The following is a 144,179-nucleotide window of genomic DNA, read 5'->3' as shown; positions in this document are numbered from 1 at the left end:
GTTAGGGAGGAGGCCAATAAAGAGGCTACAATACACCTAATGGAAATGTTGGAAGAAACCTTTAGAGGATTTTCTACAGGACAATTGATGTGCTTCGTTGGCACATTGTTAAAAGAGACTAGTGTGTTTATTAGTACTACTTACTCGACTTTACAATTTAGTAATGGTGTAGCAGTCTGTCTTTTGATTCTCGAAGGATGGTTTTTGGCCATTCACATGTATCGGACATGATGTGAATCTTTCCACTTCATGTGACAATAAAGCTTTTGTTTTGAGTTACATGAAAGACGTCCTTCCAACCCTCCTCAGGCCAAAAGATTTGTGTTGGAATGAAATTAAGATGGATGCATTTCTACATTGGCTCAAGAAGCACAATACTATGCTCAGAGATGAGGAGTGGCGAGCTTGTGCACTTCGAAGAGGATTGAAGAGGAAGTTTTCTTATCCTTCAATCATCACATCATCATCCTCAGAGTTGCCAACAAGCCCTAGCACTTCATCATCTGAAGTATGGGTCACTTGAAGCTTTTGTACAGTCATTTCCGTATGTAATTTGGAAAACCAGCAACAATGTGCCTTTATTGTTGTTTTCTATGTGTAATGACTCAGCTAACTTCACTGATGTCACAACTACATTTGGAGGAATAATTAGAGCCACCCTTGAGAAGGCATGCCTTGATTGTTGTTTTCTATTTCTAATGACTTGACTAATGTCAGTGATGTCGAAGCTACATTTAGTGGAATAATTAGAGCCATGTCCACGCCCACTCCCACGCCCACTCCTCAAGCACTTGTCAATTTCTTGGCAAGATCTTCCACATATGTCCCCATAGTTGGAGCATAACAACTCCATATATCACCCTATGTTGAAGGGCCTAGGAGCTGTTCAGTGGCCTCAATAAGGAACTCTATTACACCAAAATGTTTGAAGATGGAGACCAAGCACGGTGCCTACCTTCAATCAGGTAAGTAGGAGAATAAAGGAGAAGAAAGCTGCCGGCCTTCTGCGGAAGGTCAAAGATGTAAAAGCTGTGCCCATCAAGAGGTAGGCATCCCGCCACAAACTTCTTCTACTTCATGCACTATTAAGGGTGTGTACATTCCCAACTAAGAGAGAGAGAGAGAGAGAGAGACCAATGGCTACTAAGTAAACAAATGGCGAACCTAGATTCTTTAAGACCATTGCTAGATATGCTCGCATTGTATAAGGGTGGGTTCAAAATTCTAAGCCTGAGCCTGTGGCCAGTGTTGGCACCATTCATACACATTGAGGCCTCCCTACTAACCAACAATGATCTCATGGCCTCCTGGCATGCCGAGCCCAACATAGCATGCTTGTAGCCAATCAATTCCTTTCCCGCACTTGCTTTCTATACTAGGAGAATGGCTCCTCACACCGATTCGCTTTTGAGTTGGTTCAATGGAATAGCTCATATATGGATGCATAATTGTCATGCATAATTGTCATGTAAAGGAGACTTGAAAACATCTTTCTATACATCGTGACATCCTGAAATAATTGCCATGATCATGTAGCTTGATATTCTGATCAAGTAGCGTATCCACAAGTTTGCAACCTATCATACACATACATCGAAGAAACAAATGAAAGTTACAAAGTTGTCATATAACGAGACTCAAATGCAAATGAATAGGATGCCATAGATAAAAAATGCAGCACCCTAGGCCAAGACACAAGGTTTCCACACAACAATAGTCAAAGCAAGGATGTTGGGGTGTTAGTCACCTTAGAAGCCATCAATTCTTACACCACTAAGCTGCCCTTGGGCTAGGAAGTCCAATTGGTCAAAAACTTCTAGTCTCAGAAGGCTAACTCTCAACCAAGTGGAAAAAGATGGCCTCAACCTAGCTAGATCTCACCGTTGTTAATGTCACCAAACCACCTTGCCAAGGGACAATTAATGATACTAGAGACACAAGGACCTAATCAACCATAAGAGCTATATGAATACCTCTACCCAATCTGAAAAGGAAATAATGTCATGCATGGGGATAGCCAAGGAACAAAACACAAGCAAATGAAACCACATGAGAATGAACTTAGAATAGAAGCAACACAACACTACATGAAAAAACACATAAGGTAATGCAAAAGATAAAAACACTAGAGGCGACAAATAGGCAAGAACATCAATAAAAAATGTAAGATATGTAACATATTGGGTGTAATGGAGATCCATGACTAGCTCTCTCTCTCTCTCTCTCTCTCTCTCTCTCTCTCTCTCTCTCTCTCTCTCTCTCTCTCTCTCTCTCTCTCTCTCTCTCTCCTCCCTCCCTCCCTCCCTCCATGACTAGGCTCAGTGCCTTCAAGAATACATGATACAAGACAAATAGCACTCATCTGAGGCACACATATATGGTTGAGAAAGCAAGGCTAGTTATCGAGGATAAATCACCTTCCCACAAGCGTCAAGTCAGCTAGGCTAAGATACAAGCACCCAACACCAACATACTTGTGGATTAGAGTCTATTCTCTACATGAACAAGTATTTTTATTCTCACTTGTGTGAAAGACCTCTATGATCACTGTGTGAACCCATGTTTGATGCTAGGCTTTTGATCTTGTTGCATGTGAATGGCTACTCAAGACTAAGGGATTTTTTACCTTAGTATTGAAGGTTTTTCCTTATTCGCAGATGACAAATCACTAATCGTAGATGAAAAATGACGGCAGATGAGCGATGATGGCTGATGAGCAATGATGGCTAATTTGCAAATGACTTTGCTAATCACAAATGTTGTTATTTGCAAGTGATTTTTGGCTATTCATCCTTGCCTGTTTTCTAAATTGACATGCTTCATATACCTTATGCATTTCTGCAACCTTGAACTTAGGCACTCTTGCAACAATATTTTGGGCCTGCATTAACTTACGTCGTTGTACATTAACATGACCAATGCGTTTATGCTAGATATCAATATCTGCAACTACACCGGTCCCATGTGCAAACATTGCTGCACTCAATTCAGGCATGTCCGCAGCCAACGTAAACATCCTGCCCTTTTGCTATCAAGCGACCTTTATTTTTCATATCCTCAACAAAGCATCCATGAGGATTAAATCTGACCTAGCACTGCTCAACCATTTGACCAACAGAAACCAGGTTCTTAGTGATATTCGAGACATGACATACATCAGACAAGTATTTCTTTTTCCCATCCTACATAAGCAAAGGAATTTTTAAATTACCAATATGCACAATAGGATGTGCAGTATCATCACCAGTCTCCACAAATCCTAGTCTTTCCATTTTCCTTGCATCCTGCATCCATTCTACATGACCTGTCATGTGGTTTGATGCACCTGAGTCAACATACCACACATCATTTCTTTCTTCTGCACTTGTCACAAAATTGGTCATGTACTACACCATAAACAAATGCTCATTTATGTCATCACCCTGTCTACTAGAGGATGCATAATTGCCTTGCTGCAATTTTCCATTCATGATGTCATTCTGCTTTTTGTAGCAATCTTTAGCCATATGACCCACTTTACCATAGTAGTAACATTCAACATTGCTATTTGCATTTTGGCCTCTCTACCATCCACCATGGCCTCTTTGGCTCCCCCTGCCTCTAAGGTTACCACGTCCTCCTCCATAGGACTGGTTTTCTTGAATTTGCTGCATATTCTCATTTCTGCCATGACCTCCAGATCGTGGCCTCCAGATCGGCCTGCTCTACCTCTGCCTCTACCTCTTCCAGCATTTGAGTAGAAGACAGTTTCTTTTGAAGTTCCTCCTGAAGAAGATGCACCACCATTTCTCTGCTCTTCAGAAATTAGAAGAGCAATCAACTCCTCAAAATCAAGAAATTTTTCATGGACAGCAATGGATGTTCAGAACTATGCATAATCCTTTCCTAGACCATTCAAGGTCACAGAAACTAAATCATCATCTTCCACTGGTGACCCAATGGAAGCAAGTGCATCTGCAATCTTCTTCACCTTCATGTGGTAGTCATTGATGCTCATATTTTCTCTCTACACATTATGCAGCTCCTACTTGAGCTGCATTTTCCTGGCTTGCATATTTGTGCTATACATTTTTGTCAAAGTATCCCATGCCTCCTTCGGCGTGCTTGCATCTTGAATATGCATAATCATAGAATCTAAAATATTGATAGACAGCTAGTACATAACTTTTCTAGCTCTCTCATGCCATCCTTTAAATGCCTGCAACTCCTATTGATTGGGAACATTAGGAATAAGTGGCTCTCCCAATATCTCTACGCATAGGCATACGATACAATTTCTATGGTAACTTTTCACCAACCTGCGGAACAATGGTTGCACAGCAAAAACAAGGCACTTTTCTGAGTGCCTGCGGAAAACTTCTGCCACCAAAACAGGTCACCCGTAGCATATACTACCCTCTCGCTGCACCGCGAAGGGCGTCCCAATATGAGACAATGCACTCTTGCACTTTTCGGCTATGCTACCTGCACAGATTTGCTCCCAAACTCGAAAAAGGAAAGCAACACTGATCCTCTTACCAAGACACCGTGAACTTGGTTTGCTTTCTTGAGCTCCTTACCATGAACTGAGCTCTAATACCATGTGAAGAGAGTGGGAGAGAAGTAAGGAGTCTCACTTGCAGCTTTTTCACATACACAATGGGGAAATACACACAAAGGTGGAGGCTGAAAATAGTTTTCCTCTTCTTAGTTGTGAAAGCCAAAAGAACTCTCTCTTAGTACAAAAGGAATAGATGAACCCTATATGTGGGTCTCAAACCAAACTCAGCTAACCTAGGTGGCATACTAACTGAGCCACTAACTAGAGTACATAAAGATAGCTGTCATCCAGCTATTATTCATGGGCAGTGTACCAACCGCATCTGCAACTAACAAGTCGGTGACATAAATGCACAACAATCACCCTAGCATATCACGAGTGGGATCTCGATATCTCAACAGTCTAGAGGCTACCGTGGCCTTGTTGGAGCACGGGTTGGAGTCGTCGTCTATTGGAGTCGAGGAAGTCTGAAGGCTATCCGTGAAGTTGTAGTTGTTGCTGGTAGGCTGGGTGTGTAGACTTGTTCGCCGCCCTAGGGCATAGGAGAGTCCAAGTCACAAGTCAGTTGCTGCTCTTGTTGCAATCCATCAGGGAAGCTTGCTCATGGGCTAGCTTTGGAGCTAGGAAGAGCGGTTGGAGGCATAGAATGGAGGGCTGGAGCATAGGCTGTAGATGTAGAGAGGCGGCCGCTGCGTTGCTATGGAGCTGAAGGGCTATCGTTGCCGTTGGGAGCTTTGAGTCGATGCCTTCATGTAGCTAGGAGCTGCTCGAGTCATAGAGGCCTCTATGTAGAGGTCAATGGAGCTGCCAAGGCTGTCTATTGATGTTGGAGGAGATGAAGCTTGATCGCTACTGTATTTGGGGGCACGGGTAGAGAGTGACTGATGAAGCTGTCTTGAGATGCTCGTAGAAGCTTGTAGAGTCGGTGCTACTACTCACTACCTTTGCTATTGTCATTGCTGTTGTAGGTAGGTAGTTTTGCTTGTCTTTGCAATGCTTTGTTGCTGGCTATATTGAAGAGTCCTGCTCCTAATTGTTGTAGATAGTTGGTCACTCAAGCAAGTCGCCTTAGCCGCCTTTAGTTCTGGTTGAAGAAGCATGTGCCTTGTTGAGGTTGAGTAGGAGGCAAGAAAGCAAGACTCTCTACTATAGATCAGAATTTGTCACCCTATCTCTTTGTATCTCAAAGAGTAAGGAAACCTATCTCAATCTCTCAAAACAGAAGGATGGAAGTTCCTCTCAAATGGATTGTAAGAGACTCTCAAATCAAAATTTTCTCAATCAATCAATTGGACTCCTATGTCTCCCTCTCACAAACAATGCATCTCTCAATGAATGGAATTCTCTCACCAATGGACGGAAATTCTTCCAACACAATGAACAGAAATCTTCTCTCGACGGAAGTGAACTTGTTGGAAGAATGCTCAAGAGAACCTCTCAATCACTCTCGCAAGGATCTCAATGCCTCAGTGGAAGGCAAGGGAGCTCTGATACCATGACAAAATATGAAGAGGGGAGAGGAGAAGAGTGGAGATAAGGAGAGAGGGCATAGCTAGAGAGCACACCACAAATGACTAACGGTACACTAGATTTAGTTGAAAAAATAGAATATATACAAACCCATTTAGGGTTAGGGTTAGGGGATCTAACCCTTTCCTTTATAGGACTCTATAAGGTTAGTGCTATGCACACATGATCACGTGATGGTGCTATGCACACATGATCACATGATGTTGAGCGTGAACTCTCAACAACCAACACCTGCTATGATAAAATACATTTGTCAATTCATAACATCATATAAAAGTAGAGAGTTGGAGAAATATAAGTATGGAACAGTAACATATAAAGAAAAGACCTTACAGATCTACCTCAGTAGATCTACTATGCAGGACGCTTTCTCATTTCTAGATGCACAAGAAGAATATCCAAAGAAACATTTGGATGCAAGATTCTCTAAAATTCAGGATTCATTCCCACCTAACACAAAGTCACAAAGTGGGGGAATACGCCATGATATGATTCTGGACCCCATATGCAAAGAGGCAGCTAAGCATTCGGCTGACATTTTCAATCATTCAAGAGAGAGAAAAAACTATATGTCAGTAAAAACTCTTACACTCCTTGGTAGAGAAAAACTACAAGATTGGGCTCAACACATATCCTTGCTTTGCTAACTAATTATGTATCCACTACCCATAATGGAAAAAGCTACATTGCCCATCTATTGGCCATAATAATTGGGTTTGCAATAGAGCAAGAGGATGACACTACACCCCTCTCAACACAAGATATAGAGGACTTTGAAACATTGATATTGTCGCCAAAATGGGAATTAGACCCTCCACCTACTCTCAATGTGGATAGTATGGAAGGGCAATGTTCAATCTGAACAGACTCCAGAGAATGACAATGTGGAACTCTGCCAAAGAATACTGCAACTCAATTCAGTTTTGCTCCCGCAATAAGACTCAAGCGTGGAAATCCAAGAGGATACCATTCCACATAATGACTTTGCAAGAGAGCCAAATAGCATACCTCTCTAGGAATCACAAGTCACCAATGTTGACGACTCCACGACTCTAGAGTCACAACCCCCAAATGTCTCTAGTGGCACCATACAACAAACTGCTTCTAAGAAATAGATCAAAATTCCACATGGGCACATGGGAGTCAACTGTATGTCCAATACAAGCAAGGCCATAGCACATTGCAGATCATACAACATCACAGCCAATAGTTACATCAATGGTCTCAATTATTTGCTACCATGGCATCAGATGAGCCGGAAAGAGAAATGGAAAGACAGATGCTCCCATCACTCAAATCCAAGTTGCAAAGTGCCAAGACTGAAATTATGAACCTCAAGAAAAGGATGGCAGAACAAATGCAGCAATAGCTCCTTACACAAAATGCTCTAGCAAAAAGTAGAAAGGATCCACTACAAGCCACAGTTTCTCTCCAAGATAAACAACTATAGCTATCTGATGCCTTGAACCAAAAGGAAAAGGTCGAGTTATCCCTCTCCCATATGCAAGCCACTTGTGATGATATCAAGAAGGAAATGATGCAATTAAATGAAAGATTACTAAAAGAGGATCAACTCCATCCCACATTAGACACAAATAATGAGTTGCAAAACAGCGTCAAAGAGGGTGAACGTCAACTTCAAGCACCAGAGAAGGAATGCATGGCATCAAGAGAGATACTTGTGCATACCAAAGCAGAACTGGATGCTCAAGAACAAGAGATACTCCAACTCTGCATGCTTAATGATCAATTTCCATGGCATCCAAAAGCAGCTCAACAATTCAATAGTCTAAAGCTTGCATACAGCTCCACATTGGGTAAGTATAAAGATAAGTGCATGGAGTGGCAAAATCAAAAAGCAATAATTTCCAAGTTGAAAATTCAATTACTAGGTCAAGCCAATGATGATGCGAAGGGGTCAGCACAAGATCTTTTGCTACAAGGCATCACTACATTATACCAAGAGCTTGTTGCAGTCCTTCAGTACGAGGATCACCTTGAAGGAAGAATATGCATACTCTGGAAACACTTGTAAATCAAAATGTTACATAGTATCTGGTCTTGATTGGACCAAAACAGTAAGCACAAAGACTCTCTGAGATCTATGCCAGCACATGGATGAAGACAAGAGGAATGTGTTCTGTCTCTCAATGCATGCAAATCTCATATGGTTAAAGGGTGATGCAATACTACTATATGAACTTTTGATGGGAAGCCCCCCTCTTTAGGTAGTAGCCAGACTCCTACCTTTACTACAACAATCACTAGCAACTTCCATGGGATACAACTCCCAGAAGAATCCAAAATTAAAGCTATCAATGCCTACTAAGATCTGCCAGAGGAATACGTGATCTACCTTCAATCTAATATCCCCTATCTTAGCACTCTCTATTCTGATCTACTCACATCCCTACCTAACTCTAGTACTATCCTCCATACCTTTCTAGAAATCCATGCTAATCCATATTCCTTGCCATGCCTCTTTGCCCATGCCTCTCAACACTATCGCCTAATCCAAGAATCTAACTCCTATCATCCAGTTACACCTAACTTTTTGCCAACACTTGACAACCCATCCCTTGAAGATTATCAAGTTGCTAAATCAATTCGTCTTGCTCTCCCTCCACTTTCCACCAACATCCCTACGTCTAACATCTCGAATTCACTACTTGCTTCGATCTCAAGCTTTTCCCCTATAACCTCTTCCTATCCCCCAAGACCACATGTTCCTCCAATCTCCCTTGAGTTTTCAATGGAAAAGACCATTAATGATTCCATCAATGAGCTTCAAGAATTGGATAATCGGGGAGTTGCAACAAGATACATATAGGATTTCCATGCCTAGTAATCCCATTGGTGCTTTTTGGAGGAAATACCCAAATATGCAGTCAAGAGGAGGATGGGACCTCTCCGGAATTTCAATGAGTACCGCCAAGCACAAATCACTCAAAACATCAGCATGAAATTGAAGCCACATCCTGCTTGGCATAGACCAAAGCTGCTCAATGAAAAGTACCTCTTGAATACATGTAGGCTCCATCTTCCTTTCGCATGCATCCCACATTTGATGCGGTGCCCTGTCGCTACCGGTGGGATGCCAATCATCATGATCCATATAATGCAGATGCTCCTCGCAATTGGCCGTTAATCAATAGAAACTCTAAAATCAAATGGACAAGCCAAGAAACATTCATCAGAGCCTTAGACAGACATGCATCAATTATGCAAAGCAGTTAATGACAAAGCACTCAAGGAAAGTACAAGATACAGTGAAGCATTAACAGTCATCCTAAAGGTGTCCCTCACCATTGACGTCCATTTCCCCAACCTCAGCCTCAATCCAAATCAACAGATAGATGCTCAAACAACAAGTCACCTCTTCCAAAGGGCCATATCTCTTCAAGGGGATTATGTGTGTTTGTTTGAAGAAATGGTTGACACTGGCTTCTTAAAAACTGAGCAAGCAATCTGCGGTATTTGTGGATTACAAGGAAAAGATCGACAAGAAGCTCACTCCATCTATCACCGTCGCCATCTTTACCATACTCGTTAGGTAAAGGCAACTGCAGACCCAACCATAACCTGAGGATAGGTAATCAAGTCGGTCCAAGGGAGTTGTTAACCCTGTGGCAACAAGGGTCTGAAGTGCAGTTGAGAACAACAAGTATGAGAGCATTGTGTGTAGAGTAGCGGCGGCAAAGCTCTGCTTGTAATATCTTGAGCCTGAAAGATGGTCTGATAAATCTTAAAGGATGAGGATGGCCAAAATCCTCTCGAGAAAGATCCAATCATACTTGCAAAATCAGGATCTAGAGAGAGAAATACTAAATCTAGAGAGAGAAAGACTAAAAGCCTACACTTTTGAAGGTCCCCCCACTTTGTGTAGAGACCCAAAAGGTACGCCCACTTTGTGTAGGGACCCAAAAAGTCCCCCCACTTTATGTAAAGACCCAAAAGGTCCCCCCCAAAAGTGGAGGGACTCTTGTCCAAAAGGTCTCCTACAAAAGAGGTCCCACCACGGAGGTACCTACGGACTGAGACCAACATGTATAAATATCTCTCAATGGAATGAAGCTCCCACTCTTTGGGGTTCAATGTTCAAGCTCACTATTGTGTTCATGCGATTGATCTCCATTGCGTCCATGCTCTCTTACACTATCGTGTTCTAGCACGCCCTTACCCTTGCACTCTCTACCCTTGTTTAGCCTACACCTCTCACTGAAACACGACCCGAGGACCTATGCTACACTTGTGAACACCTATGCTACAATGAGCAACGACACGACTGTAGGTGACCAACACCCTCTGAACCTACACTCAGGAAAAATAGAGAAAATAGTAGGAAACACTAAGGTCAGTGACTTTGAAGTTAACATATGCAGACAAGTAACCTAGAAATCTAGAGGCATGCAAAGATGATGTTACTCTCTAGTGTCAAATTAGATAATATCTTCCAGCCCTTGTGTGAATGTAAAGACTTAATAGATTCCTCAATGGTGAGGCAGAATAATGGAGCTTTTTTTTTACATACTGAAGGTCAAAGCCACAAGGATCTAGCTTTTAAAAAACCTAGGGTGAGTATTAGAAATATATGATTCAACTAACACTAAAGCTTAAATCCAAGAGCCCCATCCTAACGACAACTTAGGACTCCAATCGAAAGATGAAGGGAGACCCCAATGAAGGACCTAGTGGCCAAATGATGCTTCCACTCGATGACATCTTGGAGAGAGTGGCCAGAGGAGTCGGAGAAGAAACAAGCCCCATGAATCCACCAATTTGCCTTGATCCCCATTCCAAAAGTAGTAAAGACAAGGGATGATGATGTGGGGTGAAAGTTAATGGATAGGGTGCTTGATCATGGGTTGTCAAGCACGATGTAAATGGTTTGACAATTAAATCAATCATTGTAATAGACGAATATGAGAGTTTGACATTCCATGTGAAATCGTTATAAAGGTGGTGGGTAGTACCCCCACCTCCTGTATCAAGTGAATGGAAGAATCCCTCCATGTATAAAAGGTTTACGAGTCTAAGTAGTGAGCGTTTGTAAAGTTGGGAGAATTCTAGTGTGCTTGGAGTGCATCCAAGTGCTATTGTATAAAACCAATTGGCCTTGTAATACAAAACTTGCTGCCAACGTCTCTCACATTTGTTTCACAATCGGATCTCTCTCTTCGTTGCTCAGGTAATATTTCCATTACCTAACACACTTTGCATTCATTACACTCGATTCAGTATCCCACTCACTGATTATCTAGAAAAAACTGCCCCACCATCCAAATGTTTGAAGAGGCCAAGGGATGATAGATGAAACCGCAACATGCATCCACACAATTCAACATTAACACTCTCACGGACTAATTTCTCTTTTAAAATACTATAGTCAATATTGGAAAGTTGTTTCTAAGATCCTAGATCTTAGTCATAGGATCTGACATAATCTCCCCGTCATGCATATTCAAATTCTTAAGTCTCCTAAGTCCTTGAGAAATGATACCCTTGCCTCATTTTTAGTCTAATGATACCAAAGAAGCCTTGGCTAGAGCTTGTGCATCACATGTATACCATCTTCTCTATCCAAGGCCATTGCTATTGTTGTACGTCCATCCACTACTCAACTTGTTTGTCGTCCATCCACTAAGCTTGTTTATACCACCTATAGCTAGAGTATAGGGAGAAGCATCTACGAAATGAGGTTTATCCCCGTTTACAATGCCCTATGAGCTTTGTCAACTAGCAAACCTTTAACTATCAAATTCCCTAACAATAATAGGTTCCACATCTAGCTTGTCATCTTGAGAAACCTCCACCAAATAAGGTATATTTTGAGCCATTGCTGTATAAACTACCCACAAATTTAATTTTGGTGAATGAATTTTGCACCAATAAAATACTTTGAGCCAACAACACGATGCTTGGCTAAACAAGTGCAATCTAATAGTACTGGAAAATAGTTATCCCCTTGGTACAAGCATTAATAAAACAAGAAAACAAGAGAAGAAGTCCCAAATTCTATTTGCAAGTGCCAAGATAATTCAGCTCCACCTAATGCTTATGCATGCCAATGAAAACCTTGTGGCAAATCGTTTGCAATGGAATTGAACTCGAGAAAAAGGAGACTCTAAATTAAAACAAAAGAATGCAATTTTTGTATCAAAATCCAATGGTAAGTTAGCTGAAACACTGCAAAATTTAAAAACCAATTTGTAATTTTTGTATCAAAATCCTAAGTTGATAGAATTACTTTAATAAATTTTATTTAAAAATCTTAAATTTTGGTCAACAATTAACCACTATAAGCCATTAAGAACCACCATGTTGTTAACCACTATAATTTTGGTCAACGGTTAACCACTATAAGCCATTAAGAACCACCATGCGACCATTCGATGACCATGATAGAACCACTACACAGCCATTGTGAACCCTTCATGAGGTTGTTTGATTTAACTCTCAACCACTACATTAGTCAATGGTCAACCATCGTGCGTGTTGATAACCACCATGCTTGCTGATCAATCACTATGCTTCTTTGCAAACACCATGCTTATCAGTCAACCACCATGCCTTTTTCAACTATTGTGTTTGCTTGCCTAAAGACCTCAAAAGGCAACAATTTTGATCGCTTTTCCTAGAAATAATTTAGTATATAAATAATGTATGATCCATACAAAACTTAAATAGGTTTCACCCTACAAGCAATGTACATTCCATATGAATTTCGTGAGCATTCTTACTCTTTTGAATTTCTTTGCAATGTTTCATGACAATTGGACACATAGAAGTATGGTGTAAGCGTATCGATGCATAAATTTTTATAGTTATACACCATGAACAGTAAAAAATTTCCTATAGTACTCAATGCTAGTCAAGGTGGAGTCTCTAGTTATTTAGTACTAGGTAGTACTATTACATCTATTCTCTATTACAAGTACTTTAGTATTGACTTTAGTACTGTATTATCTTGGTTCTAGTGTCTAGGTCAAGTAAGAGTGAGGATCAAATTCCACCTACATATTCAATCGGAATTTGATCTTGCCCCTTTGCTTTAAGGTACATTGCATGGCTTGTCCCATGATTCACATTGATTTTTTTGGTCTTATGAGTTACATGGAGTCAATTCTTGTTTTATTAGTTTCGAATATCCCAACTATTGTAGTTGTGAGGAAGATGACATGCTAGACAACATTGTACATGGTAGCCCTAATTGGCTCAAAGAAACAGAAATTTAGTCTCCAAAAGACTTTTGAGGATCTTGTAAATGAGCCTGGTAAATAACCAACCTCTAATTGTAGGAAGAGATTCTTCATGAATTGAGAACGTTATATTTTGATTTGGTTTTGTTCTTTTTGAATGACATATTTTTTGAGATCGCATTATTATTTTTGTGCATGGTCATTTTATCTACCCTTTTCTCTTATTATTTTTTGGTATTTTTCATGTATCTAGATTTGTTATTTTTTCATGTATTTAGCTTTGTGCATATCCTTGGTAAGGAGGTGGTGGAAGAATGCTCCAACCATTTGGATAATTTCGGAATTAAAAAAGGGCCTCTTGCATTAGGCCCTTTTTGCAAGTATTCACTCATGCGACTTGGAGTTTAATGTGCATGGCAGATACTCAAAGTGGCCCTTGGATGTACTCTACATCATATGGCTAGAAAAGGGTTTGCAATGTAAGCCATTAGATAGAGGATTGTGATCCAAGGGTGAGAAAAAGGTGTTTTGCAGGTGCCCTTGGATGGACTTGAGATCCAAATGCAGAGATGTGGCATCGCTCATGAGCCGTTTGATTAAGATCTCCACCTTTGATCTCACACCAAATGAAGTGGTGGTTGGCAGTGCATTAAATGGGACCATGTTAGCCTTTTGATGGATAATTTGATTCAAGGGTGAAGATTAGGCACCTCATGTGTGCCATCAAATGGGAATTTGATCTATAGGTTGACAAAAGACACTTAATGCTCGCCTTTACATGGACTAGGATGATCCAATGGATCACAAGCCTTATTATTTTTGCACTATTAAGGCATTAACAATGTACACAGGGTTATAGCAGAGTTACCATGGATTCCTATTGAGGGTGACCTCTCCACCCACGTGGACTTCATCCAAGGAGGGTTAGTACACCCCTGGTAAATGAAAGTTACATTAGTGAGTAGTGGATAATTTTGTAACTATAGGGATAGTTATAACTATCCCTAACAACCAGTAGTAGTGGCCTTATCCACCACATCATGTTTTGAACTATGTCTGTTTTTTATTGTTACCTGACTGAAATCAAATGATATTATAAGCTTATCTTCCTTTATCTTCATCTCTTGTATTAGGGTTGTTGTTATGATCTACTGAAATACAAACTATTAGCAACATTTTCACTCTATAAGCAATTGTCTCAGTTCTTTGTATGTTTTGTATCTTTTCCTCTTTCTGACATTGGTCAGACCAACCCTCACATTTCCATTGAGAGGAGTGGATATGTGTAGGTGTTTTTCAGTATTTTGGAGACACCACTAACACTATTGGCGATCATATGCGTAGGTGTTTTTTTAGTATTTTGGAGACACTACTAACACCATTAGCGATCCTCTACTGTGTTCAAACTCTAACTATCGATTGCTGCTACATAGCAATTCTACACAAAAGGGCAAAAACCGTAAGATCTACAACAAGAATAGGAAAAATAAACTAGTAGATGCAATAACTTCGAAGAAAATCAAATCCCTAATGATGCATTGTTTCAAGGACAACTTCTCGCAAAGCAAAAATGACACTAACCACGTTCAATGAGCGAGGTCATTCAGAAATCACTAGAAGCCAACCCTTGTCAAAAGTCCTTCAAGACTTTTGTCAACAACTCCCTTTAATCACAATCATCTGGATAGCTGCCACAACACTCCAGACAAGTGAATACACTACAACGTGAGTGAGGTCCCTATGAAGCTATGGCTCAGAGTCAGTAATTAGCAAGAAGCGAATTGTACTCCGACTCCTTTCCAACCATACAAGTGTGGACCAACAATATGATAAGACAGTATGTCATCATCGGATTACAAGCGGACACACGTCCTATTGTGCAACAAGCACAATCAAGTACTGAAGGCAAAAAGATCAAGAAAGTGCAAGCAGATACCTTATGAAAATGCACTAGAGGCAACTCAATAGTAGCTAGTAACTACAGTGCTCTATTTCTCTAACATGGCAAATACCTTGGTCCATGTCGCAGATAACTCTTAGAAGAAAACGTCACCTCACCGAATTGGCTACGCCTATTTCACAAGAAGCCATACTAGACTAGAAGCAATCACACAAACGGATGATCAAGATGAATTTTCCATGATCCAGATTACACACCGAGTGGAACAAGTTCTTCTGACAATTCTGTGCATGGCACGAAAATAAGTGAAGTACAAATCAAACTTACCCAATTGATGGTGCAAGCCCCTACTAAAGAATTAGTCAAGAGGAGTATTGCGACAAATTTCACAACACACTTATTTGTACAAGCTCAAAGAAAACTTGACTTCAATCCACTACCTCGATCCTCCACCTCCAAAAAGGAGACAACAAGCTCCACCTCAAAGAATACAACAACAGCCGAGAATGCAAAATCCTTTGGTGAAGTCTTCTAAATTCATCGGCAGGAAAGGACAAGATCCAGACAGTCATGTCAGGCAATTTGAAACAAGATGGCTGCAAGCGAATTCGGACAACTCTCGGACCTCACCAAAAAAGAGTAGTTTGCAACAAATTTTAATTGGTAAGGCAATGATTTGGCTTATGCAATATGGTGTAGCTCATTTTGCATCTTATGATAAATTGAAAACTGCATTTTAAAGCCGTTTTCGTAAAGAAAAAACCCCAGAAGACATACTCAAGAAGCTTCAAAATATGAAGCAAAAACATATGTTAGTTGAGGACTATGCACAAATATTCAGAAATCTAAATAGGAGACAAACAATCAACAACCCACTAATGAGCAGTTGGGAGATTATTTCTGTAAGGGAAGAATTATGGACAGCAGTAGCTGGCAGAGATCAGCTTGGAGGAGTAAATGATTTTAACAACATTGTTGATGCTACACAAAGAGCAGAACAAATACTTGGCTCAAAGTCAAGGTTAAAAAAACAAAAGAAAAGGCATTCTGACTCTGACACGGATTCTGAAACAAAAACAGATACTGATGCAAAAGACGAGGAAAGTGATGCTATAGAAGATGACACATCAGATGACGAGAGTGAAGAGGAAAAGATCTCAAAGAAAAAGAAAAGACAGAGCAAGAACAAAGAAAAATCAAAAGGCCAGAAGAAAATAGACAAGCTCTCTAAGTTAGAGAAAATGATTAAGGAGCAATTGGAAACTTTAAAAACATCCCCACCCCCGCCCTCACCACTAATGTAGCCATCATATATGCTTCTCTTGATCATAGGTCTATGATGCTAGTAGGTCTCTACTAGATGATGATATACTGTTCCATTGTCGATGATGGGACATCATTGTAGATGGAAATGGTGACATTGCACTTTCATTGTGGATGTGATACACTGCTACATGGATTTCAAGAAAGTAATCTTGGATTTTAGATCACATCAAAGGAAAAAAAAGAATAAGAGAAAGGAGAATATACAAAACACACCCCTTAGGCATAGCATTGTGGTTAGGGTTAGGGTTTCCCCATGTCCCCATTTAGGGTTCTCTATAGACCTTAGTATATGGTGCAATTTATACCATTCTCAATACACCCTGTTAAATTGCACTAGATAAGTAGAGGGTGATACACAAACATATTTTTGAATTTTTGTAAGATTAAAAAGTTAATTTATGAAACTAAGTTGATAATCTAAGAAATTAGAGTATGTGCATGAGCAAAGTGACATTGCACAACAGATGTTTATACATAAACTACAACTTAACTCCATCCTTTTTCCCCTTACATTGTAGCTAGCATATTGTAAGTCTAAGAAATTAGAGTATGTGCATGAGCAAAGTGACTTTGCACAATAGATGTTTATACATAAAAAACAACATAACCATCATTTCCTCCCTTATGTTGTAGCTAGCATATTCTCAAAAGTATGAGAACTTGTCAAGGGAAAGCAGCTATGTGAAGGTATGCTTGCTTTTGTGTTGAATAAGGAACAAGGTCAATTCCTTCATTGTAATGTGCTTTATTTTCAGAGGAACTAATAGATTCTTTGCTAATTGAATTCTACCCATGCTGTTAGAATAAATAATTTCATTTAGTTTTTTTGAACCAAGTGGCTTCACATGTAGCATTGATTGATCTTCAAAAATAATTTCATTTAGTGTTTAGCATGGTCTAAGAGGACCTTTCATGTTCTATCCATCTCTTGAATGGTGGTCTAGAGATTTGCAAGGAACACATTTTAAGCTAATAAATCTTATAAATTCTCATATTATTTCTCAAACATAAACTTATTAGTTTTATATAATTATGGGCATACTTGAAGATTGTGCAAGCTTGGCATGGGAGCAAGATGCTTATGCCATAGGTATATGTGTCTGATGGTCATCACAAACCTTTGCATAGACCATTTATTGAGTAATATCCATATATTCACAAAATTCTCATAAGGATCATACATGCAAATTTTTAATTTTTGATGATGGATTGATGGATAAGTGCCAAAAGATTATGGATCGGTATGCTTAAACCATATAGTTAAATGTCCAAATAGTCACAAGGCCTATATATAAACAAAGTTTCTTAAGGTTCAAACAATATTTGTCTGGTGGGACATGAACATTTTCTTATTTTTGACTAATGCATTATACACATGTCAAAATTCATGCATGAGCGTGATGGGGAGAGGATTCCATTTCAGCTCAGGGGTCCATACATTGACACTATGCTGCAATTAAATGTTCCTTTTCTTAACTTCCACGAGGCGGATATTATGCTAGCACATGGCAAGCTCAAAACAACAAAACCAAGCAGAAGTTTCACTATCAATAGCTCTAGATTTGTTATAGCCTTCCAAAACAATTTGTGATTATTGCTTTCATTATCCATGTACTTTCATTTCATTGTAACAATGAAATAGCTTCCAAAAGACTCTTGCTTCATTATTGCCTTTGAAAGAATTTGTGATTGTGATATTTTTAGATCAACGAATTGTCATTTCAATGTTGTGATGGAATAGTTTCAAAAAATAAACGCTATTTCTATTCCAACATCTTCTAGCTTGGGATTGTAGGTGGGTCAACTTTGAAACAATGGAGTTAAATAAAGCACTTCAATCAAAAACCTTCAATGTTGATGTTGCCTTCTTGCAATAATTCCCTTCAAATGAAGATTTTTTTTTGTGCCTATTGCATTTCTTCCCTTCTTTTACATATCAACAATTGTTGAATACTATTTTCAATAACATTATGGCCACTACATTTATAGGCAACAATCCATGGCGAATGTTGACTCTAAAATCAATCAATTGTACTTTTGATATTAATAAAATGCAAAGAATTCTCACTAAATCTTCGTCGTCATACACAATTATTGTTGACGTTTTGCAACGTTTCCATAACTTATTTGGACATTCTTTCAATTTGATGCACTTCAATGGCTCAAAAATAACAAAGAGGGCCTTGACAAGCAAGAAGACACTCTCTATTAGTAGATGAGTCCGCTCAAACTTGGTTGATTTGTCCTTTGGTTGAAGTGATGTCAGATCGCATTTATTGCAAGTGGACCAAAAAAGATTTGACCTTGCTAAATGAACTTGTAATAAAACATTTTGACTTCTCAACAAAAGACATTGCTACAATACATCAATCACTTGAACTTGAGAGGAAGTACACTATGCAAAGCACAATAAACAAAATATACAAAATGAGAAGAACAACATTCTATGTCAATCAAGCTCCTCCTCCAAACAACTTTATAGCTCATATTACAACAACGCAAGCAGCAAAACATCAAAGTTTGTGGCCACAATTTCCACAATCGAAACCACGCATCAGAAAGAGAAAGAGGAAACATTTGTCATTGCAAGCAAAATATGAGGAAAGTATTAAGGACACTCCAAAATTTGCTTGTGTTTGTTGTGGTTGGGAAGTAGCAAGCTAAGGGTGTCCACTTTTTGTTCACTCCCCAATCCTTAGGAGGTGGAAAAATAAGCTTTTTAGCACACAAAAATGCAAATCTCACCTACTTCCCTGTGGATCTAGTCTTTGAAGTCTTCTGACACAACATCACACTTGCTATTGTGCACACAATCATATAGTCTGATCGAAAATTCGATCCACACACAAAAAATTTCTTTGTGTCACACGGCATGGTTCTAGGGTGGTCACACGTTTGTCACAAACAGAGAGTGTCATATTAAATTCTAAATTTCTCACTCATTTTAGATTAAATGTTATTGAAACTTTGTAAGTGGTCTCTTTGCATTATGTAGAGCTTAACTTGATTTATTGGTTATTTTTTGAATGACTTATCTAATTATAAATAATTATTTATAATAAATAAAGTCATAAAATACATGCATTTTAGTAGCACACCACATTTTTTTAGTATTTTGAATAATTAAGCAAATCCAATTCGGTGGAAGGTTAGTAGGCACATAAGGGTGTGTGGTTGAATCATCAAATCCCAAATCCAACGGTTAGATTTAGGAAGATTGAAGTTTAATTTTTACTTTTACTCCTTAGAGGATCAACAAAGAATATTAAAAATAAATCTAGTAATTCTTGATAGGCCATGTGCATACCGCTTCACGTCTTCTTTAGATTGCACCGTGCACATTGCGAGCAGGCATCATTAGGAGGCAGATTCTAGAGGATAGTGAGACTGATGCTCTTTGGGCTTCGAGTGGTCGTGCACCTCGCAGCAATCAATTGTTGGATGATTCCACTAGGTCCTTCATACAATAGTTTTGGGAGGAGCATTGCAGAGCATCCCCGGTGTTCAAGAAGGCATTGCGAAAGAGGGTGTCACGCGGTGTGTACATTGAGCATGGTGCATGTTTTTTGGAGTGTACCCAGACTGAGTTGTACACTTAGTTTGTAGAGGCGCACCCGGAGTTCAAGATTGGGCAGAGGTCATTTGAGCGATGCAAGCCATGGTTTGTGCGATGCTCTCAGGAGTGTGACACATGCTGTTGTCGCTACCATGTGGATTTTGGATTGATGTATGACGTATTCCGTTCCCTTGATGGTCATAGGGGAGTGGTTCCTACTAGCCCTCGCGACTTCATTCATTCCATATTGTGTACATGAGATGGTGATGCTTTATTCCACTCCCTTAATTGTGTAGAAGGCACGTGTACTTTGTGTGGTGACTTTGCTAGAGTGCCACGAGTTGCACTAGATACTTGTGATGTGCAGATGGTTCGTTGGCAGCAGTATGAGTACTGTACCTTGACATTAGATGGTGGTGCACAGTCGAGGAGGTTGCAGCTTGTGGGGAAGGAGACACCACGTGTTGTATTCATTGACAATTTTTGAGGGAAGCTGTACCGCTACATACGCCACTCGCACACTGTGAAATGGGAGGATCGTCAGTTCCGTGCATGTTTGAGGACATTTCCTACAGGGTGGTTGTCTCAGTGGTGGACTTTGCGGAGAATTACACCTTTGCACCACAGCATGAGATCCAATCGGAGTATTATTTCTCCAAACAGGTGACGTGTGATTGAGTATTGATTTTTTCCCCACCTCATTATATTGAATTATTTCAATAGTCATATTTTTTTTCAATGCCATATTGCAGGTTGCTATATTTGTGCACATTAGCTATCGTCATGCACAGGCTCATGTGGATGGCATTGATAACACCATGGACTCATGCGTCATTGTGCGAGAGTATCACTTCTACATTAGTGATGATCGATTGCATGATGCCCATTTTGTGCAGCATTGCTTCACTTTGCATGATAGTTTCTTGAGGGATCATGGTGTCACATGGCAGCGGTGCTGGATCTGGTCAGATGGCTGCGGTGGTCAATTCAAATCCGCTAGACAGTTTTATTGGTTCTGCAGATGGCACCGTGAGACAGGCATTCCGATCACATGGAGCTACTTCAAGATAGGGCACGGTAAGGGAGAGCATGATGGTGCAGGTGCTTGCGTGAAGCATGCTTTGCGTCGATACCAGTTGCGTCACAGTGCCGATCGCTTCAAGGATGCACATGATGTGGTGCAGTGGTGCAGCCAGCACTTATCCACTAGTGCTATCTCCTCATTTCAGTCGCGTGATGATAGGTTGGTGAGTCGGTATTTTTGGTGCGTGGACATTGGGAGTCTTGATCGGGTCTTGATCGGTCTAGGCCTTTTGATTGTCATTCTGTGCCTAGCACTCTTGATTTCCATTCCATCAGGAGCGTAGGTGAGTCTCACCCCGCGATCTTTTCTCGACGGTTTGCATGTTTTTGCTCTGCATGCATTGATGATGATTGGGGAGGGTGCTCCATGATACCATGGGCCGATCCATGGGTACGGTGAGTGCTTTCTCCCTTCCAGCCTTGGGAGGAGGTACATGATGATCAGGATGCGGGATTCAGTTCCTCTAGAGATTATGACCAGCTTACAAAAATTTTGCGTATTGGTGATATCTTCGTGGTTATTGCTTCGGAGGGCAATGAGGAGGATGTGGATTATCACTTGTTGCAATGCTCTATGCTGAAGAGTGTGCTGAATGAGGATACAGTGGATGGGCATGGGATGCACTTCAATGCTCATAGCATGATCGTAGGTGGCCACTATTTTCAGCAGATACAGAGGCGTGGTCGCTATATTGAGTTCCAAGAGTACATGGCGGATCAGGAGGCATAGATGTATTCTCATCTTGTTGTTGGGATCAAGATTACTTTGAGTCGTGTTCACACTTGCAAGGCGACGTCCACTCCACGATGGCGCCTTGCAGTGGCGGATCACGAGAGCATACTTGCAACTATTGGCATGAGAGCTGATCCTGAGAAGTAGCACATTACATATCATATTTTTTGGGATCATCAGTTGATTAGATTGATTTTTATTGGATATCACTAGTTGATTACACTTTTTTGTATTCGATATGTATAGGCTCACTGTGTGACTGTACCATTGTAATTTTCATGGACTCATATTTTGTATTTCACTATGATGGCTGTATACATGTTCATACACATCATTGTATTAGATTCTATTTTATACATGATGTCCTATGTCTTCTCAATGGGATTTGTTGTGTTTGTAAAACAAAAAATTAAATTTGTTTTGTGCTTTAGGACATTTTAAAAATGTGACTAAGAAAATTCGCGCACATACTAACGAAATATGCGTGTGGACTTACTTGTTGGGGATGAAACTTCGCACGACTCTTAGGCCACCCTAGACATACATCCACGCGAGGTTTGGTCTGAACTAATTTGGTATGCGCCACGTGGAAGGTACAATGCGTACATTTTTACAATCCCTACTAGCACGACTGCGGCAAAGCTATGGCGCATGTACTGATGAAATACGCACGTGGACTTATCTATTGGGAATGAAACTTTGCACGACTCTTAGGCCACCCTAGACATACATCCACGCAAGATTTGGTCTCCAACTGATTTGGTATGCACCACGTGGAAGGTATAATGCGTACATTTTTACAATCCCTACTAGCACGACTACGTGTGAAAAATGGTGCACGTACTAACGAAAGATGCATGTGGACTTATCTGTTGGAGATTAAACTTTGCACAGCTCTTAGGCTACTGTAGACATACATCCACGCAAGATTTGGTTCCCAACTGATTTGGTATGTGCCACGTGGAAGGACAAATGCGTACATTTTTACAATCCCTACTAGCATGACTACGTATGAAAAATGGTGCACGTACTAATGAAATATGCACGTGGACTTATTTGTTGGAGATGAAACTTCACACGGCTCTTAGGCTACCCTAGATGTACATCCACGCAAGATTTGGTCTCCAACTGATTTGGTATGCGCCACGTGGAAGGTATAATGCGTACATTTTTACAATCCCTACTAGCATGACTAAATCCTGAACCCTAAATCCTAAACCCTGTTGGGGATAAAACTTCACACGGCTCTTAGGCTACCCTAGACGTACATCCACGCAAGATTTAGTCTCCAACTGATTTGGTTTGCACCACGTAGAAGGTATAATGCGTACATTTTTACAATCCCTACTAGCACGATGAAACCCTAAACCCTAAACTATGAACCCTAAATCCTAAACCCTGTTGGGGATGAAACTTCACACAGCTCTTGGGCTACCCTAGATGTATATCCATGCAAGATTTGGTCTCCAACTGATTTGGTTTATGCCACGTAGAAGGTATAATGCATACATTTTTACAATCCCTACTAGCACGACTAAACCCTAAACCCTAAACCCTGAACCCTAAATCCTAAACCCTATTGGGGATGAAACTTCACACGGATCTTAGGCTATCCTAGACGTACATCCATGCAAGATTTGGTCTCCAACTGATTTGGTTTGCGCCACATAGAAGGTATAATGCGTACATTTTTACAATCCCTACTAGCATGACTAAACCCTAAACCCTAAACCCTGAACCCTAAATCCTAAACCCTGTTGGGGATGAAACTTCACATGGCTCTTAGGCTACCCTAGACGTACATCCACGCAAGATTTGGTCTCCAACTGATTTGGTTTGCGCCACGTAGAAGGTATAATGCGTACATTTTTACAATCCCTACTAGCACGACTAAACCCTAAACCCTAAACCCTGAACCCTAAATCCTAAACCCTATTGGGGATGAAACTTCACACAGCTCTTAGGCTACCCTAGATGTACATCCACGCAAGATTTGGTCTCCAACTGATTTGGTTTGCACCACGTGGAAGGTATAATGCGTATATTTTTACAATCCCTACTAGCACGACTAAACCCTAAACCCTAAACCCTGAACCCTAAATCCTAAACCCTGTTGGGGATGAAACTTCACATGGCTCTTAGGCTACCCTAGACGTACATCCACACAAGATTTGGTCTCCAACTGATTTAGTTTGCGCCACGTGAAAGGTATAATGTGTACATTTTTACAATCCCTACTAGCATGACTAAACCCTAAACCCTGAACCCTAAATCCTAAACCCTATTGGGGATGAAACTTCACACAGCTCTTAGGCTACCCTAGACGTACATCCACGCAAGATTTGGTCTCCAACTGATTTGGTATGCACCATGTGGAAGGTATAATGCATACATTTTTACAATCCCTACTAGCACGACTAAACCCTAAACCCTAAACCCTGAACCCTAAATCCTAAACCCTATTGGGGATGAAACTTCACATGGCTCTTAGGCTACCCTAGACGTACATCCACGCAAGATTTGGTCTCCAACTAATTTGGTTTGTGCCACATGGAAGGTATAATGCATACATTTTTGCAAGCACCTTTTCAATGCTTAATATTTACAATTATGACACACGGCATTATTTTTAAAATACATTATGTATTAGATGTGTGAATTGAGATATTTGAAATTCAAAATCATACTCTTAATTTTAAATACGCACATGGGGATGAAACTTCCCACGGCTCTTACGTTTAGTGTAATAATTGCAAGCATTGATTTATACAAAATTCAATATGATATTCAAAATGATAAAGTTGGAACTTGAACACTTTTTCAATGCTTAATGTTTACAATTACTTCACATGGCATTCTTTTTTAAATACCTTATATATTAGATGTGTGAATTGAGATATTCAAAATTCAAAATCATACTCCTAATTTTAAATGTTTATGTTAGATTTGAACAAACTATAAACTGAGATAAACAAAGTGTGAAGAACATCATGAAAGTACGAAAATGCTCATACATCATAAAAGTAAGAACAATATCATGAAAGTACCAAAATGAATCTGTACATCATCATCATCATCGTGCAGAAGTGCATCCCTAAACAAGAAATGTGTGAAGCCTAAACAATCATCCTGAATCAGATTCTGATAACTCCACATATGATCCTCTAGTGGAACGCTGATGTGGCTCCTGTATGACCCGCTGCCCAACCATCCGCTGTGCGCCCTCAGGCAAAGCCGGATCAGATGGGCCAGCCTCATCACCTGCATGAGATGGGCCAACCTCATCTTGATGAAGAGGAGGGCATGCTCGCTCACCTCCTCTATGAATGCGCATCTCAGCTCCCATAGCCGTGCATCTGCGAATACTCGTGCCTCAAATCCAGCGCCAGTAATCATCTCTACATGTAGAAGACACTGGTCTCGGCCCTGCCCAAGCTACTGCTCCACCCACTGCTGCAATGATGTTTGCAGCTCTGCCTCTTGCTCAATACGGCGTGCCTCCTCTGCTCATGCCTCGTCACCTGGCATGAAATCACCATATGAAAAGCATCGTGGAACGCACGCTGCAACCACCGATGTATCAGCACCCTCGTGCATCAGCAACGCTCTCTATGCCTCCTCCCTGTAGTGCTCTATCAAGACTACATGGGCGAATGGATCAATGGCCTCACGATGACCAGGATATAGATCATCCATGCCTAGTCCTCTGTATGTGGCCACATCGATGTCAGCAAAGCATACAGGGCACACTGATCGTGCCACCATGTGGCGGGTCATGCAATGGAGATGTGCGATGTGGCCGCATCCTAGTCCAAACCACCCTACGATGTCAAACTCCTCGTGGCAAAGGACGCAAGTGGCAGTAGGAAGCCTGGCTATGACTGCTGTGTCTATGGGTGTCCTAGTCGGCACATCTACAGGAGGAGCGGGGTATAGGGCCACACTGGGGTCGATCCTATGGCGAGATGGATCACGACTAATATGCCTCAACTGCAAAATATAGTGCTCTGCACGATGGTATGCTATGCGTGTCCGAATCCTCTACTCCTCCAAATCTGACTGCAACAGTCGTACATGAGACTCCATCTGCTGATGCAATAGATGTGCCTGCAATGCAAACATGTCGCGTACATGGTGAGAATTAACCAAAAAACTACCTGGCTAATGACCTGGCTATCTGACGGTTGTGAGGCAACCGACCACCATTCGCAGCGAGATATCTCGGATAAATGTGTGCTGCTATGATGGGGTGCCTACAACGTAAAATATGGAAGGGGAGCCCTGATCGTGGTCGCATCGCCTCAGTATGACCATCCCAAAACATATCCTCTAAGGCTTGCCTGTGATGTGACTCACGCTCAAACAACTGTCGAATGGCTCTCCACCAGTGATCTCTGCCTCAGCCTGTGCTTGAAAGCTATCCACAACGTCCTCAACTGTGTCCAATCGACCCAGAGCCTCAATAACTGAATCTAGACTCGCAACCAAGTGAGGGGGTGCCCTAGCATCCTGCAGTGCCCTCATCTCAGCTCTCAAAATCTCTATCTGCATACGAATAGTGGTGCCAGAACCTGTGCGCTAGCTAGCGCATGCACCAAAAAAACACATGGAAATTAATATTCTATTTGGGTAATGAAAATAATATTATATTCAATATGACTTATAATCTATTTACGTAATGAAAACTATTTTATTTGTACGTACTCCTTCATGAGGTAGGATGTCATTGGGATCATCCTATGCACCTACCGGTAGATGGGCCAAATGTGTGGCTCAATATTATGTTTATCAACTCAATATTATTAAAAATTCTTAATTTTAATTAAAATTTTTTCAAACTCTAGTTGTTGCATTTTTAAACTTAGATGTCTCAAATATTTTTTCCTTACATGTTTCCCTTTTTTTACTTTTTATCCAATATGAAACTTTTCCACATGTGGTGTAAGGACCACATTGTCCACTTATGGCCCCTATACTAAGGACAGATAGTGGAGAGGTTTCGTTAATAAGACCTTCTTTGAATGCTTTACTGCCTTAGGTTTGCAATAGATATGGAGGAGATAGAAGGATACCTAATACATTACTTTGAACGATACACAAGCAAGGCGCATCTAGTATTTCTCGGACTACACATTAAAAAAGAGAGCGGGTTGACACTACAGACCTAGCTTTGAGAAAATAATTAGGCTTTTTCAATATTATCTATTTTGGTTAGGCAATCCACCTCAACTAGTGGCCATTCCTATAGATCATCACTTGGTTCCCATGCTTGGGGAGAGAGGAGACCTTTGGACAATCATAAATTACATATGTGTTTTCGATGCACTGGTGCATTTAGAAGATCCAATTAGCCATACGCTTATGCATCTAACCACTCTAGTGTCGGGGTCTTTGCCCATGTGGTGTGGTGTTTTAGGGATAATGCCCATGTGTGTTTTATATAGCCTACTTACTCTACCTAAATTATGAAACAACTCTTAACCAACAATATAATCTATAATATTCCACATAAAAGATGATTTTTTAAAAGATGGTTTTGAAGACTAAAATTTAAACATTTTTTTATTTAAATAAAAATAGCACCAATTTCAAAAATAACATAAAACCTACTTTAATCTCTCTTTTTCTTATTCTTGTTTTCTTGTTTTTAATACATGATTTTCTTATTTTAACAAAATTCTTATTTTCTTGTTCTTGATACATGATTTCTAAAAACAAAATTTAAACGTTATATTAAATTCAAAACTTCAGTAATTTGTAAACTTCAGTTATAAAATTTTTTAATAGATTATTTTAAAAAACAAATTGTATACTTTTTAGGGATAATGCCCATGTGTGTTTTATACAGCCTACTTACTCTACCTAAATTATGAAACAACTCTTAACCAACTATATAATCTATAATATTCCACATAAAAGATGATTTTTTAAAAGATGGTTTTGAAGACTAAAATTTAAACGTTTTTTTATTTAAATAAAAATAGCACCAATTTCAAAAATAACATAAAACCTACTTTAATCTCTCTTTTTCTTATTCTTGTTTTCTTGTTTTTAATACATGATTTTCTTATTTTAACAAAATTCTTATTTTCTTGTTCTTGATACATGATTTCTAAAAACAAAATTTAAACGTTATATTAAATTCAAAACTTCAGTAATTTGTAAACTTCAGTTATAAAATTTTTTAATAGATTATTTTAAAAAACAAATTATATACTTTTTGACATTTAAATAAAAACTTCACTAACTTAAACTCTTATTTTCTTTTTTTTTTTAGATCATTTTTAAAAATAAAATTTAAAAGTTTTTTTATTTACATATAAATAACACTAATTAAAAAAATATCTTTAATCTCTTTTTTTTTTTTAATGATTTCAAAAAACAAAATATATACATTTTCAGGCTTTAAATAAAAAATTACGTAATTCCAAAAATAATTTAAAAAAACTTCAAAATGCATTTCAAATTTAGAAATATTTTATAATTATTCCTATAAACTAAAATTTAAATGTTTCTTTATTTAAATAAAAATAGCACTAATTTAAAAAATAACTTTAATCTCTTTTTTTTAAAAGATGATTTTAAAAACAAAATATTTACATTTTCACATTTTAAATAAAAAATTACGTAATTCCAAAAATAATTTAAAAAAACTTCAAAATGCATTTCAAATTTAGAAATTTTATAATTATTCCTATAAACTAAGATTTAAACGTTTTTTTATTTCAATAAAAATAGCTCTAATTTAAAAAAATAACTTTAATCTCTTTTTTTCCAAAGATGATTTTTAAAAACCTAATTTTTACATTTTCACATTTTAAATAAAAAATTAAAATTCATTTGAAATTTGAAATATTTTATAATTATTCCTATGAACCAAAATTTAAACGTTTTTTTATTTAAATAAAAATAGCTCTAATTTAAAAAATAACTTTAATCTCTTTTTTTTCAAAGATGATTTTCAAAAATAGAATTTTTACATTTTCACATTTTGAATAAAAAATGTCGTAATTCAAAAATTTAAAAAAAACTTTAAAATGCATTTCAAATTTCAAAATATTTTATAATTATTCCTGTGAACTAAAATTTAAACGTTTTTTTATTTAAATAAAAATAGCTCTAATTTAAAAATAACTTTAATCTCTTTATTTTCAAAAATGGTTTTAAAAAACAATAATTTTTACATTTTCACATTTTAAATTAAAAATGTCGTAATTCAAAAATTTAAAAAAATTTACAAATGCATTTGAAATTTAGAAATATTTTATAATTATTCCTATGAATGTTTTTTAATTTAATAAAAATAGCTCTAATTTTAAAAAACAAATTTTTTTCATTTTCACATTTTAAATAAAAATATCATAATTCAAAAATTTCAAAAAAACTTTAAAATGCATTTGAAATTTAGAAAATTTTTATAATTATTCCTATAAACTAAAATTTAAATAAATTTTAGCCAAAAAAAATGCTACATAAAAAAAACCCTACCTGGACTCTCCTGCTCCGTCCATCTCCGTCGCTGTCCGTCGATCGCTCTCCCTCGCTGGCGCAATTCTGTCGACGTCCTGCAAATCCGAAATCGGTCGATGAGGAGGAGCTCGATCGAGGTATGCAGAATGAGAGGGGTCGCTCTTCTTTTATAAGAAAATTTAGGGTTTCTATACCTCGATTGAGGTATTTCACATGCAACATACATATCGCTCCATCATACCTCGATCGAGGTATAGACATGCCACGATACCTCGATCGAGGTATTTTGACATGCCCATACATCTCGGTACATGTACCTCGATCGAGGTATAGACATGCCATGATACCTCGGTATGTCGGCAGCAGCCGGATGCCACATGTCTCGATTGATGTATTCAACATGCGGCCAAGTCATCGGTCCTGCATACCTCGATCGAGGTATGTCAGCTGCCCTGTCGGATGGCACATACCTCGATCGAGGTATAGCTGGACATGCCACGTGACCTCGATCGAGGTGTAGCTAGATTGCCACGATACCTCGAACGAGGTAGATGTGGCATGTATAGGTGGCTTGCCAGCAAACCTCGATCGAGGTATAGGCTCGGTCCAGTGAAAAAAGCCCAACACCTCGATCGAGGTATTGGCTTGGCTCGGTTGTCCTCATGTGTGATTTTCATTGGAACTAATACCTCAATCGAGGTATTGCAGACCGAAGCAAAACCTTTGTATTTTCACTCGAGCGAGTGTCACACTCACTTGAAAGTGGTCCGGAAGTGGACACCCTTAGCTTGCTACCACCCGATTCACTAAAATTTCACTGAGCATTGAGCAAATTAACTCCACCAATGGCCATATTTCTTGAATCAAACAACATCCAAGTATCTAACATTGATTCTTCAAAGAAGTTGTTGTGTTGTATTTGTTCCAAACAAGTCAAACAAATGAAAATTCCTTTGTTTTCTAAAAAGAACATGAAAATGTCTCAAACAAAGAAGTACACATTAGCATTGAACAACATAGAAGTATGTTTGATCTCCATTAGAATACCATTTTCACAAATTAGAGAATTATCATTTGATGGGCAATATGGACTCCACGGTAGCATTGTCAATGTGTTCACAAATGTGAAAAGAGCACAACATTTTCTCCCTAGGTTTCTAAGCATACAAGACACTGTTGTTGTAGCTATTAAATGAAAGCTTTCTTATAAACATAGCTACATGAGTGGCAGTGTTCGACCTACAATGATAATGCTTGCCCTAAGAGAAATGTTGCATTCTTCATTGTACAAGTTATTCAAAGTGAAGATAAATCCATTGTGGGAAAGGCACATTGCAATGATACAAGAACAAGAGAAAGAACTCATTCCTGAAGACACCATACTACAAAATCTTGAAGACGATGCCCAACCACTAACTGACACATTAGTTCATGGAATTTACAATAGCCAACAAGTAGCAGATTTTGAGGATCATACTATCGTAGTTGCACCTTCTGAAGGTTACTCCCCTTTGAGCATTTTCAAGGACAAGTATTGTGAGGAATTAGCATTTCCTAAACTTTTCTATGGCAATGAAAGACAATACAACCTTCCCAAATGCACATCTTGAAGAACACAATTGGAGAAGATGCATCCTGACAGTACTGAAATCTTTTTCGATGATATCATCACAAAATATTGTAAGCGTCGCCCAACTCTTGCTTCAATTTGTTTGGCTAAATTTGTTAGTGAATACACAATCAACGGCAATACAGCAACAAAGCGAAAAAAGCCAAAAATTATAAGGTTCAACAACTACAGTGAGCGTAAAGATCCAGAAAACTATTTTAGAGGATTGTGCACCCTTTTCCTACCTTTTCAAAACAAAGAGCCTCCTCTAGAAAGAACTGACCAAACATGGCATGATTTTTACATACAATACAAGCAAATAATTGGCATATAAAGAAACAAGTTCAACAAGCTCATTCCCAAGAAAAGCTCATTCTCCAATACTACAAATAATAATTCCACCACAACAAACACAAGCACAACCATTGAACACCTAGAAAAATATGATCTTGCACTTAACATACCCAGGCAGACAAGAGCAAATCAATTCCTAAACAATTCTTCAAAAATATCTAAAATGCTTTCAAATCAAGAATACTACAACACACTTAGACAAATGAACCAAGAACAATGCTTGCTTTTGGATGACATAATGCTAAGAAAAAGAATTGACAAAGAGAACAAATTCCACATTTTCCTCACAGGAAATGCAGAAACTGGGAAAACATTCACCTTGCTAGCCATTGTACAAGCTCTAATACGATACTATTCACACAAAGAATCTTCCAACATTGAACTCCCAAAAGTTTTTCTTCTTGCCTACACTGGAAAAGCAACATTCAACATTGGGGGAACAACGATTCACTCAGCCTTGCACTTACCACTCATGGCAAGCCACTACACAAGTCTATCAACTGAGAAACTTCAAGAACTATCCCTTCTCTACCAAGATCTGCAACTAATTGTGATTGATGAAATTTTACTGGTTGGACACAACACACTAGTGGCAGCAGCATGCAACTAAGAGAGATTAAATACAACCACTTGCAACCTTTTGGTGGTGTTGATGTGCTCTTGTGCGGCGACTTGTGCCAAGCAAGCCCAACTCAAAATTAGAACCGCTAAACACACAGAAAACGATATCTTTTTCTTAAACAATTTGTACTTCAAAAATCCATTGGATAAAAAAACAATACCACACTTGTTCTACGCAAACAATGCAAAAGATATTCACAATGAAGAAATTTTCAATTTGTTGCAAGGTGTGGAACATGTTTTGCTCGCAATAGATAAGAGGAACAAAACATGCAGCAAAACATTAACTATCCCAAACAACTCAAAAAACACAGCTAGTTTGCACAAAGAGTTGCACTTGAAAAAAGATATGATAGTAGAGCTTTGCTCGGGTAACTTAAACATATTGGATGGCCTAGTAAATGGTGTAGCCAGAATTTTCAAAAATGCAAACATTCAAGAGTCACCTCCTTGTGTCTGAATCTTTTTCAATAATCCTAACACCGGAAAGTAAACTCAACTAGAAAACCTAAACATCTACAAAAATAACATCACATCCAATTGGACTCCAATTCAACAAATCACAAGAGAATTCCAAGTTGGAAAAAACAAACTAAACACCATTACACGAGTACAATTTCCTCTTCAATGAGCTGCAACAAGAACAATACATCGTTCTCAAGGCCTAACAATGGATGCACTAACGTTCGACCCCTCCAACATCAAATCACATGGCCTTGTCTACACAGCGCTATCACGAGTGAGGGATCCAAAGAATCTATACCTTGTAAACAAGTTGGAAAGTAAACACATAAAGGTAGACAAAATCGTTCTCCAAGAAATGGATCGCTTGAGAACATCACATCAATGGTTGCCAAAACAAATTAACTTCAACAAACAACACTTAAAGTGCTTCATAATACAATCCTTAAATACAAGGTCGCTTAACACTCACATGGATGACATCCTCGCAGATAAAAGCCTACTCAGTACAACTATATTGAGCCTACAAGAGCTACACACAAGCAATTCTATCAAACATAAACTACCTAATTTCAACACAATGGAAGATATATCTGAAGCTGGAATGACAACATGCTACACAAATAAAATTGTGCTACAAGCCAACAAATCAATTGTTCATCAAAAATGCCAATTACTTCTCACAACATTCTGTGACAAGTTCGGAAACAATTTTGCAATAATCAATGTGTACAAGCACCCAATAACTCTAAGTGCAATATTGATTGAAATGTTGAACATCCTCTTACAAAAACTGGACAAAAATGCAATTACGACTATTCTTGGTGACTTCAACATAGACTACAACACAAACAATCAAAAACTTCATGACTTCATGAACCATCACAAAATGACACAATGGATAAAGGATCCTACAACTACACATGGATCTACTCTAGACCATATTTGGGTAAACAACACTAAAATACACAATATCCATGGAACTAATTACATATACTGGTCTGACCACTCCATTGTTTACACAACACTAGATCTACCCATTTGGCAAGCCTTTTGAATGAAATTCACCTTGTTTATTAAAAACTTCACTTTATTGAGAGTTTGTGAAAGCATATAGAAACAAGTCTCACTTAAGGCATTAGATAGAATCTTTAATGCGGCCAACAAACAATTTAAAGGAATCGTAATTACAAAATGGTCACGTACGCGACTCAAAGTGCCTTGAGCATGCTAGGCAGGACCAAGTCGGAAACTTTTATATATATATATATATATATATATATAAATCCGCAAGTCGACATACGTACACCGAAGCTTCAGCGTGAGGAAGAGGGCAGGAAGAAGCGTGAGAGAGAGAAAGAGAGAGAGAGGAGGAGGAGGAGGAGCAGCAGGAGGAGGGTAGAAGCATATGAGTGATATAATGATCAACGGGGGATAGAGGAGTGATGGGTGATGAGGAGGATATATACTGATCAACGGCGGATAGAGGAGTGGAGGAGGGGTCAATGAGGAGGAGATGGAGGTGGCGATGGCAGCGAGGTTTTGAAGAGGAGAATGGCGAGCTTGCCAACGGAAAAGTAGATGGAGGCACCCAGCGAGTGTGTGATGAAAGACCCATAACTCGCTCCCACCACGCAGTGCCATGCATACCCATGCGTGTTGTCAAATGCCTGCACGTAAAAACAAAGCTCAACACACAAAAAGCTTAGCTCCCACTCATCCAAAATGCGCAGCTTGACTCACCCTCTTTCATTGCATTTATAAAGCAACTTGGTTATAGTTTAGCTCCTACTCATCCAATCGTTGCAGCTGGGTATTCACCCTGTCGTTGCTTTGATAACGCAATCTGGTGCAAGAGATTACTCTAAAACATTACTGTACTCTATTTGGACAACATGAGCAAATCTTCAATTGTTACGACGTTCGTACACGTTCAAGTGACTATCGTTTCACATAAGAAGAGGTGAAACTTGGAGAATCAGACCTAGGTAGTGCATACAGACAAGTACATGCAGTTGTAGCAAATACTTTCACCAATCACATGAGCATTGACGAGGTTTCTATTCAGATGGTTAAATGAGTAAAGAGCCTGGATTGTGCAACAAAAATCTTTCTGCAGATGAGAAACTTAACCAAAATCTCTCGATCTCTCTCTGTCCCATAAGAGATCAAACGCACGAGTTAAGTTTTTTTTTTTTAGATATTACTGTACAATACTTTTTTTTTTAAAAACTCGCCTTTTTGCTGTTTTTCGCTTTGGCAAATGAAATTGGTCTACAACCCGTTTCATGAACCTTTGCTTGTTTGCAAACAGACGCGTCCATCTACATTGCCTATCTGAAAATCTTGCAATGCCATCATCAACATGAACAAACTCTCTCTCTCTCTCTCTCTCTCTCTCTCTCTCTCTCACACACACACACACACACACACACACTCAGCCAAGTGCATGTATTACACCCACCAATTAGATCTCCTTCGACATAGCTGATCACAAAATACTCCCCATACCAATCACTAGTAACCTACAGCAATCCTGGCCTTACCTTCTTCAACGCTCGGGCTGTTTCCATTTGACTCAACTTCTGGCCTTGAACGTCCAGCACTTCCTTCATCAACCGCACTGCATGCAGTTGCATGCTCATCGGCATGTCCGCGCTCATCACCTTCACATACAGCCCTGAGGCTACTGTTGTTCGCAGGTCCGAGTGCTCCGGAATTGCCCATTGTGGGATTCCTGAACTACAAGCTCCCACCGCTTCCTCTGGCTTCATATCTTTGCACGTCCACCCCGCTAATCTTGTCTTGTCTGCATTTGTTAAATGACTTGCGCAGCGCCTGATCACGTCATGTCTAGCCATTCCTTCCAATCTGCCCGAACGCTCGGCCCTTAACTCGTTTGAAATGGAAGAATTGACACTTCTCCTCCTTAAGGTAGGATAGCTATCCCCAGTAACAACTTCATTTGTGAAATAACAATGCAATGACCCAGGCTCCACTGCGCTGGGCGAAGCGGTTGCTACTTGGGTGCCGTACCCATCCTCTGATATTTTGATATCAGCCAGAGACCTGGCCTCTTTTTCCTCCTTCCTTGCTGTGCTCCCTCTTCTGACGTGCCTCGTGCTTTGCCTTTCTTCCGTGAGCACGGTTTTGCTTCTGTTCATACTTTCTTTCACACTCCCCGTGGCCAACAGAGAATTCGGACCGCCCATATGCCTCGCGCTCGCACTACTCCAGTATGTCGTGTCTTTCAAAGCCATTGCTTACTTTCCTAGTTCTAACCACAGGTCACGAAGACTACATAAACGTACTGCATAAAGCTGAGAGCAACGACCTCGCAAAGTCCCCGAAAAGTCGGGAAAGCGACAAAGTGATTCTTTGAAAGCTCAGCTATCACGGATCTGTAGCATTAGGCGCGACGTCGAAAGAGAACCAAACTATCCGAAGGCCGCAACCCGATGCCTGCAGTTGCTATTGAATGCAGTGCTCTTTGGAGGCGCGGGACGACTTATTATAGACGGCCTTTCAAATGCTTGTGAATTGAATTTCTGCAAAGTTCTGATTCAGCTACAGACGGCATGCCGCATATTGCTACCAGCTGCAGAACTTTTACGTCAAACTTCGGCTCTCATCTGCAACAAGGGTAAAAGGATAGACGTGGATCTAGTTGTACCTTAATTTTGGAAAGCTGTGCGTAATCAGATATCGGCCACACCTGTGCGTGATCAGATATACGCTACACCTGTGATCTACAAAAATTCCGGGGCAGCTCTCTCTTCTTGATCCAGCGCTGAGCGGAGTCTGGAAGATGCTTCAGATCGTTCAGACCTTACTTCCGCGGCCTGCCTTCTCTACAGACTAAACTACCTAGTACCGGGCCGGCCGGGATGAATTTAGACATACATTTACAAGCTGCAAGTCCTATCATTTTGATAGAAAATCTATATCTCATACTGAGAGTCAGTGAAAGAAATTGATTTGCAGGACTGTCGTGACTATACCGGCGAAAGAATTGCCTGTCAGTTTCCGTAATGAATGCCCAATAATACTTTGTGACTGATAAATAAGCAGTCAGCTTTAATACGATGCTACGTGGGGTCACTAACCGGATCATCAGACCGATATAGCACTCGACTGTAGCCTGTAAAACATATAATACACCAGAACTATAATATAGCACCCGATCCGGAAGGGTAAACACGTCTATAAACTGAACAACTCGCTCCTTAGTGAGGAGAATTATAGGCTTCTGGAGTCGGCGTGGAAGCAGGGAGCTGGTGTGGAACCAGACCCAGTGGTAGTCTTTGACAAGGGTGTAGCAGAGGTGATCCGAGTCGCAAGACGGCTGGGCAAGTCAAGAGCGGAGCGACTGAGACAGTCAGACGCCCATGCCAGAGATAGACTAAGGACTCTACGTGCAAAAGGAGACAGCAATGAGCAAGATTTGATTGAGATGCAATCAATGGAAGAGTGTCCTAGTGGTTGAGGCGGATCGTTACGAAACCCAGGTCAAGGGGTCAATCCCCCAGCTAGCCTTCCGGCGATATGTTGTTGTGTGTGTTGTGTTATTTCCAAATTAACGTCTCTTCGAAAAAAAAACAAAAAAGATTTGATTGAGATGCAGCAATGCGAAGCAGCTCTTAGGCAAGCGAAGCTGCAGAGGGCTGAAGGAGCTAGAATACGCTCATCTGCTGCCCGATGGCTAACGCTTGGGGATGCCCCTTCCTCATTCTTCTTTAGGACACTCAAGGCTGATAGAGCCAAGGACAACATTTGCAGGATCAGAATGACCAGTGGTTAACTGAACCTGACGACATCACCCAACACATCAAGTCCTCCTTGGAGGCGATTTTAGGAGCACCCAAGGTTACCTCAGAGAGCAAGCTAGACGCGAGGCAGCTCCTTCTCGACTGTGTGGACCAGAAACTCACTGCTGATGACATGAGGGCACTTGGGCAACCATTCACTGTGGAGGAGGCTGAGAGGTGTTGCTACACATGAAGAAGAATAAGGCACCTGGCTCGGATGGTCTTTCTGTCAAGTCTTACCTAGCAATCCGAGGCACAGTCAGAGAGTATTTTGTCAGGATGGCTAATGCTGTGTGGGAAAGGGAGGCGCTATCTCCCAAGGTCAACAAAGGCCTTATTAGGCTCATTCCTAAGTGCTTTCCCTCCGAGAGGTTTGGAGAGTAGAGACCCCTCTCTCTACTCAACGTTTCATACAAGCTAATAGCAAAGATGGTAGCCTTAAGAATAGCTAATCTGGTTCCAAAGGTGGTCTCCAGACAACAGTATGGATTCATGAAAGGGAGACACATCCAAGACAATGTCCTGAATGTAATTTCTGCATTGGAGCATGCCTGGGGCAAGAAGGAGGAAATTATATTGCTGAATATAGATTTCGACAAGGCCTATGATCATGTTGAATGGGGCTACATCATTGCTATGCTACAAGCAAGGGATTTGGAGATAAATTTATTGCTATCATCAGAGCATTGATGTCAAATGTTTCAAGTGCTGTGCTGATCAATGGCTCGGAGGTAGGCTCGTTTATGTTGAAGAGATCCATTAAGCAGGGATGACCCCTTGCTCCTCTTCTTTTTGCTATTGTGGCTGAACCGTTGCTCGCCATGTTTAGGAGGCTGATTGCAAGGGGATCTCTTTACCCCATGAGAATCCCTGGGGGTAACGATCCATTATTTGCACAACTGTTTGCAGATGACTCAAATTCCATTTGTAAGGCAGACCCAGAACAACTGAAGCTCGTGCTTGGGCTATTTGAGATGCACTGTGAAGCCTCAGGCTCCAAGATACAATGGGCGAAGTCGAAGGCTCTATATGTGTCCAGGAAAGGGTCGCTGGAATGGATGAGAGCCACAGGTATCCAATGGGTTCCAAGAGGGCAGGTAATTAGACACCTTGGGGTCCCCATAGGGATAGGCATCTCCATAAGACAATGGTTTTTGTGGTGGTGGCCTAAGTTCAAGTCAAAGATCGAGGTTTGTTCTAAGGTCCCTCTGAACTTGCTGGGCAGATGCATGGTGGTCAAACACAGCCTAGCCCCATCTACTTTCTACATACTATTAGTATGTGCTTTCTGTAAGACTCATTTGCTGCTGCAAATCGAAAAGGAACTAAGATCCTTCATTTGGAAGAAGACAAGGTGAAAGTGGCTCTCGTGGTCCATCCTCTGCTCTCCTAAGAAGTTGGGGGGTTTTGGTATCCTTGACTTGAGGAGAAGGTCGATCTGCTTCCTTATGAAACTATGGGTGTAGTTCTTGGATTCTAAGGAGCCGTGGACATGTTTTCTAGAGGAGGCAATCCGCTCCGCCTCTGTCAGATACTTCTCGAATATGGACATGTGGACTAAGGTCTTTTCTATTGCCCTGCTCTGTCTGAAGTCTAGCTTTCACAATAGGCTAGTTGTTGCATGGAAGGAGGGCATCACGTTGCTCAGGTGGAAAGGACTACCCGCGGGTGGCTCGGACTTCTCCCTTAAACTGTCACCATGGTGGCAAGCAGCATGGCCAAATAGAGGTGCTTTGTGATGGGGAAGGAAGCTTTGGCAGGGAGGATAGTAGCAAAGGGGATTCTTGTGTGGGAGGACCTCTGGGATCCATTCACGGGTGATTGATTGTCTCCCTTATAGGATGGGGTTAAATTTATGTTGTCCCAAGATGAGTTGTGTCTGGTGAGTGAGATATTGAGTAGGATCCCAAGTGAATGGCCCTCTAATCCTTGGCCCTCAATTGGTTCCATAGCAAATGAGTGGGAATGGGGACTGGGAATACCCCTTCATAAGCTAACTGCGAAGATGATGGATAGACTTCTAAGCGCATAATGAGGACTAGTTCTAGAAGGCCAATGACAAATGGCTAAGAAGTGATCTAGAGCACACTTGGAGAGGAAGAGTAGGATGGGCCTGGAAAGCTACCCCCTTTAGCAAGATGAACTTTTTTATGTGGAGAATAGTGGGTGGCCACTTCTCGGTTGGCAACCATGTCCCTTGGCTACAAGTTGATGATAGATGTGAGATCTATAGATCCTCTGTATGCACCTATTTTGGGGGTGCCCGTGGGTGAGGAATGTGTGGAGCACCGTCCAAACACTCTATGCTAAGACGTTGGGTTTGGCATATCCAAGGGAGCTACTATGTTTAGCATAGATCTAGGAGCAGATAGAACTGAACTATGGGACATTATTAGATACGCGATACTACATAGGATTTGGGTAGCCAGATATGAGGCTTTGGTTAGTAGGAATGCTATTTTTTCCCTATCCAATAAGCAAGTTGTTATGGATGCCACTATCCAGGTTAGATGGCTAGTGGCCAATTGGCTGGATGAAGCTGCCAGAGCTCGTTTGCAGAGCGTTTTGTATGAAACTTTGTTTGGTGGTTTTTGAGTAATATATGAGTAGACCTCTTCAATAAAGAACATATAATAAATCTAAGTTCTATAATGGCAATGATATTGGAGCTTGTAACCGTTTCAGATGCATGAGAGTCAGAGACTCGGGAGTGGGCGTCACAACCGTCGAGAGTCCAAATTTTCTGAATCTTAATTCCTAAGGTTGTCTGATGTGAGCTCGAATTATTAGGGTCTGGACTCTCATATACATCCAAGTGCAAGTGCAGACACGTAACCAATTCCAAACTCACTATACTGAACCAGATTGAGACTTGATTAACGAGTTCGAAGATGGTAACGAGGACCTAGGCTCAAGAGGTAACGAACATCCCTACGAGTTAGGCTGGATACACAAATGTCCGCCAACAAGGGAAAAAAGGGCATCTCAACCAAGAGCTGAGTAGAATGGTAGGGGTTAGTTATTCCTACCTCAACCCTAGCCTGAATCAAGGAGGACTTGTAGGGGTTATACCTAAGTCATGGCCAAGCCCCGAACAAATGAATAGACTTAAAGGCACATAAAAGGGAGTTAACCATTTCACAAACAGGTTGACAAGATGCGTGAATAAGGTGACATGGCGTCTGGCGAAGGACAGATGCACAGATAAGGTGACATGGTGCCTGGCGAAGGAACAAACCTATAAAAAGGAGATAACCATTTCACAAATGGGCTAACAAGATTCGCAAATAAGGTGACATGGCATCTAGTAAAGGAACAAACCCCGGGCAGCATTAGGAGCTCACCCAAGGAGTTGGGCGAATGAAGGGCCTATGGTTATTTTCTATAAAATTTTATGCAAGGAGATGAACTCGCATCCAATTCTCCATAATTCTTAGCATTTACCATTCAAGCCACCGCAATATTTGGCACAAGTAGGACCCTGCATTTGTTATATGTTTAGTTCCTCATCCTCCCTATGTGAATTGAAAAAGTGGACATCCTCCATTTTAGTATTTGTAATAGTCAGACACCTGCACCCATAATTTTTGTGGGCACCACTTGTGTGTGAATCTAGCCTATGGAACCCAATAGAGATTCCAATAAAAAGCTACAACTATGGCCCCAACAAAGATTCGAACTCTAGAATTGTTCATTAGCAAGAGAGCTCTACCACTATGCCATCTTTTATTGATGGGTTCATTAACATGCACCCATTTGAGAATATTAGGATGGACACAGACCTCCTATGAACAAGCAAAAAGGAGACCACACACGTCCATGGGCATGTGTGTATCCGAAAATAGAGTAGAGGCCATCCCTATACACTCCCTACATCAGCTCTGAGAGGATGCCTCACCATTATATATTAGGCCTCTCCCACAGGTACCTCCCAAAATAGCAACACCATCTCTAGACAATGGTTGAGGGGTATGCACTGGGGTACCCCTAGACTTTCTACAATTGTATAGTGGCGATGTGTCTGCTGTGCCACCAACAACAGGCTTACACAATGGAGACTGCATGAATTTGAGGGGGCAGTTCCTAGCCATCAATTGTGAGCTAGTTGAGGAGGAGGGGTATAGGAACGATGGTCTAGGGGCATGCCCTAGGGTATGCCCTAGACCTTCTACAATTGTATGGTATTGACATGTCTGGTGCGCCACCAACAAGAGGCCTGCGCAATAGAGACTACACGAATTTGAGGGGGCAACGCATAGCCATCAACTATGAGCTACTTGAGGAGGAGGGGTACACAGACGGTGTGAACCCCCACCTTTTGAGAGCACCTTGTGAGACCTTACAAAGGGGCCGTTGTACCTTCACTATCCATGGTATGGTGATAGCCTCTTAGTACATGGTAAACGAAGATGGTCCTCTAGATGAACGTTGACATTCTGGCCACATTAAACTAGAACCATTATGGTGTTAGCGTAAAGAGCAATTAGTATGATCACAAAAGTTTGCATTCCAATCGGGCTCCCCACACTTTTGCCAAGGTAGCATTGGGTTGCCAAACTAGCATTGTAGAAACAAGTCCTCACAAAGGCCTGCTTTGATTCTAGAGAAGGATTTATGAGATCTAACAATGACTTTGCATGCTATTTCAGCCAACCAGTAAGTCTCTAAACCAATCACCATGCTTGGGCATTGCAATGCTATGCTAGGAAGCCTTCAAATGGGACTGCTAGGCTAGCATACCAAGTTGGAGAAAAGGAGGGTGCAGCACTGCATCCGTTGTGGGATGCTTCAAACTGGTTGCTCTACTAGGGCTATCCCAACCCCTATGGTAGACACATGGAGGTGGAGAGGTTGCCCAGACATAAGTCTATTTCAAGATGTTGGGATGTGTGAAGACACACATCTCTATACACTTGCTCATCACTAATAGGTAGAGCACAACGGTGACCAATAAGCAAGATACACAACTTATCTTATCTTGCATTCTAGATGTAGTAGTGGTGTTGTTCTTAGTGCCCATGTATGTGTGGCACACTTAGGGTGTTTACAGACTAGAGCTGTCCATGCCCACCTATGGTGCATTGAATGCATCTGAGCCGTGGACAGGTAATCTTGCCCATCCAAGAGAAGCCTTTCTATGCTGCAAACATATTAGCAGCATATCAGTTCTACAATGATAAATGTGCCTAGAGTCCATTTTTTGTATGGATTTGAACCCACTGTAGAAGAACAAATGTAGAAGAACAAACTAGCACATTGCAAGTAAGGAACATTGCAAAGAGCAGCAACGCAAGGAACCAAGCCAGCACAGTAAAATGGTAGCAACGTTGCAATAGTTAGCAACAAGTAACAAAGGAGAGAAAGGCAACATTGTACGAGCTAGAAAGAAACATAGCAACAAAAGAATGCAGTAATGTAGCAATGCAGTAAAGAATTGTAGAGTAGTAAGGTAGCAAAGCAATGAGACAATGCAAAGCATTGAACACAAGACTTGAACATATGAGAGGTTGTGGAGGGAGACCTTGAAGGAAGCTAACAGAGAATTGCTCTTATAGATCTCTATTTGCTTTGTTAGCTCTACTTGCAATTTTGGAAGTTATCAACCATGGATGTCTTTTTCTTTAGGAAGTTGAGCATCAGTTATCTACTTGCTTCCTCAACTTTTATATCTCTTGACAGCCAGTCTATCATGGATTGTTCTAAAATTTCTTCTTGTAAGCTTCTTAAACCTATCTATCTTAAGGTAGAGATCTCTGAATTGAGCTCTATCAAGCTCCAAAAAAAATATGCTACATATTCTAGCCTTCCACAAAGCTAGAAGTTGATTCAAAAAGAATAGGTTGTAACTACCATCTATAAATGTTGGGACTATCGTAGAAATTACCATCTTGTACTATTTAAAACACCATATACATCATATGCAAGCAAAACATATCTTGGGTGTGAATACTATATCATTGCCTATCATATAAGTGGTCATTTTATCTCATCCCTATGTTTCATGCTCAAGTTATAGACTATAGTGCAACTGCTAGTTTTGGGACAGTTTTGGTAGCATGCCTTTAAATGCTTTTCGAATGCAATGGCATCAAAGCAAAACACAATTGAATGCGTGGTATATGTAGAGATATAAAGGTCTAATTTCAATCTAGCTTGAATTCTTTATTTATGCTCAGCTGGAGCAATTTGTGGATGCATTTGACCACCTACTAAAGGTGATTCTAGAGGGGTACTTGTACGAAATTGTGGACAACATATACCCCAGGCCATGACTGCCATACTTGCATAAATTACGCTTAGAGTTTTGCATGCATTTGTTGTAGGAAATGCAAAAGGAATTTGTGCAAGCAGATAAAGATTAAGAGGCCAAGCGGTTTTGGATCTCTACAATTATTCTTATTTCATAGCCTTTTTTCATCATAATTTCAGCCTTCTAAGCAAGGGAATTTTAGCAAAAACATTAGGATGATACTAAGAAGGGGATATGCTTGGAGATTTGTTGGGTATTTATTGCTATGTCATTTCAGTAACTAGAGATTTATTGAACTTAGATAGTTTCTATGGTTGTGGGAAATAAGCATTCACAGAGGATATAAAAATTATTGAACATAGAGAGTTTCCATGGTTGTGGGACACACACAAGTTTTGAACATTATTGTGCCAAAAAGGTAAGAATGTCATGACAAACATGAAAGGGTGTATAGAAAACTTTACAAGGCACTTCATTGCATTGCCAGGCTCTTCTTCTACCCTCTCCTTCCTACTTGCATTAGGTTGCCTCTTCCCTTGATGCTCTTTCTCTCTTTTCTCACTTGGTGTGGGTGTCTGGGTGAGTTGTTTTGGTGTTTGATTTATTTACTCCATGCTTGGTTATGCTTTGACAGGTATGTTTATTGTTATGTGTACATGTGTCTATGGGTTTGTTACTAAGGGGCTCGGTTTTGTTGATTTGGTTGCTGCCATATGTATGCTTGTTAATATGTTGGTGCTACATGCTTGATGGGGAAGAGGACATTGATAGAAATACAATTTAATATCTACATTCTCTAACATCTCTACTTTTTTCTCAAGGATAAGACATATCTTAGCACTTGAAAGGTGTACAGTTGGCAACTTTTTTTAAAGGATGATATTTGACAGCAACATAAAAGCCTACCTAGTGCCTTATAGAGCTTGTCAAGCAATTTTAGGTGGCATCTTAAAGGCAACTTGCCCCTTTTTTTCAGTATGCAGTATATAGTAGTGTTCATCTTCCTTTTTTAGTAGGATTAGTACTTGGTCTTGAGTTGATTTTTGCAACCTAGCTCTACTTAACTGTGGTTGTTTTCACCTACTTCCAGGTGTGAATTTCTTTATTTTTAAGCTGTAAAAACGCTTTGTAAAACTCAAAAGCTTAGGAGTCCATATGGTTTGGATCTACATGGTTTTTTTTTTGGATCTGCACAGTTATTCTAATTTGATAGTTATTTCCCTCAAAATTTTAGCCTTTTAAGCAAAGGAATTTCAACAAAAACGTTGGAGATGCTATTAAGAAAGGGCTACACTTAGAGACTTGTTGGTTATTTAGTGCTATGTCATTTCAACCAACTAGAGAATTATTGAATGTAGATAGCTTCCATGGTTGTGAGGGATAACCATTTGAAGAGAAGATACACTAGCTTTTAATTTAAATTTGATGGGTAATCGCATAAAGGAGGACACCAAGTTTATTTTAATTAATGTTTCTAGTTGTGGTCTTGCAAATATGAAACTTTGAGTAGCTTATACTAATGACAAAGAGGAAGATCCCTTATGGTTTTTTATTGCAATCCTACAATAAGTGAAGTGAATTGAGGAAGTCTCTCTCTCTCTCTCTCTCTCTCTCTCTCTCTCTCTATATATATATATATATATATATATATAGAGAGAGAGAGAGAGAGAAAGAGAGACTGTTAGAGCTATATATAGCTCGCTCTAACTTGAACTAGGTCTCACCTATATATGTGTAACTTGTGATCAATATGAATCAGTCTTTGGGAGTCTATTTGGTGTGTCTATCATCTCTCTCAACATGGTATCAGAGCTACAATGGTCTTGCTATTGTATGCTCACTCCAACAAAGAAAGATAGGAAGTCTTACTTGTTGATTTCATTACATAGCACTTTCAGTATCTCATCGCTTATTTTCTCTTGTCGATTTTGACATCTCTAACTTGAATGTGGTTTTTTGGAGGTATTTTGGTGCAAATTTGAGAAAAATATCAGTGGAAAATGGATCATAGATAATTTTTACATTGTAGCTCTCGTTGTGCTCTTCCTTTTGAGCTATTACACACCCTGATCGGACTTCGGAGCGAAAAGTTACATCATTTTTTGTGCCAACTACTCTTGTCTTGGTTTCGTTGATCGGCACGCTCATAGTACTTTTCTCCAAGAATATCTTGGTTTCCTGATGAATGTATTGGTTTTGTGATTGGCACGCTCATAGTGCTTTTCTCCAAAAATATCTTGGTTTTGTGATCAACAAGCTCATAGTGCTTTTCTTCACGTGTATGCTATTTCTAGCATACTCTCATCACACATTTTATCTTTTTTGGGCGTATCTCGACTTCTATATTGTTCGAGTGACAATTGTGTTCTCATTCATTATTGCAAACTCCGACACACATGTATTTTCCTTATGCATGATCATGGCAATGTCTATACTCGTCAATAGCTTTCCTTCTGGCCAACAATCTGTTCCTTTGTTTCAAGGACAAGGCATTTCTGGCTAGAAAGTGAAGATGTTATTAATACTCGAAGGTGATAATCTTTCCGATATAGTTCTTGGTGATCTCATTTGTCCATCCCAACCTATTGATGCAACTGCGAATCATGCTCTTGTGATCGAGGGCCCTCTCTTTGAGCAATGGAAATCTGACTCTACCAATTGGTGTTCTTGTGATAAAGTAGCTTGTCGGTATATATTATCTGCTCTACATGATTCTCTTATGTTGGATGTATTTTCCCTTCCTGCTTCTCATGCTATATGGAAATATCTCAATCGTTATATAATTATCATGCTCTTCCTCACAAGAAATTGGTTTATTTTGTTGATGACACTACTCATCAAGTCATGGGTGTTGGTGATTTATATCTTGGCATGCTTTCTTCAAAAAAAGTCTTGTGAGCCATTCTCCATGTTCAGATCTTTAGAGAAATCTTATTTTTGTTGCATTACTTGTTGATCTTGGTCTCTTTATTGGCTTTGACCACACATAGTGTCGGATTGAAAAAGATGGACATACCATAGCAGTTGCTCCTCGGCATGGTAACCTCTTTCAACTTTCCTTAAATGATGATATTGCCAATGTGGTTACAGTTCCTGGTGATCTGGACTGCAAGCTATGGCATCATCGTTTTGTTCATTCGGATTTTGCCAAGCTACTTGCTATCAATCGTCATGATCTTATGGATGATATGAATCGTCGTGATCATCGTTTTGTTCATTCGGATTTTGTCCTCACATGGGCCTCTCACTACAAGGTACAAGCCATTTTCTGATGGAAATACCAAGCTTTTTTATACTATAAAGTTTTTTTTAATAGGTGCAAAGGTTGTTATTTATGTTGTTATTAATGTCAAAAAACATGCGTCGCTATATAAGTGTAGGTATATAATGATGCTGGTAAAGGTCGATATATACCAACACTGGTAAAGCACTGGTATATACCGATGCTTAACAGAACTTTTAAAAAAAATTAGTGAGGCAAAACATGACTTGCTATGGCCCTATTTTGCCCCACTAATGTTTTTTTTTTGGCATTACAAAAGAATGTTTACAAGCACACAGGCAAGATAAAACTCTCAAACCTTGTTTGTTACAAAATTTCCCTTGTGAAAAGGGTGATATGAAATCGCTCAAACGAGCCAACAAACAAAAGCATATACATGCCGAAGTATATACAATCATGTTTGTTACAAAATTTCCCTTTCGAAAAGGGTGATACAAAATCGCACAAATGAGCCGATAGACAAAAGCATATACATGCCAAAGTATATATAAACTACTACTACTGCTCATTCAAATCGCTGGAGTCATTGTTGTCATCGTGGTCGCACTGGCCCTCGTGACCTCTACCTGATCTATGGCACTCATTAGCTCCGCCTGATCCCTGACTCTCATCAAAGCCATCTAAGTCGAATCCCTTGAGACCTGTCTCCTCGTCATCATCGCTTGCCTCCGCTGATGGGACATTTGAGCTTGCACCCTAAGAGTGAAACCATATTAATTTGAGATTAGGTTGGAAGTTAAAGGATAAAACAATTTAAAAAGTGAGATTACAAGTTGGAGTAGACTTATATCGAGCGAGCAGCCACCGCAGCCCCAACGACTGCCACTCCCTGTGCCTCCATCTCAATAAACCATGGCTTCACTCCTATGCAGAATGCGCATCTCGTCTCTTCATTTCTGGGAAGGCGACCAATCATAGATTGCTATGGACCCAAATTACGAGAGTTACATAAAGTGCATGCAATATGTAATAAAACAAATAGAATAATAAATTAAATGAGAAGAAGTAGACTTACCACCTATGCCTCAAATGTGACCGTTTCACCACTGCCGAGGTGTGAAATACCTATGGTGTCAGCCATCTCCTCACATCCCTCCTCTGATTGTCAAAAAACTTTTGGGGGTTGTCCTTGTACTCCTTCAAAAACTTCCAGTCAGCTTTATTCACCCAACTGGGTTTAGTAGGCTTCTTCGTTGCGATGGCAATTCGCAAGATTGACATACAATGCTTCAAGATAGTACACATGCACTCTCACATGTAATTGTCTTTGAACTCCCAAAATTGGAGGGGTTAGGGTATCATCTTTTCAATTCCTTGATGACTGCCTTCTTCTTTTCATCGTCCTGGTGCCCCCAGTCAATTGTTATGCCACTCTTGAAATGGTGGCTCATCAACCGCCTCATGGTGGTGGCTAGCACTTCTTTGCCCTTTTTATTTTCTATGATATCTCCACCCCTACTGAGGTCATTGTATAGGTCATCGGGCAGGGGCAGGGGAGTGGGAGTGGCAGTAGTAGAGCTAGAGCGAGGGGCGATACTACAAGTGCTTATGGAGCGAGGAGTAGTAGAGGGAGTGGGAGTGGGAAAGGACAAGGAACCTGACTGGTACTGGGTCTCATGACCAAGTGGAGACCTATAGGGATGTGAGTGTGCTGACTCGTCTACATCCCTCGAGTCACCACAATAGCCTCAACCCTTCCTACTCTTCCTTCCCTTACGATGGGCCGCCCAGGTGATGACCCCTTGGTCGAAGGGGCTAGAGGGAACGACTTTCGAGTAGGTCCAGTCATCGATGGCCCTGATCTACCCCTGAGGGGTGTAGGAATAGCTAAGCTCCTTTGCGATAGCAGGGAGAAGAATCTTGCTACATCCGCATTGCTCATCTATGCAACAAACTCGTCGGGACTCCCGAGGAAGCCATGGGATGCTAGCAAAGGAGTTCCTCGAAGGGTAGTCATAGTGCTAGGTGCGAGAGGAGTTGGCCCAAGGGTAGTCAAAAGGGTAGGCTCCTAAGGAGTCAGCTAAGGGGAATCAAAGTCCTCTGAAGAGTACAGATCGTGACGTCTCCTCCTATGAGGGGTTCCATACTCAAAGGACATGCGACATGATGCCATGTCTAATTTGGGGGGATTGGACAAACACAGACACAAACACAAACACAAGAGGGTAAGAAGCAGAAAGACAGTTTACTTAAAAGATAATTTATTACATCAAACTCAAATTCAATTTAATAAAACTATGAAAAGACAGTTAATTTCTTAAGACAATTATGAAAAGACATCAGCACAGAAAGGACAATTATGAAAGGATAATTATTTACTGAGGACTATTATGAAAAGATAATTATGAAAGGATAATTATTTACTTAAGACAAGTGGAATTTAAGAAGGTTTTCATATACCAAAAATATCGCAAAAAATAGTATGGTTAAACAAGAGTTCTCATATACAAAAAATATTGTAAAAAATAGTATTGTTATAACCAAACACTGTCTCCAAAAGAGACATTCTCCAAAAATGCTAAAATAGTGGAGGAGGTCTACTACTATGCATTATTGTCTGAGGTACTTTCCTCCTCCTCACCCTGCTAGGCAAGTCACTCAGGACCTCATCTTCCACTTCTTCTAATATGAGGTCATACTCTTCATGGATTACATACTTGCAATCCATGAAGTCCTCTACACAATCCATTATGTCCTTTATAGTTTCATCTTTGTAGGTCCAACAGTCGTAGTGGTCTCTCCAAAACTTACAGAGATCCCGTAGGTTGTTTCATTCTTGCCTCAATTGCTACTGCTCCATGTGCCTTTAGTCAGGACCCCACCCAAGCACACGCACTTCGACGTTATACTTCACCCAGTCTGTATCGTGCGCAATCTTCTCTCCTACATGTGATAGCAGAGTTTGGATATCTTGAATCAGTCCAACGTGGGGAACTGGGTTGGGGTTTTGGGAAGATAGCCATGGGTGAGGGCGTAGGCATTCCATTTAGAATTTGTTTGAGTCAAATACAACTAAGGAGTAAAAGAAAAAAGAGGAAAATGATAAGAAGAAGAAGAGAGAGTGAAAAAGGGGAAAAGAGAGAAGGAAAAAAGAGGAAAGGAAAGAAGGAAAAGAGAAAAGGAAAGAGCATATAAGCATAAGCATACACAAATGCATATAAGAGAGAAGGAAAAGAGAGGAAAGAACAGAGAGGAGAAGATAGAGAAAGAGAGGGAAAGAGAGAAGGAAAGAGAGGGAAAGAGCATATAAGCATAAGCCTACGCAAATGCATATAAGAGAGAAGGAAAAGAGAGGAAAGGAGAGGGAAAGAGAGTAAAAGAGAGAGAGCATATGATTATGCATATGCATGAGCATCATGCATAAGCATATGCAAATGCATATGAGGAAAAGAGAGAATGGAGGCTTAAAGGAAACAGAAGAAAAGAGAGAAACCCGCTTAAAGGAAAGACAGGAAAAGAGAGAAGGAAATAGAGGAAAAGATAGGCTCCAAGCACTGGTGTAGCCTGACATTGAGCAAGCATTTACAAACTCGATCATTCTTAATGCGAGTGACAGAAGTCTATACATGCTTGCTCAATGTCAGGCTATTGAAGCTTCACATGGGTGGAGCAGAGAGAAGGAAAGAGAGGAAAAGAGAGAAAAAGAGAAGAAAAGAGAGGAGAGAGGAAAAGAGAGGAGAAAAGAGAAGGAAAGCGAGGAGAAAAGAAAGAAGGAAAGAGATAAGGAAAAGATAGGGGAAGAGAAGAAAAGAGAGGAGAAAAGAGAGGAAAAGAGAGGAGAAAAGAGAAGGAAAGAAAGGAGAAAAGATAGAAGGAAAGAGAGAAGGAAAAGAGAGGGAAAGAGAGGAAATGAGAGAAGAAAAGAGAGGAAGAAAGAGTGAAGGAAAAGAGAGAGGAAAAGAGACAAAGAGAGGACCAATTGAGAGGAAAAGAGAGGAAAAGAGAGGGGAAAAGAGAGAAAGCATATGATTATGCTTATGAATGAGCATATGAGCATATAAGCATATGCTCATGTATAAGCATATAAGCATAAGCATACGCAAATGCATATGCTTATGAAAAGAGAGAAAAGAGGATGAAAGAGTGGAAGGAAAAGAGAGGAGAAAAGAGAAGGAAAAGAGAGAAAAAAGAGAGGGGAAAGAGAGGCAAATGCATATGCTTATATGCTCGTGCATAAGCATATAAGCATAAGCATACGCAAAAGAGAGGAAAAGAGAGGGGAGGAAGAAGAGGAAATAAGCGAGGGGAGGAAAAAGACAGGAGAAGAGAGAAGGAAAAAGAGAGGAAAAGAGAGAAAAAAGAGAGAGGAAAGAGAGAGAAAATAAGAAAAGAGGAGAACAAAGCAAATAAGAGAGAAGGAAAAGAGAGGGAAGGAAGAGGGAGAGAAAGAGGGAAAAAAATAGAGAGGAGAAGAAGAGGAAATAAGAGAAGAGAGGGGAAGAGAGGGAAAGAGAAGAGAAGAGAAAGGGAAAAGGAAAAGAGGAGAGAAGGAGAAAAAATAGAATAGAGGAAATAGGAAAAGACAGAATAGAGGAAAGAAGAGTGGGGAGAAGAGAGGATAAGAGTTCCTATGCCCATCACTGCAGCCAGCACTTAAGGCGCTAGCTACAAGCCAATGCAATCATGAAAAGAAAAATATGAAAAGAGAGGAAGCACTTTCTTACCTGGATAGCACGTGTCCCTGGTACCACATAATCCCACTCAGAAGAGGAGGTGTTTCGTGTACTAGCCCTAGTAAAAGAGAGGAAGCATGCCATTTTTCAGATAACTAATTAGTGAAATGAGAAATTTGGAGAAGCAACTTTCCAAAGGGATTGGATTGCGAGGACAAAGAGAAGCCTACAAACAAGGAGAAATCACGAAAGGAAGGGAAAGTAGAGAAATGCCAAATGTTGTTGGCATCAAAACTCGCATCAACAAGAAATGAGCTAGTGCTAAGATGTGAAAGTTGATCCCGTAAAAATTGCCCTTATCAATATTGTTTCTATGAGCCATGATAGCCATCTATTTATAGTACCAATAGCATGTGTGTGCTTTGCAGTTGGATACCATGGCATATATTTTTAATGACCTAGGGCAATATCATTATCACTCCCTTTCAATCTAGAGCCATAAACAATATTGGCTATTGCTAACTCATAATCGTTTTTGGGGATATTCCTAATGTCACGGCAATAGATATTATAGGATTTCACCCTTAGAGGATTATAGCGAGGTCAAAATCTCTTATATATTTCTACTCTCATTCTAAGGCTCGTTATAGAGGTTAAATAGAACCTTATATAGCGATATAAATTTATACATACATACATACATACATACATACATATATATATATATATCGTTATATAAGTATATATATTTACAATTTTCTATAAATTCATTTTGAGTCGATGGTGTTAGATTAGTCCTTTTTTTTAAATCACTTTTTTATACCTTATATATATAGGCATCTTTTTAGGCAATTATAGTAATCTTTATCTAAAAATTAAAAAAATATAGATCTATGTCTATATGTATGTATGTATGTATGTATGTATATATACATTCATACATAAAAGTGTTTTTTGTGTGTATTAATTATATATATATATATATATGATTTTATTTATTGATGTTAAACCTCTAATTAGAGTAGACATCCACTATGGTAGGTGTTTTTGTTAAGCTTGGATACGAAGTGCTTGGTGACCTATCGTTTCTACGTGGTCGTATAGACACTGGTCCTAAAATTATCTCTTAATGAAATTAGTAGTAACGTTTCTTGGAAGTTGCCTCGTATTAATAATTTATGATTAAGATCGATTACCTAAGTATAGTTATGGTTGAGAGTGACTTTTGTTATATATAGTTTACTTCTTGTGTTGATGATATTATTCTTGTGCTAAATTTTTAAATTATTTAATTGAATAAATTTATAGAAATATCAATATACATATACATACATATATATATAGATATACGCACAGGGTATAACATCAGTATATACCGATGGTACAGGGCATAAAATCTAGCAATAGGCATAAAAGCTCATGGGTGGCTATTTTTTGGATCTTGAGTGGATTTCCTTGCATTTTGTGTCGTGAATTTGGAGGTATGCAAATGGAAGGGATGAGTGGAAGCTCATCAGATGATGCGCCAATGGCCGGGATGAGTGGAAGCTAATCAGGTTGTATTGTCATTGAATCCTACTCTTACATTTCTCCTCTTACACTTCTACTTTTGGATCCTCAATGGCCTAGACTTGAGGCACAGTACTGAGGACAACCAATGTGAACTTTATTCCATTAGGGCAGTAGTCCCCACCCATACAAAGACTGCTTCCCTCCTTGGTTGATGATGTTGCTTAACATATGGGTTGCAATTTGGTGGGCTTTACACACGTGTGCTTGCATGCACATGGGCAAGCACATGTGCATGTGCATGTGCATGTGCACACACACACACACACTTTTTTTTTTGTGAACACACACACTTTTTATTTTCTTAGGCATTATCAATTTCTACTAAGTACCTGTGTCGACAATAAATCTTTATATGTATGGGAATTATATTCATAAATTTCTTTTGAATCTCTTATGTTAATTATCCACTTGAATGTAGAGAGAATACATGTGGTTGGCTAAGGAAGCAATGCTTGGATAAATAGTTATTGGGCTTATGCAATGGATCTACAAAAGATGAGTCCTTTATTTTCATGGATAGAAGCTAGTAATTTTTGCAACCTTTTTTTAGATCATGTTCTTTCATTTCGCACCCTTGTTTCGAGAGACACACACACACACACACACACACACTTCCTATTCGTTTCCCCTTTACATTTACTTTACTTTTTTCTCCCCCCCCTCCCAACCCCCTTTTTTTGTCATTAATGTTCCCGTTAACAATTTCCCTTAACATCTATCCTTTATTCCCCATAAACTTTCCCTTTCTACTCCCCCCATTTCCCTTTTCCTTTAAAATTTAATAAATTAATAAATTTCCTTTTCTTTTTCTCCTCTCTTATTTCACCCGACTTTACGCTAATCCCCCCCCCCCTCTTTTCCCTAATTTTTCCCTATTTTACTCTACTTTTTGTAAATCTCCCCCCCCCAATCTCCTTCTAAATTTTTCCTAACCCCCTTTCTTCCCCTACTTTTTCCTATGTTTCCCTTAATTTCTATTTCCCCTATTTTTCCTTCGCTCCCCCTATTTTTCCCTCCAATTAAACCTATTTACCCTAAATATTCCTTCGTAAATTTTTCTATTAATCTTCACTATGATTTGCTATAGCCTCTTGCTTTAATTTCCTTAACTTCCCTAACCTCCGCTCGCTCTACAAAACCCTACCAAACCTATCCCGAAACCAAATACCCAACCAACACCCCCCCCCAATTTCCCTAATTAATAAACTCCTCGTTTCCCCATGTATGCAGCCCTTTCCAACCCCCTTCTTTACTTCCCCTCGCTACTTGGCCTATAAGCCTCGTAATGCGCTCCACTCTACGTACCTCGCAATGTGCACCCTTGGCTTTCCACCTCAACCCCCTCGATTCTCACGATGCTTCATTGGTGGACTGTCCGCCTACACCGATTGACCACCTATTTAAACCCCCTTCATCTACTCTACTTCCTCATAGCTACCTACACGTGCTCATAGCCTCCCTAGAGTCCTTGATGTCCCCTTTTGTCGTACCTCTGCACCTTGGCTACGACTAGCCGCTTCCCTGAAATCCGTGCCTGTGAGCTACAGTGTTGCCCTCTACCCTCAACCCCACCTTGCATCACTTTCCACCTTGATATTCTCCTGATCCTCACTGTGCCTTGCTTCTCCTCCACTCGTGGCCCTTTCATACAATTCTTCTCCTCCACTTCTACCTAATACTTACTCATTGAGCTCCATCTTCGAGCTCCCCTTCGATTTATGAACCTGCCTTGATTGTCGTGCTGCGTTGATCACTTCTCATATGGAGGATTTGTAGGGAAGAAAATAGCAAGTGGATCTTAAAATAAATCATGATTTGTTGAAAATAAAAAATGGCGATTTTCGCTTCTTCAAAATCGCCAAAAACTTTAGACCTACCTCATAGTAGGCCAAAAACTCTCTTGGCAGTCTAATTTGGCACGTATAAGCTTCAAAAACACCTTGATAGGCAACTTGCAAATCAAATCATTGGTGTTGGCATAGCCACTCTCACTAAGCATCTTTTTGCATCAGTTGTGCCAGGCAAAGGCAATCTTGGTTAGAATCATGCTTTGTGGTGATGACCATACTTCTCGAGTTTTGTAGATATGAAAATGGTAGTGGAGTGAGCATCATATGGAGGGGGTGCCTGCATCGGGAATGGGCAAGATCGAATGGCCAACAACAATTCATTAATGTCGAGAGGCTTTTTATGCAATGCAAAACCAAGGGCGTTTAAAAATAGGATCTTCGGCTTTTTACCAAGGCAATCCCTAAATTTGAAGTGAAGAATTGTGGATCAAACATAGAAAACTTGGCCTACCTTCAAAAACGCCAATTCCACATAGAGATTCACAAAAGAGTTTCCAACTCTCCAACATAGCACTACCTTTAAGGAGGGAGGGCTACTGAACAACACTAGCTCATACACTGCTCAATTTTACTTATCCCAAGAGAGTTTTTAGTGAGGCAGGTCTAAAGTGAAGGCGGTTTTGAAGAAGCAAAAATGGCCATTTTTGATTTTCAAAAAATCTTGATTTATTTTAAGATCCACGTGCTATTTTCTTCTGTACAAATCCTCCATATTTTTAGCCACTCTCTGTCTCTCTCGCTTTCAATTCATCATCTCTCGAGGTGCTGCTGCTACATATCAATTCATCTTCTTTTTTGGTATTTTAGGTTTTGGGTAGGTAATGATTTATTATCATTCACCTAGTTTCCAAAAGAGGGTCCCAAAATTTCGTTCAAAGGATCTAACAACTCTAGCCAAGCTAATGTAGGGATGTGAGAAAGAAAAGGGGTGTGCTAAAAAAGGAAGCAATGGGTAACATCTAAACCTAGGAGAGATATTTAAGCCCAACTATACGAAGAAAAAGATGTGAATTTTTTTTCTCAACTGTCTGTTTCTCTTCTCTTCTTGAAGAAAAAGCCCCTAAACCTTGAGTCCTCTTCCTTTGTGCGTTTTAGGCTTCCATCAAAAACATCTCTTCTTGCTCCAGGTATTTCTTTCCTCTGCCTTTTGAATTTTCGTCGGTTGTTTTTCTTCATCTCAGAAGCTCATGTGCTCCTCGGCTTAGCTCGCTTCTCCATTCTTTCACATTTATGCTTTCATCTTGCTTCTTCCCACGAATTCTCAGCTTTTTTTTTCTCCTTTTCACTTCAGAATAGCTCGGCTTAGTACACCACCGGAACCCTTTTCAGTATTCAACTCTCTCGTATAGCTGCCAAGACTTTTGGATAACTGCTGGCGTTTTGAGTTCTGACAGAAAAGTGGGAGCTTCGTCCGTGGGGTCTTGTCTTTTCTCACGAACTGTGCAGTGACTCGTAGGCTGCTGAAGTGACGGAGGTCGGTTCTGAGCAAGGAATGGGGCAATGCAGATTCCACTTTTATTTTGTGAACTAAACTCAGGCTTGAAAGAAAATGAGCAGCGCTGAGGGTACATGTGCAAGAACAAGGGGCTGGCACGGTGAGTACAGTGGCTTCCAAAGGTACAAAAGTAAAACATCATCAACAGACGACGACATCAGCGCCGACAGTGTTTCGGGCAAGAGTGAAAGATGGAGTGATCTTCAAATTTCTTCTACCGGTTACGCATCTGAACCATCCGAGAAAGATTTTCCAACGCTGGGAGGCTTCGTTGAAGATTTGGGGGGCCTCAAAGTGTCTCCCGAAGAGCCTAGTGGCAAACCAATGGAGGTCGAGTCAAGGGAGCTTGACATTACGGAGGAGGAAGATTTACAATTGGACAGAAGAGAGAACATTACTAAGGATAGACAAAGTGATAAATATGACGAGCAGGAAAACCTGAAGGAAACTGAGCAAATAAACTCACATCCCAAGGATGCTAAAGGCAGCATTGGAAAGCATAAGGATACACATAAAAGAAAAGAAATTGAGCATGTGAAAGGGTCAAAGAAGAATGAAAAGGCCAAAGAGAAAGAGGCTGAAAGGGGAAAGAAAGATAACAAACGGAAGCAAGAAGAACTTGCTGACAAGAAATCTTACAAAAAAGAGAAGAAAGCAGAGAAGTCCCAAAAAAGGGACAGGAATGATGACAACGATTTTCACAGGAAGGATAAGCACCGGAGCAATTCTGAGAAGGATTATGTTAAAGGGTCTAGACATGAGAGGGACGATAAAAGAACCCAAGGTGCCGATGCCAGTTCAGATGATGAGTATTCTCAAAGACGAGAGCGACATTGGGATTCAGGCAAATCCCATAAATCCAAGAGTTCTAGCAAGAGTGAAAGAGACAAGGATAGTAAGTGGGCAAAGCTTGATAGTGATCAGCGAGGGACACACAGAGGTAGATCCTCTTCAAGATCTCCTAGGTCAAATAACAAGCGGTACTCATCCTCATATGGCAAAGATTTGGGCAGGTCACCCTCACCTCGTTACAAAGAGAAAGAAGAAAGGGAGTGGGGAGGTCGTGACAAAACGGACAAAGATGGATCTAATAAATATAGACGCTTTGGTGCAAGTGGGCTCGGTGGATATTCCCCAAGGCGTCGGAGATCAGATGCAGCTATAAAGACACCTTCACCGCCTCCTAGGTCCCCTGAACGGAGAAAACCAAGAGCTTGGGATCTGCCACCTGTGGGGATGGATAGTAGTATTGTAGCAGCCATGGCAGCTGCACATCAAGCTGCTGCTCAGCAGGCTGCTGCTCTTGCATCCGTCTCTTCTTTAGTAACGGTTTGTTGCTTAACTTGAAAACATTGTGTTTTGTAAAATCTATATGGGAATACGTGACTGCAATAAACACAGGGTGTCTCGCGAGTCCAAAAGTTAAGTTTTTTCAATCTTTTACAGGTGAATCCTGCCGTTACTGCAGTCACTCTCACGCAAGCTACTCGACCGTTTAGAAGGCTTTATGTAGGCAACGTTCCTGCTACTGTTTCTGATGGAGAACTCATGGAGTTTATGAATGCAGCTATGCTCTCTGTTAATGCCAACCATCTTCCAGGAACTAAACCTTGCATCAACTGTTTGGTAATGAAACTTAAATTGTAGTTATAAGTTTTAATATTTTGGTCAATTGTGTTGCGATGATGTGAGGACCTTTTTTAAAAGGACATTGGTGAAAAAAGCTTATTGTTTGATCTGTTTTTGAAGGTAAATGTTGAGAAGAACTATGCGTTTGCTGAATTTCTCACTCCAGAGGATGCAACTGCTGCAATTGCTTTTGATGGTGTCACATTGCATGGGACGACACTAAAAATTAGGCGTCCTAAGGATTATGTTCCTCCACCAGTAAGCTTATATTGCTTAATTCAAGAATTGTTTAATCTGAAGTTTATTCAAAGTAAGTTGCTCTACAAATCAATTGGCGATGTAAGTGGAATTTTCCTCCTTGTCTGCCACCTAGGATATGGCAAAAATTCTTAAGTATTATGGAGAGACAAGCGACCTCAGAGTTCATGTGAAAAGCGCTGCTCCTTCTGGTCTTCTCTACGATGATACGAGTCTTCTTTTTCGGCACTTCACATGTCATTTATGAGTAACAAGAGTGAGAGTATCACACATACATCTACGGTGCTGGCTACCTGATTATGATGTGATGGCATATAATCATGATACTTACACCACTGATCCATCAAGATTTTCAGAAGCAAATGGAAACAAATCGAATTCAGTACCCCCCATAGGCTTAGACTTTCAGGCTCAGGATGTGGCGCTGCCATCACATGTGAGGTCTAGTTAAGATGCCCAACACGCATGAACCTGAAACACATAGTTGTGATCATGCTGTGAAATATTTTGAAAGTTCAAGATTTATGCGGGCTAATTTCTGTGCGCTTTTTAGGGTTCTCATGTAATTCCTTCATTAAAAAGAAACTTTTAGATGTAACATGTATATGATTTGCTAATGCTTGCCTCATGCATGCTACTAATCTGCATGTTGTAGTCCCTTCATTAAAAAGAAACTTTTAGATGTAACATGCATATAATGCTAATGCTTGCCTCATGCATGCTACTAATCTGCCTATTGCTGTAAGAAAACGTGAGGCACAATATATTGGTTGCATCTGCTGCTGCTCCAAGTTGGGGCTGGAGTGGAAGGTGAACGGGGCTGGCAAGCCCCCTTACGGGCCCTTTTCAGGCTTTCTACTGGTGGCCCACCAGGTCGGACATTGTTATGATTTCGTGTCTAGGTGGGGGTGTAGGATGGGGAAGGGCACATTAGGACGCATTAAGTGACAGGTCTATGAGTTGTAGGCTAAGGGTAGAGTTAAATGGGAAGGTTGTCACTGAGCGAACTCAAGGGTCACAAATGGAGGGTATCTCTCTTCAGGTATGAACATGCATTCTTCCATGCTTCTCTCTTGCACATGTTGCATGTAGCTGTCGATGTAGCAACAAATTCTCACACAAGGCCCATGTTCCCCCATTCGAGGGTCAATCTAGCATACTCTCTTTTTTTCCACGATTCTTCAATTCTGAATTCAATGTTCAATTCCACGAACATTGGCAAGGGAGAGCGGGAAATACGAAATGGAAGTATGTCATGCTGGCGGTGGCGACACAGACGATTGCAGTTCATGGAACTGCTTGTACAAGGGACAACAATGTGAGGAAGTGGAGACCTTGGACAAAGCTGGACCCATCTGACTATCAGGACCGTCTTTTGGTGGGCGTTTTTGGCTCGAGAAGCACTCTTTGTAAAGACAATCACTATTTGGTGGGATGCTAGACCTCGTAGCCTTAGATGTGGCCATGGTTGTGCATTTGAATTATTCTGCAATAGCATCCCAAGAAGGGGTGGATGGGAATATTAATGAAGCTTAACTGTTCCATGGTGATGGGGTTTCAAACCAAGAGGAAGCCCTTAGAAATGAGACACCATAGGAACCATGTTTCAGTTCTTTATTGAGCAGCCTGATTCTACTCCTCTACGTTTTGAACAACAGCCTAAGGATCTACTTCCTCCACCTGAGAGTGATTAGTTGTAGTGATGAGTGGGCCAATTGAATACTCTCATTGAGCAGTCCATTAAGAAAAGTCTGTCCACCAAATGCCGACTATTTGTGGACACTCCATATGAGGAAGTATCAACCTCTTAAAAGCGAAGACAAGTCCAAAAGAAAGGGTTGAATTTCCCAAATATGATGTTATGACTTCGTGCCTCAAATTGATCCTTGTACACATTGAAGACTCTTATTCGAGGAGAGAGAGATGTTCTTACCATTCAACTCATCTATTCTGATAAATCAGAACAGGATTATAGAGCTTCCTCGGTAAGATCCAACTAATCTGTGGGTTATCTTGACAAGCTTTGCTTGCCAACAAATCTGTCATCACTCTTAACTGTTTGGATTTACTAAGCAGCCAGACTCTGCATGGTTGCTGACTCTCAGGACCTCACTATGAGGATCAACTCTTTCAAAGTGGTGTTGATCAACTTCAATTGTGAAAGAATATATGAAGATGTGGACATGACAAGGCATACATTAAAGGGCTGCCGTCATTGTACTGGCAATTAGTGATGTCAGGATGGATTTTATGGTTTTCAACCTTACGAGTGACTATCATGAGATTGGAACTGCACAGTGTTGTTGTTTTAGAGGATGATTTTGGGCATGTTCCTGGATTCATCTAGATATATGTCAGGATGGATCCTAAAACTCCAGGAGGTGGGAGATCAAGTGCATGCTGCAAGAGCAATGAAAGAGAACCTTACGAGTGACTATCATGAGATTGGAACTGCACAGTGTTGTTTTAGAGGATGATTTTGGGCATGTTCCTGGATTCATCTAGATATATGTCAGGATGGATCCTAAAACTCCAGGAGGTGGGAGATCAAGTGCATGCTGCAAGAGCAATGAAAGAGAACATGGTAAAAGAAAAAATTGGATTCTTTAATTGTCACGTTTTGAATCAAGGTGCTAAAGAAACTCTTGGATCCCTTGGACTTGCTGAACTTGTCGAGTCCCTGGCATCTGGTGGATATTGAGAACCTGCTGACTAGCTAGACCTTGCGGTGATCAAGGAGGTCCAATCAGGCTGTTGCAACTGCAATGTTTCACTCCAAGGAAGTTGTTTCTAGAGGAGGTGCATGTAGGAACAGACATCACCTTATTAGGTGGAGCAATGAGGAAGCTACAAGCTTGTAAAGTGGACAGTGGCAAGCTGGAATGAGGAAACGAGAAGCTGAATACTGATTAAAGTGGAGGGCTCTTCTTGGTTGCTGAAGACAATAAACATTGGTTTTCTTTTAAAAGGAGTAATCAAATTCAAAATTTCCATGAGTTCTTTGGAGGTGTTAATGAGTCTCTTAGTTTTCCTTAGTAATACTACGTGCCCATGGATATTGTGGCCTTTGCTCCATTTTACCATATTCACGATTGCGATCGTCAATTTGCTTCTAGGTGGTTTTCAAAATCTGTCCTTTCTTGGAGCATACTCTTGCATTGATATAGCACCACAGGCTAAATTCGACAAATCACCAGCATGGTCCTTAGTATGCTTCATGTGAATTTTCTAATGTTCGCATTCTGCAATGAGTGTCAAGTCTCATTTAGTTGGCGTAATAATAACCAGACTAGGAATTTCAGAAGTAACAATCTCAGAGACTTTGATGGAATATTATTTGAGCGAGGACTGCAACCATTGCAATGAGAGAGAGCACATTGGGAAATGAAGGCAGAGACCACCAATGAATGTGGTTGAGCTCTATTTTTCTCTGTCTTCCGAAGGGTGGCACTACACATAGAATGACATAATGACAAGAGACTAGTTTTGGTGAGAATATGTTTAAACCCACTAATCTTGCCACTCCATGCTCAACCAAAATTAGGTCATCAATTAAGTGTGAGATTTGGGGGAGAGAGAGCGCAAGAGAGTGAGCTGAGAGCTGAAAGCTTAGTTGCAATGAAGAGTGTGAGAGTACAACTGAAAGAGTGAGAGATAAGGTTTTGTCCTAGTGACAAAACCTTAGTAGTCACTAACCATAGTTAGTGGACTAACTGCGGTTAGGGGGAAAAACCTCTTAAAGAGGGAAAAGTGCCCCTAACTAGCTTATTAAATTACATTGGTCACTGCTGAATTATATCTATAATTCTAACACCCCCCTACAGTGCCAATGTCATGTACAAGGCTGATTAATCACCAAACGGATATAAGTTCAGGGCACTGCGAAATGCCTCAAACTTTTCACGTGGTAATGCTTTGGTGAAAATATCTGCAACATTGTCATGTGTGGACACAAAGATCATACTGATCTCTCCTGCATGCAACTTCTCTCTGACGTAGTGATAGTGAACCTCAATGTGCTTCGTGCGAGCATGAAACACTGGATTCTTTGCCACTGCAATGGCACTCTGACTATCAGTGAGAATTGGAGAAGGACCCTCCAATGACAGATGAAGATCAGCAAATAGACGTCGCAGCCAGACACATTCAACTGTGCTGTGAAAGTTGCCCTGTACTCAGCTTCACATGATGAGGTAGCCACTGTAGATTGTTTCTTGCTCAGCCAGGAAATGCAAGATTTACCCAAAAAGAAACAATTGCCACTAGTGGACTGCCTAGTGTCGTAATCACCAGCCCAATCTGAATCACTGTAGGCATGCATCTGCAATTCACCCCCCCTAGGGAAATAACAAGCCAAAAGACTTCGTGCCCTGCAAATAACGGAAGATGTGCTTAACTGCCTGCCAATGCATAGTTTTTGGGCTGTGCATATACCTGCTCACCTGAGATACTGCAAACTGAATATCAGGTCTAGTGTTGCAGAGATATATGAGGCATCCAACAGCCTGACTGTAAAGTGTGGCATCAACTAATTCTCCTGCATTATGCATTGTGAGTTTCAGCCCCGGCTCCATGGGAGTGGCTATGGGCTTACAATCATGCATGTTAAATTTGTCCAAGGGCTTCTGCACATACTTGGACTAAGACATAACAGTGCCACGTCTCTCTTGAGAGAACTGGATCCCCAAATAAAAGTGAAGCAGCCCCAAATCTGACATGTCAAAGTTGGTCTGCAAATCAGCTTTGAAATCTGCAATATTATCTTCATTGGACCCTGTGAGCAGTAAGTCATCGACATAAAGAAGGATGACTAAAATTTCCCCCCCATCCATCTTGATGTAGAGGGTGCTCTCAGTAGGACTATTGTGCAGCCCCTTGCTAGTCAAAAAGGCATGAATCTTGGCATACCATGCACGAGGGGCCTGTTTCAGCCCATACAAAGCTTTGTTTAGCTTGCATACCTGAAGTGCATTTGCTGTAATTTCAAAGCCTGGAGGTTGTTTGACATAAACCTCTTCCAACAAGTCTCCATTTAAGAAGGCTGTTTTTATGTCCAACTGATGAACATTCCACTCAAAATGTGCAGCCATTGCAATAACAGATCGGATGGTGGTCATTCGGGATGTAGGAGCAAAAGTCTCCTCATAATCTATGCCCTTTTTCTGAGCATAGCCTTTAGCAACCAGCCTTGCCTTGTATCTGTCAATGGAGCCATTTGGCTTCCGTTTCACCTTGAAAACCCATCGTGTCCCAATGGCATGTTTACCTGGTGGCAAGTCTACAACATCCCAAGTCTGATTTTTCTTAATGGACTGCAACTCATCGTGCATGGCATTCATCCAATGCACATTGTCCTTTGCTTCTTCGAATGTTGCAGGCTCCTCCTCATCGAGAAGAGTACCTGCATATGGTGATTCCACTGAATTAGCACCTTCCATGTGCCTTGCTGCACTGCGAGTCCTGCCAGGTAATGGAGCATCAGTTTTACTCTCCCTGAGAGTTTGTAACAGCCAGTTTGGGACTGTTTTTGCTGCATGTATGTCTGCAATTTCTTGTTGAACCACCTGTTCCACTGCCTGTGGAGGTGGCAAGACATCTTGTGGCTGAACTGGAGCATCGGGAGGTGGCTGTAAATTCTGATTTGCATCAGAAATATCAGCAGGGGAACCCAAGGCAATGGGTAGCAACCCCTAAAAAACATCCTCTGAAGAAGAAGGCAAATGAAATTCAGCCTGAGTGTGAGCTGAATTTTCTGCAAATATCACATCTCTATTGACAATGATCTTGCGTGTAGCAAGATTGTAGAGACGGTACCCCTTGCTTTCTGCACTATACCCAACAAATATGCACTTAATCGCCTTATCTGACAACTTATGCTGAAATTCAACTGGCACATGAGCATATGCAAGGCATCCAAAGACTCGGAAATGATCCACTGAAGGCTTTCTTTCATTCCAGACCTCATAGGGAGTTTCTGTTTTCAAAGCCTTAGTGGGAGCCCGATTTAAGATGTAGTTGGCACACATCAGACCTTCAAGCCAGAATTTGTGAGGCATGTGTTTGCTTTTCAGCATACATCTGTCCATCTCCATAAGAGTTCTATTTTTCCTCTCAGCTTTGCCATTTTGCTGAGGGGTCAGCCTCACTGTGAGCTGATGCACAATACCCTTGCCTTTTAGAAAAGCATCAAAATCTGCAGACAAGTATTCCTCACCTCTATCTGTGCGCAATGTCTGTATCTTGAGTCCAGTTTCATTTTCAACCATGGCTGAAAAGTGTTTAAACACCATGAACACTTCTGATTTGCGCTTCAGCCCAAAGACCCAAGTGAAATTGGAGTAATCATCAATAAAAGTAACAAAGTAGAGATGACCACCCAATGATGGAGTCTTCATGGGACCACAGACATCACTGTGTATAAGCTGTAATTTGCGGACAGTTTTAACTGAACCATCCTTTTTGAAGGGAAATCTATGCATCTTGCCTAAAATGCACCCTTCACAGGCATGTGGAGGAGGTATCTCAAGAGGTGGCAATGCATCAACCATAGAGTGCTTCTGAAGTGTCATCAAGCTGTTGTAATGCATGTGGCCATATCGGGCATGCCATAATTCTGCATTCTGCATGGCAGCAGTAGGAGTAGAAACTGCAAGAGCATGGGCTGCTCTTTTCTCAAAAAGATCAAGCTGAAAAAGCCCACGCAGCAGAGTACTAGATAATCTCAAGGCATAATCATTTTCCCTGTCTCGGACATCACATTTGTCATCCTCAAAGATGACCTGAAATCCAGCCCTGTTAAGAGTGGACACTGAAAGGAGATTTTTGGTGATACCAGGCACATACAAGACATCTGAAAGTCTGAAAACTGAGCCATCAATGGCGGTAAGCTCAACTTCTCCTGTGCCACGTATTGAATATGACGAGTTGTTGGCACAAGTGACTTTCTTACCAACGGGAGGTGGATGCAAGGAAGTAAAGAGACACTTCCTAGAAGTGATATGCTTGGAGGCACCGCTGTCAAAATACCAAGTATTCAGTGTTTCATTGACACTGAAAGCTGATGCATCCGTAGAGGGGTCATAACTGCAAGTCAAAAAGGCATATGTATCATCATTACAAGTGACTGTACTATCCCGAGCATCTGGAGCAGCCAGCCTAGAATCTGAAATGCAAGATAAAAAGGCATAATCTTGTCCAACAAAGTTGGCTGCAGCATCCCCACTGTCAGATGCATGAGGAGCTGAATCTGAAACAGCCATACCGGAGCTGTTTTTCTTCTCTTTTGCAAGCCTTTTCCTGCATTCTGCAATGTGATGACCTGGCTTTTTGCAGTAATGACAAAAACCCTTCTTCTTGGGCTTACTTGCATCATTTTTAGCCTTTTGTGAAGGTTGTCCTGACCCACTGGAAGGCTGATTTACTGATGTCTTTGTCTGTCCCTTTGTTTTTGACTTGAACTTTGAGAGCATAGCTTGTTCACCTGCACGTGAAGCCAAGTTTTTCCTGGTCTGCTCTTCCTGAAGCAGAAGTCCTATCAACTCATGAAAAGTGAGAGGATTTGCACCCCCCCTCAATGATAAGTTCAGCGAGGTATGAAAGCTGAGATAAGACTCAGGAAGAGAATTCAGAGTGGTGGTAATCATCTCTGAATCAGGAATAATATCATCTATGTTCAATAATTGCTCTCTGAGATCCTGTAGCTTTGTGAGGTGGACTGACATGGAGTCACCCTCTTTCATATGTGTATTACTTAACTCTCTTTTCAAGAAAGATACCCTCATTCCGGGCTGCATACATGCTTTCTGAGATATCCCACGCTGCCTTCGAGGTCTTACACGACCGGATATGCAGAATGATAAATCTTTTCACTGAAAGAGAGATGCATGACAAAGCTAAGGCATCCCGTGAATCCCATCTCTTCTGCTCTGGAGTAGTGGCTATATCTGCACCAACAACTTGTTCTGCAGCTGCACCCTGTGCACGACCTCTTCCACCTCCTTGTTGGGGAGGGGTATTAGGTGCCATACCTGCTGGTCGGATCTCACCCCCATTCACATAATCCCATAAATTGCGAGAAATCAGAATATTACGTACCATAAAGCTCTAGAGGGAGTAGTTGGTACCATCAACTTGTCTTCCTGTGAAAGACCACCGAACTGGAAATCATTCTGATGTTGCTGGGCCATATCTGAGAAAGAGATTTTAGCAGATACAAGACTGAATTCCCTTACTGGGAATGAAATGCACAACTCCCAAAAAAAACACAGCCAAGCATTGGCTGTAAATGCAACTCAGATTTCTGCACTTGCACTGTCAGAAATCTGTCCAAGCATCAAAAAACTCTCCAGAATCTGCCAAAAGTGCTGCAAAACACTTCAAGAAAGGTTGTATGAACTGAAATCTCCAAAATTGCTCTCCCAACATAAAAGCCCCAACCAGAAAGGGGCAAATTGATCAAAAGCCCCAAATGTTGCAAGAATTGCGCTCTGTCTGCAAAAGCCCCAAATTTCACTGCGAAATTACAGTGTAATTACAAAATCCCCAAATTTCTTCAAGAAATTGTACTGCAAAACTGAAAGCCCCAAATTTCGAGCTTGAAATTGCAACCAGGAAGGGGCAAATTTACTAAAAGTCCCAAATTTGCAATTTTTGAACAAAAGCCCCAAATTTCAAACCAAATCTGCAGATCTGTCTGCAATGTTTGCTCCAAGTGCAGCCCCAAATCTTTTCAACACTTGCAAATTGACCCTTGCAAAGAATCCTTTGTTGAAAAAGACCCTGCAAAGAAAACAAGTGATGCAAGAGAATCTATGTACGGGCTTGCTGGTACGGTTGTACGGATGACAGCGTTTACAACTGTACGATTGTACGATCAAGTTGTACGGATGAGTGCCCTGCTGTGTACGGACGACCTTGTACGGCAACTGTGCGGACTGGCTGCAGGAATTGTACGTTGTACGGGAGTTCCTCACAGAGCAGGTACGGCGAACTGATTGCAGGTACGATTGGTACGGCGAACTGATTGCAGGTGCAAGCAGGTACAGCACGTACGGCAGGTACGAAATGATGCAAGGTACGGCAGGTATGCATATGTACGTACAGTGCTGATGCAGGATGTACGGCGACAGCAAATCGTACGATCGACGATGTACGGACGGGACTGGCGCTACAGCTGTACGGTCGTGCGAAGCAGCTTCGACTGGCTGTACGGAACTGACGAAAAAATGGTACGGATGGCGACCACACGTGCGGTATGGCCGACGATCACGATCAGTATGGAGAGCGTAGATGGAGCAGGGAGATGTTGGGCTGGAGCTGGAGGCAGAAAGCAGGAGCTGAAGGGAGCAGGGAGCACGGAGCTCATGAACCTGCTCTGATACCAAATGTGAGATTTGGGGGAGAGAGAGAGCAAGAGAGTGAGCTGAGAGCTGAAAGCTTGAAAGCTTAGTTGCAATGAAGAGTGTGAGAGTACAACTGAAAGAGTGAGAGAGAAGGTTTTGTCCTAGTGACAAAACCTTAGTAGTCACTAACCATAGTTAGTGGACTAACTGCGGTTAGGGGGAAAAACCTCTTAAAGAGGGAAAAGTGCCCCTAAGTAGCTTATTAAATTACATTGGTCACTGTTGAATTATATCTATAATTCTAACATTAAGGCCTTGCTATAATCTTTCAACCCTTATCCACAATGCAAAGTCCTTTTACAGATAAAGTACAATCAAAAGAGTAACTCATACAAGCCATGGCAAAGGGCTTGCTAGGACCCCTGCTGACTTAAAACTCAAAACTAGCACTCAAAATATAAAACCAAGTGCCATGGGGGCTTTCTAGTGGGATGCGATGATATCTCATATCTGTATGTGTTGAGTCGTCTCTTGTTGTGGCGGGGGCTGTTGTCTCTGTGATCTCTATATCCGGTGAACCATATTGGCTCTGACAGTCCCCTGTGAGGAGAGTTGAGATAGGCTGGACCTCCATCGTGCGGGCTTTGGTCAGCCTTTGCATCGCACGTGGATTGGCCCTGTAGCTCCGCGCCGTCGCTTCTTGCCGATCCACTCTGCCCTCATGTCATCTAGCTCCTCCTCATCCACTCACTATGTACTAGGGCTGACTCAAATGTGTAGAAATCTGTGACATGTCACTATTCTCGATCTATCTATCACCTCTTGCTGTGTGAGTTGCCTCAGTAGGGACTCTGTGTGCGGCTGCATCTCAATCAGGTAGAGATGAACTCAAACCTGATCATGGCAGTGGCTTAGTCGAGAGAGTGGTCCAAAGCTGTGCCCCTCCTGAAAGAGGCAATGGTATTGTCCTCAGATCTCATAATGGATTGGACAAGTACATAGAAAATGCTCCTCTGCCTCCACTTGCTTCAATGTGCATAGCCTATAGATTTGCTGCTCTGTTGTAGCTCTCCTTACCTGGATTCTTAGTTGATGTGACGAGAGCTGCATCTATCCAATGGCAATCTTCAGTGCATGTGAAACTCCTCTGTCCTCAGGGTACTAGGGTTTGATGATCACTCCATCCTCTGATACTCTCAAGAAGCAATCATGTTAGAACTGGATCTTGGTGAGAAACTCTTGGTCCCCCCCCAAAAGTCCATGGTATGGAGTTGGGCTAGATCCAACGGTCCAACCGTGTGATATAGTTGATCTCGTGTTGTTGGATCAAGGGTACGGTGAATCCAATATATATTGAAAGGGGGGAAGTCGGTCCATTTGATTAGCCTGATTGGTGAATTATCTGGATATATGTGCATACCATGTTGTGCTAGCCCCTCTATTTGGAAGGAAGGGGGGAGAGAGAGAGAGAGAGAGAGAGAGAGAGAGAGAGAGAGAGAGAGAGAGATGTATTAAGATCTGCAGGAGGCCTCATGGGCCTATGAGAAAGTACAAAACCAAAAGGTAACTCGTTCAAGCCACTAAGGACTGAAGCAAAGGGCTCACTAAGAGCCTTGCTGAATGCTAAAGTACTAAGCTAGTGAACAAAAATAGTAGAGTAGCAAAATATCAGAAGAGTATCAGGTGCTCAGAGCTAACGCTCCTAGTACATGCCCAGGTTCCATACATCCAGGTAACCTGATGGCTCTCTAATGAGATGTGAGGAGCTCATAACTGTGTCTGTTGAGTTGTCTCTCGACGCGGTGGAGGGCGTGGTCTCCTCGATCTTTGTATCGTGTGGGCTACGTCAAGGGTGACACCTTATCTCTGACGGTCACCTTTGGGGAGGGCTGAGATAGACCGGACCTTGATCGTGCGTGCTCGGGTCCCTCTGTGGGTTGCGTGCCTCTCGTCTGGCAGCATCGTGACTCCCACTAGACCATGCTTCGAGACCCTCATGGTAGAATTGGATCTTGGTGGGGAACTCCTCTCCCCCCCCAAGCCCTCGATGTATGGAGCTAGAGGAGGTCCAACTGTATGATAAGGTTGATCTTATCTCGTGGGATCATCACGGGTGGTGTATCCATGTTGTATAGAAAGGGGGGAAGTTTGTCCATCTGAATGCCGTGACTACCAAACCATGTGGATACCATGAGAGAGATTTATTAATGTTTGTTGAAGGCCAAGAAAGCTGTGAGACTAAAGAAATTGATCCAACATCGAATATACCCCCATTGTGGGGATTGGGGGTGTCTATCATACCTCCCAAAACCACTGATGATGAGATGAAAAAACAAGAAACTTACATTGTTAAGAAGAAGCGTTGAGTGTCAAGAGAAGCTTCTATGTTGTCTTGTCCTATGACCTGTCCTGTATTGGCCATGAGTAGCTCGACGTGGGCCCGACTAGGCTCCCATCGGGAGTCTTGGTGTCCCTAGAACATATTCGAGATGTGTCCTTGATGTCCTCATCACCACTCCATGGGTTGTTATGGATTCTGCCAAGTAGCTTGGTGTCGAGATGCCATAATGATAGTACCTCGGATGGGGAGGTACTTGTCAGACTTGTGTCTATCTGTTGCTCACCTTGCGTGTGTGAAAGTCAAGGTCTCGATCTTGGCATGTTCTACTCACTTTTTCTCTTATAAAAAAGAATTATGTAATGTTTTGTTTTCTAGGCTTGTGACACATGGTGGATCTCATGAGTCTAGACTGGAGTGTGCGGCAGGTCCCTAACTTGGGTAGTTGATGACTTTGCCCATGTCCTTTGTATTTGTGGGTGAAAGAACAATGTTACCTCCCCCGGATCTCATAGTATTCGGGAAATACCCTTCTTGGTGTCTACCTGAACAAGAGAGTGTAGAGTCTTCGATCTCTATGGTGTCATGTGGGAATCTCCCTTCTTACCTTGATCTGGAATTGATGGGGCAAGGTGTTGAGCTGTCGCATGGTGTTTGGTAAAACAATCCTTGCTTAAGTTCAGAAAGTGCTCTCTGTAGAAGGCCATCTTGGATGTGAGGGAATACCCATGTCGTATGAATGTCCTATTGAACTAGATGTAAAAAGGAGAGTAGAGTGAACTTTGGTATGGTGGTAATTGAGCAGCAGACATATTTTGCAATTGAAACCATTTGGATACTCATGCACACTAGCACTCTTTGACTATGAGCTATGTAGATGACGGTGGTCTCTGCTGACTCGCACATCCCGTCTTTGCTAAAGCGCAAGACGCGCTCTTTGTAGTGCTAGGCCATCTTCGTCGTGTGCGTCGGGGAGGGGGTTACCAATGTTCTATGGATGCATATCTGCCATATATAATCTCTACTAAATTAGACATAAGAAGGAGCGTATAGTAAACATTGGTATTGCGGTAATTAATCAATAGACATACATTGCGATTGATGGATGTCATAGTAGCTAGTCCTTGCTATGCATGATGGAGTTTATGGTTTTCAATCTTATGAGTGACTCTCGTGAGATTGAAACTGCACTATGTTGTGTTTTTAGAGGATGAGTTTGGGAATGGTCCTGGATTCATCTAGGTATATACATTGCAATTGAAACCACTTGGATACTCGTGCACACTAGCACAACTCACTTCTCTTAACTGTGAGCTACGTAGATGACGGTAGTCTCTGCTAACTTGCATGCATCCAACCAAACTGTCTATTGTAAAGCTAGGCATTCTTTCTAGCCCTTGTTGTAGGAATAAAAAGTTTGCTCCTTTTGTTGACATGGTTATTGCTAATACTTCAGTCCTTCCAACTGCTTTTCAAAGGAGATTTTTCTAAAAAGGCACACAATATTGACTCTTTCTTCTTCCAAGGATGGGTGTCTAACAAAGGCCATAGAGAAAGAGGTTCAAAGTTTGCTATCCAAGAATCTTTAGAGTACATCAACAATTTTGAATCTAGTTGCTTTAAAAGTTCCCTTGGTTCACACCTCTGATAGATTGTTTGTCTACCAGAACATTCATGGCGCCCTTGAGCGAGTTATTTACGAGGGAGGGAGAAGGAGAATTCGATGTAATGGGTAGGGGATGCACAGAAAGCAAGCCAGGCCATCATGGGATACCACTGTCATGAATTCGTCAAATTCAGCAGGAAACCTCAAAGGATTGGCAACAAGGGGGTAGGAGGCGCTCTCCAGCGTGGCTAGATCTGCCTCAGAGCACGTGCTTGCCAACAAGGTCTCCAAGGGGATCCAGGTGCCTGAGGAGGAATCGAGAGCTATCAGCTCGCAAACAAAGGGTGGGCTTCCTTACTAGCAGCGGGGTCTTAGAGGACCAACCCCTTGACGCAGCAATCGACCTTGAAGCTGTAGTGGGCAACGTTTCAGCAGCGGGGTGTGAGATGCTTTGCCTTAAGGATGGCGAGACGGATGAAAGGGGGGGTGTAGAGCTAGAGGGAGCGGAGTGAGGGAGGGAGAGGAAGGAGAGGGAGCGGAGGAGGGGGGGACGCTCTGTGAGTTGGAGGGAGAGGGAGGAGGTGGGAGAGAAGGGAGGGAGAGGGAGGAGAGTGAGGCAGGGTGGGAGAGGGAGGAGACGGAGCGGAAGAGGGGAGGGAGAGGAAGGAGACGGTAGAGGGGATAGGCAGGGAGGACGAGGGGTTAGAGGCAGGCAGGGAGGGGAGCATTAACTAATCCATAACTTAGGATTAATTAGGGAGGCAAAGCACTAACTGACATAGCCTTTAGAAACACAAGATTGGCTCTCTCTCGCCCTTCTCTCAGGCAACCTGCGACCATAACCTCTCACACAGACAACTCTCAGAATTTTGTTCAAAAATTAGCTCTTGTTTGCAATAGGTTTGAGTTGAATTGGATGTGTCGTTGAGTAGATACAGATTTTTGAAGAAAGGGGAGAGAATTTTTGAAGAAAGGAGATTTTTGATTTTTTTTGAATGAATTCTAAAATTCTTGTCCTTGAACTGAAAAAGAGAAGGCATGCAAAGTTGTAGATGCTGAAGATGTCCTTTGTTGTTTTAACTTTCTTCTAGATAAATTTTCACAACCCTAGGGGACTTTTTGTGCCAGCAAAAGCATTGGTATTCCCATGGGCACTAATTGCGGATTTCTTTGACTCTTTGTCCTAGATGTTCCAAAGTTTAAGGATTTTATATATAAAGATCCGATTTCTTTTGGAGGAATTTATCATTGTGACTTTTGTGAACTTATTTATATAGATACCGAGGCTATTGTAGTTCTTTAGATCTTAACGTTACTCAATCCGTTTTAGGTTTAGAAGTTGACATCTATGATAAATGGCAACAACTTGAGTATGCTATGTTGAATATCATACAAACATTAATTGATGATGTGATTTAATACGGATTCCTAATTTTATAGGTTCTCTGGCCTTTGCACAAGTAAGAGTACTTGCCCATCAAGTTTTGTAAAACTCGCATGGGTCTTGGTGGCCAAGGGCTCATTGTCGTTGGGTGTGTGAGTTCGATCCCTCGTATGTGGCACACACACACATACACACAGGCACAGGCACAGGCACATGCACAGTCACGCGCGCGTGCACACACACACACACACACACATCTTTTTCTTTTCTTTTGCTTTGTTCTTTTCCTTCTTGCTATTGAAGTTTTTTTTTTTTTCCCCAAGAAAGAGACTTCTATTAAGTAAGAGAAAAAACCCGCGAGAGCAAGCTCAAAGCGGAATACATCATGAAATCATGAGGATGAATAAAAAAACCCCCTCAGAGTGAGGTGGAAAACAACCAAGGCTGAGGCTGAAAGTGCCACCTCAATCCTGTAGTAGTCTCAGAGAAGAAAGGAGAATCCTTCCATTCCCTGAAGAAAGAAGCCCTCCTAGCTGAGGCTGCACGGGAGTCTCCCTGCATACCCGTCCATACGGCCATCAAAGTATGTATGGTGTCTGTCCCAGATACTAGCCAATGTGTGCGAGGGATGAACCTGAGTACCCTCCAAAGCCTCTGTGCATCTGGCTCTCCAGATATGTCAGGATGCTATGCTCAGAATCTCCCAAGAAGTATCCACAGAGGCATGTACAGCTGTAAAAGGAAGGTGTGGTACCACATCCAACGAACAGGACTCAGTCTGATGACGTCGAACCGAAATGGCCCGAGAGGAGTCAAATCTCTCATAGAATACTTGAGGCCCTGTAAGAGAAAGCCAAGCCACTGAGCCCCATGTCATAAAGAATGGGGAGTGGGCAAAGTGACTGAGAATCCTGGCTACCCCCATCCAAATCATCCTCGCTTGTCTGCAATCCCATAAGCAATGCTGAATAGTCTCCGAAGCAGAGAGGCAGCGAGGGCAAGTAGGGTAGGCTCCGAACTTGGACCTCCAAAGGTTCACTGCAATCCCACCATGGATAGAGAGCCAAAAGAAGATAGTGATCTTTCTATTCCTGTGGGATTTCGAGAGTCTCCTCCAGAAGCACCTCTGCAGATCCGCAGTGATATCTATTGAAGTTTTGTACTTTGGGCTGATGAGAATATAAAGTAGCTTTGCTTACTTTAAAAAATCAGCCGGAAATAAATTGTCGTTGCTCCATTTCTTCTTACGATTTTGTCCCATTCTTCTTTGTTTCAAAACTTTGGGGTAAGACAAAGGCTTTGTCATACATGTCTGGACCCGAAGATAGCATGCCAAAGCCCATAAGCATCGCTGTTATTGCAAGGACATCATTCCCTTCATTTCTCTGAATGTTTTGGGAGACGGTGTCAAGGAAGATGCCTTTGGTGCCACCTGCCAAGAGGACATAAGTGGGTTGGTTTCTAATATGTTGGTGCTCTTGTAGAGCTGCTTTGGACTAAAGATTTCTGGCTGTTCTGGCACTCTAGGCTGCTCCAGACTAAAGGTTTCTGCAGTTTACACTTGTGGATTGCCTACGAGCTGTGGCTGCTATGAAAGTGTGAAACCCTTGTGGGCCAGTACTCAAAAGTGAGGAATCATGGTGAACTCTCAAGTAGTGACTGTGCTGAATTGAAGATGACCTTCTAATCCGGATATCTGCTACTGTGGTGGTGGTTGCTGATGGTGCAAGAGGCTGGCTAATTTCCCTCTTATAGGCTTTTTTAGTCTGTTTGGCTGGTCTAACCCTGTGCTGCCTGGCTGACCAGGCAGTCTGCGGCCGACCACTGGTTAGCTGAGGTCAAAACATCCACCACCTTGTGTTGGCCTAGATATACGTTGCAGCTTTTGGAGGTCAAAGGCTAAGGTGTGTGAGGTTGTGTGATTTATGGTGAGCATTTCGAGTTCATTTTACTGTCATACAAGAATATGCTCCATGGTTTGGGCACCCGTTCTTGTGCTTTTTGATGTTGAAATAGGGAAGATCCCCTTTTAACTTCTAATGGGTGATTGGAAGCCTGTGCTTCAAAAGTAGTTGTAAAGTTCTAGTTTTGGCCTTATATTTTGTGTTTTCCTTTTTTTTTTTTGGGTGCCATCCTTTTTTCCTTCTAGTCTAATGCAATTGCCTAATTTAAGTGGTTGCAAGAGACTCATGTAATGTGCTGGTATGCGATCAGAGCATATGGAATGTATGCAGCCACTTTGAGCTGTATAAAAAGTCTAGTTGAATGAACTGGAAGGGATAAAATGGGAAGGGGGCAATTTGCAAGAGAGGGAATCAACCCCATGCTTCTTATGGGAGATAGGAATGAATTCATGAAGAGATGTGTGTCTTCATCAAGGGAAGCACATCCCAGGGAAGTGGGAGTTTGGGAGATGTCTTCAGGAGCCAGCCTAGAGAGGACGAGAATTTCTAGTTGCCGTGCATGAGAGAAGGATGCAACACAAGCTTGAATATCCAAGGATCAGCATGAGGCGAGCAAATAAGTGGCTCCTCTTAGCGAATTACGCTTAAAGTGGCCTAAATGAGAGACAAGTATTCGTACAGCAAGTCATGATTGGGATCAGTAAGGGATTTGTGTGCATTAAATACTTATCTTGAGACACATGCAGACCTCAAACTTCTGTGACTATAACATGAAAGTATTACCAAGCTCTGCCTCGAATGACCTTTAAAAATCCACCTGCTGTTAAAGGATTATGTTTAGTGATGTATTTGCTTACAACGAACGAATCATGTCAGAGAATTGCCCAAATTTGCCTCAATATATGGGCCAAATATATAATGAAATTTCTGTCATAGATTATTGAAATGCCTTAATATGATTAAAAAACCCGGTTCTCAAGATATATTTAGCTTTTCATCTCCGAGGTCTGACAGAAACTCTAAACGAAAATATTTGTATGTGTGTGTGGAAGTGTGTATATACATGACAGCACACTACGATTTTCAGCCTTGTGGGTGGCTCCTCTTCTTTATTTTGCTTTCAGAGGATTATTTGTTGGGGTGAAAACGAAGAGGGTAAGAGAGCAAGATTCAAGTAAGGGAGGGGTGGAATAAGAGAGGTATTGAAGGAGGGAGGAGAGAGAAGTGGAAGGACTTGGCATATGTGGTATGGCGCTTGGGAGGAGAGTTCTCTCTCCCCATATGGGTGGGACCAATATGTAGGGGAGTGTAGCCCCCCCTCGCCCCAACGACCCACCCAAAAAAAAAACCCGTGGTACACGCGCACTGTGTGAGCAAATAGGTCCTAGGTTCAATTCCCAGGCGGGCATGATTGGAACACATTCAAACTTTTGAAGGTTTAACTGCATGCGAGGTTGACGGTTGGGAGAGGCATGATCATGCATGAGATCAACTGTGCTTAAGAAATTGGGGCCCAAATGAAGATGGGTACCATATATTAGTTGGGTTTCTTAAATAAATCAGAAGTAATAGGGGTGCTTGGCAATTAAAAGATAAACTAGAGGCAAACGAAGAAAGGTGAAAAAGAACAATTTGGAAAGTTACGAGCGATAGTCCCAACGTTGTCTCTCCTTAGAAGTAGAAGAAGAATTTACCTCATCCTCCCATCTTGGTTGAAGGAGGCTAATAGTGCAGACGAAAACTTTGGCAACTAAGATGGAGACTGTATCTAGTTGAAGATTCTAGTACCTAAGGCAAATAAAGAAAACAAGAATGGTAAGTGAACCTGTGTAAGCTTCCAATCTTACCGCTATGTGTTCTCATGAATGGGAGTGTGTGTGGGAGGTTTAGTTGGGGTGACATATATGTTCATATTTTAGTTGAATATATGAAGGTTAGAATCCTACCCATCACGTGTTCTCTTGAAGGGAAGTTTGTGATGAGGGAGGTTTAATTGGGGCGATCAAAAATATCGTTGGACGTTGATGACGTCCGTGGGGAGGTCGTAGTAGCTAGTCCCTGCTATGCATGATGGAGGACCACAAATATTATATTGGTGAAGCTGAAGCTGGCCCACATGCTTCACGATGCTTGAGCATTGCGAGTTGATGGCATCCTCGGGATGGAGTTAGTTCATCCCCCTTTTTTGGAAAGTTTGCAAAGAAATATTTGAAAGTCAGATCCATATGTAAAGAAGTCCATTACAATATATATATATATATATATATATATATATATATGTATGTATGTATGTATGTATGTATGTATGTATGTATGTATGTACTGCTCCGGCTTGGTATGTGCCCTCTTGTTGGTGCTTCTCGAGATCCTGCGTGGCACAGCTCAGGAGGATGGTCCGGAATTTCCTGTGGTCTGGGGGGGATGGTCTCAGAGATACCAGAGCCAGGGTAGCCTGGCAGACAGTCATTCTTCCGCAGGCTGAGGGTGGCTTGGGGGTCATTGATCTTGAGCTTCAGAGTCAGGCCCTGCTGAGCAAGTTAGTTATCCGCGGTTTGACCCCGGGGGGGCAAACGTGGAAGATGTTACTTCAGCAGGGGATTAGTTCTTGCGTCCCGCGCCGAGATGGAGAGTGGCTACCGTCCCTTCGGTGGATCTTCACCTCTGCACCGCTTACTCACCCCCGCTTCCCGCTCATTCGTAGCCTTCTCACGGTTTGGAGGCGACTTTGTCTCAGTCTCTTCCAGTCCCCTCCTAGCAGTCAGGAGGAGATCGACCGCCAGCCGCTCATCTGGAACGATCAGGTCAGAGATACCTTGGGCCTTCAGCTGGGGGAGAGGTCACATATCTCGTGGGACGGCTGGATGCGGGGGCCAGCCCGGTCCCTTCGAGTTTGGAGGGACACTTACAGACACTTGGAGACCGTTGCTCTAGCAGCCGCAGCCGGAGGTGTCCGTGGAGCTCAGGCGAGACGCACAGAGATAGATGAAGCGATTCCTGTCGGTTGGCTGGTTCGACCCGAGATTCAGATCCTCATGCCTGGTGATGCCCGTTGGCTTGGACAGTTCACTCCCCGTGGCATCCCACTGGTGGTTGCAGGCCGGCTGGACGACACCTGTGTATCCTTCTTCGCGGTTTTGGGGGACGGCCGACTCAGGAGTGAGGGTGTGCTCATTGACCTCCTTCTCTCGTGGCAGAGGGTTCGTGTCGTAGGCCTCGTGGGGAAGGATTGGCGGATCGATCCTAGTATAGAGCAGGATCAGGTGCAGTTATGGCGCCTCTGGCTTTGGGAGGGGCGGGCCCTGTCAGAGCTTGATTGGGACCCAGGTGAGTGGAGATGGCCAGAGGTTGTGGCAGGCCAGGGGCCGACTCCTTTCTTTGCTTACAGCACGAAGTTGGGCAGGAGAGTTCTCGGGAGGATGCAGAGCCGACCGCCCACCCAGCGGCCCAATTGGTATGCTCAGGGTATCTCCAGGCTATTTTTGCAGGCCTTCTGGAAGGCCTTGTGGGAGAGCTGGCGGCCGCGGAAGATTTCCTACTTCCTTTGGCTACTCACCCACAAGGGTCTTCTAGTGGGGAGCTGGTTGCGGCAAATTGGTCAGGATGGACTTTGTCAGATTTGTCATGAGGACGAGGAATCACCAAAGCACTGCCTGTGGAGCTGCACTCGCGCCCAGGACGTGTAGGTGGGCCTTCGGGATCCTTACTCGCGCAGCACCGGAGTTAGGTTTGATCACTTGGGGCTCGTTCTGCTGGTGCAGCACCACACCAAGCTATCATCAGTTGTTCGAGGCAGGCCCGCAGGACCCCATGTTCCTTATCACACAGGGGACTTGGGGGCCGCTTGAGGGCATCCCGCAGCACTTGGCAGAGGCGGACACAGGATCTCAGGAGAGGCAGCCAGTCTGGGAGATTATTAGCAGCATTGTCGGATGGCACATTTGGACCTCGCACTGCGCGCAGATCCTCGGTGGTACCTCTCTTTTGACTGCCCAGGTCATGGCCGACATCTGGAGCGAGATTATCCACACACTCAGGGGCCAGTGGGACCAGATGCAGGGGGATTCCTGGGCTGGCTGGGAGAAGCGGAGACGTTTCCTCCGAGATTGGGATACGCAGGGCCTCTTCTTCGAGCATACTTCTCAGGGCCTTCAGTGGCGCTATTCACCGCCTCTCTGGCTGTTTATTCACACCCGCCTGATCCCTCTGTGAGAGAGAGCTTTTTGTTTCCACTTAGGGCTGCGTCCGATTTGTGAACGCAGCCCCGTCAGCTGCAAAACTGACCCCATGTATCTTGTTTTTCGAAGTAATATAATCAGCACTGTTTTTTCGGAAAAAAAAAAAGTATGTATGTATGTATGTATGTATGTATACACATATACATGTATATGTGTACACACACACACACACACTATACACACACGCACACACATATATATACATATACATATACATATACATATGCATATACATACATATACATATACATATACATATACATATACATATACATATACATATACATATACATATATAACATATACATATACGTATACATATGCATATACATACATACACATACACATACATATACATATACATATACATATATAACATATACATATACATATACATATACATATACATAGTGTATATATGTATGTATATGTATGTACATACATACATACATACGTATGCATGGGTGAAAATTTTGATGCTTTATATTACAGAGTAACTATCCCAAAATGGGATGTGGCAGAGAAGATCTCAGTATATGACAAGTATTGAAGGTAGAGTTCTTTAGAGCATTGAGATTGATATCAAGGTGACTCCTGAGACTGCACAAACCATGAAAACACTCATTGTGCAAATTAGTCCCAAGGTTCTCCTTGGCATGATAAACTTGGATATTTCAACTATGGCAGCCTCAAGCTTATGCAAGAGATAGGGAAGATACGTGGCATTCTCAGAATTAATGTAGAAATAAGTGTTTGTGAAGCACACATATATGGGAAGCCATCATTGAGTGAGTTTTAAAATGTTTGGTAGTCTCGATACAATGGGAATTTGGCTTGCTTGGATTGTTTTGTTATGCTATGGAATTGTTTTACTTTTTCCTGTAATTGTAAATGCTGAGGTCAGTCGGTCTTTGAGTAAGTGAAGAGAGAGGTCCATCGCCTGTTTCTAGTGATTGTGGGACAGGCTACAGCCCTGTACACTTTCTTAACTGCTCTCCAAACAAGTTTACTATTGATGTCTGGAAAGCAAGGTAACCCCTTTGAAAATATGACCAGGTTGGTTGACAACAAATATATGTCTGTCCTTAAACTAGTTTTGTTTGTAAAATGCCCCTTTTTATATGTTTAAACTGGGACTAGGTGACGAGCCTTTTGTAAAAACAGAACTGGATAGCAAATTGAATGATTTGTTTAGGAAGGTCATTCCAGTATGTTGTTCGTTGCAGTTATATCTTGTTTCTTGCATTTTCAGAGCTCTCTTTATATGCATGGTTGACTTTGTCATGATTATGGGGTGTATTTTTTTCTCATCATGTCCAATATCTGGGTATATTGAAAATGTCTGGATTTGAGAAGAAGGATTCGTTTAAAGAGCTCACACCTGAGTGTATTGGCCATCATAGTGGGTTAGATAAGTTCTGTTCAAAACTCTAAGGTACAGCATCCATGGAACAGGGGTTTGGATTCAGAGAATCACTGTTGTGGTGCAGAATGGGGGAGCAGACAGTGCATTGGCTGTTGTTGATATGGTGTCAAGCGTTGTTATTGATTCTCCTCGAAAGGTATGTACCTACCCTTTTTATTCATTGTACTAAAAATTACAAGAGGGAGAAGTGATTATTAGCATGCACATAGCTTCGAGGTTATATTGCAGAAGTTGCTATCAATTGCTACAACTTTTCAAATTCACAAAAAATGAATGGATTTAAGTTTGTTCTCATGCCAATTGACCTTAATGAGAAACATATACCAAGTGAGCAGCACGTGCGGCTTTGAGAGGCTTTTGAACCTTTTTGCTATTCATGTAGCTTATGTTCTGTGACAGGATGCGTCTGCGCATGCTCCTGGGTTCATCTAGATATGTGTGACAGGAAAACTGAAAAGTTGTAAGACCTTTTAAAGACAATGCTTCCGAATAGAATTGGTCTAATTTCCCTTATTTGCTTTATCCTAGTAGGGCTAAATTTCTTGTGCCATTAGACATATGGAAATGTCATGCTACATGTACTACGATATCGATCCATGGCAAAGCCATGTCAAACACAAATGATTTGCTGATCCATCGAAGCTGATTAATAAAATCAGTTCAAGTTGGTCAAACAACATGACGTAAGGATTGTAAAGGCTGTACAGACTTTATTGATGCTGCTAACTACCTTTGTACACTGCTTTCAAAGCAATCTCCTGAGTTTCTTCATTGTTTCTTTGTATATGTCTAGGAACAGTTCTGCTCTTTTTTTAATTCACCAGCAGCATTCTCTGCTATTTCCACAACCTGAGATGTAGACTGGGAAAGAAACCGTAAAAGATATGTGCTTGAGGTCAGACCACCTCACGAAAATGACATGCTGCCATGATATACCTTGCCATAATGTGCTGAAGTTAAGAAATACGTTAGATTCACGGGGTGCGAGAACATCCAACACTGTGCATGAAATGCATTGAACAACTCCTCGGTTGCTTCCAACGAACACAAAGAAAGACTTCTTTGTCACAGATGCAGCGGAAATATGCAAAAGAATGGAGAGTAGAAATACACTTGAGAATGCATCTGCCGTAGAAAATTCATATGTGAAAGAGGGGAGAGTAGAAATACACATGAGAATGCATCTGCTGTATTAACTGGCAAAAACTGGTGTGAAATGGACTATAATAAAGGGTAAAATGAGCACTGTTCATAGGAGGTTGTGGGGGCCTCTGGTTGACTAACTGGGCAGTCCGACTGGCCCAATTTGGTTGGCTGGTCGGTTAACCTGGCCCAGTTGGTCGGCTGACCCTACTCAGCGGTCAGGTGGTTGGCTGTGTTAGAAATTGAGCCTAGGATTCAGCCCTAAGTGAACCCAGTTTGCAGCACCTCTGGGACTCCTTTGCCTCCTGGATGTAGGCTACTGCTGCTCTTGCTGCTCCCTTGTGTGCTGACTTGCTGGATGAATTTATGCCCCCCAAGGGGCCCCTTTTATAGGGGCTGGCAGACCCCCTATCTGCACCAACTTGCTGCCTTGCTGGCCGACTCAGCAGGCCCTCCAACTGACTCCACGCCTCCCCATATATGGGGCTGTGGGCTTGCCTCCTTGGGCTGTGTGTTGGCCAACCAGCCAGCCTAGCCTTTATAAGGGCAGGGCATTGCCCACTTGCAGCCCCTCTTTTGCCAGGTAAGGACCAGGCCCATGGGCTGCTTGCCTCGCCATGTTCCAGGCCATTGCAGGCCCTATAGGCTGCCCTGAACACATGTGTTTGCATCTTGCCTTTGCTCCCCAGCCCTATGACGACCTGTCTCTGCTCCGTACCCTGCTCTCAGCCCTCCGTACCTATCCGTACTGGTGTGCTGTCAGCTTGCATGTCTGCTGCAGAAACCCGTAGTCCAAAAGACCTCGCTCTCAGCTCTCCAGGATGCTCTTGTTCCTCTAGGTATGTTTCTGTGAGGTGCTGGCCCATGTGGCAGCCCCCTCTCTTTCTCTTCCCTGGGCATATCTTGCCCTAGGTCTCTCTTCCCCATGCTCTCCCAATTTGGTGGCTTACAGATGGGGTTTCAACACCTGTTATTGCTAGTTAGAGTGTGGGGATCTTGTAGCATGGTAGGCCATAATCTTGATCTTGGTTATTATTTAAGAAGATTGTGCAGGAAAATGAGAAATGAGGTGGTTACTAGATGAGGGAAGAAAGACCTAGGGCATATCTTGCCCTAGGTCTCTCTTCCCCATGCTCTCCTCATTTGGTGGCTTACAGAATGGGGTTTCAACACCTGTTATTGCTAGTTACAGTGCAGGGATCCTGAAGCATGGTAGGCCATAATCTTGATCTTGGTCAAAATTTAAGAAGATTGTGCAGGAAAATGAGAAATGAGGTGGTTATTAGATGGGAGTAAGTATGGGAATAACATTGTTTTAAATTTAGTGGTGGGGGATGATCAAAAGGAAGGAGATTTTTCTTGAAAAAAAAAAAAAGGAAGGAGATTTCGTTGAGAGGTCGTATAAAAAGTGTAGTTTTTGCTTGCCTATGTTCAACTCTTCTAGACAAAAAATTATTATTTTTTGAATCATAACCCTTGCCTTAGCGACCATCCAGGTGATCAATTTCGACTATGAGATTACATGTGGCACGTAAAACCTCTATCACCTCCTCAATTGTTGACCATGAGCTTATTCTCCATTGTTGCAGTTCTTGTTTGCATTCTGAATAGGTTGGCTAGTTCATGAATGTGAGAGCAAGGAATTAAGAATGACAACAATTTCATAAGAAATCGAGGTCACTGTTTTGTACAGCTAATCGAAAAGGAAATAGGAATAGGGTTGAGAGAGTGTAGTGCTTTAGAGTCGGGATGGGGTATTGATCAAGGCTATCCCCCACACCAAGGCTGATTTGTGGTGTATTTGCTTCAGTATAGAAACAAGATGCAAACTCAGTGACTAAACCTTAAAAATACAACTGTATGGTGCTCATAGACATTCTAAAAAATAGTATACAATATATATGTGAGATTTCCCAGCTGGGAATTGTCACAAGGGCGTGAAATTTTGATTGTGAAATTTACTAGTGAATACCTTTAGCTTGCATGTGGGCAAGGCCATGGGTTGTAGGTGTGCAATGGCCCCCTAGGAATTAATGCCTTGGGGGTGAATTAATTGTTTGGTCCAAAAAGGGAGCAAAGGGCCCTTAGGATTTAATGTTAGGCCATTGATATGGTCCAAAGAGTGCCCCATAGAGGGGGCATGGGGCAAATTGAAATGTGGGTGCCACGTTGCACCTTCTAAATTCCAAAGGCAACATGTATGGCAATGGTAGAATGACGGCACATTTTTGGTATTGCGAGTTTGGCCAAAAGCTACATGTCCTGGGTGGATTCCAAGGGGGTGAGGAGCGCCAATTGACGATTCCGTCTATACGTCTGAATCGTCCGTGCCTATTGACTTTTGCTTGGTGAGAGTAGTGCACAATAAGGAATATGCGTGGTATATCGATGCCTATTGGGTTGTGGAATGCCCTTGATGCAAGTAGAATCGAATCCTTTGGTGAGAGCAGTGCACAAGAAGGAATGTGCATGGTATATTGATGCCTATTGGGTTGTGGAATGCCCTTATGCAGGTAGAATTGAGTCCATTGTGTAACCCAGTTTCAGTGTCCTCCAAATAATAAAGAAATACTGAAAGGGGCTCACAGCCATATGGTTCCATGCCACTCAATGGGCAGCCATCAGTTATGCCAAATGCACAGGGTGCTCCATTGCAACAGTCTATCTTTGGTCCTAGTGTTAATAGTTTTCAGTATGCAAACCAGGGGCAGCAAGATATTTCCCAACCCTCACTCCATCCATGATATTTTGGGGGTGGTTCAGTGTTCCAGGCAATGGCTGGTCAAGCTGTGGATAGTTTTGGAATGCCTTGAAACTACACTGTTGGTTTTCAGCCTGGTATGCAAGGTATGCAAGGGACTATGCTTGGGGTATGTAGCCGAGAATGCAAAATGTATCGTATGGAAATATTGGAATGCTGCCAGGAATGTAGAGTGGAATGCATGGTACTATGGGAGCTCTTGTAGGTATGTTTGGTATGCAAGGAACTAGGGCTGGTATGGCACACCCTCCTATGGGTAGTGGGACGTTGGCCAGGTTGTGGGTAATGCTATGCAAGTACCATTTTTGCAGCCACTTGTGTATGATAATCTGACACCTAAAAGTAAGGCAAAAGGCTTTAAGGAAGGTGGGGAAGCAGTGAAGTTTGAGACCTGGAATGGGGCACAAGGTAGGCTGAAGGCTTTGAATTTTGTTAAACAATTTGATGCAGCCTTCTCAGGAGGTAACTTCCTTTGCCTGAGTCTTCTAAGATGCGTAAGGTAGCCACTTTTTCTGAAAGGGAATGCATTGCAGTGGTGGACCAACTTGTTGCTTCAAAACAAAGAGCCGACTAGTTGGGTTCAACTTAAACATATATTCTTAGCTGCTTGGCTGACTAACTATATTCGAAGTGGATGAAATGATAGCTTGGCATAAGCTGGACACAACCGTATAATAAGAAGTTTTGGGAGGCTTTGCGGCCCATTAGCTCTTATTGGCATGTGCGTTTATTTGAGTAGATTGAGAAGTATTGTTGTGGGCTCTCCAAAGAAGTTAGAGATTACTGCACTAAGACCAGAGTAACCAACGTGTCATAGTTGATTGAAAATGCAACAACTGATGCTTAGTTGCTTGGAAAGACTAGTGGTTACAAGAACAATAAAAACGATAATTTTAGGAAAGTAGGGAAGCCAGGGAATGTTTCCAAGGCTCCTTTCAATAGAGAGAAGAAGCGTGATAGGCAAAGTTTTAACTAGCTGTTACGTGAAGAAAGGAAGGCCTTATGGATGCCAATGAATGCTTTCATTGCAAGGAAGAGGGACTGCTAGAAATGACCCAACAGAGGGTACACACAGTGGAAGACTTATAGTAATGCCCAGGAGCTCACACAGTGTGCGTGTGGGGTGTGGAATCACAAACTTTTTTACTTAATGTGCGTCACATAGATTAGATGTGCAGACTCTTCAATAGACAATGAACCAGCCAGACAGAGAAACCACCAAAATAATATATTTCCGTCCAAAACTATGGACACAATACAAAAGAGAGAGATCCAGAGTCCCACCAATGGTGTGGTCCTTTGATCTAACCACAAGGTCCTCCTCCTATCTGCTGGCTATCTCTAGACTCGAGCCCGCGTGCTCCATCTCGAGCCTCTGTAGACTTTTCGTCCAGTGTGTTCTTCTCCACCTTACTGCCTGTGAATCAGCCTAGGTGGGCAGCCCCTGCCAAGCTTTGTCTGCAGCACACAGGTCCGTGTTCCACTGCTCCAACCTGCTTGTGAATGGCTGCTCTAGAAGGTATGATTATCTCAGCACCTTGCTGCCCTAGAAGACAGCCAAGGTCCAGCCTCTCCCTAGAGCTAAGTCTGCAGCACCTGTTGCACTCTCTCACCTCCTGTAGATAGGCCCAGAGAGTAGGCTTCCTGTTGCTCCTTTCTGCCCTGGAACTGCTGGCTGCTGGATGAATTGTGAGGCATCAAGCCTCTCCTTTTATAGGCCTAGGGGCCTGTCAAAAAACCGACCAGCCTGCCCTAATCTGGCCGACCAGACTGGCTGACCAGACCGTGGCTAGATTTAGATTTAGATGCTCGTTTGGGAGAGACTAAAATGAAATCGTTTAGACTTCACAAGCAGTTGTAGCTTGAATGAAGAGATTTGGACTACTTTTTGATTAGCCTTCTCCTTTAGTGCTAGCCTTCGTCATGGCTGAGTTTGCCCTTCACCTCCGGAGTGCGGACAGAAACTCAGTACGAAGACTTTGTATAAATGGATGCTCAAGTATGTGTGGGTGTGTGGATTTGTATGTGTGAGAGCATACTTTTATACTATGGTCTACATCCACTGTTGGGTGCTGATGACGTCAGTGGGGATGTCATAGTAGCTAGTCCCTGCTATGCGTGATGGAGTTTATGGTTTTCAATCTTATGAGTGACTCGTGAGATTGAAACTGCACTATGTTGTGTTTCTAGAGGATGAGTTTGGGAATGTTCTTGGATTCATCTAGGTATATGTGGCTGGTCCAGCCCTTTAAGGGGTCACAACCCGGGGCTTTCGGCCCCACACTTCTAGGGCCTTTGGCCCTCCAATCTAGGCAAGGGCCCAGCCCTATATAAGGCATGCCATTGCCCACTGGCAGCCCCATTTGCTGCTCCACCAGGCCTCAAACAGCCCCGTACAGCTTTGTACCCTGCTCCGTACACATGCTGATGTCAGCGCCACCTGTCCTAGATCTGCACAGCCTTGTAGCCTGCTCCGTACACTTGCGCTCCTGACCCGCTTGTACCGCGCCTTTGCTCTAGGCTCTCCAGGATGCTCTTGAGCAGTGCTGCCCGCATGACAGCCTTGCTGCTGTCCATGTGGCAGCCATCTCTTCACTCTTGGCTGTGAGGTGCTGCCCATGTGGCAGCTCCCTCTCTTTCTTTTGGGGCACATCCTGATCTAGGTCTCCCTCCCCCACGCTCTCCTCATATGGGGGCTTACAGATGGGGAGGTGACCTTTCCAACAGGGACATGTAGCACGAGAATGTCGAAAGCGCAAGTTGAAGGGGAAAGCTGATGATAGGGATGAACAAAAAGGCATGAAGCCTAAGCCTTCTTCAGCATTGATGCCTAACGTTATTAGTGAACAGCCAAAGAGGGATGCTGCAGAGTTATGTAGAGGATGGGGCAAGATGAGAGATCAAATATCTTTGATCTTCTTTGTTCCAGGGGCATGTGCAGAAATTCTCTCCCTAGAATTAGCAGGCAAGTTGGGAATCCATGCAGAAGAGATGAGATCCATGAGTGAGGCAAGCTTGGCTTGTCTTGGGTTTAGTACACCTGTTACCCCTATCATTGGGACGCTCCATTTGTATATACAGAGTTTTGTGGATAGTGATAAGTTTTATATTATGCCACTTGAGGGCTGTGATGTCTTGTTTGGAATGCCATGGTGTCATAGAGTTCATGTTGTATAGAATGCTTACAACCGGAAGATCACTTTGGTGCATAGAGGAAAGACACATGTTTTGGATTTTAAAGCTAAGGGAGAGTTAGTCCCTGTTGTATCTGCTTCTGCTATTTGCTCAGTATTGAAAAATCCTCTTTCTGCGTATTTAATATTTGCAAAAGATATTAGTCTGATGATCCACGGACTGTTTTCTCTAAGGTGGATAAACAGCGGACAGATTTCCTTAGTCACTTTGGGGATTGTTTTTCTGACTCTTTGCCATGTGAACTTCAACTTGAAAGGCCTGAGGATCATGGTATTGATGTAATAACAGGTAGTAGTCCACCGAACAATCCACCATATAGAGTTAGTCTGATGATCCACGGACTGTTTTCTCTAAGGTGGATAAAGAGCGGACAGATTTCCTTAGTCACTTTGGGGATTGTTTTCCTGACTCTTTGCCATGTGAACTTCAACCTAAAAGACCTGAGGATCATGGCATTGATGTAATAATAGGTAGTAGTCCACCGAACAATCCATGATATAGAGTTAGTGCAGCCCAACAAGAAGAGAGCATGAGACAGGTGAGGGATTTATTCCACCGAACAATCCATGATATAGAGTTAGTGCAGCCCAACAAGAAGAGATCATGAGACAGGTGAGGGATTTATTGGAAAAGGGGTTGTTTCAGCATAGTTCATCAGTGTCGTTAGTCTAGAAGAGTGATGGGTCATGGCGAATGTGCATAGACTATCGTGCATTGAAGAAGATAACCATCAAGGACCATTCTACGAATTGGGATAGGTTGGAGGGATCAACTATTTTCAGCCTTGTAGATTTGAAGAGTGGGTATCACCAGATATACATTCGGTCGGAGGATGTGTCTAAGACAGCTTTCAGGACCTCCTTTGGGCTGTATGAGTTCTTAGTTTTGCCATTGGGACTCACGAATGCTACTACAACCTTTTACCGAATGATGATAGAATCTTGCGGCAATATAGATATTTTGTGGGCACTTTCTTTGATGATATGATTGTGTACTTAAAGGATGAGGCAGAGCATAAGAAGCATTTGACAATAGTGTTTGCATTTGCAGATTTTAGAAAGAATAGGCTGCTCATTAATGCAAAGAAAAGTGAGTTCTTTATGCCTCAGATCCACTTTTGGCACACATTGTCTCCAAAGAAGTGCGTATGGATCGTGCTAAGACAGAAGCAATCCGCAGTTGGCTTCAGTTGAGAAATTTGCATGATGTACGAAGCTTTTTGGGTCTATGCTCATACTATAGACGGTTCATACTGAGATTGCTTCACTTTATGCAATGTAGAAGAAGGGAGTGTCTTTTACATGGGCTGAAAATGACATTGTAGCATTTGCAATGTTAAAAGAAAAGCTTACTTTGGAATGTTCATCTTGCCAGATCTCCAAAAAGTTGTTGTTGTCTAGTGTGATGGAAAGAACAGCCTTGGGTAGTGTAACCAATCCTTAAGATACTTGAAAATATTTTAGCAATAAAATCACTGCTATTATGACACTTTTGACAGTTTGCAACACACAAAACAGCTTCTGGAACAAATCGCAATATGGCTCTACTCCCTGGAATAGCTTGTAGAGGATCTCGGGCACCCTTAGACCAAATCACTGCAGTGCTAGGCTCCTTGGAATCAACTCGCAGCAGGTCTGGGTGCTTTGGAGTCAATTCGCAGCATCTTTGGGCACCAAGTAGATGATCTTCGAGAAGGGCTGGGAATTGGATCGCTGCAGCTGCACTCTTTCCGGGCACTTGTACGCGTCAGAGAGTCGAAGATATGCTGATGGAATGAATCGCAACTCAGAGTGGGAGGAGTAGAAGTGAATCACAGCAATAGAAAGAGGGGTTTTGGGAAGAAAGAATACAAGACACCACACTAGGGCCCAAAAATAAGGGCTGAACCCCCCCGAAAGTCTTTATTGCAATAGAATGATCTTTGTACAACTGGCTCATGCCTATGTTGTGCAGGGTGCTCTCAGTGGGTAGTTCTATTTCTTGTCCAAACTTCTATGGATGCTGCTTGTGTATTGATGCTTTCTTTCTTTGCTCTGGGCAATTAAGAGGTGAAGTGGACACTTGATGCAGCATTGGGATTGTGTGACCTAGTACGGGTTGCTAGGAACAATTCCAGGCTTAGTGCAAGCAATCTGGAACAAAAATGGATGCCCATTGACTTGCTTGGCGAGACCAGCGCAGAGTAAGGATAAATCGATCAGGTGGAGTGTGATTTCACTATGGTGTTTGTGGGGCAAAAAAGGAGGCTCTGTTTGATTCTTGATTCATATGGAATAGCTATGGACTTTGCCCGATGTCAACCTTCGAATTGGCTTGTGCCATGGAACTCATTATCCATGAACTTTGACTCCAAGATTGCGGCTTCAAAACTCATTGTTTTCCATTGACTGAATTTGTTTCTTTCATTGGCTTTTATCCTAACTCTATTTTGGAGTTGCAGGCTTTGAAGTCACCTCTATATTTAGAACTTGACTTGAGCACCTACATTGAATATTCGGAGCTCCCAGATCTGTGACTATTGTCTTGTGTAGAGTCTCGAAACAATAGGCTCCACACAGAAGCAATATGTGCACAAAATAAATGATAAAATTAGCACTTGAGGAATATGTCAAGTACATTAGATAATAGGAAACTTGCATTTGCTGAAGAATTTCATGTGTGAATGTACCCTTGATCCATACATTGCCAAAAACAAATAGAAAATATATGAAGACAGGCATTGAAGCCTCAAACATGTTTGTAAACAATAAGCCTCACAAAACAGCAAATAACGTGAGTCCTCATTATCGTAAGTAGCATGACGCCCTTTGGTAGCATCATCCTTTAGTACACTCCTAAATTTCCAAATTGCAGTCTCTGTTTTTGGCTTTGGATGATTCTTTGGTATCTATGAAATTTGTTTGTAACATCTTTATTACATATGTTTAGAATAAAGTTTCTGCTTGAAATTACACTCTACATTGTTTGTCATACAAACAAGTTTGAATGTGAAATTTGAAGTTAAAAAGAAATGTTTTTTGCCCTTCGAAGTATTCATTTATGTCATGTGATGACTAGTCCTGAGGACAACATTTTGATATTCTTTGTAGTCTCTAGATAAGTTATCAATACTCCTATGGCATGAAGGAGAGAGATGCACAAGCTCTTTCATCACAATGTGAGAATGCATATGCATTTTGAAAGACTTGGAACCATTAAAATCCCGTTCTGTTGGTATGTTAAAATGTCATTCTACTTCTACTTTGCTTGTATCCAGGTCATCTACTATTGAAGAGGTTGCCTAGGTTATGGTCATGCTTAACTTAGAAGTTAAGAAAATCAAAGCCTTCTAAGTATTGAAGAAAAAATGGGAGAAAATCCCACAACAGTCCAGTGCAATAACTTCTGTGCATTTGGGTATTACATGCTCATCATCTCATATAGTGCTTCAACAAGGAACTTTTTGGGGTCTTTTAAAGACTATGTTGGTCAAAACTCAGATGGAGAGTTGTATTGGTGTTATTCTGTTCAATACCACTGCTGACTTCAAAATGCAAAAACCTGCCTGAAAACCATGCATTTCTCGTAGGAGTAGTAGTAGTACTGCTGTATAGCTCACAGGTGATGTTCTATCGTACATGTTTGCAGATCTTTGTGGGAGGTATTTGCCAGACATTATCTTCTGATAAGGTAAGGTATCATGAATCCAAATAACCTCTGAGGATGGTTTTATGACAAGGTTGCGGCCTTTCGTACTAAGCTTTTTATGGGCATGTGAAGGTCAAGGAGATTGTTACTGCCTTTGGCCAGCTGAAAGCGTATCACTGGGAAGTCACAACAAAAAATAACAAGAAAGAGTCTTTTGCTTTTCTAGAGGTGAGCAGTTTTTTGTTTTTTGTGATTTTTTTTTTTTTGGAGGAGCTCGCAGGGAGGGGAATGGTGGAAATATAATTATATGCAAGGAAAATATCTCTGCTGAAACAATTTAATATATTAGCTTTTGTTTTCGGCCTTGGTCAATATCTTCTTCAATTTGGAAAGTGTTGCTTTTGAGAAACGTTTATCCCCTAGTTGAAGCATGGTCAGTGACTGTTCTTTTGCTTCTTCTATAATCGTTTTTTATTAATTTGTAAGATTGGATATATTCTAGTCTTATGAAAGTATATATTAGTGACTGTTCTTCTATTTCTGCTCTCTGCTCGAGAACAAAATTCTAGGGGTATCTACCATTGCCCCTGAATTGGTCATTTAGAAACAGTGAGTTCTGCTGTTTATAAATGGCCTTTGACAGTTGCTAAGTCTAAAATAAGCAAGGCATGATTCTTTTTCTATTCAATGTAAACCTAGAGCAGCAGCAGGATTGTCGCTGTGCCGCATTCTAGCTTAATCACTCATACCAGCATGCATGAAGGTCATTCAGGGCAGCAAAGGATGTAAGAAATATCTTGTTTCCTGCACTATCACACTTCTGCAAACAAACAGGGTCAAACAGTGAGCTTGCAATATGCCTACACGTGGTTGCGTTGAAGATAAATGGGAAAACAGGCCCTAGATGTTTTGCCAACCTTCTCATCAGGGACAAGGTCGCAGAAAGTGTCCTTACCAGCCTCCATAAGGTTTGCACAGCCCTCATTGAGAAGATAGATAATCTGAAAGCTACAAATGTAGCCTTATTGGCTGAGAAAGCACTTGTGGATAAGGTACTCAATGAAATGAAGAAACAAGGTGGGAAGATGCAAGAAGAGTGGAGGAAAGAGAAATCCAAAAGAGAGGAATGGGAAAAAGACAAGTTGGAATGGGTAGTGCCAATACCAGCCTTCAAGGCAAAGTACATGCATTGGAAATTGAAGTACTAAATGGGGCCCCGGTAAAGACATGCAAGGCAATGGAAGAGCTCAAAGCAGAGAATGCCAACCTCAAGAAAGATATTGCAGTTATGCAGGCCACAATGCAAGGGAAACACGCTGAACTGAAACATCAAATCAGCATGGGGGAAGCCAAGATGTTGGAATGGTAGGATGTGGTCAAGAAAGGCACACTTGCCCCTAAAGAAGAGATCATCTCCGAAGCACTTCAGGAGGAAAGGAGAAGGACCAGAAAAGTGCTTAATGTCTTGGTGAGGGGCCTACCAATGGGAGACACTCCAATGGCAGATGCCAAGATATTGTTTACCAGAATGGGGGTCAATCTCACTTGTCAGACAACCTAGAGGGTGGGCAAATCTGAGGCAATCACAAAGCCACTAGTGCTGAAGTTCCGGACAGCCATGGACAGAAAAACCCTCATGAACATGAGAGCGACTTTAAAGGGAACCAAGATCTACTTGGATGGCGACCTCACTTTATTACAATAGGAGCACCGAAGGGAAGGTATGGTACGAGTAATGGCAGCGAGGGAAGTAGGGAAATGGACTGCATATAGGGATGGTAGGGTGATCATCCAAGAAAGAGGAGACAAGGAGGATAAGGAAGGGAAGGAAGAGGGAGAATTATGATGGTGTCGAGCCCATGGGATGTGTGCGCACACCGGACTGAAAATAGCTGTATGGAATTGTAATGGCACACTATGGTTTGACCCAGGAGGTTTCTTGGAGACATAATGATAGAGATATGATCATTTACATCGAGACGCACGAGAAAGAAAGAAAGAAAGTTTATTAAAGTCTTCGGAAGACCGATGGGTCTATGAGACTGTGAAAATCCTGATACAACGAGCTGTGGTAGTGGAGCTACTAAACGAGCATCCATACCAATGCAAAATGCAAAAATGCAGAATGGCAGTACTAAGTCCTAAGTACAACATAGTCATGTCGATGGTCGACTATATATCAATCTCAGCATCATCATCAATATCATCATCATCCCTAGCAACAGCAAGATATTAGGATGGATGAGGCAGTGGAGGCATGAAGTTGGCAATAGAGTGCTGTCGGCCACTCAGAGGTGCGGTCCTGGCACGTCTCCTGGTCGTAGCTCTGCGTCTAACCAGGGCTACTGTGACCCCCGTCGATCGGGCTCCGACTCTAAACAAGGAGGGGATGTCTCCAAGTGTGATCTGTGTGTCGACCGTCTGTCTGAGCTGTCGGGTCATAGGCTCCGGGTCACGGTCATGTCGAGAGCCCAGAGAGAGGGCTGCTCACAGTAACAAGATATACATGGGAGTTAGCTCACAGGAGAGAGTTGAGAAGAGATAGCGGAGTACGAGGCTCCGGGGGGGGGTGGCTGTCCTTTTAAAATCACACCCGAGACCACTCATATTTGTGGCTCGGAGAGAGGAGCATGCACGACACATGTGCATACGAGTTCAGCTTCCAGATGCTCGACCTATCTTCATTGCGGTGTGCTACTTTCCTCCAGACATGTCATCCTATGCACGAGAGGTCACTACAGATGGACACAGCCCATCATATGAGACGATCCATGATGACATCACGGAGTTCTCCAGAGTGGGAGACACACTCCTACTGGGGGATTTCAATGCACGGACAAGAAATGGACAGGTGAGCCTGCTTGACTTCACAGATGACAGAGATTCACACAGTCTCGGAGCTAGATGTAGCTGAGTTCGGGATATTGAGGCACTCTGCAGATGTCTCATGAGTGACATGGTATGGATGACATCTTCTTGAGCTAGGGGCAATGCACGACCTGATCATCTATAATGGTCTCCATGGATGGCCATTTTTTGGAAGACTCTCTTGCTTTCCGCACGGCGATGGGTCTCGAGTGGACTATCTAGTAGGCCCACTCGACTTTGTCTCACGAAAACACGACTTTACCACTATCTGTCACCACATTGTAAATATCCTAAGTCAAAGTACAGTTGACCATTTATTTGATCATAGTTAAAGAGTTTTATATGTGTTAATTATGGTCAAAGAGTTATTTTAATGGTCAAAGGATTGACTACGGTCAAAGATACTTGACTCTAGTCAAGTAAACCTGTCTTCGGTCAAGGAGACTTGGTTTATTACCAAGAGGGTTAACTGCGGTTAACCAGAGAACCACAGAGCAGAGTGTTGACTTCGGTCAACAAGACTTGGCATGCGCCAAGAGGGTTAACCCCGGTTAACCAAGATGTGCCAACTTCGGTTGGAGAGACTTGGCTATAATTAAGGCGCCTCGACCTTTGGTCAAAGCTCTTTAATTATAATCAAGAGTGTTGACTCCGGTCAATCAGAGAATATATATATATTTATTTGTAAATATATATTTGTTTAGATGTGCACACGTGTTCAGTGGGGACTCCCACCGTGACTAGGATTAGTCCACAGTGTGTTATTTGCATGCAAAGCGCTAACAATTAATGGGTGCCATGGTGGTGCGCTTTAATTAATTGTTGCAGGTACTAGGAAGGATTATTTTTCCTAAGCGTAACGGGAGCCTGACAAGCATCTAGGAGGCGGTTCGTGTGACCGAGAGCTTTGAAGACTCCAGAATGGCCCTTAGTGGCATGTAATAGGGCTTAGTTTAGATTTTAGACAAGTGGCATGTTGCCAATTTGAATTGAGCTCGAAGCTCTTGTAAAAAAGTGGATTATTCACGTTTTGAAATGGGGAGGTTTCCAGACAGCTCTACGCTGAACTTCTGTAACAGATTTTCTCTCATGTGCTGGAAGAGGAACGTGCAAATCAGCATGGGGCGCTGGCTGATCATTGCTTGTTGGAGGGCGTGGAGGAGGCTCATGTTGCTGGTCAAACTCCCCCTCTGAGGGAAGAAGAGGTAATCAAGAGTCAAAGGCATCAAACATGTCAACTTCTGGCTTAGCTTTGCAGTCCACAAGAGGAGAAGCTGAATGTTCAGCAAAGATTACATCTCTACTGACAATAATCTTCCCAGTATTTGGTTGGTGCAACCGATACCCTCTACTCTCCTGGCTGTAACCAATGAATATGCATTTGATTGCCTTATCATCAAGCTTATGTCTCAGCTGAGATGGTACAAGGACATATGCAAGAGACCCAAAAACACTCATGTGTGAAAGTGAAGGCTACCTGCCTTTCCGTGCTTCATAAGGTGTAACAGTCTTCAATGCCCTTGTAGGTGATTTATTCAACACATAGTTGGCGCACACCACTGCATGGAGCCAAAATTTATTAGGCAAGAACTTGGCCTTAAGCATGTATTTGGCCATCTTCGTAGTGGACCTGTTCTTTCTTTCAGGAATAGGATTATGCTGAGGAGTGTAAGGAGTAGTGCATGAGTGAACAATGCCCCGTGAAGCCAAAAATGCATCAAACTCCTTTGACATATACTCTCCCCCCCTATTTGTGTTGAGGGTGACAAGCTTGCATCCTGATTCATTCTTAACCATATTCAGTCACCTGTAAAAGCATGAGAACACTTCAGATCTGGCTTTTAAAGCATATACCTAGCAATATCTTGTGAAGTCATCAATTAGAGTCATGAAATATTTGTACCCTCCAATGGCATTTGTCCTCATTGGGCCATAGACATCACTGTGTACTAGCTGCAATTTCCTTTGTGAGAATTTTGGACAATCCTTTTGAAAAGGAAACCGATGCATCTTACCCAAAAGACAACCCTCACACACATGTTTGGAAACTGTGTGAGTTTGAGGTACATCATTTGCCATGCCTTGTGAATGTAACTTGGCAAGAGCTCTATAATTGCGATGACCCATTCTCTTATGCCAAAGATGAGTTTCAGCAAGCTGTGAATCTGAAATAGCAAATGCTTCAATAGAAAGTGCAGCTAAGTGATAATCAAGGTGATAAAGCCCCTTTTTCAAAGTGCCAGTGAGAACTATGGCATTGTCATCACGAAGATCATATACTAAGCATCTGTATTCATCAAATATAACTGAAACTTGAAGTGGCAATGGCTGAAATTGAAATCAAGTTGACTTCAATTTCAGGCACAAAAAGAACATTTGTCAGAGTGACATGATGGCTTGAAATGGATGTGAGCTGCACATCTCCAATTCCTTTTACAGTATAGGAAGCATTATTAGCACATGTGACAGTCCCCCCTCGAGGTGTATTAGCGAAGGAATGAAACAACTGTCTGCAAGAGGTGACGTGCTTGGAAGCACCACTATCAAAATGCCAAGACTAAGCATCATTAGCAGTAGAGAATGCATCAACTTTGGAGGGATTAAACGAGCAATGGACAGCCCATGCCCAATCATCCTGGAGAGCATGTGCATGTGAGGCATCTGCTGGCTCATGGGATTTAGTTGCATGTGAGGCATTTACTGTCAATCCTGCTTTCTTCTTCTCGAAAGCAATGCGCTTCTTGCATTCTGAAATCTCATGCCCTGGCTTGTGACAATAGTTGCATCTTTTCTTCTTTGACTTATCTGCTGTATTTTGAGATACATTGGAGGAATTGCCACTGTTAGGCACATATTTAGGCTTGCCCATAGGCTTGGAAGCCTTGCCTTTTCCTGTCTGCTGTGAAGCAAATGCATGATCAGGAATAGTAGCTTGCCTATTAGAACGACTTTGCTCTTCCTGCAAAAGCAAAGCGACTAACTGATCAAAGGAGTAGTGGTTTGGATTACCCATGGCCACTAGTCGAAGGGTTGTAGCAAACCCTTAATATGTATCTGGCAGCCCATTCAATGTGGTACTGACAAGCTGAGAATTTGGCACCAGCTCATCAATATTGGCAAGTTGTTTCATGAGGTCCTTGACCTTTGTCAAGTATGCATCCATAGAGTCACCTTCATCCATGCCGACTTTCTGCAATTGCCTTCTTAAATATGCAACACGTGTCTCATTGCGAATCTGATAAAGAGAAGCCAATTTGTCCCAAGCATCCTTTGCTGTCCTGCATGACTGGATGTGTGGAATAATGATTCTCTTGCATGATAAAGCAATACAGGAATGTGCATTTGCATCTCTTGCATCCCATCTTGTTTGTTCCTGAGTTGGAGGAGCAGCAACATGAGTGCTAGAGGACAAAGCTTTAGGAGGAGTCCCCTCTGCAGAGGGACCAGCATTAGGGGTAGCCAATGCAGCATTGGCTGGCCTTAGATCAATCCCAGAAACAATGTTTCAAAAATGTCTTGCAACAAGAATATGTTTCATGAGATAAGACCACATCGGATAGTTGGTGCCATCCAACTTATCATCTTCACAAAGAATGCCAAATAATTTATAATTGTTGCTAGCCATTGCAAAGGGACAAGTAAAAAATGCACTAACAAAGTGACCCAAAAGATAGCCTCAAGGCTTGCAACTGCAAAAAAAAAAGGATTTGCTGTCCAAATCTGCAAAAGTCGCAAATTGACATTATGATATATGATGTCAAAGTGAAGATTCAAGGGTACAAAGATGCATCTGGACATGACATATGATGTTCTCAAAAGGGAATGGTTTTATAGCTTAGGGCATACTTCACAACAAAGTTACCTTAATAACCCCATCAAGCCTCTCGACTTATTTATTCGATGGAACGTGAAAAACTTCTGCAAAGATGAATGCATTTCTTTGTGATCTTACTTCTTACAAGGATTTTCCTTACCGTGCTATAGAAAACAACAAAAGCATTAATCATTGACCAAATTTGAACTAAGTGATTTTCCTCCAATGCGAGATGTAGACTATATAGAAATAATTCCCAAGTGCACTCTTTGTAAATCCTCCTATAGGCCTGAAGAAAAAGGAGTTTAAAAACTATTAATTGGATGTCTTAGAAAATGACACATTTCACCTAGTAGTACTCCATGGGATTCCCTAGTCCTATTCGTGAAGAAAAAGAAAGGTAATTTGTGCCTATATGCTAGGTTGGTTTGCATGTAATAGTGAACTCCTTCACATGAAATGGCAAAATGATGACAAGGCTCTCAAATGTGATAGCGCATGAAAGTAATAAGCATCCGTGTAGAACCGAGATCAATATGTGCAACTCAGCACGACTACACACACCTCTATCATCATAGAATACCTGAACCTGAGAAGAATTGCGCCATAGATGTTCAGACTAAACAACACTTTATTATTCGGACTCACAAAATGACATGGGACAGGTTTGCCTCAACTCTACGGAGTTTGTTGGCTTACATGGACTCAAGACTCTACTATGGACCATACAGAGCAACTGCTCTAGTACTATATAGTATATGCTACGACAAGCTAAAACTCTCAAAGGCGACTCTCATGAGCGTGGAGAAGAAGAAGGCACGTCTATGCAGACCGAGACCAAAAGAGAAGCTCTCAACCGCCTTCCATGCGACTATGTAGGAGCTAGCCACCAAGAGACTTCATTGCCACACTGTATACTGCAACATGGCTCTCCCGCATACGGCTATCGTACTAGAGAACGAATAACCGGCATATACTTGCATGCCAATCGACGAAGAGCTCCACGTCCATCGACCAATCACAAGCCTCTATCTAACACCACGTTAGAGCCAAAATACGCCTCTGATTAGGATCATTCTCCAACAACCCCCCCCCCCCCCCCCCCGAACCCCAATTGTAGGGGGAGATAGAATATTCTCACTCTCTCTCCTGCTCGATACTAACTGCAACTGCAAGATGATAGACTATCCTCTCTCTCCTGCTCTGCATGAACCAGAGTCGAGTTGGAAATTGCCATGTGGAATATTTCCGTCCATTAAACTTGATGATGGAAACTTCCGCCTTATCTTTCTTCAGAGATTCCATTGCCTACGAAGACACTCGATTAGACAGTCTAACAAGATTTAGAGAATCTACCCTTGGCTCCTTTCGACAGGGTCTAAATCCTCACAAGCCCTTAGCAGAACACAACAATTTCTCATGAGCCTAAGTATACCAAGTTTATGTTTATATGCATGTAATAGTGAACTCCTTCACATGAAACGACCAAATGATGACAAGGCTCTCACATGTGATAGCGCATGAAAGTGTAGAACCCGGGATCAATATGTGCAACTCAACACACCTTTATCATCACAAATACCCGGACATGAGAAGAATTGTGACAATAGATGTTCAAACCAAACAATTTTTTATTATTCAGACTCACAAAATGACGTGGGACAGATTTGCCTCAACCCTATTGAGTTTGTTGGCTTACAAGGACTCAAGACTCTACTATGGACCCTACGTAACAGCTGCTTTAGTACTATATGCTACTAGAAGCTAAGAATCTCGTGGAGGCTACAGCAGTCTGCACAGGTGCTGGAGGCCCTGAAGTGTAAACTACTCGGTGCTTTCTATCAATTCAGACAACGGATTTTGCAGAGGCATTTGAATGAGATGATTGCGAGTTGCCAAACACATATACTTGAACTTAAGAGTTTGCAATTAAGCTGGAATTAAGACTTATACAGCTTAAACACAAAGTGACATCATTGGAAAACGCAATATGATTGAGGGGCCAAGACGGCCCCCCCCCCCCTTATCCAGGCTCACTTTATTCTTGAAAATGGAGATACAAGACCAAGGTGCAATGCACCTTCCAAACTAATGAACTCAGTGAAAACCTAGGACCTAGATACAAGACTCAAGAGCATATGTACAAGGTAGACAACAAAAAGGAGGACTCCAAGCTCAGGTTTCAACTCTTGGCTTGCCCAATCCACAAGGAAGAAGCCTGCAACAATCACCACTTACATCCAACATTAGAGACAAGCACTAGTTTCTAGAAAGATAGTAGAAACAACATGAAATAGTGCTGTGAATGAGATAAACTTGACAATACAGGCTCCCTTCGTGACTTGACCCTTTTGTAGATGAAGTCCTTGATGCCTCTCAAGCTACCTTGGGTGAGGAGAGTGTGGAAATGGGGCTGGAATGAGAACAGCTTAGAAAAACAGCCTGTAGGCTAGAGAGAGAAAGCTTTTATGGAGTGATAGCTGTAGAGAGAGAGTGCCAATGCTGATCCCAAGGGAGGAGATGTAAGAGAGGAGCTGCTGCTGTTCCAGAGGTGCATAGAAAGGCAGATTTCTACAAGGGAAATGGGCTGGAACAGTAGAGAGAGAAATTCTGCAGTAGAGAGAGAAAGACTGCAGCAGGAGAGAGAAAGGGGCTGTGGCTGCTCCAGGCTAGGTGAAGGAGAGAGGATGCTGCTGCTGTTCTAGAAGAGCTGAGAGGGGGCAGATTTTTGGAGAGGAGGGGCTGGAACTGTAGAGAGAGAATGTGCTGTTGTAGAGAGAGAAAGTGCTGCTGAGGTGAGAGAATGGCCTGGGGAGAAGCTGGCTGACCCAAGGAGCTGGAGAGGTTCTGCTGCATCATCCAAAAGGAGGGAGAAGAAAAGTGACGAAATTTTCATGTGTGGAATGAAGGGGAGAGGCCTTCTTTTATAGGCTCAGCCCCCCCCCCCCCCCCTAGGCCTAGAGTGGAAGGTGGACACTTGTCCCGGATTTTTGGTGGGCTGCAGTCCCAAAGAGGACAGCCCACAACCTGCATCCAAAAGGAGGGAGAAGAAAAGTGACGAAATTTTCATGTGTGGAATGAAGGGGAGAGGCCTTCTTTTATAGGCTCAGCCCCCCCCTAGGCCTAGAGTGGAAGGTGGACACTTGTCCCAGATTTTTGGTGGGCTGCAGTCCCAAAGAGGACAGCCCACAACCTGCCCCAAATCTACCAGATTTGGGGCCAAACACTTGGCCTGCATGCCCTGCCACTTGCCATGCATGCTGCCACATGTGTGGGACAGGTGGACTGACCTGCCAGCTCAGATTCCATGTGGCAGTTTGCCACGTGTCAGCTGCCACGTCACTCCCAAAAACCCTAAAATTTCAAAGTTGTCAGAATTTAATTCTGATCGCACCCACGGGTTCCTAACAGCTTAGACTATCTATTGACGTACTCTAAGGTCATAATTGAGCCATACTGAGCTCATTTGTTTGTTGTCTTATCTTGTATCTCCATTACTCTTGACATGCTGCCAGGCCCACACCCAAAGCTCAGGGAACATTCTCTTGAATGGTTCCTAGGTCGGTATGCAATCTGTGCATTTGATTGGTCCCATGTTTGGGTACTCAGGTGGGGTGTGGTTTCTAGATGTCCCTCTCAAAGAGAGGCCATCACTCTTGTGGGTCACTAATGCCCATAACCCCAAGCAAGGGGGTCCACTCTCAAATGCTAGACCTAGTCCCCATTGTCCGTAACTGAACAGTAGGAAAACATTTCATTTCTTAATAAGCATACTATTGAAAAACAAAAAGAAATAGTACCAAGCAAGTGGATACATGTTGAAGGAGGATGACATGAAGACACCTACAGGACTGTGCAAGTACAGCAGCATGGCTGGAGCAAGACACAAAGGACAAGCGCCTGCAGACCAGAACCTATTTATAGTAGAGGTGGCTCAGTCTGTGAAAATAGACCAGCCAGCCAGCCAAACGGTTGGCTCGTTCCAGGGGCATTCAGCCCTATAAAAGGGCCCCCTTGGGGGGGCATCCTTCAGTTCAGTCTCTGTACGTAACAGCCTCCTCCTTGGTGCAGAGCAGCAGACTGACGGAGAGCATAGGAGAGTGGTTGTGTGCTGCAGACGAAGCTCTCACAGTTCAGGAGTCAATCTAGGAGCGCACATGCAACAAAGGGGCAGATCTGACCACAGTAGAACAGTGAAAGTGCTGTCGCAGTTTCTGGCTGAATGTTTGTGTCTATTTTCTTCATGTCTAAGCTCTCTATAAGCACACGGAGTGAGTTGTGTTCCATTCTCTATCGTGTGATCTGAGGCTTCATTTTCCGCTGCAGAGAGTGTTGACCCTAAGCAAGCAACCTACCTCCTAGTTTTCTAGCTCTAGGTGCACACAAATATTCGTAGGGTTATATTGTTGATTCATTAAGGATTATGCTAAACTAGCTATTCTAATGACGGATCAACTTAAGGGGAAGAGAGAGCCCTTCATTTCGTAAGAAGTCGAAAGAAAAAGTTTTGAAAAACTGTGGCTATAGGTGCAGCTCTGATGTTAAAAGAGTAGTAAATCCCAATAAACCATTTGTAGTTGCGACATGCTAGTAGCTTTATAGTATGGTGCCTTAACAAAGTGGTTGGCTAGTTGTCTTTGAAAACAAAAGCTAGACCAAAGAAAGAAAAATTACTCAGCATATGAGATTTTTGAAAAGGTCGACAAATTATTTATATGACAGCAAATTTGAACTCCTATTTGCGCAAGAATCATCAAATAGATTTATAACCAGCCAGAGCTTGAAGGGAAAAAAATCTTGATGGCTTGAGCTAATGGAGGGATTCAATTTTCAATTGAGGTATAAAAAAGGAAACTTCACTGTGTAGCAGATTCCTCTAGCCAAATGGCAATTGTTAATGAATTGAGTTTTACTCAATTCTTCCAAGAAAAGGATAATATAAGCATAATGCTCCATATCCCAAAGTACGAAAAGAAATTACGGAGATGGATCCAATTAATTAAGAGGCTTTCTCTAAGGAGTCACATGGAAACGATGACACACCAAATAATGGTGAAGAAGGGCTTAAATAGAAGAATTGTAGTATAGAAGATGATAAACCTGCTCCACAAGGATAGAGCAAGCATTCCAAATAATTTTGCTGCTCTTGCAGAAGATGTTTGGGCTTTCTAGGACTCTTAGGGTGCATCATATATTGCAATTGTCTTGAATCTCAGGGTTCTTATGCATTTGTTTTGAGTCACAAATTTTGCTCATATGGTGTTTGTTGTAATTACATCGGTCGTGAGCTGTTTTCCAGTCCTTTCTCGTATAGTAATGAGATTAGGCAAATTCTTCATGAATGTCATGCTAGTAGTCTTATTAGCCTGGAATGAATAAGGAGAACGTTCAAGACTGTAAAAATGCCATGTCAATAAAGGTCACGTCGTAAGGTAAGCGGGCTATTACATCCTTTAGAGATTCCATCTAGCGAAAGAGAATGTTTTTCTATGGACTTTATTGTCAGATCACCTAGAACACAGAGGAGACGTGACTTTGTGTGGGTAATTGCATTGGAATTGTTTTTCTGTGAACAAAACAGTGGTGTCCATACTCTCGTGACAGTCACAAAGGAGCCTCAGAAGTACTAAGGGACAAAAATCCAGAGAGTGAAAGGCGAAAAGCGTCTACAATTTTAGCGACCAGCAAATTGCTTTGTAGGAGTTTTTTTAACAAAAATTTCTAGCCCTTCAAGATCAAAGGCTTACAATTGTTACATGTGGCTCAAGGAGAGCTCACAAAAAGAAAACTTGGGTCTAGGTCGCTTACTGTAACTTGGACTTCTTTATCTACTAGATTATAATCATCTCCTAGCTTTCTTTTAAGAAGCTAGATGTATTCTACCTCTTTTTGGTAGAGCTAGTTTATAATCTAATCTCTATAGTATCAGGAATGGTTATGGATCTGCATAACTCAATCCACCTAGCAGATAATGTTCATCACCTAGCTTGTTTTTGGTCTACTTACATAGTTTGTAAGGAAGTTCTCTAATTCTCTTAAGTATTAAGAATGGTATGCAAATTCTCGCCTTTAGCACATTTCACCTTTGTACGGTGTGGATATGCATAACTTCTTGCTCTATCCCGATCTCTTGTAATGCTCTCTTTTACCTATCTTAAGCATTTGATCCTGCGGGCGCGGCGGGGTCAGGATTGACATGTTTTCGAGAAAATCTATAGTTGTTAATATGGGTAGATACTTTTTTCCAATTAGTTTGCCCCGTTTATTTACATATGCTCGAAGCATATTCTCTATGGTCTGATTGACTAGTTTTGTTTGACCATCAATTTGTGGATACACAGTACTCATATTTAGAGTCGTTTTCACCCTCTTAAAAACAACCCTTTAAAAATGATTGTTAAATTTTCTTTCTTGGTCGGTCAGTTGATCCACTACGCACTTCTATTCTTGAATCTGGGAGTGAGTGGGCATCATAGTGGGGCATCGTCAACCTTGCGTTGCCAAGGGTGAATGTATACTTTTGCAACATCACCACGCATATGCTTCTCCTTCATGCTCTTCAATTGCTAAATGTAAGGCTGCATCCAGCTCGCAGAAGAGTACCACACTTGAAACATTCACGGTGGGAATGCATGCTGTAGCACGAGAAGACTTAGCCACTATTTGCCAACTTACTGCAAAACATGCAGGGTGTTATTGGAGGTCAACATCTCCTGATGTCACAACCTTGCTTTTGGGTGTGCCCGCCCCGTGAGAGGTTAGGTTAGGCTGAGTGAGGGCCTTTGTCCTTTGTTGTGGGTGTGCTTGCCCCCCGTGAGGGTGGAGTAGGGTAGGGCTGAGGGCAGATCTGCCCCCTGTGGAGGCCTTACCCAGGGGTCCATCTAGGCCTGCTGGGTGCGACGTGGCATCCTTTGAGGAGGTGCTTCATGCTGGCCAGCCTTCGTGGCCACTCGTAGAGCAAGTGACCCGCCCCTTGGAGCTCTTCTTACCTCCTGGGCCACATAGGCCTACTAGTCGGGCCATCGAGGGTAGGGAGTCCACCTGGCCCCCCTATAGGCTATGTGCAGCAGGCCTTATAGTGGTCGGCCCTGTTAGGTAGGCCAATCGGCTCTAGAGCCAGGGGCACAAGTGGGGCATCCCCTACATATGGCAGGGGGCTATAAGGCTGCGTGGCAGCCCCTATAAGCAGGAGAGGGGGTCGGCCCACCTACAGCCCCTTTCCCACACAAGTGGATCATCTCAGTGTTGAGCATTTGGTGCCTATTCAGCCGAGGCTTTCCCCAGCTTTTGTGGGGGTTTGGTCATGAGATCCCTTGCAGTCTCTCATGTTTCTTTCTCCCCTCTCCAGTTTTTCTTGTGTGTGATTCGGATCCGACGGCCTCCCTTGTGTGGATAATCTCACTGTGGAGCATTTGGTGCCTATTCAGCTGAGGCTTTCCCCAGCTCTTGTGCTTTCATCCCTCACAGTTTCCTGCCTTTACCGCAGCCTATGTCGTTGGTCCCGGTATTACAGTTAACACGTCTGTCACTATTTGCTAAGGGCATTTCGATGGACATATTGTAAATTAAGATTGTAGGTAAACTCAGTGACTATCATGTGTTGTGACTTACTAATAACAAGGAGTTTTTTTACTCAAGGTAGTTTTTTAACCCTTTGGTGACCTGCAGTATTTTCAAATGGTCTCTGTCAATAACTAGTATTGCAAATACTCATAAGTAGGTGTCATAGTTGCTTTTAAATGATGTTATTTGAGCTTTCGGATGTTGAATTATCCTTGTAGAGAGCTTTCAATTGGTATGCAGACGTAGGGCATATCCAGGGCTATCATGGCATACATGCCACCGTTCAGATTGTGATGCACCTGGAATAGGGTTTTTCATTTGAGTACCATATATAGGTGAAAGCCTCGGATTCAGACTTTCATTATCCTTTGAGAACAAACATTTGGTGCTTATGTTATTGCAATTTGTGCTCTTTCTTTCTTTCTTTCTCTCATATGTTGTGTGTTACTTATAAAGAGTTCTTTTTGTATCAAAGCTGTAAGAAGAGCAGGCACCTATGATTCTTTTATGGATAGATGTCGACCTGTCTTCCTTAATTTCAAAAGCTTGTAGCTAGTTGATTGTAAAACTTTTTTACTGAAGAAATTGGTGGTAAAAATACATTTTTGCGGGTTATACCTGCCTGCTTGGTTGACTGTTCTTTCTTTAGGTGATCTTGCAGTACATGGTAATATCATTTTTTGTTGCTAGCATGAAATAAAGTGCTAAAAGGATAGTTTATCGAGGCTACATGCATCGATCTAACTTTGCAAGATAAAGGTGTAATTGCATTTTTGCACCTCTAATTTTTATGCTGTAGAGAAGTTATTTAGTGGGGCAGGTTTGGAAAATGCCTTTGACAATTATCATCTTTTTTGTTCTACAGTACTTGGATCCCTCTGTGACTTTGAAAGCATGTGCTGGGCTGAATGGCATGAGATTGGGGAATAGTATACTCACTGTGTGCCAGGCGACCCCAAATGCAAGCTCAGAGGTATGCCACAAGGCTCTGGGATACGAGGAGTGCTTGTATGTAGTTCGAATCTCAATGGCTACAACTGTATAACATATTTGGGTATATACAGATATATCAGATTCATAGGCCTCAATTTCTTGTAATGTCATTCGATTATGTGTGGTCTGCATTGTCATTTGACACAATGATTTGACCTTTTTTTCTTTTTTCTTTTTGGGGTGGCAAATTGACAATCTTCTAGACACGGGTTTAACTTCATATTGGTGGACGTAAGGTTGGCCTTTTCAACCTTCACGCACCCAATAAGAGAGGAAGCTTATCCTTTTTTAGAAGGAGCTGCTTTTGTGGGCCTCAATTGCTATGTCGATGTTTGTGCATTGGAATGACTGTAATTTCTGCCAAGTTTGCGCATTAGATAGAGGTGGAATTGAATTGGAATGACTGAAATTTCTGCCAAGTTTGTGTGATCAGTCATGACTCATATTGCACGTGTGACAAATGGGCTATCAAGAGAGACCACAATACTACCAAAAAGTGATATGAGGTGTAAACCTCTGGAGGAATGCAAGCAGGGCATGAAACGGGAGAATGTGTGACTGAAAAGCAATTTACTTGACTTCACACAGTCTTTACCATCCAATTTTTATCTGGACAAAAAGAACATCAATGGAAATCTTGAGTGACACTTGGGTGAAGCTGATTACTAATCAATGAGGAAAACCGCCAAGTTGCAAGGCCCTGAATGTTCCAACTAACAATCCTCATCGCTTGGAGGACGGAACATCATCTGACCTGGTGGTCTGAACCTCGAAGTAGATCTCCTGGAGGTGGAGGGCACAAACTCTGCCTCTCCACAATCAGCGAGAGAAGAGAAAGTGTTTCTCTTAATCAAAAACAGCACTGGAGTTCGTAAGATCCCTACTTCCAAAAAGGCAGGGCCACACCCTTCCTTGATCAAGGATAGGTATGTGCAGTGCTGAAGGGGAAGGGGGCTGCTTGAAAGGAGGAGGGCTAGGATCCTGTAGAGAAGGGGGAAAGGGCAGACTTGGAGATGGGGAGAGAATAGCAGAAGGAAGGGAGGAGAAGAGAGGAGAAGGGGGAGGAGAGAGGAAGAGAGAGAAGGATGAGGGGATAGAGAGATAGAGAGAGGGAGGAGAGAGAGAGTGTGAGCGTAGGCAGCAGGAAGCAGGAAGGAGGAGGGAGAGTAGATAGGATTAGATGTCACATCAAAAAGGTACCATACAAATCATAAGGGGCTGACTTATATAGTCCCCCTTCTTAATCTTATCTTACCACCAATTTCCCTTATTTTTCCCCACCTATTTCCCACCAAATTCCCTGCTATATCCCACCTTGATTACAGCCATCCCTCCCCAAGGAATTTTGCCCTCAAAATTTTATATGCGGGCTGTTAAATAGGTGCAGCAAACAGCAAATAATAATCAGCCCGGTAGGAGATAGGGGTTGTCTTGGACAATGCCACTTGATAAGATACTCGGTGTAGACTTTGTTTCGGAGTATGTGATCCCTGATGCGCTCCGGAACATAGAGTATGTGGCCCTCCTCATCCATAGGTGGTAGCTCAGGAAGGACTTGGACATGCTGTCCGACATGTGTCTTCAGCAAGGACACATGGAATGGCTGCAAGAGACCCGTGGGTAACCGGCTGTCCACTTTATTCTGCTGGCAGGGCAAACATTCACTGACAAATTTAACTACATCCCGCCACAAGCCATCCCAGATAAAGCTCTGTTTGACCTTTTCATGTGTCTTAGTAATACTTGCATCTGTTGCCATAGGAGACCATCAGTCGGTACTTTGAATTTGGCACCAAATAAATTCTATCCTTGCACCACAATAGCCCATTATGCAGCTTAAATTCAGCGGCCTCTGTAACTCCACAAATATGGAAGCTGCCTTGGAATCTTGCATGTATTCTTCTTGAATACCATGAATCCACTCCTGGTAGATGATAGAAATCGCAGACAAACTGCAAGCCCACATGAGGGATAAGGCATCTGCAACCACGTTTTCTTTCCCTTTCCTGTACTCAATGTCGAAATCATAAGACTGAACCTTAGCTAGCCACCTCTTCTGCTTCATTGACAAGTTGGGCTGCGTAAGGAAATACCTGAGTGTCCTATGATTTGTCTTGACCTTGATTTTGCTACCGTACAGGTAGTGGTGCCATTTTCCAAAAGCATGAAGGATAGCCAACATCTTCTGATCATCCAATTTCGTGCTTTCAAAAGCAATTACCCTGTGTTCCTACCTTAGCACAGCCCCTAATCCTTTGCCACTGGCATCTGCCTCCACAATGAAAGTACGTGAAAAATCAGGGCATACCAACACAGGAGCATGAGTGAGGGTGAATTTTGGGTCTTCAAAGCTGCGACCCCCTGCTGCATAGAAGCTGTTGCCATCTGATGCACTGGCTGTGTCTGGCTATATGTGCTCGCTGGCGGAGCGATAGTTGCATGAACCCCGGGCTGGGTCTCTCTGCCAAGTGCATCTGTCTTAAATGATGGCATACCAAAGGGCTGAGAAGAGGACCGACCTCTCTCCCAAGGGTGTGGGCCTCCATATAAACCCAAGCTCTAGGCATACTTGTTGGTGCGGTGAAAGGAGCACTAGCTGAGTGCACACCAATGGGTCGGCCCAAAAGAGACGGCTCAGCCTGCATAGATGTAGAAAGTTGAGAGCCAAAAGATGGCCTGACATCCTGCAAGAAGGTGCAGTGTGGCATAGTAAATGCATCATCTAAGTCCAAATAATCCCCAAGCTGGGCTACATGCAATGGTTCAAAAGATTGATGCTCATAGACACGACAGGCATCTGCCATAAAACCCCTGCGTGGAGCAAACAAAACATCCTGACTGTCTGAATGGTCCCCGTGTTGGGGTTCGGCTTGCTTACCCTTATCCTGCATAGCAATGGCAGATGTGATCTGCTGACCAATCTGCTGTCCCATTTGGACAAGAGCCGTATCCTGCATAGCCATGGATGTGGTAAGCTGCTGGTTGAACTCCTGTCCTATTTGGCGGAAAGCACCCTAGAGCATAGAGAAAAGGGCATCCAGAAACTGCGTCTGCGCTGCTTGCACTTCTCGGGATGTAGGAGAGAGAGGCTGAGTGGAAGGAACCTCTGCACCACTAGTGGATGCAACCACTGTGGCAGGCACTTGCTCATACTGAGCAGTCTCATGAGTGTCATGCAATATATCACGAGGGGCACGCTTCGGTGCCATGGTGACTGGCCCTGGAGAGAGGAGCTCTAGTGTAGGCAAGGAGAAATGGATAGCAAAACCCTGCGTAATGAGCACCTGAGATAGTGCGTGGAAACATGAAAATGTCGATGGAGAGGCTCGGAAGAAGGGTCGTCAAAGAAGCTTCGAAACAAAGCCAAAATGGCTCCAAACAGGTTGTGAAAGGCCCCTAAAAAGAAGCTGTTTTGTGTGTGTGGGGGAGGGGGGACCTAAGTCACCTAGGACAGTTAGTACAGTTCCAGCCTAAGACCTTTAGGACTATTAGGACACTGTCTTAGACCAACCTAACCCAGGCTTTAACTTTAGTTAGTACCATAGTCACAAGAAACGTTTCTAGAAACGCTTATAGATTTTTACAGGCGTTTCGTCTAGAAACGCCTAAAAATACTATATTTTATAGAAGTTAGATATACTTCATAAATAATTGTCTTCAGATTCTCTCTCTCTCTCTCTCTCTCTCTCTCTCTCTCTCAAAAGAGCTCTTAGATATCCATATTGTGCACACAATGCTCACACATATTACACAGTTGAAAGAGTAAAAAGATGCGTCATGCGGCCTATAGATTGAGGTTAACAAGGACAGATCTTCCAGTTTACAAATTACTATTAACTAATTAGTTGCAAGTGCATATGGCTGCTAGCATATGCCATGGCCGATAGTTCAAACAATAAACTTTTAACTTTATAATTCAAATTTGAGAATCAAATTTCAAGATTCAAGATTTATTACTGTTTACATCATACATGTAACATGCCATAATGATATACTGGTAACTGTATGGTGTAAACTGTATACATAATCAAAGCCCGTCGCGTGCAAGCCAGCTGCTAACAAGTGCAGTGCACACAGTACACTCTAGAGTAGAGGGTAGAGTAGAGAGTAGAGGCTAGAGGAGAGTAGAGAGTAGAGTAGAGTAGAGTAGAGTAGAGTAGAGTAGGGTAGGGTAGGGTAGGGTAGGGTAGGGTAGGGTAGGGTAGGGTAGGGTAGGGTAGAGGGTAGACCGTAGAGACTAGAGTAGAGGGTAGAGTAGAGTAGAGTAGAGGATAGAGTAGAGAGTAGAGAGTAGAGGAGAGTAGAGGGTAGAGTAGAAGGTAGAGTAGAGGGTAGAGTAGATGGTAGGCACTAGGAGCAAGGCAAGCAATGGAGCGGCGTGGGAGAGGAGCGAAAAAACGAAAACGGCGGTCAAATTCAGAAAGAAACCCGTCGCAGCGGATTTTTTGACAGCCAGACGTTTCGCCCTAACTGCGCGTTTCGGACATTTCTAGCAAACGTTTCGTCTAGAAACGTTTCTTCGCGTTTCGGGACAACGTTTCGTCTAGAAACGTTTCTTCGCGTTTCGGTGTCCCGAAACGCGTTTTTTGGTGACATTGGTTAGTACTAACCTAACCTAGAGCCAAACTAACTTAACCTAAAATGAAGGCTGAGGTTTTTTTGCAAGGTTGGACGGGCGGTGGAGAGAGAGGGCGGCGGAAACGCGATGACGACGGGTTGAGTGTGGTCGACGTTTAGCGTGGACAGGCTCATGAAGTGGGCGTCAGGCGCAGGTGACGGATAAGACGGATAAGCTCTGACGATTGAGGGCGGCTCTCGGTGGCGCACCCAGATAGCAGGTCGGGGCTGGCTCACGATGGCACACGGGCTACGTGGGACGGCGTCTGTCGATGTAGAGATGGGCAGCGTAGATGGCTCACGGTTGCCTATTGGCGACGATCAACATGGGCTTGCTAGTGAAAGCCCTCATTGATCGTCGTTTGACGGAGGGTTGTTGCCTCAGATACCACGTTCCAGCCTGTTTGTACGTACATTGGCAAGTTCAGGTTGCTAGAGGTTGAAGTTCGGGTGGAACCACTTGCTGTCGTTACTTTCTCCTATTGCTGCACTGCACGCCACCTCTTGCTACGTGCAAGATTGGTGATGGTGTTAGCGAAGTAGCTAAGTGAAAGATGAGTTGCAGAGGTGCCAGGGTCGGAGCTTTGATACCAATGTAGAGAAGGGGGAAAGGGCAGATTTGGAGATGGGGAGAGAATAGTAGAAGGAAGGGAGGAGAAGAGAGGAGAAGGGGGAGGAGAGAGGAAGAGAGAGAAGGATGAGGGGATAGAGAGATAGAGAGAGGGAGGAGAGAGAGTGTGTGATCGTAGGCAGCAGCAAGCAAGGAGGAGGGAGAGTAGATAGGATTAATGTCACATCAAAAAGGTACCATACAAATCATAAGGGGCTGACTTATATAGTCCCCTTTCTTAATCCTATCTTACCACCAATTTCCCTTCTTTTTCCCCACCTATTTCCCACCGAATTTCCTGCTATTTCCCACCTTCATTACAGATCCGAAGGGGGGGCGAGAGGAACGCCATCTTTCGCTACGAGAAGGTGGAGGGTCAGAAACAAGACAAGAATCCTCGGGATTAGAAGGTGGAGGAATGCCAACTCTAACAGCAACCCAATGAGGGGCAACATGTATCGGACATGTAGCACGTTTCGAAGGAGTGTTGTGTGAGAAGGTGCTGCTTTAGAAAGGCTTCTGGGGACTTTTCTTCCTCCTTGAAAAATGCCTAGCAAAGTGTCTAAAGTTCCCGCAGATCCGATGCTGGTTGTGTCTGCTCGCAACCTTAACTCTCTATCAAAGAAGAGGACATTGAAGGAAGATGTGGTCATTGGATTTATTAGGGTCAGTCACGATGACCCTTACTTTGGGGACCCCATTGGACGACATTTGCTGTGGAAGAGGGTAAACCAGCTAGAGGGGGACTTGTGTGGAGGAGCCGGTGGTAGACCTGAGGCAAACCAAGAATCTGATAAAGAGAGAAATGACCTGCCTGTTCTCCTCCACTGGGTTGAGGCTCCCGTGAGAAGGGTGCGATATTTATTTCTTGGAACTAAGTGTCAAGGGGCTAGCCTCAAGCAGTGTTCTGCGGTTGTAGGAGAGTTTAAAACCACCTAAAAGCAACATCGCCCTAACAAGCGAACAGTTGAAAGGTGGGTGGTGAGTTCTGAAGCCAATCCTGAGCTTGAGTCTTGGATGGTTGGGATCCATGGATGTGTGCAAAGTGGGCGGTGGACTCCACATGTTTTTGAGCTGCAGTAGCTCGCCTTTAGAAAGTGCAGGTTCTCACGGCCGGTGGAAGGCGTGAGGATTGGCTGAACGGATAGCCATTCGCCAATTGAGGGTGGATGGTCGACTTAAACAAAGTTGAGATCTGTCTAGCATGGAAAAAGAGAATTAGGAGAAGTAGGGGACAGCAAATATGGAGGGAGGGACAGGGGCAGTAGTGGTGAGGGCAGGACCGGGGAGGGAGAGGGAGAGGGGAGAGGCTGAAGGGGAGGGGCATGATGGGGGTAGAGGAGGCACAATAGAAGGAGGGGAGAGGATGAGGGGATGGGCAGAATGGGAATAGAGGGGCGGGGGAGAGAGTAGCAGGTAGGGCTAGGGGGAGAGAAGGAGAAGGCAGAGTGAGGGGCAGAAACGGATGTGCAGGGGGAAGGCAGCAAAGTGGAGGGAGAGCTGCAGGGCGTGGGGCCCAGGGGAGGGAGGGAGACATGAGGGGGGACGGGAGCTGTTGAGCTGCAGTGCGTAAGGTGTATTTTGCAAAGGCTTCTAACACCTACACGTTTTAACCTATCCCTGCAAAGCTTTCATGTGTAAGCAAGACACAAAATACCATTGCTGTTTCACCCCCTAAGGCTGGGTATATGATAACTGGTGCAGTTTTGTTGGAAGCCGTTTGGCTTCAGAGATTTCTTCGTGATCTTGGCATGTAGATCAAAGACGAGTTCATATTAGGGGTCTTAGTCGTTTGTTTCTTATAAAATTGTTTCCTTGTGTTTCGTTCGTTTTCTGTGTTTGTGTTGGCTTGTCTTTGTTCTTGTGTTCGCATTATTGTTCTTATTGTTTTAAATAAACAAGTCACATAAGTCTCTCTCTCCCTCCTTCTCTCTCTCTCTCTCTCTCTCTCTCTCTCTCTCTCTCTCTCATATTTCTTCTTCCTTTCTTCTTGTGATCTTCCTCTTTGCTGTTGTAGTTTTTGTTGTTTGGGTTGGGATTTATATCTTACTAAGCAACTGGATTTAGTCAAAAATCTCTTTCAAATCCTGTTGGTATTGAGCGTAGCTTTGCATACTCTCAGTTTTGTTTCATGTCTGTTACAAGCCGCCTTCTTCCTTTGTGTCTTCTTCATTTATTGTAGTCTTATGAAGGTATATGTTCAATCATAGAATTTAAAATAAGGTGTCCAAGGTCCCTCTATAGGATGGTGCACTAATAAAAAATTTCCATCACCATGCGGTAGTTTGCCACATGTCCCTTCTAGGATGTACGGTTTTGCACAAAACCCTCAGTTTTTTGTGTCTTATAGTTAGTTCTTGGATTTGAGTGGATGTATTCTCTATTCATAGCTTGTCTTAGGCCAGCTTTAATTGCACGTATCATGATCTATCATGTACTAATGTTGCATATTGCATGTACCATGCTTAAATAATGGTCGCCGCTCAGATAGGTGCTAGTCCATAAGGACAGCCTAGGCATTGATTTAAGTTCACATACCTTGCGTGCCAACTAGAGTCATGATGGTACCTAGGAGCTGAGCCCATTTTCCCTCTCTCAATCAATAGATTCTCTTTACTCCTTGCCGAGAAACAAGAGCTACCAATCACTATTTTGAAATGATCAAAAGCTTTTTGGAATTGTCAACGAGGTGGTCATAATAAACTTTGTATTTACTACTTTTGTGATGTCTCTATCTGCATAGCAACAAAAGCCATCATTTTTCTTTCTATGCTTGGCTGCTTATGCTGTTACTTCTTATTGCATTGCCTTTACTTTGAAGCCATTGCCTCCTTGAATTGCTTCCCTTGTAAACTCCCTTGTGTTCTTAAACCTTCTTCATGAGCTCAAAATTGTAAGCAAATTCAAATGCAGTTTTCTCATCCTACACCACTAGGTGTTCAAGTGCAGCCCACGTAAAATGTTAAATTAGGCTTGCTAGGGTCATCTAGCTGAAGCGAATAGCTAATTTCAACATAGGGCACCATGTTGGGCAAACAAGGTTATTTGTCCACACGCAAAGACAAGCCATAGGTGCTCGCTTAACTTGATTTGTTTCCATGAACACAGTTGGACCCACGAACATGCAATCAATTGGTGGAAATAAATATATATTTCTTAGGTGACTTCTCGAGATATTTTTTTTGTACTTTTAAAGTGGAAAATCGTATTATCCAAGGCTCCTGTGGAAAAAGGTAATTGCGAGAAATGATAGAGAAGTGAGTAAAGAATCCGAAATTTCAATCTAGTTTTCAACAAACAAGGGCTTAATCAATAGTTCACGACTCCCTTAAGTGGTATAGAGGAAGGACATGCAACTTCTTGAGGTGGGGAGGTGTATGCTCAAAAATATGTGATTGCCAAGTGTATTCAAAAGCAATATCTATGAGATGACTGTAAAGAATCGATTCCTAGTGCGTTGCAAATTGACCTACATTTTTTTGTTGATCAAGGGAGCGCAGCACCGGCATGACTCTAGCATTGGTTTAGGTGTTTCATTCACTTAAAGTGAGCCATGATGATAGCTGCATGCTTGGGACACTGGTTGCTTGCCATGACCATTGGTGTGTTCACATAATGGGTATTTGATTTCTTTGGAGAGTTGCAAGGTCACGTTGCAACGCTTCATTCTTTCGCCCTATGACAAAGAACTTTTTCACACACTTAGACTGGACACACTCCCTTGAGGATACCATTTCTTTGCTAAACAGACCACGGGTCACTTTTGTGAATGTAGGCTATCCATTTCTCATTTTGTGAATGAAAAAATTATGCACAATTTTAGATATGAAGTCTTTTATCTTTGGTATATCGGCCTTAGGTATGTTTAGAATGATTGAACATAAGCTGAAAGCAAAAAGCGAGGAGTTGAATAGCCCCTTTTTCTTTTAGTTTCAAAAGAGAGTTTGATTGAGTATGCTTGTGCTTTCTAAGTTAGGACTGTAATTTTGCCTCTTTGTAGCAAGCGATACATAAGTATAAAGGGTCCTTTTAGCTTTTTATGTTTTAAATGAGAGAGAGAGAGAGAGAGAGAGAGAGAGAGAGAGAGAGAGTTAATTCCAGTTTTTTGCAAGATTTTGTTTTTTGTTTCTTGACTTGCTTGTTTATTTTTGCTTAGTCACCTTCTTCCTTTCTTCTTTATTTCTTGTTTTCTTTCTCTCTTTTTTTTTTTTTTTGACATACTTTAGTAAGCACTGGGTTTGCCCAAGAGACTCCGTGGGTCTTTAGAAGCCCAGTATAGTTGCTTATGCTTGGGCACTGATGACGACATAAGTGTTGCTTTGCTTGCTAAGTATGTCTTCCTTTTGTTTTTTATAAAAGTTTTTGTTTACCTCTTTTTTCTTCTCTTTCATTTTTCCTTTTATTTTCTGTGTAGATTTTTGGTCTTTAGAACAACAAAAAATCTAAATTTGTATGATTGGACTTATTCTAGTCTTACAAAGGTATATCCATTTCTCATTTGTCTAGGTGGTAGATATGCAAAAGCAAGATTTCTAGTAGTATGGGTCATGATAAGAGTATGTGTGAAGGAATGAAATACGAAGTGATGACAGAAACTTGGTACGAAGCCCTTTGTATAAAGTACATGTGTTTGTATGTGTGAGAGCATATCTCTACACTATGGTCTACACTCACCGTTGGGCACTGATGACATCGGTGGAGATGTCATAGTAGCTAGTCCGTTCTATGCGTGATGGAATTCATGGTTTTCAACCTTGTGGGTGACTTTCATGAGATTTAAAGTGCACTATGTGTTGTGGTTTTAGAGGATGAGTTTGGATGTCTTCCTGGATTTATTGTGCGAAGGAAGGAGAACACAATTGTCAATGCTCTTGACAAAAAGTATCTGGTAGCCTTAGTGTCCTCTCTGAATAGCTTGATATTATGAGTTTACAGCTGTGACTACATGTCCTAAATCAGCATCAATAAAGTTTTGGAATCTCTTATTTGAAAGCCTTTTGTCCTAAAGTTTTTACATACTTCCAAGCTACTACTGGATGCTTCCAAATTCTTCTCACATAATGAGGGAGATAATCCATTACTTCACGAGACTTCAAAATTGAGTTTAAACCTATCTTGTCAATAGAGGGAGAAGTAAAAATGCAAATCAAGAGTTCCTTATTTAGATAGACTTCTTTGCTTTGAAAGGAAGCTTTTACTTTTAAGAAGCGATCCAACGAAGTTTTAAGTTGTATATAATGGAGCTTATTTAGATTCAAATCCTCAAAAGAGAAGTTTTCCAAGGTGTATTGAAGTTTAAAAAGAACTTTGACATTATATTTTAAAAAAACTGTTATTGAAAAAAGACCTAGAGACATTAATCTATCTAGGTAAAGGAGTCTTCTTGTATAGTCTCGAGAAGCAAAAACTCTTGGAAGTGAGGAAGTTAAAGGAAGTTAAAGGAACTGGAGGAGGGGGAAGAGGAATTGAGGGAGGCAACTGACGAACATGTGAGGTTGTAGGAGAGCTACGACAACCCTAAAACATAACTTTAGGTTTCCACACGAGGTTAGGTGTATGACTATGTTGGTAAAGAGGATGTTATTGGGCTTGATATGAGTTCTCCACATCAAAGGGTTCTTTTATTCTTATGATGAGCTGATTTTCCTTTCAAATTAAAACCTCTTGGGAAGAAAGTGTGTAAAGTTCTCATCCCAAACAATTCACGAGAACGAGCAGCCTTGTAAAAATCCTTGGCATTATTAAAATGGCCCTCTATATGCTCAATAGGAAAGCAACGAAAAGATTCGAAATTAGATTTTGCCATTGCCGCATATAAGGGTTTTGAATTTTCAATTAAGGAATTCTTTTTATGAACTTTTCTAGCTGCCCTAACATGTTCTTGAAAATGAATAAAAGCTCTTACAGGTTTGTCCTACATAAAGCATATTACTACTATGTATGTTATAGACAACATAAATAACTTGGGTGGCATGAATAGGACTAATAGAAACATAAGTCTTGAGATGCTTGTTTCGAAGACATTTGAGTTTATTAAGAATCTTTATGTTATTATTTATATAATGAGTGCTAACTAATGAAGCCTTAAAGTTAGACTGATTAATGTTACCTTTCCCATAATCATGAAGATTATTCATGTTTGACCTAGCTAAAAAGTTCTCTATATATGTTTCTTGTAACTTTTTTTGTTTTGATTTACCAAGCTAGACCTAACTAAATCACCTACCAAAGAGACAAGACCATCACTAATATGTCCAATGTTGTTCGGTGAGGTCAGACGATCCAACATTGGGGAACTCGCTTGCACTCTCCTTGCCCATTCCAAGGCAGTTTCTCCCTTGCTATATCTCCTAACTCTAGCAGGAGCGAGACTAGTATTTAGGGGGGGCTTGTCTTGCTCATACCTCCCCTCTCCCTATGTTCTTGGGCCTATGGACATACCTCCCTCTGCTCTTGGGCCTATGGAAGTCTTGTATGGGTTGGGGACATGTTAGATTGAAGGAAAAGTGTGAGTGCTCTGATCGTGGCATAAGGGGTTGTACTGCGAAATCAGAAATCTGTGTTGTAAAGGGAGAGAATCCCGTGATGTAGTCCAACAAACTGTGACTACCAGGGCATGTATAGCTTTTTGAGTTCGACCGTCAGTGTACTTAAGCGAGGATGGTTTCATCCAGGATGGAGGATACCTACAAATCCATTTCTCACATGTGGTATAGGGATAGCTTAGGACCTCATCCCATTGATTCTAGATTGTGGTAGGATCGGAGTTTGCAGCCACTTGACATTGTAAAGATGTAAGACTGTGGTAGGTGTATAGGATCGATAGGCAAGGAGAGAGTGTAGGTTCAAAGAGTTGATAGAGTCTGTCACGTCAAACTTTAGATAATGAAAAAATCTAAGTACAAGGTACTTGTACCTAGACCTAGGACTAAGTGTCCTAGGTGTCACATAGGACTAAGTGTCCTATGTGGCCTAAAAGGCACTAACACTAGAAGTGCCTGCACTTACGCCTACAAGGCACATACCATGGCCTATAGGGCATCACTAGAACCACCAGAAGATGGCCTATAAACCCCCCTCCATGGGATGGGCTGAAGTACTCTGGAAACGTCTCTGAATACCTGGTATTGTCTGGTCATGGTGGCACATGTTCATCCAAAAGGATATAGCCACCTATGAATGTACAAGGGATGTCAGATCATGTAACAAAGGGAACCAAATGTAAAGCCTGTCGGAAGACTTCGAACTTGGGACGAGGAAGTGCCTTTGTAAACTATCTACTATGTTGTCCTCTGTGGGAAGATAGGACACTCTATGTCTCTTGCTGACAACCGCTCCCAAACATAATGATAGTGAACTTCAATATGCTTGGTACGCGCATGAAACACCGGGTTATGCGCAATGGCCAAAGCACTCTAGCTGTCAGTGTAGACAATAGTGGAGGATGTCTGGCAAATACCAAGATCTGTAAGTAACTGTCGAAGCCAAACACACTCTACTGTAGCGGTGAAAGCTGCCCTGTACTTAGCCTCATAGCTAGATGTGGCAACTGTTGGTTGCTTCTTGCTGAGCCAAGAGATACATGAATTGCCAAGCAAAAAACAATTGCCAGTATGTGACACTATGGTGTCGGAACATCCTGCCCAGTCAACTATCCGTGTAAGCATGCATGGTAAGTGAACCTTGATCACCATAGAAGAGGGCTAAATCCTGAGTGCCTCTGAGATATCTGAAGACTCTCTTCACTGCCTGCCAATGCTGTGAACTGGGCATGTGCATGAATCTGCTGAGCTTAGATACTGCATACTGCAAGTCAGGTCTGGTGTGACATAAATAAATAAGGCATCCAACAGCCTGCTGATAAAGAGTGATATCACATGGTGGGCTCCCATCATGAGCTGAGAATTTGAAGCCAGGGTCCACTGAAAACGATCAAGGAGCTGTCCAATATACTTGGACTGAAACATCATGATACCCCCCTCAACATGAGCAAACTGAATGCCCAAATAATAATGGAGCCGTCCCATGTGTGACATGTCAAAAATCAGCTGCAAATCAGCCTTGAAAGCTGCAATTTGCTGAGTATCTGGACCTGTGACGAGCATATCATCCACATATAAAATCAGCACTAAAAAATCAGATCCACTCCCACGGACATAAAGAGTGGGTTCTGTGGGACTAATCTGAAAACCAAGGGATAGTAAGTGTGCATGAATTTTGGCATACCATGCCATGGGTGGTTGCTTCAAACCATAAAGGGCTTTTCTAAGCCGGCATACCTTATTTTCAGAATTAACAACCTCAAAGCCAGGAGGTTGTGTGACATAGACTTCTTCCTGCAGATCCCCATGAAGAAAAACGGTCTTGATGTCAAGTTGGTGCACTTGCCAATGATGATGGGCTGCAATGGCAATGACACATCTAATGGTAGTAATCCTGGATGCGGGAGCAAATGTCTCCTCAAAGTCAATGCCTTGTTGTTGGGCATACCCTTTTGCAACAAGACGGGCTTTGTATCGATCTATGCTGCCATCAGATTTCCTTTTTAATTTGTAGACCCACCGCGTTCCAATGGCATGCTTGCCGGGAGGGAGATCTACTAATTCCCATGTGTCATTTTTGGCAATAGATTGTAACTCAGCTTTCATTGCATCCATCCACTCTTTGCTGTCAAAAGCATCTTTATGGCACAAAGGCTCTTCATTGCAAGCTGTAGCAAGGAGTGCAAACTCAAGAAAGTAACCATGCTGTCTGTTCCCTGATCTTGTCCGGGCAGCAAAAGGCTGATATTGTTTGCTGTCCCTCAATGTATCAAGAAGCCATCTGGGAACTTGCCTTTGCTGTCTATTGACAGCTCTTTCTTCAATGACTGCATCATGAGTAGTGGGATCATTTTGTGCCGGAAGAGAAACCTGCAAATCAGCATGAGGTTGTGGCTGATTATTGCGTAGTGGAGGGCCTGCAGGAGGCTCATGTTGCTGGTCAAATCCTCTTCTAATGATGGCAGAGGTAACCAAGACTCAAAGGCATCAAACATGTCAACATCTGGCTTTGCTTTGCAGTCCACAAGAGGAGAAGCTGAATGTTCAGCAAAGATCACATCTCTACTGACAATAATCTTCCCAGTATTTAGTTGATATAACCGATACCCTTTGCTCTCCTGGCTGTAACCAATAAATATGCATTTGATTGCCTTGTCATCAAGCTTATGTCTCAGCTGAGATGGTACATGAACATATGCAAGGGACCCAAAAACTCTCATGTGTGAAAGTGAAGGCTTCCTGCCTTTCCATGCTTCATAAGGTGTAATAGTCTTCAATGCCCGTGTAGGTGATCTATTCAGCACATAGTTGGCACACATTACTGCATCAAGCCAAAATTTATTGGGCAAAGACTTGGCCTTAAGCATGCATCTGGCCATCTCCATTGTGGACCTGTTTTTCCTTTCAGAAACAGGATTCTGCTGAGGAGTGTAAGGAGTAGTGCATGAGTGAATAATGCCCTGTGAAGACAGAAATGCATCAAACTCCTTTGACATATACTCTCCCCCCCTATTTGTGTTGAGGGCGACAAGCTTGCATCCTGATTCATTCTCAACCATATTCAGCCATCTCTGAAAGCATAAGAAAACTTCAGATTTGGCCTTTAAAGGATATACCCAGCAATATCTTGTGAAATCATCAATGAGAGTCATGAAATACTTATACCCCCCAATGGCATTTGTCCTCATTGGGCCACAGACATCACTGTGTACTAGCTGCAATTTCCTTTGTGAGAGTTTTGGACAATTCTTTTGAAAAGGAAATCGATGCATCTTACCCAAAAGACAACCCTCACACACATGTTTGGAAACTGTGTGAGTCTGAGGTACATCATTTGCCATCTGCTGTGAATGTAGCTTTGCAAGAGCTCTATAATTGAGATGGCCCATTCTCTCATGCCAAAGATGACTTTCAGCAAGCTGTGAATCTGAAATAGCCAATGCTTCAATAGAAAGTGCAGCTGAATGATGATCAAGGTGATAAAGCCCTTTTTGCAAAGTGCTAGTGAGAACTTTGGCATTATCATCACGAAGATCATAAACTAGACATCTGTAGTCATCAAAAATTACTCTGAAACCTGAAGTAGCAATTGCTGAAATTGAAATCAAGTTGACTTCAATGCCAGGCACAAAAAGAACATTTGTTAGAGTGACAGGATGGATTGAAATGGATGTGAGCTGCACATCTCCAACTCCTTTTACAGCATAAGAATCATTATTAGCACACGTAACAGTCCCCCCTCTCAGGGGCATCAGCTAAAGAATGAAACAACTGTCTGCAAGAAGTGACATGCTTGGAAGCACTACTATCAAAGTACCAGGACTGAGCATTATTAGCAGTAAAGAATGCATCAGCTTTGGATGGATCAAATGAGCAATGGACAGCCCATGTCCAATCATCTTGAAGAGCATGTGCATGTGAAGCATCTTCTAGCTCATGGGATTCAATAGCATGAGAGGCATTATCTGTCAATCCTACTTTCTTTTTCTCTGAAGCAATGCGCTTCCTGCATTCTGAAATGTCATGTCCAGGCTTGTGACAATAGTTGCATCTTTTCTTCTTTGCCTTGTCTGCTGTATTTTTAGATGCATGGGAGGAATTGCAGCTGCTATGCACAGATTTTGGCTTGCCCATAGGCTTGGAAGCCTTGCCTCTTCCTGTCTGTTGTGAAGCAAATGCATGATCAGGAATAATGGCTTGTTTGTTAGCTCTACTTTGCTCTTCCTGCAAAAGCAAAGTAACTAGCTGATCAAAAGAATAGTGGTCTGGATTACCCATGGCCACTAATCGAAGGGTTGTAGCAAACCCGTGATATGTATTTGGCAGTCCATTCAATGTGATACTGACAAGCTGTGAATTTGGCACCACCTCATCAATGTTGGCAAGCTGTTCCATGAGGTCCTTGACCTTTGTCAGGTATGCATCCATAGAGTCACCTTCATTCATACTGACTTCCTGTAATTGCCTTCTCAAATATGCAACACGAGCTTCATTGCGAATCTGATAGAGAGAAGCCAATTTATCGCAAGCATCCTTTGCTGTCCTGCAAGACCGGATGTGTGGAATAATGATTCTCTTGCATGATAAGGCAACACATGAATGTGCATTTGCATCTCTTGCATCCCATCTTGACTGTTCTTGAGTTGGAAGAGTAGCAGCAGGAGTGCTAGAGGAAGAGGCATCAGGATGAGTACCCCCTGCAGAAGGACCAGCAGTAGAGGCAACCACTGTAGCATTGGCTGGCCTCAGATCAGCCCCAGAAACAATATTCCACAAATGCTTTGCAACAAGAATATGTTTCATGAGATAAGACCACATCGGATAGTTGGTGCCATCCAACTTATCATCTTCACGAAGAACTCCAAATAAATCTTGATTGTTCCCAGCCATAGCAAATGTGATACCCTGAAAAAGACCTGAAAACCCAAAGGCCTCAAGGCTATCACTGCAAAAAGCTGGCTGTCCAAAAATGACAGCAAATATCTGCAAATTTCTGACTCAAATCAAAGGGCAAATGCAGATCTGACCCAAATGTCACTGTGACAGGCAATGTTCACTGCAAAAACAGCAAATTTGGCAAGAGCCCCAAATTTAATGAGGGCAAATAGGCCTAAAAGAGGGCAAATGTAGAAAAGCCCCAAATTTTACTGAAATTTTGGCAAATGTGACCCAATGTATGATAATCTGACTCAATGTCCTACAAAAGTGACTCAATGTCCTGCAAAATGACTCAATGTCTTGCAAAATGTGACTCAATGTCGTGCAACTTGACCCAATGTACTGCAATCAAAAAGAGATTGCACACCAAATCCCAAAACATAGCCTCAAGGCTTGCAACTGCAGAAATAGGACTTGCTGTCCACAAATTGACTGCAAAAGTGCACCTGTCTCAGAGTATAGACCTCAAGATGTAGGCTTTCCAAACTGTACTGAAATCCCGCGATCTGTACTGACAGAATGTATGGCTCTACGGTAGTTGTACAGATCAGGTAAAATTGTACGGAGGCTGTACGGATCAGGTGTGCTGAATCCAACGTACGGCTGTACGGTACGAATAGTACGGCTGTACTGATGCATGTACGAGGCTGGTACGCTTGTACGGAGAGTGTACGGATGCAGGTACGAGGCTTGTTTGCAGGTACAGTGCCCTGTACGGAGACGTATGTAGTGCAGTACAGAGCAGGACAAATGTACGGGCGACGTAGGTACGGAGTTGTACGGCGATTGTACGCAACGCAGGTACGTACGACGACTGTATGCAACGCAGGTATGACCGTATTGGATCCGATGCAAGATCCGTACGAACGTCCTTACAGTTGTATGGACTGTACGAAAAGGGTGCGCAGGAAGACAAAACTCTGCTCTGATACCACTGTAGGATCGATAGGCAAGGAGAGAGTGCAGGTTCAAAGAGTCGATAGAGTCTGTCATGTCAAAATTTAGATAATGAAAAAATTTAAGTACAAGGTACTTGTACCTAGACCTAGGACTAGGTGTCCTAGGTGTCACATAGGACCAGGTGTCCTAGGTGTCACATAGGACTAAGTGTCCTATGTGGCCTAAAAGGCCCTAACACTACAAGTGCCTACACTTATGCCTACAAGGCACATACCATGGCCTATAGGGCATCACTAGAACCACCAGAAGATGGCCTACAGTAGGATCGTTTTTTGATGTAATGTCCCAAATAAACTGAGGTTTGGGGAGGTGGCATTGCCTTTTGACCTATACATACAAACATGAGCAGAGTCATTGACTACCTAGATAAGAGGTGCATTCTCTCTCAAGTCTCTAGCGTAGCCCTTTCCTTTCTCTCCGTGTTGTATACTTCTGCTATATGATGATGTGTTGTATGACATGTTACAAGACATAGCACTCCCTCGAGAAGGGGTAGAATTCGTGAAGCGGTGGGAGGCACAGGGAGGGTGATGGTACTGATCGAGCTTCCATGTTCTTTTGAACATATCATAGATTTGCACTACTGTCCTTGAGTCCTCTCTGTGGATGTACTCATGGGTGACATCAAGTACCCTGGCATCGAGATGCCGCAATGATAGCACCCCAGAGGCAATGCGTGCTCACACGGCCTGTGTTTAGTCTCCTACTGACGTGATATAAGTGAAATTATGGGTCTCCATCTTAATGTCTCCAAATCATATCTTCTTCTAATGACCAGGCCCATGATCTAAGGTAGGCCTCATGAGTCTAGACCTAAGCAAGGTGATCTCAAGTATGAAGAGTTAAATTATGGGTCTCCATCTTGACGTCTCCAAATCATATCTTCTTGTATAAAGAGAAACTATAGGGTAGAAGCTTAAGGGAGAGTGGAGTAGAGTGGCTGAGTGGAGATGGAGCAGAGAGCTTAGAGCAGGACGGAGTGGCATGGAAGAGTAATTGAAGAGGCTAGGGGAAGTGAAGAATGTAGGGCGAGAGCAAGAGACTGAGTGGAGATGGAGCAGAGAGCTTAGAGCAGGACGGAGTGGCATGGAAGAGTAATTGAAGAGGCTAGGGGAAGTGAAGAATGTAGGGCGAGAGCAAGAGACTTAGGCGAAGTACCAAAAATGGCTCATCAGGACTGTTTTACAGCCTGCAGGCTGCCATGCCTGGCACTAGATCTGAGAATGATGGGGAACAGCATTCAAAAAACGTCCCAAGAAAGGTTGTTACCTGACATTCGGGGATCTACTGTGCCAAACGTGGCATTACAGGAACATTTCGAATGTTCCTTGTGTCCTGTTACTTTGAATGGCATTACCACGTTCCAAGAAGGGGGAACGTCACTCCCTGGTAACTATGGCTTGAAATTCACGATTCGTTTTCGGAGAGCCTTGCTGTAGTTTTTATTGGGGTGAGATGGCTTGGCGGGGAGATAGTGTCACCTTGCTTTTGATGTTGTAGAGTTTTTCGTTGGGAGCATCATTGTCCCTTGTTGCAAAACATTTTGTATGCCATATAATCATGTGGCAAGCTGTAATGACCAGGCTTCCAGCAGTAATTGCATTTCCCTTCTTTTTCCTCTTTTGCAACATCCTTGCCTGAAGACTGGGCTGAATCCCCCTTGGGCTTGCTGCCACTATGGTGTGAGGCCTTTCCCTTGCCTCGCTGGCCAGCAACAAAAGCCTGATCTCCCACACGTAATACAGATCTATTTGCCTGGATAATTCATTGAAAGAAATGGCTTTGAGATTGCCTCTTATCATGAGCGCGATGTTTGTGGCAACATTCTGAGACGTATCAGGAAGGGCATTGAAGATAGTGGAAACCAATGCACTATCCTCTTAGAGCTCATCCACACTAGCCATCTGCCTTTTGGGAAGAAATTCAAGCTACTCACTTTGCATGATGGAAGAGATTTATGAGGTGAGCATCTCAAAGATCTTGAGCAGGTGATAGGTGAAGTTCTGGAACATTTCTTGTGACACTATTTGGGAATAAGCCTGAGATTTTCGTTGGGAATGTTCCTGGATTCATCTAGGTATATATATATTTTGAACCATACACAGTCGTACCGGTTGCCTCTGCCAGATGCAGTCTTGAGCATGGGATGTCTAGCCCTTCACCTAGATCCAAAAAAGCATTCATGTAGACTTTATAAGCCTTACATGTTATCTCTTGGGTTTGTTTATAGAGTAACACACTTTTTGATTTTACAGGGGGAAAACACAACCGCTCCCTTTTATGGTATTCCAGAGGATGCAAAGACACTGCTACAGACTCCAACCCGGGTCTTGGAACTTCAGAATGTGGTAATCAACTGTTCTTTTCAAAGTGTGAAGCTTTCTTTCACACAACGATTCAACCTTTAATATGATTTGTTTCTCTGCAATCTTTTTTGATTGTTCAGATTTCTGAGGAGGAAATTCTGATGATGTCAGAACCAGAGTTACAGGAAATAGCTGAAGACATCCGTTCGGAATGTGAAAGGTACTTAATTCACGAACTTCATTGTTTTGAAGATTTACATGCCCGCCCCCCCCCCCCCCCCCCCCCTCTTTCTCTCTCTCTCTCACACATTGCACACTCATGCACGCACACACGCACAAGCATGCATACATGCATAGACATGCAGGTACTCGTGATCCCTCATTTTGCTGCCATGCTCCAGCATATGCATGATGTGCATGCATAATGTTGCACATGTACTGCGCAAGCATGTATGCATGTGCACGTGCGCGCGCACGTGCACGTGCACACATTATTTTTTTGGGTGAAATCCATGTATGTTTATATTACAAGCAGCAGTCCCCAAAGAGGGGACATGCAATTACAATGTCGGCGGAAGATTTCATTATAAGACAAGTAAACAGAGTAATCTATCTGACAAACGGAAACACACACACTCTCTTTTTATATGTGGTGAAATCCATGTTTTTTATATTACAAGAGGCTGTCCCAAAAGTGGAGATCAGCAAATGCAAGATCAGAAAATGTCATTGTAAGACAAGTAGACAGTGTAATCTATCTGACGAGCAGACATGCAATCATAAAAGGATTGCCTAAGTGACATCCGGAAATCGTAGAACACGAACACACTTTTTTTAAAGTGAAAAAGAACACGAACACACACACACACACAAACACACGCGCGCACACATTTTTTTGGGGGGTGAAATCCATCAGACTTTATTTTACATTGAACAGTGTCCAAACCAGGGGCTGATAATTCTCTCTCTCTCTCTCTCTCACACACACACACACACACACACATACAGTGACTGCATATGTGTATGCCCATCGGCCTACACACACATAGGAAGGCAGGCATGCATGTGCAACCTCTACAGCTTGATGGTAGAGAAAACTGATGTATCTTGTTTGAATCCTATGATGGCAATAGGTTTGGTACAGTGAAATCAATGCATATTGTAAAACCCCAAGATGGAACAATGAAAGAATTTCTTGAAGGTGCGCTAACTGACCAGGGGGAATTTGGCACGGACAACCAAGCAAATGTTGAAAGTCAGTTCCTTCTGCTTACAGCTGATGCAAATGGAGGGAACAGTGGTTCAGGCATTCAGGGGTCTAATGAAGGGAATACCCAGTACATCGTCCCTCAGGTGGACACTGCACCGAGCTTCAATGAAGCTGTGTTGCTTTTGCCTCTCAATGGGTCAGGAGCTGCACATAATTTTGATGACCATTTGATTGGTTATGAGAAAATGGATACATCGGAAACTGTGCCTGGAACAGAAGACCAGTACATAACAAATAACAAAGTGATAAAAGGAAAAAATGATGTTGAAGAGGAGCTAAGAATCAGCACAACCCAACAAGAGATGCAGGCAGAGGAAACCACGGTAGATCGTGCATATGTACACAACGTCCCTGCAGGTTCTGGAGTGGAAGTTGTAGTGCTTGATGTGAAAACGAAGCACCTACATGACTCCAAGTTAGGGAGGGTTTATGTCGAATTCTCAAGAGAGGAATTCACTTGTCAAGCAGCCCATGGATTGCATGGGAGAGTTTACGGGGACAGAAAGGTTGTTGCATGCTATTTTTCTTTGAAATTGTACCAAAAGAAGTTTCGAAAGGGTTTGGAACCACAAACATTTGAAGAAAAGCAGGCTCTTGCATTGGCTGCTCAAGAGCGCTTGGACTCCTACATTAAGGATTAATGGATACTAAGAACACATTCAGTGACAAATGTGCAATTTGTGCTGCATACGATACCTTGGTTCCAGAGTTGTCACACAGATTTTCTAACAGCTTTTCAATTTTCTGTCGTAAGTTGTCAATGAAAAGCTGCTATGTAGAGTATCTTGAGAAGTGGTGTAGAGATCTTTGGCTGAGTTCAGCCCGATGTTATTTAACAAAGCTCTACACTAATTCTACTGGTTTGCAAGATGGGACTCGTTTTGCTCATTTTTTTACGTGAACAGCCTTAGAAAGCCACCGTCTTGTCTTCGGTAGATGTCCTGAGGGCAGATCTTTTGTTGGTTTGTTGGCTGCCTTGGTACTTCTGCCTAGAGCCGGCATGTGGGTGCTGTGGCATTAAACTGCGAGTATGCTGATTGAGCAATGTTGGCCATTTACGGCTGCTTGATGCATCTTTGCTTGATTGTTTGATGAAGGTACCACTCAGAGATTTCAAACAATAAAAGCAAACGTCCTTCCAAAACGGTTTCATTATCTTTAAAAATGATGTCAGCTCTCTTAAAAATGTGTCCATAGAGTGAAGTGCATATAACCATGACCAAAGGATTTTGATGGGAGGCTTGTTCTGATCGAAATCCTCATTGACCGTATACTAGGTAGGCTTTGCTGTCTTAGATGAGGACAAGGCTAGCAACATGTTATTTATAGTGAGGGGTTCATTGTCGAATGGGATTCCTGGAAAGCTTTTCGAGATGTAATGCAACTCCCCTCGGTGGACAAAACTCTTCAAAGCAGTCAACGGACAGTAAGCAGCCACCAGTCAATAGTAGGACTCCTCAAATGTTCAAGGTGTTTGCTTTGGCAGTCCTTCCCATTAGTAGAAAATGATAAAATATATCTTCTTCAAGTGACATCTTCAATTCATCCAAGAAAGGCCTTGATTCTACTAGAAACAAGGGAGTCTTTTCATGAACTCTCCTCACCATGCTTAGTATGCAAGCATGAAACTGCAATAAGGAATCTGTCATATCCATATTAGAGTAGAAGATCACATAGATGACTTTTGTGGTCTCACCCTAGCGTAAGGATACTCTATACAAATGCTGAGATCATGCACAACAATGCATAGCACTATGTCCAAACCTTGTGTCTTGATAAAACGCTCTACATGACCCACACCTACAGAAACAAATAAATGATGACATAGTAAAATTATTATGGTTTGACAAATATTTGTGTGGTGGTTTTTTGAGAGAAAATCCATAGCCAATACTACCTAGCATAGAGATGGTTAGAAGCAACCATTTTGAATTTGAATGGCATGTTGAAGCAATACCAATCCTATTTCGTACATGATCCACTTTTTGGTAGAGGTTTCGTGTGAGCATCCCTCAAAGTCTCTCATCGGTAGAATCAAAAAGACTGTGTTTGTTGTCCATGCAACATGCTTTGCTATTGACATCTTGAGGTTTTTAGTTCTAACATTAGCAACACCCCTATCAGTATAGTTATCTACCTAGCAAGTGAAGGAAGGTGGATCATGGACATGGCAATAAATGTAGATATCCAAGCGTAAAACTACCATCTCGTATGAAAAATATAGCTATGTAAAAAACTTGGCTCTTTACAAATATGAAAATACCCAAACCTTTTTATTTATTACCATGATAAGGTGATCTATACGTGTTCAAAAAGCCACCTCTATATTTTAGTGTTATATCCTCAAAGTACTCAACCAGTGTTGTACTTTTCAATCTTGTCAATGAGCTGTTGGCTTAAGTGGAACAAATGCTTGAAAAAGCTTTCCTTTGTAACCTCCTTACATTGCAATGAAGAAAAGCCTTCTAAAAGGTCCATCAAAGTTGCAAGACAACATGGCCCAAATGCTCTAAAGAACGAACTTAACATACACCTTGTAACCTTTACTAATCATTCAAAATTGTGCTCAAATGGGAAGGTGCATCTAAGAAAATGGCCACGATTTCCTTTTGCTCTTGTTACTAGCTATGGAAATTGCCATAGCAAAGAGTTTTTCAATAGTCACACCACTATCCTTTTCTTGAGAGTTTGTTCCATTCCAAGTATATTGCTATATGTTAGCTTGCTTGTAGTTATAGATTGTACGAAAGATTGTCATAACCAAAGTACATTCTAATAAAAAATAATCAAAGTATACATATTTATAATTAATCGAAGTACTTTTAGAGAAAAAGAAAGAAAAATAAAATAAAAGAAAAAATAAGAAAAGAATAAAAGTTTTAATTGAAGTACCTTTAGAGAAACAGAAAGAAAAATAAAAGCAAAGAAAAAATAAGCAAAGGATAGATCTTTATGATTAATCATACCGTGCCCATCATTGCAGCCAAAATTTTTGCTTTTCAAGGCAGAATGGCACCAGTGCCATTCCTCCTTTGCAAATACAAAATGACGGCTTTGTAAGGAGAGAATGTCACCAGTGCCATTCTCCTACCATTCTCCCCCTTTCAAGTATAGAGTGACACTATTGCCATTCCTCAGATGCTCGTGTGAGGTTGGCATTGGTGCTATTCTCCCTATTCTATGAGGTCGCTAAACATTTCACGCTTGCCATTCTCACTGCAATGGGCAAAATGGCACTAGTGCCATTCTCCCCATTACATGTGGACAATGGCATTAGTGCCATTCCCCACAACTTGATAGGAGATTTTGGGAGATGGCAATAGTGACATTAACCTTGCAAAGAGGAAAATTGCACTAGTGCCAGTCTTTTGCGGTTCTGGGAAAGGGGACTAGTGCCATTCTCTCCTTTTGCAAGGGAAAAATGGCAATGGAGATTGGTAGTACTACCACTCTTTGTGATGGGGAGATTGGGACTAGTGCCAGTGTCCACTTGCAATGGGGAGATTGGAATTGGTGCCATTCAACCGCCTATGGGGTTGTGGAGACCGGTCTCCCCTTGCAATGGAGAGTATAGCATTAGTGTCAATCTTGTATGGGAAAACCTAAATATTATTAGCTTTGCAAGGGGAGAATGGCACTAGTGCCATTTCTCCTTTGCAAATCTAAAATTCATGGCTTTGCAAGGCAATAATGGTCCTTAGGCCATTCCCTGAAGGCTCATAGGATGTTGTGGAGAATGGCGTTAAAGCTATTCTCCCCTTGCAATGGGAGAGAATGGTACTAGTGCCATTATCCTATTGCAAGGCCAAAATATTGAATTTGCAAGGGAGAATGGGGCTAGTGCCAATCCTCCTTTGCAAATCTGGAGTCGTGGCTTTGCAAGGGGATGACACTAGTGCCATTCTTCCCCTTGCAAGTGTAGAATGGCTGCTAGTGCCATTCCTTAGGACCTCCTATGAAGTTGTAGGGAGTGGCACTCTATGAGGTCAGCAGAATGCCACTAGTGCTATTCTCCTTATTACAAAGGCTAGAATGGCACTAGTTCAATCTCCCCCTTGCAAGTGGGGAATGGAACTAGTGCCTTTCTCCCCGTTGAAAGTGGAGAATGGCATTAATCCCATTCCCCACAACCTCTTAGGAGGTGGTGGAGAATAGCATTAGTTGCTATTGCAAAACCTCCTATGGGGTTGTGTGTGCTCATTCGTTAGGGTTGCGATTGTAATATTTTACAATGTGTTCATGTGCTTGCATTGAGGGTGCAATATTTCATAGTGCATTTATAAAATTTTAAGCGTTCATTTTGTTAATGTTGTTATTCTTGTTAATATAACTTGTAAGATTGGATGGTAGGGGAAACAGAAAGACTACAAAGGTGTCATTTTTTGATGGGGTTATTTCAAAACAAGAATGATATGTAGATTTATACAATATTGAACTACAAAACCTCCATAAGATGCATGGGTTCTTATTTCCCAAATGTTCAAAGAACAAAAATCAAAGATGTGGGGAAAGTAAAAGCAATGGAGGATGTGAAGGTTGATGGGGATTCAATATTAATGGAACAAGTGGTGGGGTGTGTTAGTTGGATCCTGATTGCTTTGATCATGTGAGGATGAAAGTGGCTGGGGATAATACAATGGCAACTAGGGGTTGGAACATTGGTCGAGAGAATTGTGGCAACAAATAGATATTAGAGGCCTATTACATCGTAACAAAAAACATAAAAGAAGACAATACAAGGGGTAGAAAGGTGTTTAAGACGACCAATGCAAATGAAGTAAAGGTAGCAAGCTCTCGAGTATCAGAAGACACCAAGAAAGAGAAGGATACAAGAATAGGTGGGGAGGTTGGCGGGATAGGTGGGAAGGACACAAGGACACGTCAGGACAATATAGAGATAGGTACAAGAGGTAGGGATACAAAGACAAATGTGGGGGAATAAACATATAGGAGAAGCTAAGGAGGCAAAAATAGGTGGAGGGGAAAAATAAGCAAGTGCATCATCAGGCAGTGGTGGGAAAAAGGTGAGGAAGAGGGTGGATCCACACTAGTAACATACAAGCCACTGGAGTAACAGATCGAGTTCAAGAGAATTCAAAAAAATTAGCAAAGAACGACACCAACATGATAGGGTTAGTGGAGCACGCAGAGTACTTCCCGTTTGGATTAGAGCATGAGGTGTTGATTCCAGTGATGAATTTCTTTAGAGAACCAAGCCAATATGTTTATAGGACAATGACAATTGTTAGGTATGCCAATGACTTGATGAAAAGCTTTACCATGATGTCAAAGCATTCAACAAAATGTTCCTACCTCATGCCATTCCACAAAGGCAGAGGTACTCCCATGCGCAAGGAGGAGGTACAAAGGGACAAGTTATGGGTTCCTCGTTGGTCAGCAATTGATATATGCTGCAAGATATTTCATAACTCAAGCAAATGAGGAAGCTTTCGCTCAAATAAAGAGTTTCTACACACACATGAAAATACATTTTACTTCTTTATACATTCATTACTTTCTAACCAAGTATGTACTTTGGTTCTCAATTGTTGTGTATGTTGTTTGAATGGATAATTTGTGCAACATTTTTCATAGCCCCTTGGGAAGAAAGGCTCCTAATAAAGCTTTAATGGCTCTAGTGCTATTCTCCCCATTAGATCATGGAGGTATGGCACTAGTGCCATTCTATTGAGGGGGGCTATACAGTTCAAGAATGCTGTTTGATGTTAGAGTTTACAAGTGTGCATCGATGAATTGTTAAGCTTTTAAGAAATATTTATTTCTATGTGTTTGCAATGAATAATCCACGTTTTTACAAAGAAGTGTATTCAATTTAGTCTAAAGATGTTGTAAGTATATAATGAATGTTTGTGATTGAATTATCAATTGACATTTGACCTTTTTTAGATAGTGTTTATGAGAACCATATGAACATAATTACACCACTAAGGGTCATGACATGATGGCCACACATAAGTAAGTCTCAATATTAATGGAAATTTTAAAGCTGTTATAGGGTGTTTATGAACACCACTATGACTTACGATATGATTCTCACTCAAATAAGTTTGGAAGTTGATACTTTTGTGAATGATAATGTAGTTTGTACATTGATATTCTATTTATTGATTGAGAACATATTTCATATTTCGTACTTTTGTGAATGAGAAAGTAGTCTAATTTACCTATTTCTCTTAATTTTTTAATGGAGAAAGGCTATAATTTCTCCCAACATGACCATTTTGGAAATTGGGAATCTTTCAAAATTACTGATATAGTGTTTAGTTGTAGACTGATACATTACCGATATCCAATTTGTTCCAAATTTTGGTGGTGAGATCTTGTTGCCTACCCATCTCACTTGAGACATCTCCTTGTACAAGAAAATCTAGACATTATTTAATATCTTGAGATGCATAAAAACCATTCACTTCATGAAGTTATTATATATTTGAGATGAAAACATTCTAAGAAGTCATGAAGTACAATATCTATTTATTTGAGTGTAATGGAGCTATACTCTACTTTATATATCAAGATGAATCCATAATAGAGTATGACTCTATGTAGTAAAACCACCAAGATGAAACCATGATGTTAATATAAATCAAGATGTATCCATAATAGAGTATGACTCTTTGCAGTAAAACTACCAAAATAGAGTTCATTTTAACATACTAAGAAATGAAAAAGTAATATATGTACTTATTTGAGCATAATGGAATCATACTCTATTTTAGCACTTTTCCTTCATGGAGTATGACTCTGTATAGATAACAATTAATTCTATTTTAGTATGCCCATGGTTAGGTCAAATTCTATGTTTGTTTTGCGGTAACACACAGTCCTATCTTTGAGTCTCTTGACATGCTAGGCATGATGGTTGTTATTTCAACTCTAAGTAGAAAAATTCAAATTCATGATTCAAAAAATACAGGAAAATCGGATGAATGATTTGATAAAGAGGATAAATTGGGGGAAAAAAAGCCACCGTGTCATGTTTTTAAAGGAATCTGCCATGTCATTCGATAGTATTCGTATGAATAAACCAAGTTATTGTATTGATATTTATTGGTAGGAATATGTGTTGCGATGCCTATATATGTACATAGAGGAGCTTTTTGTGTTCATCTTGTGCTTGGTTCTCTAGTTGAGTAGAAGATATGAAAGAAGAAAAATAAAACAAGGTAGGCCTTGGAGGTTGCTCAATCAACCTTAGAAGTCTTAATCAAAATGGAGTTTGTTTGTGTGAGTTCTTAGGATCTCTCTTTTGAGATTCTCAGATCTCTTTTGTGAATGAGTTTGTTTGTGTAAATTCTTAGGATCTCTCTTTTGAGATTCTAAAAACTCTTTTGTGAATTGTGATTTGTGTTCTATTAAATGGAGTTTGTTTTATGTGATTTGTGTGTGTATGTTGTTTATTTTGTTTGTGTGAGTTCTTAATAATCTCTTTTGAGATTTTAAGGTCTCTTATGAGAATGTAAATTTGTGCTTTTGTTAAGAGTGTAGAGTTATTTAGATCTTGTTCCGAAGACCTCTAGATTGTAATTTGAAATTTGTTTTCTTGTTTGATAAAGTTCTTTGGATCTCATGTATGTGTTTCTAAAATATCTAAAACTATTCTTTATTTTAGTTTATAATTAAAAAATGCAATCGATGAAATAGTTTTATTCATGCATACATGATTAATTTTTAATCTTAAGCTATAAGCTCTTACACTTATTAGTGAAAGAATATATATGTATTCTTTCAATTTTATGGTCATTAACTTTTAAGTATTCACATTCTTACACTTGCTCTTGAATCAATATTTTTTATTCTTTCAATAGTATGTGAATGAATGTTTTATAATTTGTATTCTTTCATCTGATTAAGTTACATTCTTTCACTTACTCTTGAATGAATATATTTATTCTTTCAATTGCATGTGAATGAATCTTTTGCAATTTGCACTGAACAAATTTGAGTTTTTACACTTATTATTGGAAGATATTGATGCATTATTTTGATTTTACGTGCATAAAATTTTAAGTATGCACATTCTTACACTTGCTTTTGAATGAATATTTTTTATTCTTTCAATAATATGTGAATGAATGTTTTGTAATTTGTATGTTTCAATAGTATGTGAATGAATGTTTAGGAAGCTTCATCCCCCTTGTCACTGCCATGACTGTGGCACCATCATTGGTGGGTAAAGTTGGGGTCATTATAAGAGGTATTCAAGTGGTGCTATTGTAAAGTTGGGGTCATTATAAGAGCACCTCTTACACAAGGCTAAATAACTTCTTACTCCAATGTCACTTGATCTCGATTCTTGACATCTTTGTTATCCAAACTATTGTCATTGGACGTAGAGGATGTAGACTCATTTGATGAGTCCAACTTATTGGCTTGCCCCTTCCAAAAATGCTTATGTTTATGGAGCATGGCATGCTCAACCTGATGTGAATGTGTCAGAGTGAAAATATCTATAGAATCTACAACATGTTTTAGAGGTTTAGAAAATAAGACACCAACACTTTGGTCTTATGCAATAACTCGATAAGTAGTGTCTCCTAAGCAATGGAGCTATTCAAAGTTAACTCTTCTGTAATTTTTGCAAACTTATACTGTATAAAAAGATATAGGTGGATAAAAATGGTTCTTTCAATGACCTTTTGTTGCAACTCGTCATCACGAAGGCTAGCCTCATGTAATAGGTGCTATTGTAAAATTGGGGTCATTATAAGAGCACCTCTTACACGAGGTTGAAGACTATGACGAATTACAAAAAGAGCTCATGAAAAGCCCATTTTTCTCCACCCTTTTTTCATGTAGTATAGTTTCATAGAAAGTACAGAAGCATTAATTTTGAGGAGCTTCTAGTTTTGTGGGGTACTACTCAATATGGATGGGTGGATAAGTTTAGCTTGGATTTGGTAGAGTTTAGGGGATTGACAAATGAAGACTTATTAATATTTGATCTAAACATCTTCCATTAATGACACTAGAGGAGATACTACAAAACAAATTTAAACTATCATTGCACAAGAAATTAGAGAATGATAAAAATTGTATGATGAAACAAATGGTCACATAGTAATAATATTGGTGTCTATTAGAGCATGTCCTGAAGAAATTATCTTTGTGGTTGTCATGGGATGATATTTCATGATGATGTGCATTTGGATGTTGCACTCATGAAACAATCATTTAAGAAAAAGAAGATTTTCCAACCTTGATAAGTTTTTTGACATGTCTTGACACACATGTGGCTTTGCTAGTCATTGACTTGACACACATGTGGTTACAGAGCGATCACTCTCATGGTCATCTTTATATATGTACAGTAATGTCCAAGTAATCATGAGTGACCTTCAATCAATCAAAGTCAATATTGTCCTAAAGGGATCCCATTAGGGGCTAGGACATATTGACAAGCCATATATGTCCCAATGGCATCATTCACCCACAAAACCACTTTGGTGTTATGTGATTCCATGTAACCATTGCAATGGATGTAATCAAGCTTCAATTACGCTTTGATCCATGCATTTAAATAATCATGAGTTACCTTTAATTGCTCTTTAGCTAAGCTGTTCTGCTAAATTCGTACCGAATTAATCACAGGTCGGAGTAATTACATGTCTAATTAATCATAAGTATCCTTCAATCAATCAATCATGTATCCAATTCTAGTGAGGTGGATTCATTCACAATAGAAAGACCATCAAATGAAGTATTGATTTTTGGTAAAGCTATTTGCATGAATACTAGTTTATTCGTACGAATAAAAGTATTCATATGAATAAATATAATAAAACGTCTAGTTCATTTTAAATCGAGAAAAACAGGATTTAATCGTATTTTTTGAATCAATTTTTTTTCTTTGAACAAATTAATGCAACATAGTTTCGACCAACGGTTTAGTTGCTTGCAAGCAGTTGCTCTCTCTCTCTCTCTCTCTCTCTCTCTCTCTCTCTCTCTCTCTCTCTCTCTCTCTCTCTCTCTCTCTCTCTCTTCTCTCTCTCTCTCCCCCTCTCTACTCTCTCTCTCTCTCTACACACACACTTTTTGTTTTTGGGGTGAAAACTTTGATTGATTATATTACAAGAATAGTCACCTTAGAAAAGAGGTGCCAGAAAATACATCAACTGAAGATCTCAGTATAAGCCAAATATACATCCTGATCTATCTAGAAAGTCTGCAAAGCAATCAAAGAAAGATTGTTGCAGAGAACACACACACACACAACCATGGGTAGTTTTTAGCACTTTCATTGCACAGAGTCATGCTCTCTCCATTTTATAGAGAAGTGTGCTCAAAAAGTGCTAAAGCAATCCTAAAAAGTCACAAAAAGTGGAAAAATGTCTTGAAAAGTGCCCAAAAAGTGTTCAACAGGTGGTAAAAAGTTCTAAAGAGCCCTAACAAGTGCCCAAAAGTGTTTAAAACTGCCCAAAATGTGCTAAAATATGCTAATAAAGTGCCAATGAGTCCTCTAAAGTACCATAAGAGTGCTCTAAAGTGCTCAGAGAGTCTCAAAGAGCTGAAGAGTGATGCAAAGCTACTTAGTATTATTAAGAATTTCCTACAAGTGCTAAAATTCCTACCAAAAGTGCTAAAAATGCTTTAAATTAGTGAAATAGTGGTAAAAATATCACTTAGATAGTGTTAAAAAGTGATTAAACATGCTTAAAAGTGCTTAATCGTCCTTGAAAATGTCAAAAAGTGTAAAAAAGTGCCACAACAAAGTGCTAAAACATCACTAAGAGGTGCTCAAACATGCCAAAAAGTATTGAAGCATTCTAAAAAGAGTTAGAAAGTGCTCATGATTGCCACAAAAGATACTAAAAAGTGCTCTCAGTGCTCAAATGTGCCAAAAAGTGTTCAAACAATGCTAAAAAGAGAAATAAAAGTGCTAAAAATTCCTAGAAAGTTTCATAAGAGTATTGAGAAGTTTCTACAAGTGCTTTAAGTGCCAAGAAGCCTGAAGGAGTGCTTACTATTGCTAAGAAGTTCTAAGAAGTGCCAAAAAGTGTAAAAATTGCCCAAAAAGTATTGGAAAGGTGCAAAATGGTCTTAGAAAGTGCTACAAGAGTGCTCAATTGTTCCTAAAGGGTGGTAAGGGAACATGATTAGTGATCAAGCCTCGTATGGTCTAAAAGTTCCCAAAAGTGCTAAAAAGCTTCTAAAAAGTTGCCCAAAGGTGCATAAAAGGTGCTAAGAAGTGATCAGAAAGTACTATAATAGTACTTAAAAATAAGTAAAGAATGGCAAAAGGAAAAAGACAAATTGGTAATATAACACATTCATCCTTACTTAAACACATGCTTTTAAAACATATTAGATGGTAGGGGGAGCTTGTGCATCCTCACCACGTTCACGGACAGCAGGCTAGATGCAATGCAAGCCTTGCCAATCTTGGTAGTGTGCGTGTTGGGTGCACAAGCATTGGGAGTTGAGGGAACTATTAGTGAGCCGATTTGCTATATCATACACATACACATAGTGGCTAGTAGACTCTTCTTGTTATAGTCTTCTCGTTGCCAAATCAGGAGACAAAAAATATTAGTAACAAAGTTTACACTTGGAAACAAAAAATATTGCACAAATAGACAAATCTCTCAATTAACTTGCAAGGATTCCAAGATGGATGCCAATGTTGATAAGGAGTGCAAAGTACCATCTAGAGATAGGAACAGCAAGTGTTTTATTTAGGGCTACTATTTTTGCCTCTAACTTACAACATACACTCTTTCATTATGTCCTTGCAATTGAAAAAATCCTTTAATGTTGTTTTCAAACTTTTCAATTATAGTTGTAGAAGCATGGGACAACCCTTCATGTTGATGTTTTTTTTTCTTTGCATCCTCTAATGCAGTTATTGCCTTTTATAGAGCTTACTTCTTTTCTTTTAATACAACTCTTATTGCATTAACTCCAATGCAGCTTTTTTCTTCCGTAGAGTTTGCTTCTTTTATTTTAATACAACTCCTACTTCATCGAGCAACATTGCTTTCTTATTTTATTGTACTTTACACTCTAAACTCTATAAATCATATTGTTGTCTCATTCTAGATGTATTACTTTGAGAAACACTATTTAATGCATTGTTGTCCTACCTCCAACAATCTATCTTCTTGTGGAGCTTACCTTGTATCTCTTCGGTTTTCATGATACTCCTTGCAAATATAGCCCATACTATCATGCATGTTTTCTTCTTGGAAGGACTTTGTGCCATTTGGCATTGCTTCTATGTGAAATTGTGTGTAAAAGCAATGCCGACTTCATTATTTAAGGGCAAGCACTTATACACCTCTAGTTGCAGCAGACCTCTGCAGTCCCAAAATGCAACTATGTGGTCGGCCGTACGTGGTTGGTTCCTACAAGAAGCTAGTGGTTGGAACAATTCAACCTTTGTAAGAGTTTCTTGGTGAGTTTAAAGCTAGTGCTTAAAATAATTCAACCTTTGTAATAGTTGCTCGGTGCTTAAACTCTTGCAGTTTATGAGTCAATCGTAAATATTTAGAACATATACCCAATATCAAAAGTATAAATTGTGATTAGCTAGCTATGATTACTTCTATTTGTTCCCAAAAATTAGATTGTAGATGCATGACTAGTTTTAAATTTATTTTTTTGAAAGAATATGTAAATATAGCCTTAGCTACTTTATTTATGGTTCATATGTAAACCATGATATTTATAATGTCTAAAACTTCAACTTGGATAAAAATTTGAGCAATTGGTTCTCCTACTACATACAATAATGGTCTCTTAAATATTGCAAACCCAAAACCATCTAAGCATCTAAATCAAGGGGAATAAATACAAAATCAATTCATTTTCCTCGAGTTATTTATGTTCCAAATACAAGTATCCCTCATTCATTTACATAAAATAAAAATCCATACACATGTAGAAGCAAGAGTCTTTAGATTGTATACCAATATCAAAAGTGCAAAATTAGCTATGAATGCTTCTATATGTTCCCAATTACATTGTTGTTATACCATAACTAAAGGATTGTTTTTTTAAAAGGATCTCTAGGAATAATCTAATGTTTCCCATACCTATCCCGAATACATAACACAAGTCCAAAACGGACCTCTGCAGTCCCAAAATGCAACTGTGTGGTTGGCCGGTACGTGGTTGGTTCCTACAAGAAGCTAGTGGTTGGAACAGTTCAACCTTGGTAAGAGTTTCTTGGTGAGTTTAAAGCTAGTGCTCAAAATAATTCAACCTTTGTACTAGTTGCTCGGTGCTTAAACTCTTGCAATTTATGAGTCAATTGTAAGACACGAATGAAGATAAAGAAGAGGTGTTTATGGAAGTTACACACCTTTCTTTGCATATCATTACATGAAGTCCTCATATGTGCAAGTGGAAACTCTGATATTATCACTGTGAATCTTAGATGCTTTGGAATAGAGCTTTCTGTATGCACATAGAAAAGATGCATTTCATTTGTAATTAGTATTTTCTCTTGGACTAAGTTTTCTAAATTCTCTCTTGAAAGTCTTTACTCAGCTTGGATATCTACTTCACTATTCTATTATTCCTTCAAGCAACTTGAACATCACTCGATGCGGTTGCACTCCTCTGCATGTTTCATCCCTAGACATGCAAAGTTTCATCCTACATGGATGGAGAGATATGTCAGAGTCTAAGATCTTTAGGTGGTGAGAAGACTGGTGGTGCTGGAAAAGGATGAATATGGCTTCATTAAACATTATGGGGATGATATGCTGGTATGTACATCTATTTCATCTCTCTTATTGGAAGCATTTTCTATTAGAAGAGGACTCAATATTACATGAAGTATGTCTTCTTGTGCATCTTCAGGCTTCTATCTTAGTATTTGCATGTTACAATGAAGCCATAAGTGTAAAATTTCCTTGATTTATATGATATTTAAACTATTGCAATATATTGTCAAGCCCTTCCTTGACATGGATGGAGAGATATGTTGGATTCCAAGACATTTAGGTGGTGAGAACAAGTATGGCTTCATTAAACATTATCAAGAGGATATACCAGTATGTACATCTATTCCAGCTCTAAAATTGGAAGCATTTACTATTTGAATAGATATCAATGCTACATGAAGTATCTCTTCTTGTGCAACTTCATACTTCTATATGAGAGTTTTCATGTCACAATGGAGCCATGCCCCCTTGTTCATGGCTGAGAGAAATCCTCTCTTTAACATGCATTGGAGGGCGAGTGAGTGATGGCATGTGGATCACTACATACTGAGGCTCAATGGACTCTATGTATTTTCATCTAGTGGTGCACCGACTCAGGGTGCTAGGGGTTCTCTAGAGTGCTCACATGGATGTGTATCTATCTTTTGAGCTTATTATATGTGCTGAGATGACTAGTCTTCAAGATGAGTTGTGGCATAGAACTTCTCCTAAAGTCATGCTTGCACTAGTGGTCAATCTTGTTATTTGTTTGATTGAATACACTCATAGTGGATACACATGTGTTACCACTAGTGTAAGCATCATTTCACAAGTGACGTCATAGGGATGACATGGAAAATGATTATTCAATGAATCCCACTACTAATCCCTTTGATGACTAGTGAGGCACTTGCTACACATTTTGCAGTACTATGTACATTGTCTAGTGACGTAATCTATTTATATTTGGAAAAAAATGGATATTGATATGGAAATTTTCATAGATAAACCCATATGTTTGATTTTCCTTGTAATTGTCATCGAAGAGACTATTTGACTTAGCATCATTTCTTGATTGTTGTATTCCTCACTTTCCAATTTGAGCTTATTATTCCTTGCATTTTCTCGCTTGTACTATTTTGCCTTCATATGATGACTGGCTAGCCATGGTGAAAGACAAGTGGTATGATCAGCAGAGCAAAGAACATTCATGCATTCGTAGTCTATTTATGGATGAGGAATATGAAGATAGGGATTGAGGTTTTTCATGGTTGTTTGTACGTTTTGTATCTTTTTGAATATTGAGTATATGGAATATTGAACTAGAATATTGTTCTCCAATCTCATAATGATTTGATTTTGTAAACATAAAAAAGGCACATTTTTCCAATAATAACTTTTCTCTTTGAAAATTTGTATACACCACCATGATATGAATAATAAGTTTTCTCTTTGAAAGCTAGACATGATGAAGAGATCAAGTACATATTCATGATGGCCATGAGAAAGAAGATGTAGGAGTAATGAACCACAAGTAAGAAGACATAGCAATTTGCATAAGGATGTGGACCATAGCACCAGTTCAAATGATGGAGGCAATGGTCCACAATACAAGAGGTGACAAAACATGCGTGCCTCAGGATCTATGGAGCACTCTAAGGTGGATGGAACCTGTGTGGAAACATGATGAAGAGAGTGCTCATGACATGTATCTCAAGTCAATTAGGTTCCAAGATAGATTAGCTTGGACTCATAAAGAGAATCTTGAGATAGTGCAAAGTGCTTGATTGATATTACTTCAAATGAACCTCCCTTTTATAGGTGAGGGTACTTACATCCATTTGCTTGCTCACATGTGGGATATCTCCTCCATGCCATGTGGCAGCTTATCCTTTGCTCATACCTTTGCTCTACAAGTGCTCATGGCACCACAACTCTCAACACCTCCCCTTGGTGCCATAATCCTTTGGCTACTGCAAGGTGGTCAGATGTGAGTTACATTCCATCACCTCCCCTTAGTGCATGCATGCTACTTAAGGTGGTCAAGTGTGGCTTCTACATGTCAATACCTCCCTTGGGTGCTTTCATAGCTACTCTCAGGTGGTCAGGTTTGATTACAAAACATAGTAGGCAAGGTTGGCAAGGTTTTTGCTTTTCAATACATTCCATTGATGTCACCTTTTGGCTCATGGCTTGATGATGACTCTGTTGGCTTCTTTGTTTGTTGTAGCTTCATGCATGATGCTCTGTTCTTTCATGTGCCTTGATGCTTTTTGTGTGGATGCCATGCTTCCTAATGGTCATCTCATGCACTTGTGCTTTTGGCATGCTTTCTACATTCATGCGTTGTTTTTCCAATGATTGCAAAGGTCTTACCAATTGAATACTTTCAATATTGGCAGTGTCTAATTGCATACAATGATTTTGATCTAACAGGCGCGTAGAGCTTGAAAAGACGATCACTTTTCCTTTTTGGAGCGTGTGCAAATTCTTCCTGGATTGCAAGTTATGGCTTGTTGAAGCTTTTGTGAAGAGGAGGAGCCTTTGATGATGTGGCTTGGCTATTCACATGCTGCTTGCAGGACTGTGCTTGGCAGGGGCTGTGTGCTTAGGTGGCCTTTAGCTAACCTTAACGCTGCCTTGTGGGTGACCTTAACCTTAACACAGTCAGGTCTTATCTGCCATGTGTCAAACTTTTAACCAAATGAGTTAACCCAAAGTTTAAACAAACCTAACCATTGTCACATCCAATCTTGACACGTGTCAATCAATGGTGAACCTTAGACTTTGAAGAAAACACTGGCGACGACGAAACTTCTGTCGACCGGCTGCGACGACGATGCGGCCTGCTGATTGGAGAAGAGACGAGCTACAATGTGGAGATTTGCTGCGTAGCTCGTTTTTTGATTTCCCGCAGCTGTATAGCT

At 41.6% G+C, this 144,179-nt stretch overlaps 2 protein-coding genes across 4 annotated transcripts; one reads left to right on the top strand and one right to left on the bottom strand.

The window, feature by feature from the left end:
- Positions 1-33,885: 33,885 nt before the first annotated feature.
- Positions 33,886-35,643, bottom strand: LOC147889406 (uncharacterized). The gene is made up of 2 exons (XM_087391247.1): positions 34,930-35,643; positions 33,886-34,053 (listed from the first exon to the last, which is right to left on the bottom strand). Exons 1-2 carry the CDS (start codon positions 35,641-35,643, stop codon positions 33,886-33,888), a joined length of 882 nt encoding a protein of 293 aa, XP_087247373.1.
- Positions 35,644-55,741: 20,098 nt separating this feature from the next.
- On the top strand, positions 55,742-128,430 carry LOC147889405 (RNA-binding (RRM/RBD/RNP motifs) family protein). 3 transcript variants are annotated; one of them, XM_087391500.1, is made up of 11 exons: positions 55,742-55,886; positions 56,216-57,583; positions 57,701-57,880; positions 58,004-58,141; positions 80,440-80,511; positions 91,102-91,143; positions 91,234-91,329; positions 106,212-106,319; positions 126,262-126,354; positions 126,453-126,532; positions 127,446-128,430. In XM_087391500.1, the coding sequence occupies exons 2-11, from the start codon at positions 56,309-56,311 to the stop codon at positions 128,221-128,223; spliced, it is 2,862 nt and encodes a 953-aa protein (XP_087247626.1). In that variant the 5' UTR covers positions 55,742-55,886; positions 56,216-56,308; the 3' UTR covers positions 128,224-128,430. The 3 variants fall into 3 exon arrangements, with proteins under 3 accessions (XP_087247626.1, XP_087247625.1, XP_087247624.1); XM_087391499.1 differs by having other exon boundaries at positions 56,206-57,583; XM_087391498.1 differs by having other exon boundaries at positions 56,051-57,583.
- The last annotated feature ends 15,749 nt before the right edge of the window (positions 128,431-144,179 follow it).

The sequence above is a fragment of the Dipteris shenzhenensis genome, chromosome 20 (genome assembly GCF_047967505.1).
Source record: "Dipteris shenzhenensis isolate YYH24624 ecotype China chromosome 20, Dip_SZ_1.0, whole genome shotgun sequence".
NCBI lineage: Eukaryota > Viridiplantae > Streptophyta > Polypodiopsida > Gleicheniales > Dipteridaceae > Dipteris > Dipteris shenzhenensis.
Note: the sequence above shows the minus strand (reverse complement) of the source record. Positions and strands in the feature narration are given on the sequence as shown.

What these genes read in the sequence shown, in the direction of transcription:
- LOC147889406 (XM_087391247.1), bottom strand. Translation starts at nt 35,643, where the DNA reads ATGGCTTTGAAAGACACGACATACTGGAGTAGTGCGAGCGCGAGGCAT. An exon ending in CAGCCCGAGCGTTGAAGAAG is followed by an intron (nt 34,054 to 34,929) that starts GTAAGGCCAGGA and finishes TTTTACGTGCAG; the next exon opens with GCATTTGACAACACGCATGG.
- LOC147889405 (XM_087391500.1), top strand. Translation starts at nt 56,309, where the DNA reads ATGAGCAGCGCTGAGGGTACATGTGCAAGAACAAGGGGCTGGCACGGT. An exon ending in AACCTTGCATCAACTGTTTG is followed by an intron (nt 57,881 to 58,003) that starts GTAATGAAACTT and finishes CTGTTTTTGAAG; the next exon opens with GTAAATGTTGAGAAGAACTA. An exon ending in CCCCAAATGCAAGCTCAGAG is followed by an intron (nt 106,320 to 126,261) that starts GTATGCCACAAG and finishes TTGATTTTACAG; the next exon opens with GGGGAAAACACAACCGCTCC.